Source organism: Manis pentadactyla, chromosome 6, assembly GCF_030020395.1.
Source record: "Manis pentadactyla isolate mManPen7 chromosome 6, mManPen7.hap1, whole genome shotgun sequence".
Classification (NCBI taxonomy): Eukaryota; Metazoa; Chordata; class Mammalia; order Pholidota; family Manidae; genus Manis; species Manis pentadactyla.
This window is the reverse complement of record NC_080024.1, coordinates 59882285-60026463: the sequence shown is the minus strand read 5'-3', so window position 1 is coordinate 60026463 and position 144179 is coordinate 59882285. Positions and strand designations below refer to the sequence as shown.

General features: G+C 36.1%; 1 protein-coding gene across 1 annotated transcript; it reads left to right on the top strand.

Annotated features, from left to right (window-relative positions):
• The first annotated feature begins 55801 nt into the window (after positions 1-55801).
• Positions 55802-123213, top strand: MTX2 (metaxin 2). The gene is made up of 10 exons (XM_036879449.2): positions 55802-55992; positions 78972-79019; positions 79998-80044; positions 100517-100589; positions 104508-104584; positions 105911-106003; positions 106472-106510; positions 106893-107018; positions 116538-116614; positions 122754-123213. Exons 1-10 carry the CDS (start codon positions 55953-55955, stop codon positions 122935-122937), a joined length of 804 nt encoding a protein of 267 aa, XP_036735344.1. The 5' UTR covers positions 55802-55952; the 3' UTR covers positions 122938-123213.
• The last annotated feature ends 20966 nt before the right edge of the window (positions 123214-144179 follow it).

The following is a 144179-nucleotide window of genomic DNA, read 5'->3' as shown; positions in this document are numbered from 1 at the left end:
ACATAGGGGTGCATTGGTCTTTCTCATACTTGATTGCTGCATTCTTAGGGTAAATTCCTAGGAGTGCAATTCCTGGGTCAAATGGTAAGTCTGTTTTGAGCATTTTGATGTACCTCCATACTGCTTTCTACAATGGTTGAACTAATTTACATTCCCACCAGCAGTGTAGGAGGGTTCCCCTTTCTCCTCAGCCTCGCCAACATTTGTTGTTGTTTGTCTTTTGGATGGCAGTCATCCTTACTGGTGTGAGGTGATACCTCATTGTAGTTTTAATTTGCATTTCTCTGTAGCGATGTGGAGCATCTTTTCATTTGTCTGTTGGCCATCTGTATTTCTTTTCTGGAGAACTGTCTGTTCAGTTCCTCTGCCCATTTTTTAATTGGATTATTTGTTTTTTGTTTGTTGAGGCGTGTGAGCTCTTTATATATTCTGGATGTCAAGCCATATCGGATCTGTCATTTTCAAATATATTCTCCCATACTGTAGGGTTCCTTTTTGTTCTATTGATGGTGTCTTTTGCTGTACAGAAGCTTTTCAGCTTAATATAGTCCCACTTGTTCATTTTTGCTGTTGTTTTCCTTGCCCGGGGAGATATGTTCAAGAAGAGGTCACTCATGTTTATGTCTAAGAGGTTTTTGCCTATGTTTTCTTCCAAGAGTTTAATGGTTTCATGACTTACATTCAGGTCTTTGATCCATTTTGAGTTTACTTTTGTATATGAGGTTAGACAATGGTCCAGTTTCATTCTCCTACATGTAGCTGCCCAGTTTTGCTAGCACCATCTGTTGAAGAGACTGTCATTTCGTCATTGTATGTCCATAGCTCCTTTATCAAATATTAATTGACCATATATGTCTGGGTTAATGTCTGGATTGTCTAGTCTGTGGCTCTGTTCTTGTGCCAGTACCAAATTGTCTTGATTACTATGGCTTTATAGTAGAGCTTGAAGTTGGGGAGTGAGATCCCCCCTACTTTATTCTTCTTTCTCAGGATTGCTTTGGCTATTCAGGGTCTTGGTGTTTCCATTTGAATTTTTGAATTATTTGTTCCAGTTCATTGAAGAATGTTGCTGGTGTTTCATAGGGATTGCATCAAATCTGTATATTGCTTTGGGCAGGATGGCCATTTTGATTATATTAATTCTTCCTAGCCACGAGCATGGGATGAGTTTCCATCTGTTAGTGTCCCCTTTAATTTCTCTTAAGAGTGACTTGTAGTTTTCAGAGTATAAGTCTTTCACTTCTTTGGTTAGGTTTATTCCTAGGTATTTTATTTTTTTTGATGCAATTGTGAATGAAGTTGTTTTCCTGATTTCTCTTTCTGTTGGTTCATTGTTAGTGTATAGGAAAGCCACAGATTTCTGTGTGTTGATTTTGTATCCTGCAACTTTGCTGTATTCTGATATCAGTTCTAGTAGTTTTGGGGTGGAGTCTTTAGGGTTTTTTATGTACAGTATCATGTCATCTGCAAATAGTGACAGTTTAACTTCTTCTTTACCAATTTGGATTCCTTGTATTTTTTTGTTTTGTCTGATTGCCATGGCTAGGACCTCCGGTACTATGTTAAATAACAGTGGGGAGAGTGGGCATCCCTGTCTAGTTCCTGATCTCAGAGGAAATGCTTTCAGCTTCTCGCTGTTCAATATAATGTTGGTTGTGGGTTTATCATAGATGGCCTTTATTATGTTGAGGTACTTGCCCTCTATTCCCATTTTGCTGAGAGTTTTTATCATGAATGGATGTTGAACTTTGTCAAATGCTTTTTCAGTATCTATGGAGATGATCATGTGGATTTTGTCTTTCTTTTTGTTGATGTGGTGGATGATGTTGATGGACTTTCGAATGTTGTACCATCCTTGCATCCCTGGGATGAATCCCACTTGGTCATGGTGTATGATCCTTTTGATGTATTTTTGAATTCGGTTTGTTAATATTTTGTTGAGTATTTTTGCATCTACGTTCATCAGGGATATTGGTCTGTAGTTTTCTTTTTTGGTGGGGTCTTTGCCTGGTTTTGGTATTAGGGTGATGTTAGCTTCATAGAATGAGTTTGGGAGTATTCCCTCCTCCTCTATTTTTTGGAAAACTTTAAGGAGAATGTGTATTATGTCTTCTCTGTGTGTCTGATAAAATTCCGAGGTAAATCCGTCTGGCCTGGGGGTTTTGTTCTTTGGTAGTTTTTTGATTACCGCTTCAATTTCGTTGCTGGTAATTGGTCTGTTTAGATTTTCTGTTTCTTTCTGGATCAGTCTTGGAAGGTTGTATTTTTCTAGGAAGGTGTCCGTTTCTCCTAGGATTCCCAGCTTGTTCGCATATAGGTTTTCATAGTATTCTCTAATAATTCTTTGTATTTCTGTGGGGTCCGTCGTGATTTTTCCTTTCTCATTTCTGATACTGTTGATTTGTGTTGACTCTCTTTTCCCCTTAATAAGTCTGGCTAGAGGCTTATCTATTTTGTTTATTTTCTCAAAGAACCAGCTCTTGGTTTCATTGATTTTTGCTATTGTTTTATTCTTCTCAATTTTATTTATTTCTTCTCTGATCTTTATTATGTTCCTCCTTCTGCTGACCTTAGGCGTCATTTGTTCTACTTTTTCCAATTTCGATAATTGTGACATTAGACCATTCATTTGGGATTGTTCTTCCTTTTTTAAATATGCTTGGATTGCTATATACTTTCCTCTTAAGACTGCTTTTGCTGTGTCCCACAGAAGTTGGGGCTTAGTGTTGTTGTTGTCATTTGTTTCCATATATTGCTGGATCTCCATTTTGATTTGGTCATTGATCCATTGATTATTTAGGAGTGTGTTGTTAAGCCTCCATGTGTTTGTGAGCCTTTTTGCTTTCTTTGTACAGTTTATTTCTAGTTTTATGCCTTTGCGGTCTGAAAAGTTGGTTGGTAGGATTTCAGTCTTTTAGAATTTTCTGAGGCTCTTTTTTTGGCCTAGTATGTGGTCTATTCTGGAGAATGTTCCATGTGCACTTGAGAAGAATGTGTATCCTGTTGCTTTTGGATGTAGAGTTCTGTAGATGTCTATTAGGTCCATCTGCTCTACTGTGTTGTTCAGTGCTTCCGTGTCCTTACTATTTTCTGCCCGGTGGATCTATCCTTTGGGGTGAGTGGTGTGTTGAACTCTCCTAGAATGAATGCATTGCAGTCTATTTCCCCCTTTAGTTCTGTTAGTATTTGTTTCACATATGCTGGTGCTCCTGTGTTGGGTGCATATATATTTAGAATGGTTATATCCTCTTGTTGGACTGAGCCCTTTATCATTATGTAGTGTCCTTCTTTATCTCTTGTTACTTTCTTTGTTTTGAAGTCTATTTTGTCTGATATTAGTACTGCAACCCCTGCTTTCTTCTCGCTGTTGTTTGCCTGAAATATGTTTTTCCATCCCTTGACTTTTAGTCTGTACATGTCTTTGGGTTGGAGGTGAGTTTCTTGTAAGCAGCATATATATAGATGTGTCTTGCTTTTTTATCCATTCTATTACTCTGTGTCTTTTGATTGGTGCATTCAGTCCATTAACATTTAAGGTGACTATTGAAAGATATGTACTTATTGCCATTGCAGGCTTTAAATTCGTGGTTACCAAAGGTTCAAGGTTAGCCTCCTTAGTATCTTACTGTCTAACTTAGCTCGCTTATTGAGCTGTTATATACACTGTCTGAAGATTCTTTTCTTCTCTCCCTTCTTATTCCTCCTCCTCCATTCTTCATATGTTGGTTGTTGTGTTCTGTTCTCTTTCTAGGAGTGCTCCCATCTAGAGCAGTCCCCGTAAGATGTCCTGTAGAGGTGATCTGTGGGAAGTAAATTCCCTCAGCTTTTGTTTGTCTGGGAATTGTTTAATACCACCATCATATTTAAATGATAGTCGTGCTGGATACAGTATCCTTGGTCCAAGGCCCTTCTCTTTCATTGCGTTAAATATATCATGCCATTCTCTTCTGGCCTGTAGGGTTTCTGTTGAGAAGTCTGATGTTAGCCTGATGGGTTTTCCTTTATAGGTGACCTTTTTCTCACTAGCTGCTTTTAAAACTCTTTCCTTGTCCTTGATCTTTGCCATTTTAGTTATTATGTGTCTTGGTGTTGTCCTCCTTGGATCCTTTCTGTTGGGGGTTCTGTGTATTTCTGTGGTCTGTTCGATTATTTCCTCCCCCAGTTTGGGGATGTTTTCAGCAATTATTTCTTCCAAGATACTTTCCATCCGTTTTCCTCTCTCTTCTTCTTCTGGTACCCCTATAATATGGATATTGTTCCTTTTGGATTGGTCACACAGTTCTCTTAAGATTGTTTCATTCCTGTAGATCCTTTTATCTCTCTCTATGTCAGCTTCTATGCGTTCCTGTTCTCTGGTTTCAATTCCATCAATGGCCTCTTGCATCCTATCCATTCTGCTTATAAACCATTCCAGAGTTTGTTTCATTTCTGTAATCTCCTTTCTGGCATCTGTTATGTCCCTCTGGACTTCATCCCATATCTCTTGCGTATTTCTCTGCATCTCTGTCAGCATGTTTATGATTCTTATTTTGAATTCTTTTTCAGGAAGACTGGTTAGGTCTGTCTCCTTCTCTGGTGTTGTCTCTGTGATCTTTGTCTGCCTGTAGCTTTGCCTTTTCTTGTTGATAGGAATAGTTTGCAGAGCTGGGACGAGTGACGGCTGGAAGAACTTCCTTTCTTGTTGGTTTGTGGCCCTCCTGTCCTGGGAGAACAGCGACCTCTAGTGGCTTGTGCTGCGCAGCTGCGCGCAGACAGGGCTTCTGCTTCCTGCCCAGCTGCTATGGAGTTAATCTCTGCTGTTGCTGTGGGCGTGGCCTGGCTCAGGCCGCTGCTACAAAGTGATGGAGTTGCGTTGGAGGGGGAGCGGCTGGGAGGCTATTTATCTCCATAAGGGGCCTCCCTGCTCCATGCAGCCCAGGGGTTAGGGTGCCCAGAGATCCCCGGATTCCCTACCTCTGTATTAAGTGTCCTGCCCTGCCCCTTTAAGACTTCCAAAAAGCACCCACCAAAACAAAGCAGACCACACACACAAAAATTTTTTTAATTAAAAAATAAATAAATAAATAAAAAATGGCCGCTCATTTTTCTTTATTCTCCAGCGCCAGCCTCAGGTATCTGCTCACCGGTCTTGCTGCCCTGTTTCCCTAGTATTGGGGTCCCTATCCCTTTAAGACTTCCAAAAAGCGCTCGCCAAAACAAAACAGAAAAAAAAAAAAATGGCCGCCTGCTTTTCTTATGTCCTCCGGCGCCAGGCCTCCGGTACCCTCTCTCTGTTCTTGCTGCCCTATTTCCCTAGTATCCAGGGCCCCGTGCACACACTGTGTCTGCCCTCTGGTCCGGATGGCTGGGGCTGGGTGTTCGGCAGTCCTGGGCTCCGTCTCCCTCCCGCTCTGCCTATTCTTCTCCCGCCGGGAGCTGGGGGGAGGGGTGCTCTGGTCCCGCCGGGCCGGGGCTTGTATCTTACCCCCTTAACGAGGCACTGGGTTCTCGCAGGTGTGGATGTGGTCTGGATGTTGTCCTGTGTCCTCTGGTCTTTATTCTAGGAAGAGTTGTCTTTGTTATATTTTCATAGATATATGTGGTTTTGGGAGGAGATTTCCGCTGCTCTACTCATGCCGCCATCTTGGCTCCACCCTCCAGTTGTTTTAACAAGTTTGGCAGCCCACTGAATACATAAGGCTTCAAAATCTATCATAAGATCTCTGGAGAAGGGAATTCCACAACTTTCACTGAAAACTCACTGTGAGATGCTTAATAGATGCTGGTAATCGAGAAATGGAATAGGTTTTTTTCTCCACCTCTTATGATTTCCAAGAACTTCTTCAGCTCCGAGTTGGGAATTTTAGACTAAATGAGGACAAAGATTCCACCACTACCAATTGCTTCTTGCTTTGTTTCATAGTTCGATTATTTTTAATCCCTTCTGTTGCTATCCACTTCTGTGCTTCACATTGCACTTTATACACATATTTATTATAGAATGATTGCTGTCTATTGTAGTGATCTGCATCCGTGTCTATCTCCTCCAGGGCAGGAGCTGTACTATATTCATCTTCCTAGCTCTGGATTCTCTACCGTATCTGTTTAGTGTTATGCTTATTTTATATACCATAATGAAAAGATTTTTTCAAGAAGAATTATCCCTGGGCTCCACTCTGGTTCTGCTAGAAGGTACTGCCTCCCATGCTTGGGTTAAAATGATGAAGTAAGAGAAGTCTGTCTTTGTGTCTCTTTTTTCTGAGGACTCTTTCTGCTACTACTCTGCCTACCTATACCTCACAGTCAGTGGTGGATTAAGTCAGCTTTAAGCATTAGCTGGCAAAGTTCTATCTTAACTTGGTTACACAAGTGGTCACTTAGGATTGTTTTAATACTACACAAAAGTTTAATGCACCTTCTGTATGTAGCCTATCTTTCACAATCAACATAAGTGAAATAATGCTCATTGAAAATGTGTGTCCAGCTCACTGGGTTTCCCTTTGGATGAGAGATAAGATTGTTTTAACATGTTTTAAGCTCCTTCTAATGGCAAGAGTGAGACATGGAGAGTGTTACCCACTGAGATGACATAGAGAGCAGTGCTTTAAGACGGACGAAATGGGAAGAGGCAGAAGTCAGTGAGGCCATGTAAGGGTTCCTTGATGAGAGATGATGAAGGCTTGAGGCAATGAAGAAGACAGAAAATATCAAACAGACAATTTGGAGGAAAAATGGGAAGGGGTTAGTGACCGATGCTACAAAGGGGAGATAAGACTAGATACAGACCTTACAGCTCTAGGAACAGAAATGATTAAAAAAATATATATATATACATGAATTAAAATTTACCATTTAATCCATTTAAAAATGTGTAATTCAGTGGCATAAAGTACATTCACATTGTTGTGCAGCCATCATCACCATCCATCGCCAGAACATTTTCATCATCCCGCACTGAAGCTCTGTGCCTATAAAAGGCTAACTTTCCATTCCCCACTGCCCCCATCCCCCGGCTCCTGGTAACCACCATCCTACTTTCTGTCCATCAGTTTGCCTATTCTAAGTTCCTCATGTAAGTGAAATTGTAAAGTATTTGTCCTTTTGTGTCTGGCTTATTTAAATTAGTATACTTTTTTGAAACAGAAATGCCTTTGTTATACCTCACTTCCATTATAAGTCATTTAAGGTAAAATTGTATTTTTCAAAATGACACCAAATTATGTATATGCTTAACTAAAAGTAGCATATTTCTTGGTTTTCTGATTGCCAACTTGTGGATAATCAAATTTCTTTCTGTGTCTGGGGTGTGAGTGGGATATGTGTGTGGGAGACTCTCTGCTCACTTACTGGGTGCCTCTCCACTGCTCAGGAGACCGTCCAGCAGCTGGCAATGCTTCCCCTTCAGAACTTTCTCAAATTCCTCTGAGACTCAAATGTATCTGCCAGGTCTCCATCCCCTTTAGTCTCTGTTGTCTGCTAATAGTTGAAGCATGATGACAATGGGTTGGTGTGTATTTCCTAGACAGCATAGTTACATTTTAATCAGGGATTTAAAAAAAATAGACTCTCATGAGCCTTAGAGACACTGTATGGAACCTGCAGGATAGAAGTAAGCTAACTGAGGAGGAGTGTGATGCTCATGTGTCCAGGGCGGGCTTGGGGGGCATCTCCCAAGTATCCTGTGCTGATGATCACCTGGGGTGGCTGGATGGCTCCTGCACAGCCCTCTAAAGGTGGGTGGTACTTTAGGGAACATGATTCAGGGAGTGGAGGAGGAGCAGCCATTTGGGCTGGAAAGAGCCTTTTCCAGCCCAGTCCCAGAGCATGGGCTTGGAAATCAGAGGAGCCGGGTCCGAATTCTAGCTACCCTCCTTACTGTTTGACCTTGGGCAAGTCATTTGGCTTCTTCTGTACTTCCATTTTCTTGTGGGCAAATGAACAAAAGGGTATCTACCTCCTAAGATTGTTGTAAGGATGATTAAATAAAACAATGTATAAAAAGTACTTGAGGCTATTTTTTTTGGGTATATAGTAAGCACTAAATCTACATTAGCCATCCTTCCTTTTACTCTTGAAGAAACCCAGGGCCCTGGGATACAGCGCTGACAGCTCAGTGTACAGTCAGGGTTGGAGCTACAATAATCAAAACCTTTACAGGCTCATGAACTCTGGGTATCTTGAAGCCAGGAGGAGGGTAGAATATCAACTCATAATCAAGAGTCTCTTTGTCCAGGTCTGAGGGGGAAAATATACTCAGGCCCAAAGAGCTACCTTTCATTTTCCCATGAAGGAAAGAAGGGCAGACTTGCTGAGAAGGCAGAGCAGGGCAGGGCTGCCTGCAAGTGAGGCCCATGTCTACAGACTCATGTCTTGTCATTTCACCCTTTTTTTTCTTTAGTAAAAGATTTTGGTTAAAGTATAAATGCCCCTCAAGAGGGGTTACACATTAACTTTCTCTATTATTTATCCACTGTGACATAACAAATAACCCCAAACCTTAATGGCTTAACACAACAATAATCATTCATTAAACCTCACAGTTTCTCTGGGTCCAGAAATCTGCAGTGGCTTGGCTGAGGGGGTTCTAGCTCAGGATTTGTCATGAGGCTACAGCCAGACATCAGCTGGGCCGCAGGAGTCTGACGGCTTGATGGGGTCTGGAGGATTCACTCCCAAAGTGGCTCACTCACATGGCTGGTGGGTGGCTCCTGCCCATGTGCGCCTCTTGGTGGGGCTGCTTGAGTGTCCTCACGACATGACCCCTGGCTCCCTCCAAACAAGCAGTCCAAGCAACCAAGGCAGAAGCCACAATGCCTGTATGATCTAGCTTTCTCAATGACGCACTGTCACTTTGGAACGTTCTGTCCGTCACACAGGCAGCTCTGATACAGTGTGGTGGGGACTACACAGGGGTGTGAAGACCAGGGAACGGGGATGTGGGAGGCTGGCTACCACACCCATCTTCAGCAACAACCCTAGTTATGAGTTAATCCAGGAATAGGTGAAACATGGAGATGGGACGGGGTCTGGGCGGAGACCTTAAAGTGGCTCTGACTGGGGAGAAAGATTGCACGTTTGCTTCATCCGACTTTCCCAGCCCTAACAGAGGGCCCAACAAGTAGCTTGAATCAGCAAGGTGCAGCCCCTGAAGGAAGCCACAGGCCTCAGAAGCACACTTCCAGAAACAGAAAGATATAGCTAAAATGATTCTTCTTTTAAGCAAATTGGATATAACTTTGAAACTTCTGACGATTGTCCTGGTAATCCCTGCCCCTGGCTGGGCCAGCACTTTTAGACAGCTGCTGTGGCTCCTACCAATTATTGTGTGAGAGAGCAAGTTGGTCTCTTCATGTCTTACTGTATGCATCTTTGGAATGGGTTTGACAATATTATTTCATTGGTGGTTGTTTTGAAAACAGGTTTTTTATTACAAATACACAGCATATTTATTTTCTTATTATTTTGCTTTAAAATGTTCACTAGTCTGTTTCAAAGATAGTATAAAGATCCTCATAGATGCATTAATCAACACATTTACTTTCTCATTTTTCTTTCAATTTTAGTTTTCAAAAATATCCAAAGGCTACATCCATTACAGGGTAATGGACTGCAAAATCTTGTTTAATTGCAATGAACATATTTAGTGGAGTTACAGAAAAAAAAAAGCAATTCTGTGAATTTTGATCAATTTAAAGGAAAACCACCTTTGGTAATGGGCAAGGGAGAGCTTGCTACTGTTCTCTCCCTTGGTCCCCACCTTCCCTCTTCTTTCACTCTAGTTTTATAGACCCTGGGAAAGCAGGAGACCCTGGGCCAGAACATTGTCTATGCCCAGAAGGCCCTGCAGATCTGTGGCTCAGAACCTGTGGCTCAGAACTCTTGGGAGATGCATGTATCTGATGCAGATGCAGAGCTTTAGGGGTCTCACCGCCAGCAAATTCCAGAGCCTTCCTCCTCTGCAGACTGAGAATGCTCAGCAGGGAGAATGTGCAGGGTACTCTTGGGCCACAAGCATTCCCACTATGAGTTATTTTGGTGCATTCTCTGCTCAACCTCGAAGACACTTTTTGAGGTGAGTAACTATGGCCCTTACACCAACCGTCTTATTTATGATTCTTGAATCGTAAATGGAAGGATTTCCCCATACATTTAAACATGATAATTAAAAATAAAGCATACACCTTCAGGAATACTTAATACACTCCAATTTTTCTTTTGGATCCTGGTACCAGTACATATACCAATACATATTTAATTCAATCTAAAGTGATCACCTCAAACTGGATTCTCCTGCTGTCTATTTCTGGTTCCTCAGGGATCCTATGAAAAATGTAAGGAAATTTCTTGCTGATTGGGGAGATATTAAACTGTAACATGTGGCCCACATATGTGATTAGTATTCCTCTAAGGAAAAATGCAAAGGATTATATTTAGAATACAGGGTATGTGTTTAGTGGTTCTGGATGACCCAGGGGGTTATTAAGTTCTTCTTGTGGAATTTTCTATAGTTAAAAGATGAGTCAGGAATTCTGACTGTTCAGTGTGGACATTGTAGCCCATCTGTAAATTTTTGCAGGTGTGAGGTCTGCCAAATTTTCACTATTGTGTTATTTCTTGAAAGCTATTCATGTTGCTCTTCAGAGAAGATTTTCTGAGTTTCAGGGGCTCTACCATACATTTTAGAAGAGTCCTTTCACACAAGTACCTTCTGAAGTCAAAAGCGAATAATTCATGAACAGTATGCTATCAGCCCCCAAATAAAATGGGTCGTAATAGCATCGCCCATTTTGCATCTACCTTAAGTGAAATAATTCTAAATGTTGTTCTTTTTTGTCCTGCTGTTTCAGTGCAGTTGTGTTCTTCTACCTCATGTGATCATGGAACTGGAGAATGGAACATGATTTCTGCTAATACTCTCATACTTGCACTGTGGTCCTGAGAGGCTGCAGGCTGATGTCAGGATTTCTTGCTGCCTTGGTCTGAGGCTTTGCTTGTCTGACATCTCAGAAGCTCCCCAGTCCCCTTCCCATATTCTGGTAAACTGTCTTGTACTGTAATATGAAACCCTTGCTTTGTAGGTGTCCAACTTAAATCAGTAAAGTCTTGAAGAATGTATGGCCTTCCGGCTGCCTGCACTTGGCTTTTCCACCCAACTATCCTACTCTCAACTCAAAATCAGTATTTCCTGCCAATTTCCCCCTGCGGTAGACTGCTTCTCCTTCCCAGTTACCCAATTGCTGTCACCTTAGTGATTCCTACTTCTCATTTCCTGTCTCTCAGGTCAGACCTCTTGGGAAGGGCAATTTTCTTCATTCTCTTACACATAATCTCTAAGGTTCTTTATTCATTTTTCTCCTCAAGTGTTTAGATTCACTTTCTGCATTCTTCTCCTTTGACATCGCACAGGAAGCTTTGATTATAGCTATTTCCAAGACGCCAGTGTCCTTCCTCAGTCCTGTCATGGGTGATTCTTCAGGAACCATCCCCTCTCCGTGGTGCCCCTGCCCCGGACTCTTGGCACACCACAACAGCTGTAACTATTTTATCTAACTCTTTAGGGCTGCCTCTAATAAGAATCTATTTAACCCATCTGGCCCAATTTCCCACTTTTGCCTCCCCAAACCGACTTCAGTCAAGTTTATTTCCTTTTTAAAATATTCAGCTCTACTTGCTTCTTCTAATTTTTTCGGGCATTTATTTTCCTTTCTGAAATACTCTTTTTCCCACCTTCCAAATCTCCGTAGTCAGACCTCTGATAATCCTACTTCTTTCTGTGTATTTGAAATCAACAAAAACAGATTGAAACCACACAAAGGTATTCATATATTCTTTGACCCCATGATACCATTTCTAGAACTGTATCCTGAGAAATTAATAATTAACCAATTAGAAAAAGCTCTTGTGCACAAAGTTTCTCCTCCCATCCAACATTATTGATGATAATATTGATGAACTGGAAACAAACATGTCTAATAATATAACTAAATGAATTCATATATCACTTTATGGATATTTTGAATGCATAAAATGAGTATTATAACAACTATGTAGTTCTATGAAACATTTTTAAAAACAAAGGTAACTAAACAGTCAAAACAGGAAGTAATGTTGTATGTATATAAACATTTCAAATCAGTCCTTACTATGCAAATTTTAAATAAGCTTGATTGGTGAAAAGAGACAATTTACCATGAAAGACATTGCTGACAAAAGAAAAACACAACCATTTACAAGTTTCTATGTAAATAAATTTGAATTTCTGTTAAAAAGGACCCTACATCTTTTATGTGGCTATGACATTCTAGTTATTTTATACCTCATTTTATCTTTTAACATACCCATACTTTTTACATATTTTTATTAAACATATTAAAACATAAGTAAGGCAGATATTATTGGCTCCATTTTACATATGAAAAAAACAGGCTGGGAGAGGTTAAATAATTTTCCCCAAGAAATGGTAGGTTCAGGATTTTCACCTGATTCTGCTGTATGATGATCTGAAACAAATTTAAACACATCTTCCTTCCTAATAAAATGTCCATTATTGAGGACTTGATTATTGAATAATGTGACTATTGTAAACCTTGAAAGGTAGGAGACAAGAGAAAGAGAAAGAGGCAAGGAGAAATAGCTTTGGAATTATTTACGTGGACTTCTTCCTAAGGATCCAGTGATATGGATGAAACATAAACAGAAGTCACATGACATCACATGACAAGGGCCGTGTTGGTGGACAGAGTGCCTTCTTGGAGCTCTGATTCATCATTTTTAGTGTAACGTTTATGGTTCAGAGGTGAAAATGATAACCGGTTAAAGCACTTGAGTGATTTGATTAGGATTCAACCCACCCTCAGAGTCAGATAGAAGCCTGGGGGCTACCATCTCTCCACAGACCAGCACTGTGGCTTGGTACAGCAGCACGCTTTGGTTCCAAGCAGTCTCTCGGCTTCCCAAAGAGGGCTGGCTCTCCAGGTTTGTTTCTGGAGCAGCAGAAGACCCTGTAGTTATCTCCCATGTATGGATCGTAAGAGGTTATGAGGTCTTGGCAATCTTTGGCTGCAAGTAACACCTTGATTAGCGAATAATCCTGCAAAAGTAATGTTGGCAAAAAGCTGATTTTGCTGAATTCATGGAGGTGACCATCTGCGGGAAGGGTATTTCAGAGCTCATACATTTTCCTCTGGGACTAAAGTATGGATTTCTGGTTAAAGAGGATGGGTGAGATGTTTCTGAGCTTCTTTCATGCTCTTCAAGCTATATGGACATGACCCAGGTGCTGTGGGTGAAGTGCTAGTGAGAGTTTGAATCTTAAAGTGATTTGATTACTAGGTGAACTTTTGTCTCTCCCCAAAGTGTACTGTACTTTTCAGAGCCTACGGATATGTAATGCCATTTGTCAAAAAGATGGGGTTCTTTATGCCTAAGGGTATTCAAAATTTATTTCATATTGCTGTGGTAGAAAAAAGTTTTGTGGTCAATTTAGTTACAAACACCAGGAGATAATTTTCCACACAGTCCATGGAGATAGTATGAATTAGGGCAATATTGTTTGGCAACCGCTTTGTTACTAGAGTGACCAAAATGGGCAAGGATGGGATGCACATCTGCTGTGAGGGAGGGGGTCGCGGTAAGAAGACTGAAGCTTAGGTACAGTCAACACTCATCAAGACTAAAGGGGAATGGAACTGCCTCTGCCCCATGCCCTATGCACAGTACAGGCTTCATATCGCATTGCTTTGACTTCTTTCTGCCTTCAAGTCTACCCATACTATATATTTTAACTTGAAATCCACTGTACAAAAATTCTGGAGTGGGGAGTTGTGGGGAAATTTTAACTTTCCCAGATACGGCCATAGGTTTTGTATATCCCTTGTGGTGGTACCGCATTGGTTAAAATTTATAGTTTGGTGAAATCTTTTCCTTGGCAAAGAATGAGAAGCTCAAGGGCTGGGAGTGACTTGTGTCCACCAGTCATCTTAGCATTGTTACCCACGCCTTGTTAAATAATTCAGTTGCGTGGTGTTTGTTAATGTGGTATTAAAATCCCAAACAGTTTTAAATATTGAAGTCCTTATGTGAGCAGCTTCAGGGACAGGAAATACTGAAATTATCAAATGTCATGGAATGACTAAGAACATCCACCACCTCTTCTATCTTAAGATCTTAACTCCATGGTAGAGAAGAGAGGACTATTGCATTTTTTTCTTTGTTTCTTTTTAAAAATACTATTAAGCCTACTGCAAATCTCTTTTCATTATGGAAAATTTAAAACAATATGGATTCTAAGTTTATCTTTAAGAATTCTACTCATTTGGGTGATTTTCCAAGCTAGATAACTAGTGATTCAACCTGGGTATTTTCTAGCTTATGTTTTTGCAAAAAGGATTTAGCATTTTACTTTTGATATACATCGGATGAGGAAACTACAAGTGATATGCCTAAGTATGCTATCTAGGGATCCTATGATGGAGAAATTTGGAGTTTATCCTGTCATAGTGATTGTTACATGAATGGTATTATTTTTAATTAAAATATGACTTTTGGAGATCATTTTATTTTCCCTTACTGGGATAAAAGCAGCATCAGATGAGTTTCTTAAGATTGTGTAGAAAAAACCCTATTATTCTATCAGTGACCTTTGGCAAGCAACTGCTCTCTTCAACTGCTTGTATCTCTGGAGTGTTCGACTAAGTTTCCTTCTGGTCAAGCCATCGACAATTCAAATGTCAAACAACAGGCCATTTTTCATCTTGAGATAAGTGTTTCTCCAATAAGATGATCAATTAGTCTTATTCATATTACAACACACCTCCCCAGGTATTTCTGTGCCCTACAAAGATCTCTATAGGTCCTATTGCTTTCTTATTAAAAAAACCTCTTCATTTAGATTTTAGGCTATTAGAACACATAATCAAAACACACCTCATGTATGGCCTATGTGTATTGACATTTTCATTATACCAGTGCATCCTCCAAAGGTGATATTATGGGGAAAAAAAACACAGCTCTTTTCTCGTCTTTCATAGCAACTGTCCTGCTTTTGATGGAAACAAAGTTCTGGAGGTGGTCATTGCACTGAATCAAAACTTATTTAATTATAATTCCTGAGGATTTTTTTTCACTTGGAAAGAAGGCATTTCATGAAATGCTATATAAGAAAAATTCTAAAATTGTTTACTTTTTGCTAGAAAGATACTTCAGATGCCACACTGTCTTCTAAATAAAAGAATTTTCCCTAATGGGAATGTTTCCCTAGGTGTACATTTTGAGAAGAATTCTTAGAGCATCATTACATGTTTTAGAAAGTTTTGACTGCTTGAGTTGTGTAGATAGAGCCATAACCACTACTTAAATGCAGCCAGATTTTAAATAGGACTCCTGTTTTCCCTTAGTTTCTTGTTAATGTAACATCATTCACATCTACCCATATTTTTGAAGTTATTTTTACATTTTTTACATTACAGTTGGACAATTCACTAATCCTACCCAAGAGATAACTACATTTTAAAGACACCTATGCATGCTCTCATTTTTAGAGATCTTATTTTTCATGAATGAAATTTAAAAAGGCCCTTTCTGAGAATGTTACTTGGGAGCTCAGAGGGCTTGCATCTCTGAATATAATTGTTCCAAATCATTTTTGAAAGCACAATAAGTATAGTACATGTGTATGTATATGTGTGTCTATGAATAGAGAGAGGGGAAAATAGTTCCACATCCAGAATCAGTCTTTAGTAGCACACTTCAGAAATTAAGAATATTTAACATATTCAAAACAACTGGATTAAAATAATAATAAAATGCTTTCCTACATTTGAAAGTGAAACAGCAGTTTCAATAAGCCCTATAAATAGAACAATCTTCATTGGTTTATTAATTCATTCTTTCTTTCCTATGACAAGCCGTGACAAGCACCTAATCTGGGCCAGGTAATGTACAAGGCCCTGGAAATTCAAAGATAAATGACTGTCTGTGCCCTTCTGGACATTTTTTCCTCCTGGAGTTTTAATGTTTAATTTTGTTCATGCTTTTATTAGGAAGGAAAGCAGAAGAGGAGGAAAATGGTTGTCTAAAAAGGGATGGAAGCTTGAAGCAGAAGCTATTATTCAACTTCTCTTGGGAGATTCTGAACTCATTCCATTAATACAGCAGTCTCACTTCTCCAACTTAACTGAAACACACACCCTTTTTCTCTCACACAGAGGCTAAATGGTGACAAGAGAAGAGCTTGGGATGTGCAGTTAGTTTTGTGCTGGAATACTAAACCTGCTACCAATTCGATTGTACCTTTCTTATAAGTTCACTTTATTAGCCACTCTCTGGATTGGTTTCCTCATCAAGAAGGGGAATAAAAATATCAGCTGGTTCTTGCTAAGGGCTGTTTATTTTCCAGTTCCTTCCTTTCCCTTAAAGTAGTGAATATTATTGATCTGAAGACAAGGCTCCACACAAATATTTAAAATAATTTGAAACCTAGGAATTATATCTTTTGAATGATATAGCATAATTGCTAACCTTGATGTTTTATAATGTGCTGGAGTAAAAATGATGTCAGGCCCCCAACCCCTTGGTCTGGCTCTGGATGCTTGTCTGGCACTGGTCCAGCCTAAATATAGCAAGTCTTGCTCCTTGGGTCAAGGTAATTTCTAATCCCTAGGTTGAATGAGCAAATCTTCCCAGACAAGATTTAATTCACAAACGCATTTAGGTAGACACTGGATATATCTAACAGTACATTATCAAGTGAAAACAGGTCATCAGCATTAGCAGGGCTAACTGAGAAGAAGCTTGCATTAGGAAGCCAGCAATTGCCCCAGGAAATCCTGCTGGGGATTGACTAAACATAATTGTTAATTGAAAAAAATTTTTAAATAGGGTATTAGGGATATCTTCTCCCACTGACAGTTGCACATAATTCCCCAAAGTGTTAATGGAAGCTCAGCAAGTACATCATCAGAAGACTCTACCTCTTAATATCCACGCTCATCTGTCAGTCTTCATTCACAGACTCTTGAAAGGGGGTGGAAAAGGAAAGAAAATCCCATGGATTTTTCAGGTAAGAGGAGTCTCTCTTTTTACACTTACCAGTTCACCACACCACAGTGTTAGCATTAAACTGGCAGAACTTTGGAGTCACATGTTCCCATGCTTGAAGGATGGATTTTGCTCTCTTCACCTTTCTAGAATAGATTAATGCAATTTCATCTAACGTACACCACAAAGGACAAGCTTTAAAAAACTAGGCTCCTCTGATTTACATGGGCATTAAAGGACTTCTTTTCTCTTTTTTTGGCCTTGGCCAAAATGTCTCTGAATCCTTGAACTTAAAGCTGAGAACAGGTTTTATGTGTAATCAGCAGAAGTTAAAGGTCTTAATTTTTCCATTCATTTTGATTGAAGTAAATAAACATATGTTTTCCAATTTCTTCACTAACTGAAATCAAGTGCTGTAATAGATGAAAGTTACAATTACGACTCAGTGTGAAAAGCCAATGAGAAGTTTAAGACTGCTGTTTCTGAGACTACTTCTAATGATTGCAATGGGGGGCTTAGGCTGCTTTCACAGCAGTCCTATAAGCCAGGCCCTGAAGAATCTTTGACATTTCTATGCAGTCCTTCCTAGCAAGACAACTGTTCAGTCTAACTGAGACTAGATAAACTGTGCTTTAGTCATTTGTCTGGCTGTGGCTTGTGTTAGATTTCTATTTCTGCCTTAGCAAATTATCACAAACCTAGTAGTTTAAAACAACCCAGACTTATCATCTCAGACCTCTGGAGGTCATCAGTCTGATGTGAGTCTCACTTGCCTACAGTCAAGGTGTTGGCATGGGGAAGTCCCTTTCTAGAGGTATTATGGGAGAACCCATTTCCCGGACTTTCCAGTTCTAGATACACTTGGGCTAGAAGAAATTGCTGAATCCTATTCCCCATGAATAATGGGTCACTGGCTGGATGATTTAAAAAAAAAAAGAGCTCTTATTTCATGGGTCTTTTATTTTAATGACCTCTGTGGTAGGCAGCCTTTAAGATGGCCCCAGTGACTGCCGGCTCCTCAAGTGTGGACTGGACCTAGTGACTTATTTTCAACCAACAGAATATGGCAAAAGTGATGAGTTTTTGGTTCTGAGATTAGGCTACAAAAAAGACTCTGGCCGCCATCCTGCTTGCCCTCATCTGTTTGTTCTGATGAAATCAGCAGTGTGTTTTGAGCTGCTCTGTGGTGAAGCTGTAGGACAAGGAGTTGACGTACACTTCCAGGTGGCAACCAGAGATCTGGAGCCCAGGTCCTCAGCACAGTAGTTTCAGAGGAATCAAGTCCTGTCAGCAGCCACCTGAGTGCACTCCGAAGTGGGGCTTTCTTTGGTCACGCCTCTAGCCAACTGTTGTTCTTGAGGCTGTGTTCTTGCAAAGTTGTGCCTAGATTCCTGTCCCACAAAAACTGTGGAAAAATAAATGTTTGTCATCTTGGACCTCCAAATTTTGGGTTAATCTGTTTCATAACAATATAAAACTAAAACAACAATGAAATGGCATTACTGAAAGTTTGGAAAATAGCGGGGGAATCACCCACACTTCTTTCATTCAATCATAACTATGGCTTTAACTTCTGCATGTTTTATTTCAGTCTGCATACATATGTACACATATGTTTATAGTGCTGATAAGCATAACATGAATAAAAATTTGCATCCTGTTTTTTTCATTTAACAGTAAGCAATAGTATTTATATGTTGCTATAAAAAATCTTTGTGCTCATAATTTTTAATGGCTGCATAATATTCTCTTAAGTAGAAGAACCATAATTGAGCTAATTTCCTCATTCTCTTTGGGCTTTTCAGTTGCTCCCTGTTTAATTTGCAATTAAAAATAACGTAGCACCCATCATCTTTGCGGATGTGGCTCTTTCTGTCCTTTTTTTTCTCTTACCACTTTAATTTTCCTCATGCCATTCTCTTCCTTGATACGTCTCTCAGTTTGCTGTAGTAACTCCTCAGATGATCCTCGGTGGTCAACGGATGGCAAAATTTTTGCGTCACTTCATGTCCAAGGCTATCTTTATTTTTCTCTTCATTAAATATTAATTTAGATGGCTATTGATTTTTGGTTGAAAATTGCCATGCCCAAATATATGGCAATATCACAATGAAGAAAAAATTCCATCTCCCCAATAAGAATATAGTTTCAAAGTTTCCAGCTAATTTAAATATACAATTTATACATAGAAACAAAATAGGTAATGCATATTTAGAATACTCAGTTTTGTCATTAACTTTGTAAAACAAGCATTTAAAGCAACATTACAACATCACTTTTTGAGTCTGAAATATTGCTTTCTTTTTTTCTTGTTGAATTCTTAAAAGCTTTCTATTGTGGTAGAAAATACATAACATAAAATTTATCATTTTAACAATTTTCAAGTGTAAAGTTTAGTGGCATTAAATACATTTAAATTGTTGTGCAGGCATCATGACCATCCATCTCCAAAGAGTATTGTGTTTCTTTTGCAGTAGGAAAAATTCTGTGTGACTGCTGGGGCAGAGTGTCCAAATCATACACTCTTTCAAAGTTCAATAATATTGTGATATCTGAAAGCCTGGGCTCTAGAATTAGATAAACCTGGATTTGAATCCTGAATTTGAGTTACTTTACAACCTTGGAGTAGTAATCTAATTTCACTAAGTCTCAAGTTCCTCTTCTACAAACTGGGGATAAAATGATGGCACCTAATAATACCTAATACCTAATAATAATTGGTATGAAATTATAAGTATACAGTGCTTAGTATGTTGAGTGGCACATAAACACCCATTATTTATTTAATAATATGTAAACATATGAAATATGTAAACAGCTATTATTTATCATCATCATCATTACTATCATCATGTTCTCAATCCTATAGAATCAATTGTTTGAATAATGTGCCTTCTGACATTTTACTACTTCTTTCATATACTACACTGTAAGGAGATTTTTAACAATGTTTGTGAACAATATTTGTGTTTTGAACAAACTGTACACATCAGGATTGTAAAAGATGCTATTGGGGTGATTCACCTTAAACTTGGAGGATTGGCTTTTTATTGAACACAGAATCAATGGGAACGAATATAAAACAGAGAGAGAGAGATTGAAATTTTAAACAAGTGAGTAAAAAGAAGCAGGAAAGTTCCTGGTTATTAAGCTATGAAGGAAGGTTATTATAGAAAAAGAGGTGGTTAACATACAATCAAGAGCTGCATATCCTCACAATACTCTCCTGAGTGAAGAGTAGATACACAAGAAAGCCTAGTAACAGAAAAAGTACTTTTCTCAGCATCACACAGCCACTTACTGGCAGCCGTGGGATTACAATATAGGCTCCTGGTCCCATGATTCTATTTGCTTGTGGCTCACTGCATTAATCTGATTAAGGACTAATTCTAGAAGAAGGTCCTTTTTACTTGAAATGAATGAGTCTTAACACAGAAACAGACTCATGGAGAAAGGATAAAGCACAGCTGTGCTGGAGAGCTGCCATCTGCCCCTCAGGTCCACGCCCACCCTTCTCCATCTCATTCTGAGTCAAAATTGCCCTATAGAGATTACATCAAAGGGCTCTCTTGCCCTCCAGCTTCCTGCTGGCACTGGCCAAGGAGATTGGAGGAAGGAGAATATTTGTGGTTTCCTTCCTGAGGGGCTTCATTTGACTGGCAGTGCCCTGGCTCCTGTCTGGCATGCCTCTGTGCACAAACTTGAGGTTCCAGTAAGTTCTCTGTCCCTTGTTACTGCAGGGTGGTAACAACCCTGGACACTGCAGTCCTGTGCCTTGTGGATTCCCTATATTCTGCTCACACCTTTGTAAGTAGTCCTTTTACCTCTTCTCAGGTGATCCCATTTCGAGGACATCATCTATTTTCTGATGGAACTCTGACTGATACACAAGCTTTATGGCCACCAACCAGAATTTTTGGGGAAGAAAGAGGAGGCAACCTGGTCAAAGAGGGATCTGATTTTTCACCACTCTAGACTGGGTTTGGCCCATGCTAATGGCAAAGGAAGGTTCGTGGAGTTATTCCAATAGCTATGTGTTTCTAAGAAAACTAGGTCCTTCCTCCTGCAGTGTGGATAAAGTGAAGGTTCCTGTTGCCAGGATTCTCACCTTGCCCTGGTCAGCTAGCTCACTACACACATGTGGGCAATACGCTGCTATTGACTGTAGATAAAGAGCTCTGTCTAGTGCTCTGCGACACAGTGGCATGGCTGCAGGAGAGCAGAGACTGGAGTGGTGGCAGCGCTGAAGATGGAGACTGAGATGGCTGTGGGGGCAGAGAGGCCCAGAGGCAGAGACCGGCTTGCTGCATGCAGACTCGCTCTGAGTGGCTGGGATTCTAGTGATTGACCTGCCACCATGTGAATAAAGTTGGGTATAAACCCTTTTATCCCAAGAACGTTCTACTGTCATTTCTTTGGTGTTGTTGAATCCTAGTGAACTTGTCTGGGGCTGAAATCCACTGGCAAGACAGATTGGCAGAAAGCCAATAACTGATCTTTATAGCTATTACTTTAATATTTGCAGCTTTTATGCTGTTTAAATCTTTTTATAACTAATATGAATTAACTGGAGTTGTGAAAAGCACAACTTTTCTTAAGGAATCTCTAGAAGAAGGAGCAATAATTTTCAAGGTAGAGAAAAAGGTGTGGGTAATGATTGAGTTCCACCTAAGATGGAATGAACCAGGAATCTATAAGAAAATGTGTCAGAATTAGATCTAGCAGCAAGTAACAGAGACACAAAATAATAGTGGCTTTAATAAGATAGAGCTTTATTTCTCTCCATGTAAAAGTCTAGAAGTAGGCAGTCTTTGAAGTCATCAGGGATTCAAGCTCTTCCTGTCTTTTTGTCTTACTGCCTTTAACGCTATGTCTCATGGTCCAAAGTAGCTGCTAAAGCTCCAGATGTCACATTTTAATTACAGCCAACAGCAAAGAATATTATATACATGTATCTTGTTTATATCACACTAGATAAAACTTAGGTCATACGGCCATGCCTAGATGCTAGGGAAGCTGGGTAATATCTTTATAGGAAGTGGTCATGTGCCCAACTAAAAATTAGTATTACTGCAAGGAAGGAAAGAATAGATAAATATGATATAACTGGGGACTCTTGGGGGCAAAATGATCCACAAATACTCCATGGAAACAAATCCCAAAAAATTTCTGCCTTCCGACATTTAACAAATAATTAAAAATATATGTTAAAACATTTTCAGGAACATTTTTATAATAGAACCACAAACACTAAGAGCCTGGTATTAGAAGCACATCACAAGTTATTACTCTTTATATGCGTGCTGAGAATGGAAAAGAGTGACTAAATGTTAAAAACAAAGACCTCAGAGACTTATGGATAAATGGACTCTAGAAGTGTAACAGCAACCTGGCACACCTTGAGTAGTGACTTTGCTCATTGTCAGCGGGGTAACTCCGGATCACAGATTCAGACTTGGAGAGTTTTATTTTGGTCAGATTCTTACATGCAGCACTTCTGTACTTAGATTTTTAAATCTATGAAACTGAAATTTCAACTAAAAAACGTAACAGTATTTTTCAAAGGAGCATTTTTCTTCTCAAATGAGTCCTTTTCAACCTCTTGTAGCCATTTCCAGCAGCAACACTCTATTTATCCAGGGGTTCTCTAATTGTCTTAGTGTGTTTAACTTGGTGTTATGGAGGAATATATGTGCCATGAAAAAGGGAGTTCACTGGTTTGTGTGGAAAAAGAAAGCAAAACAAAATAACTTTCTCTATGAACCCCCGGATCACTCACCATGGTATTTATTTGGGCCCCACTTGTTCCCTCTGGAGAGCTTTTAGGTCCATGTTCCCTGAGGTCAGCACTCTTTCTCTTTTTGCTTAGTAGCCTCAGCAGCCAGTGGGGTTGCAAAAAAGTGGCTTTATAAGAGATCAGAAATAATAGTGGCCTTCTCCAGTAAATATTTGTTGAAATAATATGATGTTTCATCAAATATAATGACAGAAAAGCACATAATAAAAATTAACAACACAGCTTTTTGTTAGTTCTGGGTCATTTCTAGTAATTCCAAGAGAAAAGAAAATCCACAGCAAGACAGCACTACGAAGTCTTGAGTTTTGTAAAGAAGTGTTGAAGGAAAACTATTTATTTGACAACTGCTTTTAAAGTGTGAAAATCCATAGCTGTAAACCACAAGGAAGCAAAGAAACTCTAATCTGCAAGAGCCTCAGCATTTTACCATCCTGGAGTTCAGGACACATGATTATTCCTTCTGCTACTTCTGTTTGCCAGTTCTGCCCATTTGCCAAAGTAAAGATGTCCTTTCTTCAGCCAAACTTCAACTGCGACAGGGAACTGATGACTTCAGAATGGAAGACAGATGCTTCTTGCAGGAGGATTCCCGGGGCAGACAAAGAATATGTAACCAGGATTGGTTACAGAATTTGTGAGGCTCAGTGCAAAATGAAAATGTGGGGCCCCTGGTTCAAAAGTCAGGAAAAAAGGGCCCTTAAAGGCATACTAAAATATAAAGATTTTTCCTTTGTTCCTCAGCCTCCCTCTTGACTTGCCATGGTGTTTTTTATTTGTTACTTAATGGTGCTCTAAGTAAAGAAAACTTAGAGGTTTAAAATTACTGGCATGATTTTTATCACTCATGTTTTTATTGTGGAATTTCAGTTTTAAATGTAAATATAAGAACATTTGACTTGTATGCAGGATCACCACAATTATACAATCTGAATTTTGCTGCTTGTACATGCATATATATTTTGTTCTTACTAGAACACTGGAAAGCTGCAAAAAACTACCTCCCCTGCTTTTTTATTTCACTTCCTGATGCATGCACATCCTACCAACACTGTGGAAGCCAACAGCTTCCATAAAATGCTTACCTTGTACTTGGCTTTGCGTCCTTCTGAACTCCTGCCCTGGGCTTGCTGAAACTCTGTGCTCGTGCATCATTAGGAAAGCTGTGCGCAGATGGGGTGGCAAGAAATGATGGACACACACAAATTGGGTGTCTCTGCTCATGCTGTGCTACACTGTCCCTTAGGACTTTACTTACAAACCACAAGTTCAAAGATAAAATTATTCTGAATTGTAAGACAGTAACATAGAGCATTAAACCAAGTGTGGCCCTTCTGAACGTGGGGCCCTGTGTGACCCCACAAGTCACACACCCATGAAACCAGGCTTGATGTAATCAAAGTAAGAGCTATCTTTTCTCTTCTTTTTCAGTAGTTTGAAAAATCATAATTATTAGCAGAGCACAAACAAAATGAGCACATGCCGATAAGGGCAATATTAAAAAATTAGAGTGTAATGAGTAACTCAAGCTTGAGATAAATCTTGAAATATCTTCAGAGTTAATAGGAAACAAAAGAACTTGTAGTCAATGTTCAATTGAAAGTCATCTTAATGCAATATTTACATAGCTGTGTGGAAAATTAGCAGATTAAAAAATTTTTAAGGAGGAAACATTTTTGTTTATTGCTGGAAACCTTACTAGTTTTAAAAGATAAAGGTTAAAAATTACAGAGAGGTAATATAAAAAAGCTACTCACACAATTTTAATATATTTTGGAAAACTTGTTGAATATATTTGTAACATAACCATTTTACCCTAATTCAGGCAGACAATGTAAGAATAAGCACCAATATTGTTCTTTTTTTTTCAGGCACTAAAATTTTGTATCACTTTGTTAAGGAGAGACAGCCCTGTAACAGTCCCAAGGGCAAATCCATCTAAACATTTTCAATTTGAAGGACTTTAAAAAACAATGATAAATAAGCTATTAATTCATTTTCATTTTAATATACCATTTTTCATATTAGGCTGAAAACTTCAGCTATATTTTTAAATGATCAATAAGAATATAAATCACTCTTAGAATTATAGGGAAAAGCATATTTGACAAGAGGGCTATGATTAAGCTGTATGAATACACAGTTTTGTGAGTATAGAAGTGTTGCTGCAAAGTAAAGAGCGTATATTATTTATATATGTGTATAATTATATTATATATTCACTAACAATTGTTTGTAATAATAACCAAAAGCCAGATCATTCCTATGCTTAAAATAACTTTCCCAAACACGCACTCACACCCACACATACACCCCCCACCCCCCTACCTCATGATTATTCATTGAACATTTTTGGAAGGACACTCAAGAATGTATCAGTTAGGTTGTTCCACACCTTTGGGAGTGAGACAAATTGATGAGAGGAAGAATTTTACCTTTCTCCATCTTCTGTATTATTTGGATTCTTTGCCATGAACATGATTTTATTATAGTATTTTTAAAAATGGCTAATTGAAAAGGGTGGTCATTGAATGAGTATGCACTAAAGCCCGTACTACAGTCGACCGGTACACATTGTACATATGCATCTCTACCATGTTTTCATTTCATTATCAAGTTGGTTGGAGCCACTCTCTAGCCCAAGGGGAATCTTTGAATTAATAATGTCATTGGAGGCCTCCAGAGGAACAAGCGCCTGCAAAGAGAGGGGCTTTTTGCAATCGTTGGGCTTAATTGTCAATCATGAGGAAGAGCAGTATCCACAAACCTTTTCTGACATATGCTGGATGTAAATGATATTCTTTTATGATTTTAAATCTTTTTTTATTCAGATGGAAAAATTCAAACATACACAGAGGTAGAGAGAAATGAGTCCCCATGTATCCATCAACCAGCTTCAGCAATGATTAAGTTCATGCACAATCTTGTTTTGTTTACACCTCTACCCACTCCTTGTCTCAATTGAATTATTTTGGAGCAAATCAAAATATATCTTTCATTCATAAATATTTTAGTATGTATTTCTGTAAGTGCTTTAAAAAGTGTAATCACAATGCCATTATGACATTTTTAAAAATCCTGAGGAATTCTTCGATGTTGTTAAATAGCCAGTTAGTTGTTAACATTTCCAATTGTCTAATAAATGTGATTTTTACAGTTATTTTGTATATAGATGATAGACTGTCTTTTAGTCATAGATTACCTCTACTTTTTTTTTTTTTTTTTTTACCCTTTATTTGTTGGTGAAACCAGGTATTTTGTCACAGAGTTTTCCGTAAGCCTGGATTTTGTGGATTGCGTCTCCCTATTATTGTTTAACATGTTTTCAATCTCCTGTACTTCTTATAAAATAGTAGTCAGATCTGGAGTCATAGCAGGTTCTATTATTTGGGAAGACTGTTTCCTAAGGGGTGGTGGGCTCCCTACGTGTCACATCAGAAGGTACATAGTGCTGGGTCGTCTCTCTTTTCATGTCAGCACAGATCAATAGTTGAGGGGCTGTCAGCATAGCACACTGCTATAGCCTTCTCACTGGTCTCCCCACTTTGCCCTTGCTCCCACCCCATAAGGAATGTTTTCCATGGAGAGACTGAGCTGTGCATTATCTGGGTGAGTCTGTTGATCTTGGTTGAGCTTGGCTGGATGATTGCACTGGGCTCAGCGAGGGCTGGCGCATTAGTTGGCCAAAGTTGTCTGATGTAGGATGGCCTCCAGTGGGACAGCTCGCCTGCTCCTTGTCTCTCATCCTACAGCAGGCTAGCCCAGGCATGTTCTCATGGCAATTACGGGCGTCGAAAAGCCTTCCATATTTGAAGTCATTTGACTCATTAAAATAATTCTTTCTTAGCAAAGCAAATTCATCATTAGACTTCCAATTAGTTTGCAGTGTGAGCATTCAATACAGACACAATATATGGTAGTGGTGACCTTTCTGAAAATTTGGCAGCTCATCTGGTCTCTTATGTAATAGGTTAAGGTTTATTAACATTTTCTAGTCCTTGTACTTACACAGCTTTATAGACTTTCTGACCTGATTAAAAGACCTTTATCATTTTATTCTTGAGCTTGTCAGTTCAATCCACACCAGAATTCTTTATTTCCTTTAATTTTTCTCATTGACTCCTTCACTTCCTGCACAATTCTTCTTCTCTTTCTTTTGACAGCCTGTGCAGACTTACATGCAGTCCTGTTTTAGCTACTCTGACTTATCTATTCAGTTTATCCTTGGGAGATTCAGGAGAAACCTGTTGCAGCTAGTGTTTATAAGCTTTTGTAATGTTTACTTAACAAATGTTACTTTAGGAGATCACAGTAGGCAGTGACTGAGTTGAAAAAGAGGAAAAAATAGAGGGTTGGCAAACTCAGGCACAGGTAGACGGCATAGTCACACTGGAATGATGTTTATAGGAAATGAGGACTATTCCCCCACAATGTTAGAAGTTCTGCCAAATCATTGATTTATTCAATAATTTACAGCATCTTGGGTCTCTTGAAGTATACAAACAATATACATATGTGTATTTTTTCCTTGATTTGACCAAAAATCCAATCAATACCACGTATTTTATTTATTGTCTCATACTCTTCAAATTATTTTAACAGTAGTAGTTCATTTAATATTGAGAAAGCCTTGTGGCATACTTCAGGAAGTATTTAACTTAGAGGTAAAAAAGCTAAGGTTCAGGAAGACAGCTTTCCTCTAGCTAGCATGGAGCAGAGGTCTAAGGGAGAGCACACAAGCCTAACTCTAAGGCAACTCCTCACTTATCCCATTTGCAAGGGCAAGTTAACTTACAGCCTAAACTTGAAGGATGCTGTGTAATAAATAGCACTTTACTGGAAAGTAACAACTGAAAGCTTCTGATAGATTTTGCTTAAAAACACAGAGATCTCTGAATGTCAAAGAAGTAGAAAATAAAAGGAAAAAAATCTTGAATCAGAGCTTAGCCAACCTTATGTGGGACATAAGGACAAGCTCAACAACAATTAAACAGTAGTAAGAGCTTCAGTGTCTTGAATGACAAAGACCTCTTTTATCGTGGAACTACAAAAAGCCCACTTGCATACCACTATTATACTCATTTAAAAATATCAGTTTAACACTGCTTATCAGTTTAAAAATATTTCTTGTCTTAACACTGTGGTCAGTACTTTCAAGGAAGGCAGATGAAAATAAAGTTTGCCCTGCTAACTTTTTAAAAAGACAGTAACCTCTTCTGAGTCACAGACTACTTAGGGATCTTTCAAAAACTGTGCATTTTCTCCTTAGAAAACGCACATTTGAACATACACTCAAAATTTTGCACTTAGTTGTTGGATTTTTTGTGGGTTTTCCAAAAGCCCTTCCATGGATCCTGTAGGGGTGAATTATAGAGTTCAAATGCCCCTAAATCATTGGGAAGAAACTAAGGGTCAGATAGGCCCCTAACATACACCCCTAAATAATGCTATCTGATCTTGATGAATTCACTCAGCATCTTCAGGACTCAGCTTTCTTATCTGTAAAAGAAAAAAGAAGCTGGACTAGATAATCTTCTGCATATAACTTCTTCACTTCTTCAAGAGCTAACAATTTGGGAAGATCAAGTGGGTGATCACAAAATTATTCATGGCAATATTTTTCCCATTTATTATGAAAAATTTCAAACAAAGAGCAAAATGGAAAGAATTTTACAGTGATCACCTGTATTTCCATCACTTAAATTCTACCATTGTTTGATCACATATTTATCTATGTAGCCATTCCTCTATCCAACCTTCAATTCATCTTTTCAAATATGCATTTCAAAATAAACTAGACATTTCTACTTTCTCCCTAACTCTTCAGCATGCATATCACTGAGTTTAATATTTGTTTACAGTTTTCTTATTTTGATGTGAAGTTTACATACAAAGGAATACAGAAATCTAACGTCCACATTTGTTGAATTTTAACAAACTGCATAGTCACTTTTTATAACTGGTTCGTTGTTATACTCCAATTCTCTTGTCTCTTCTCTCTTTATGGTAGTCACCTGGAGACACCAAAACCCTGCTTATATCCAGCTCTCCAACCAGTGAAGATTTATCTGTGCTGTTGAAACAGACCAGACAAAAACACTATGTTGACTGGGTGTTTTAAATTCATGATCACTAACATCAAGTGGATGCTTTATGCTTCCCAGCAGTTAGACTTCCCAGCATATTAGCTCAGTCCAGTCTCCCATTCTTCAGTCTCCCAATCTGTGGTGAAGGACCAGCTTCTTATAATTTTAAATCCATCTTGGAATAATACTTTTGCAAAATACAACTAAATGAGTTACAAGAAAAATGAAATAAAACAAAGACATACAAAATACAAGTTACAGATTATTATTATTAAATTTAACAGTCTTAAAATTACTCTGCCAATTCACTGTAAAAGCTTCTGAATACTTACCCTTAATTTCTGTATTTATTTTTTCAGGGGGAGAAAAAGAATTTGTGAAAAAGCACTGCTCTACAGACTATCCCTTGAGTAGCACTGCTCTAAATGACTAGATAATTTTGTACCTTTTTCTCTCTTTCAACCTCTGTCACCTCCTTGCCCTTTCTCACTCTCAGCTGATGACTTTGCTTCACCCAGACACTTGAAGGAATCAGAAGTGAAGTTTCACAAGCTCTCACCGTCCTGTCGACTCACCTGCCTGTATCTGTGCCCATGTGCACCATCCTTCCTCATGTCATTCTGGATGAATTGCCATGTTCCTACAAAGGCCAACTCTTTCCCATGTACACGGGGATCACGCCCTCTCAGCTCAAGGTTGTTGCTCTGGCCATTCTCCCTGCTCTCTTGCATCATTCTCCCTTCCCCTCTTTACTACATTTTTTCCATCAGTATACAATCATGCTATTAGTTTTCCCATCTCAGAAAACTTCTCTTGGCCGGCCCTTCCTCCCTATCCAGCTACAAACTTAATTCTCTGTCCCTTTCCTGCAAAACTCCTTGAATTATTAGTACCAGCCATTTCCAATTTCTGTCCATAATCCTCTCTTGGACCCATGTTACGTAGACTGCACTGAACCTGCTCTTTTTTTCAAGAGCTATTTGAAATGGCATTGACATTCCCAAACCAATAGTCATTTCTCAGCCCTTGTATCTCCTGTGATCTGTTGGCAACATTTGACATTTGATGGTACTGTTCCCTGAAATACTTTCTTCTGTCTTCCAGGATGCCATCCTGATTTGCTTTTTCTCTGACTTTTCTGACCTTTCCTTTTCAGTGTCCTTTGGTACCTCACTGATCTAGAAATGTTGGAGTACCTAATCCTTGGACCTCTCCTCTTTTCTGTCTACACTTATTCCCTACATGATCTCATTCAACTGCCTGACTTTAACTACCATCTATAGACTGATGAATCTCAGGTTCCCCGAACTTTTCCCCTGAACCCCAGATTGCCTGCTTATCATCTCCCACTGAATGTCTAATGAACATCTAAGCATCTCAAACTAAACACGTGCAAGCATAGCTCCAGATACTCCCTTTTGCCCCCAAACACTCTCAGTCCTCTCTATTTTAGTTAATAGCAATTCTATCCTTCCACAGCCCTAAAATCTTGCCATCATCATTGACATCTCTTGTTCTCACACTCCACGTCTAATCCTTCAGCAACTCTTGCTATCTATCAGTTTGCAGGAGACTCAAATGATGAAGAATTTTTGCAAAAAGATTGAAGAGTAATGCCTTTTAAAACAGAAACAATAGGAGAATGCCAATATAGCCTTTGGGCACACTGAATAAGGGGAGTAGACAATTAGCAGCCTCCACTCCAGAGTGCTGCAGAGGGCAGCTGGGGCACAGAAAGTTTTCAAATTTTCCATGGACAAGACCTGGGTCAAATTTTGTGAAGAGGCTGAGAATGAGAGGAATTTGCTAACAATGGAATTACTGTTCCAGAGGGCAAAAAAAGGAGAAGGCTGGGAAGATAACAGTGGAAGGATACAACATCATCATCATGTAATCTAATATCCCATCAAAAAGGATAGTAAGGTACACATACGCTTTAGGTGCATCCTTTAAAAAAAGAGCAGTTTCAATGCAGTGGTGAGGTTGAAAATCTGCCAGATGTGTTTCCAAGAGAGAATTAAGAGATGGCTGGTATGAACAATTAATTCATTGGGTGCATTGGGCTGGACCCTGACATTTTGAATGCAATATGCATGTGGCAATGTTAACTTAGTGATGTTATGCCTAGATGAGGTATTCAATAATGAAGCTCCTAAGTGTAGCTAATTTGTAAGAATTGAAGTAAAGGAAGAAATACTGTGTGATTCCACTTATATGAGGTACCTAGAAAGTACAGTGGTGGTTGCCAGCGGGGAGGGGGCAGGGGAGTCAGTGTTTAGTGGGTAGAGAGTTTCAGTTTGGGAAAATGAAAAAGTCCTGGGGTAGTTGTGACTGTACTTCATGCTACTGAACTGAACACTTAAAAATGGTTAAACTGCTAAATTTTATGTTATGTATATTTTAGCACAATAAAGAAAAAGAGAATTGAAGCCATGTGCCTTTTCACACTTACTAGCCCAAGTGAGTTCAGAGAATGTCCACTGGATACCCTAAGGGGGGTCTAACACTGCAGAAAGGGTTCAATCGACTTCCTCTATTTAATCCTCCCTGCAGCCTAATCAGGAAACTATTACTATCTCCATCACAGAAGAAAGAAAACTGGACCAGACCACATTCTTAAAGTCAGGTAGCTGTTAAGTAAGGGAACTGGGAATTATATCCAAGCATATTTGTCTCCAGAGTCTATGTGCTTTCTATGTCCTAGCTGCATCACACTGAAATAAGGGAGATGTAAACTCTACTTTCCAAATGTTCCTAAGTCCACATTTTAAGCATGTGGCATAATAGTGGACCACTGCCAAACAAAAAGCAACAGAGGGTTAAGGCAGCTCCTTTTCAATGAAAGCCATGCCATGCTCAAGTTGAGAAGTCAGTGGTGAGAACAGGAGCAAACTCCATGAGAAGTGAGGCCTTGAATGAAAGGACACTGTTCTGGGGGAACACTAAGGACTCATTGGCACTCATCGGGCAAAGCGGACATCTCCACACACACAGGTGAGGATTGCTGCCATGGGGCATTGCCCTCTGGATAATGCACAGCCAAAATATCTGCTCAGAAGCAGAAAGAAACGTTCTATATCTGAAATTTAGAAATACGAATATTTCATAAATACAAGGCATTAAAATGATTTAGATTCCACAAAGCAGTCTGGGAACAGGAACAGTTTTATCAGACGGGCATCATAAAGCTCACTGATGGCCCAAACAACAGTGCCACAGAGGACTTGGTGCAGACCACTCAGGGACTCTTTGTATAATGCCACCTTGAGCTTTTGTTTCTTTTCTTCCCCCACCAAATCTATGTATGTATCCTATTGTACAGAGAACTTCAAAAGACTGAAGTGGATCACTGCAGAAACCTCAGAATACTGTCTTGAGAATACTTCAGATATTTCCAAAACACATCAGTATAAAACATCTGCACTGCAAATTAAAGATGCCAGTTGGGCTGCCAGTAAAGGCGAAGTTTAATATTCCCAGATGTTATTGTATGTATCTATGAAACGTTGGCTGAGTAGGGTATGCACATTTGTACATCATGGTATTTTTTCAAAATGTAAATCTATTCCCTGGAGATATAACAATAGCAAGACTGAATAAATTGTCTGAAAAGTAAAATTTGTGTTTCTTATTTTTACTGTTAGTTTAAAAAATGGGGGAATGGAAAGAGAAGGAAAGCTAATTCCTCTATTGGATGGTATTCTTTCTTATTGAGGTAGTATCTCCAATTCTTTTTTAAAATTGAAATATAATTGGCATATACCATTATACTAGTTTTAGGTGTACAACATAATGATTTGACATTTTATGAAATGATCACTGAAATAAGTCTAGTCACCATCTGTCATTTTTTCTTGTGATGAGAGTTTTCAAGATTACTCTCTTAGTAACTTTCAAATATGCAATACAATATTATTTACTATATTTACCTTGCTGTGCATTATAGTTCCATGACTTTTTTATTTGATAACTAGAAATTTGTACCCCTTGATCTTGTTCACCAATTTGGCCCACCTCACAACCTCCCTCCTCTCTGGCAACTACCATCTGTTCTTTGTATCTACAAGTTTTGTTTTGTTTTGTTGGTTGGTTTTTTTTTTAGATTCCACAAAAAAGTGAAATCATATGGTATTTATCTTTGTCTGACTATCTCAGTTAGCATAATACCCTCTAGGTCTATCCATGATGTCACGAATGACAAGATGTCACTTTTTTTTTATGGCTGAGTAGCTTCACTGTTATTTTTGCTTTTGTTGCTCTTGCTTTTGGAGTCAGAACCAAAAAATCATCGTCAAGACTGATGTCAAGGAGCTTACCACCTATATTTTCTTCTAGGAGTTTTATGGTTTCAGGTCTTTCATTAATCCATTTTGAGGTAACATTTGTGTATGGTGTAACTAGTCCAGGTTCATTCTTTTGCATGTAGCTGTCTAGTTTTCCCAACACTGTTTATTGAAGAGACTGTCCTTTCCCCATTGTATATTCTTGCCTCTTTTGCTGCAAATTAATTAACCATAAATGCACAAGTTTATTTCTGGACTCTATTCTGTTCCATTGATCTGTGTGTCTGTTTTTATGCCAATACCATTATGTTTTGATTGCTATAGTTTTGTAATATAGTTCAAAACCAGGAAGTGTGAAGTCTCCAGGTTTGCTCTTTCTCAAGATTGCTTTAGCTGTTCAAGATCTTTTATGGTTCCACACAAATTTTAGGATTCCTTGTTCTATTTCTGTGAGAAATGCCTTTGGAATTTTGATAGGGATTGCATTGAATCTGTAGATTTCTTTGGTTATTATGTACACTTTAACAATATTAATTCTTCCAATCCATGAGTATGGAATCACTTTCGATTTATTTATCTCTACTTCAATTTTGTTCATCAGTGTTCTATAGTTTTCATTGTACAGGTCTTTCACCTCCTTGGTTAAGTTTATTCCTAGGATATTTTATTCTTCTTGATGTAATTATAAATGGGGTTGTTTTCTTTATTTCTCTTTCTGATAGTTTGTTGTTTGTATATAAAAATGCAACATATATACATATACATAAAACAACAGACATATATAAATCATGTCATCTGCAAGTAGAGTTTTATTTCTCCCTTTCCAATTGGGATGCCTTCTATTTCTTTTTCCTGCCTAATTGCTCTGGCTGGGACTTCCATTACTATGTTCAATAAAAGTGTAAGAGTGGGCATCCATGTCTTGTTCCTGATCTTAAAGGAAAAACTTTCAGTTTTTCACCATTGAGTATGATGTTAGCTGTGGGCTTGTCATATATGGTCTTTATCATGTTGAGGTATATTTCCTCTATAGCCAGTTTATTGAGACATTTTTAATCATAAATGAATGGTGAATTTTGTCAAATGCTTTTTCAGCATCTATTGAATTGATCATATGATTTTTATACTACATTTTGTTAAGGTGGTATATCACATTGATTTGCAGATGTTGAACCATCCTAGCTTCCCTGGAATAAATCCCACTTGATCATGGTGTATGATCCTATTAATGTATTATTGAATTCAGCTTGCTAATATTTTGTTGAGAATTTTTGCATCTGTGTTCATCATATGAGAAATTATTAATAAGTATAGATATGAAGTGGACAGTTATTTATTTTGGCATTGATTATGCCCACAACAGACCTATGATAGAAAGCAATTGAAACTAAATATGCCCATTTACCTAATAAACTCTTTTTGAGGCATTGATACAGCAAGCCATGTTATAGCATACTCCATTTTAAAGCATTCTATATTTTAAGAAGATTTAATTCTATCTAGGATGTTCAAAACAAAATGCAGGGTGGTAATTTTATAACGTCAAAACAACACCTACATCACAGAAGTATTTTGGAGGATTAAGTCATTCATAGCATCCCTGCCCTTGGGAGAGTTCATAGCAAGGATAGAATAGTGTAGGCAGTTTCATTATGGATGTTTTCTCCTACTTTACTCTATTTAGAGTTGAGCTTCAGTGGTAATACAGAATATTTTCAAGTGCAAAGTTATTTTGATTAACCCAAAAGACAGTTTTTATCCATCACTGTCTAGTTCAATTAATCAATAGATTTTGAACTTAAAATATCATTATTGAAAGCAGAAAAGGAAAGTTATCAAGTATATATGTCCTTTATATAGGTAATATAAGTCTCCAAATACTTGGCATTATGCAAAAATCTTCAACGTAGGGGGCATTAAACTAAGGTGCTTTTGCTAGCCAGTTGTGTAACCTTGGAAAACTAGTTTTGGCTCTTTGAAACTGTTTCTTCATTTTCCAAATAACAAACTTGGGTTAGACTAGTTTTTCTGGCCTACTTCACTATCAGAAGACCTCATTTTACTTGCTGTTGGGGATTCCTAGTTGGGAACCTTCAATTAGCTTTGGTAATCAATTTGAGGATAAATGTACAATATCTATTAGATGTTAGGATGGGATCATGGAATTCCCAGTTTCCTTCCAACTCTAACAGTATATGATCATGACTTATTTGGTGCCTATTGTTCAATCATCAACAGCAATGAATTATGGGGTGCCTATTATTTTACTATATTGGGCTAGGAAAAAGAGATACTTAAAAGCATAAGAGAATTTCTCTTCAGTCAGACTGGGAAGACAGGTAAGATAAATAAAATTAAGGACACAGGTACCCATGTACTGGGTGGGAATGATAACCTAGGGCCAGTGTTTAGGAAGGCCTTCATGGGTGATGCCTGAAAGGGATTAACAAGGTAGAAAGATGGAACTATGGGAAAGAGTGACAAGGTCTTTCCAGATGGGATGCATGGAGTTATCAGAAATACGTGAGCAGGAATATTCAATGCTGTCTTGGAATAATGAGTAGGCCAGTTTGTCTGGAAAGAACTACATTATTGTTTAATGAGTCTTTAATCCCAAATTGTGTTTAGCAGCTTAGCTGTTATTTTAGCAAATCTGGTAGCTATCATTGCTATTTTTAGCCAGCCTGTGGTACATCAGACTGTCCAACTGTTTACGATTACTTTGATCAACCCTAGGGAAACTATTGATTTGTCTCAGAATCTAACACTGACACAGTGGAATAGTCGACAATTATTGAAGCCATATAGTATGCAAATCATTATGGGGTTTCAAGCTGAATTGGAAATGTTCTTGTCCTAAGGGAACAGAGTAGCTGCTATTACAAAATGCCCTCAAGGAAAAAGCAAAACAAAATACCAGACCATACAGCCAATTTAGCACTTAAAAGAATAAACCTTCAAGCAACCTATACTTACAGAAATGATCTTACCCATACCCATGATGGGAATTACTACCTTGGTGCACTGATAAGTCTAAATCTCTAGCTCTGGTCCAGACCCCTTTTCATCCCCATGAGATCTAAGATAATATTTCCTTTATTTTTTCACTCTGCAGATTTTTACCTGTTGTCCTACAAGCATGCCCAACTTTATGCTCCAATAGAATTCATAATTAGAATTCATAAACTCTCCTCAACACACCATTTCTCTCCAAACAAAATATAACAAAAGCAGAACCCACTTTCATTGTCACTACCACCTCAGAAAACCAGCCACCAAAAACTCCAAACCAAACCCATCCTTTCTCTGGCAATTCCCACCTAGGCAAACAGCACTACTTGCCACTACCCAGGTCAGTAACTCTGGTCCCTGGGAGAAAGGCATGAGATGAGGAGGGATTGCATATATGATGTGGGTAGGGATGATCGACCATTACGAGGCTAAAGGACGTGTCTCTCTTGATCACTATATTTCTGTAGTCTCTAACACTTAGTAATAATCCAGTAAATGTTTGGTAAACTAAGTAGAGCTTTTCCAGAAAGTGAAAATTATTGCTTTGTCAAAAGGGATGGACAAATTGATATTCATCTTTTTTTATTTTTCTGGACAGTGTAAATTTTGACCCACAGATTCTTTTTTTTTTTTTTAATTAATTAATTAATTAATCAATTTTTTTATTGAAGGGTAGTTGACACACAGTATTACATTAGTTTCAGGTGTACAACACAGTGATTCAACATTTATATACATGATAATTCTAGGTACCAGCTATCACCATACCAAGTTGTTACAATATTTTGACTATATTCTTTATGCTATACATTACATCCCGGTTACTTATTTATTTTACAATTGGAAGTGTGTTTATATATATATATATATATATTTTTTTTTTGTGAGGGCATCTCTCATATTTATTGATCAAATGGTTGTTAACAACAATAAAATTCTGTATAGGGGAGTCAATGCTCAATGCACAATCATTAATCCACCCCAAGCCTAATTTTCGTCAGTCTCCAATCTTCTGATGCATAACGAACAAGTCCTTACATGGAGTACAAATTCTTACATAGTGAATAAGTTACATGGTGAAGAGTACAAGGGCAGTCATCACAGAAGCTTTCGGTTTTGTTCATGCATTATGAACTATAAACAGTCAGTTCAAATATGAATATTCATTTGATTTTTATACTTGATTTATATGTGGATACCACATTTCTCTCTTTATTATTATTATTTTTAATAAAATGCTCAAGTGGTAGGTAGATACAAGATAAAGGTAGAAAACATAGTTTAGTGTTGTAAGAGAGCAAATGTAGATGATCAGGTGTGTGCCTGTAGACTATGTGTTAATCCGAGCTAGACAAGGGCAATAAAACATCCACGTATGCGGAAGATTTCTCTCAGAACAGGGGGGGGGAGGTTCTAAGCCTCACCTCTGCTGATCCCCATTCTCTCACCTGATGGCCCCCCTGCGACTGTGCCTGTCTTAGGTTGTTCCTCCCTTGAGGAATCTTACCCGTCTCTGGCTAACCAGTCATCTTCCAGGGCCATACAGGGAAATGTAAAGTTGGTAAGTGAGAGAGAAGCCTTATTGTTTGAAAAGGTTAGCTTTTTACTTCTTTGCATATGTATGCCCTGTGGCTTCTATGCCCAGCATTTGTCTTGAGGTGTCTTTACCACTTGGAAGAATTATGATACTCAGTAAATTCGACATGTGGCACGAATTCTATTTAAGGGTTGTAATTAGGTAGGAAGAAGAAAAGCTATAGAAGTAGCAGGAGGAAGAAAACCTGGGAAGATTGATTATTTTTTTGACATATCTTCTTGTAGAGTAACTTCAGCATGGATAGGTTTTTAAACTACTAATTTAATTGTGCGCACACATTAACATAATAGGAGTACAGTTATGTAACCAAAGCATACCTGTAATTACCAGCCATCTCCAGTGAAACCAAGAAAACCAGTTAGGCACCTTAGGCATTTGTGAAAACTTATCTATGATATGGTGGATATTGTCCAACTGAACTTGAACAGTCTGAGAGAATTCAGATAAATTAAAACAACCCGTTCCTGGGGACTGTTCACATCCCATATGTTCTTTTAACAGTAAATAGTCTGTGGTTGTAAGATTTTGGAGTGCTACAATTTGCACTTCTCCTAATTCTTGGTTGAGTTCCAACAGTATAGATCCAGTCAAGTTTGTTGTTTTACTGTATGCACAGGCCAGCTTAGATATCTCCTTCCTCATTCCCATGGCAAGTCGAGGAACTGGTGGGATGAGTGCATCTACAGCTGTGGCAGTGTGTGGATCTTTGTTGGGGTTTTTTTTGCTGATCATCTTCTGTCATGAGTCTTCCCGAGAGTGCTGATGTTGGAAGTTCTTTTTCATATCGTATCTTAGTTGATTTTTGGGGTAGCCAAATTAGGCTTTGATCCTCTGTATAAACACAAACAGACCCTTTGCCTACACTTTTATATGCCCTTTATATCATTGTGTAGAGCTCATTGGAGGTCACCACACAGGAATTGCTTTTTTTTTTTTTTAACATTAATCTACACTTACATGATGAATACTTTGTTTACTAGGCTCACCCCTATACCAGGTCCCCCCTATATACCCCTTTACAGTAACTGTCCATCAGCGTAGCAAAATGTTGCAGAATCACTACTTGTCTTCTCTGTGTTGTACAGCCCTCCCCTCTCTCCCACACCCCTATGGATGCTAATCTTAATACTCCCCTTTTTCTCCCCCCCTTATCCCTCCCTACCCACCCATCCTCCCCAGTCCCTTTCCCTTTGGTACCTGTTAGTCCATTCTTGAGTTCTGTGAGTCTGCTGCTGTTTTGTTCCTTCAGTTTTTCCTTTGTTCTTATACTCCACAGATGAGTGAGATAATTTGGTATTTCTCTTTCTCTGCTTGGCTTGTTTCACTGAGCATAATACCCTCCAGCTCCATCCATGTTGCTGCAAATGGTAGGATTTGCCCTTTTCTTATGGCTGAGTAGTATTCCATTGTGTATATGTACCACCTCTTCTTTATCCATTCATCTATCGATGGACATTTAGGTTGCTTCCAATTCTTTGCTATTGTAAATAGTGCTGTGATAAACATAGGGGTGCACTGATCTTTCTCATACTTGATTGCTGCATTCTTAGGGTAAATTCCTAGGAGTGCAATTCCTGGGTCAAATGGTAAGTCTGTTTTGAGCATTTTGATGTACCTCCATACTGCTTTCCACAATGGTTGAACTAACTTACATTCCCACCAGCAGTGTAGGAGGGTTCCCCTTTCTCCACAGCCTCGCCAACATTTGTTGTTGTTTGTCTTTTGGATGGCAGCCATCCTTACTGGTGTGAGGTGATACCTCATTGTAGTTTTAATTTGCATTTCTCTGATAATTAGCGATGTGGAGCATCTTTTCATGTGTCTGTTGGCCATCTGTATTTCTTTTTTGGAGAACCGTCTGTTCAGTTCCTCTGCCCATTTTTTAATTGGGTTATTTGTTTTTTGTTTGTTGAGGTGTGTGAGCTCTTTATATATTCTGGACATCAAGCCTTAATCGGATGTGTCATTTTTCAAATATATTCTCCCATACTGTAGGGTTCCTTTTTGTTCTATTGATGGTGTCTTTTGCTGTACAGAAGCTTTTCAGCTTAATATAGTCCCACTTATTCATTTTTGCTGTTGTTTTCCTTGCCCGGGGAGATATGTTCAAGAAGAGGTCACTCATGTTTATGTCTAAGAGGTTTTTGCCTATGTTTTTTTCCAAGAGTTTAATGGTTTCGTGACTTACATTCAGGTCTTTGACCCATTTTGAGTTTACTTTTGTATATGGGGTTAGACAATGGTCCAGTTTCATTCTCCTACATGTAGCTGTCCAGTTTTGCCAGCACCATCTGTTGAAGAGACTGTCATTTCGCCATTGTATGTCCATGGCTCCTTTATCAAATATTAATTGACCATATATGTCTGGGTTAATGTCTGGATTCTCTAGTCTGTTCCATTGATCTGTGGCTCCGTTCTTGTGCCAGTACCAAATTGTCTTGATTACTATGGCTTTATAGTAGAGCTTGAATTTGGGGAGTGAGATCTCCCCTACTTTATTCTTCTTTCTTATTCGGCGTCTTTGGTGGTTCCATATGAATTTTTGAATTATTTGTTCCCATTCATTGAAGAATGTTGCTGGTAGTTTCATAGGGATTGCATCAAATCTGTATATTGCTTTGGGCAGGATGGCCATTTTGACGATATTAATTCTTCCTAGCCACGAGCATGGGATGCGTTTCCATCTGTTAGTGTCCACTTTAATTTCTTTTAAGAGTGACTTGTAGTTTTCAGAGTATAAGTCTTTCACTTCTTTGGTTAGGTTTATTCCTAGGTATTTTATTTTTTTTGGTGCAATTGTGAATGGAGTTGTTTTCCTGATTTCTCTTTCTGTTGGTTCATTGTTAGTGTATAGGAAAGCCACAGATTTCTGTGTATTGATTTTGTATCCTGCAACTTTGCTGTATTCTGATATCAGTTCTAGTAGTTTTGGGGTGGAGTCTTTAGGGTTTTTTATGTACAGTATCATGTCATCTGCAAATAGTGACAGTTTAACTTCTTCTTTACCAATCTGGATTCCTTGTATTTTTTTGTTTTGCCTGATTGCCGTGGCTAGGACCTCCAGTACTATGTTAAATAACAGTGACCCACAGATTCTTAAACTGGTACTATTAGTACTTTGGTTCAGTTTCATCAAGGGCTGAATAGACTTCTGCTTACTAGCTTCAAAATCTAATCAGCATTTATTATCAGACTTCTGAGGGAAGTTGTAATAAGAGTTTCGACCGGCAAATTTACAAAGATACTTTTGGAACCCACCTTACTTGTAAATCAGGGATTCTCTGTATTCTATAAATGCTAAGTGAATGTTTCAGATCCTAGACACTGACCATGTACTAAAGAGGGCAAGCTTGTTTTCAGGTTAAGTAAGGGAGAGAACTTTTCAAGATAGCAGATTTATACATAACCTTTAGAATGGACAGGAGTTGGAAATGTAGAGAGAAGGAAGAAGACATTCCAGACGAGAGGAAACTTATGAACAAAAGCAAGAATTAGTGATGAGTACAAGGGCATAGTGAGTAGATGTGTAAGTTTTATAGGGAAGTATCAGAGATATGTAGAAAGTGTGTTAGAGCAGCACTTCAGGAGATTAATCTAGTGGTGATCTGTGGCATGACTGGGAGCTGAGAGAGACCAGAAATGGGAAAATCAATTAAGAGTCTATCATGAATCCTGGCATGAGATAATGGCCTAAACAGAGTAGTACTGGATATACAAAAACTACGGGAAAAGATAACAGGGAATGAGTGATATTTTATTATTTCACAGAGCAGAAATGATATTCTAGGCTTTCTGATTTATAACAAATTCATAAACTTCAGTAAGATATTCTCTGAAATACATCATTGTAAGGTCTTGTATTATTGTATTACTGTTTACATTAAAAAAGTTAAATGATATATAATCACACTGATAGAGTTACCAGTTGAATTTTTCATTATTAAAAAGGCACAGTGACACTTCTATTTCCAGCAAAAAATGTGGATTAGATAACCTGAAAAAGTCTCTAATTACAAGACACTTCAAAATCAGGATTAAATAAAACAGCCCTATACACCAAAAGTGAAGAGTGAATTGAGAACAAATACGGTGTGGTTGTGGTGGAATGTGATATTAGATTGCCCCAGAGAGCTTGTTGTTCTTGTTAACCTAGACCCTTGGGTTGATTACCCCGTGCAAGAACATGAGAGGTCTTGGGCCAGTGTCACATTAGGCACCTCCATAATGCTGAAACCCCCTAAAAGTCATGCCCTCAAAGAAAGCTAGCCTAAATCTGCCTCCTAACACAGGGTGGCAACCAGGAGTCAAGACTTTTCACCTATGCTCTGGGTGGATTGACGCAGTATCCCCTTAGGGTTAATGACCCCAAGCCCTCATGTAGAGTTTTCATTTGAATTAACACCATCAGTAGGCGTCTGGGATTCCCTCACACTGAGAAACAAACCAAAGAATGTGGTCTGGGCTAGGCTAGCATTATTTCTGGATTGCTTAGTAGAAGCAAATGCAAAAGCTTTCTGGGGAAAATATTCTTAGTTGCACATAATTTCCACAAAGGAAGCTGCACAGATAAAAGTAAAAAATACACAAGAAAATAATCTACTATCAGTTAGAGTCAGCAAATACATCCAATAGCATGATTAGATCCCAAGAACTTCAGTTAATGGAAGCATTGGACATATATCACAAAATATATGATTTATGCAACTGTAGACCAGAGAAAAATAAGAAAAGAAGAACAAATTATAAACAAATTCTAAAAAGTATTTTGAGGTCTTATTCTGGTTGAATTGTTTGGGAAAGGAGAGTGATTTGGGCACAAGTAGAGGTTAAGACTAATGGTTAGGAGTTGTCAGCACTTCAAATCATGATGTGCATTGGACTGGTGTGAACTTCCATCCTATTCCATTAATGCTGATATTAAAAATGTCAGATATTTTGGGTGAGGTCTAGTGGCAGGGATCTCCATGAAGTCGTGATAATTTACATCAAATGGGGGAAGAATAGTGGTTGTGAGATTTCTGACCGGTTGGAAGCAAGACCTCAAGGATCAGGTAGAGTGTTGGGGTCATGGTGATGGTGGTGGTGGAGAGGATGGTGGGTGTGGAGGATGGCTGCTGACAAAGACTAGGGTGGTTGTTAAGACCCCGGTCAAGAGGACTTCAGTTTAGGAAGGTATATATCCTAGGAGAGAAATGGGTTACAAAACAAATTGGGAAAGCAGTCCTGTAAGGAAGATTAGGCACATATGAAGAAGAGAGGAAGCAGAGAAGTTGTGCTTCAGGGTTTGAACTATGGGTGCCCTGTATACCAGACTTAGAATGACAAGACTAATCCCAGACCCTACGTACTGATGGGAATGGGGTTTCCAATATGCTGTTAGGCTTGGTCAGAACTTGGTCAGAACTTGAGCAAATTTAGGACCTAAAGTTGGGTGAAGTTCCATGAGACAGGCACTGATAGATCTGATTGTATTTATGTAGCCACTTATCTTTAGACTGTGGCATGCCTTTCAGACTTAAAAAATGAAGACTCTTACACTAGTACTGGGTAATCAAGCAATTGCCATTCCCTTTAATTTACTACAAAATATCATGCAAAATACTTCCTCTTGCACACAATATAGCTTCTATTTCAGTTAATGCTATATCTCAATGAACAGATTTTTAAAATTAAGGTATTATTGATAGACACTCTTATGAAGGTTTCACATGAAAAAACAATGTGGTTACTACATTTATCTATATTATCAAGTCCCCACCCATATCTCATTGCAGTCACTGTCCATCAGTGTAGTAAGATTCCACAGAGTCACTATTTGCCTTCTCTGTGCTACACTGTCTTCCCTGTGACCCCTCACACCATGTGTACTAAACAACATACCCCTCAATCCCCTTCTCCCTCCCTTCCCAACCGCCCCTCTCCTTTGGTAACCACTAGTCCCTTTTTGGAGTCTGTGAGTCTGCTGCTGTTTTGTTTCTTCAGTTTTGCTACATTGTTATACTCCACAAATGAGGGAAATCATTTGGCACTTGTCTTTCTCTGCCTGGCTTATTTCACTGAGCATAATGTCCTCCAGCTTCATCCATGTTGTTGCAAATGGTAGTATTTTTTCTTTCTTATGGCTGAATAGTATTCCATTGTGTATATGTACCACCCTTCTGTATCCATTCTTCTACTTATGGACACTTAGGTTGCTTCCGTATCTTGGTTATTGTAAATAGTGCTGCAATAAACATAGGGGTGCATATGTCTTTTTGAGTCTGAGAAGTTGTATTCTTTGGGTAAATTCCAAGGAGTGGGGTTCCCAGGTCAAATGGTATTTCTATTTTGAGTTTTTTTTGGAACCTCTGTATTGCTTTCCACAATGGTTGAACTAGCTTACATTGTCACCAGCAGTGTAGGAGGGTTCCCCTTTCTCTGCATCGTCACCAGACTTTGTTGTTCTTAGTCTTTTTGATGTTGGCCATCCTAACTGGTGTGAGGTGATATCTCATTGTGGTTTTAATTTGCATTTCCCTGATGATTTATGTTGTGGAGCATCTTTTTATGTGTCTGTTGGCCATCTGAATTTTTTCTTTGGAGAAGTGTCTGTTCATATACTCTGCCCATTTTTTAATTGGGTTATTTGCTTTTTGGGTGTTGAGGCATGTGAGTTCTTTATATATTTTGGATATTAACCCCTTGTTGGATATGTCGTTTACAAATATATTCTCCCATACTACAGGATGCCTTTTTGTTCTGTTGATGCTGTCCTTTACCGTACAGCAGCTTTTTAGATTGATGTAGTCCCATGTGTTCATTTTTGCTTTTGTTTCCCTTGCTCAAGGAGATGCATTCAGGAAGAAGTTGCTCATGTTTATGTTCAGAAGATTTTTGCCTATGTTTTCTTCTAAGAGTTTTATGGTTTCATGACTTACATTCAGGTCTTTGATCCATTTTGAGTTTACTTTAGTGTATGGGGTTAGACAATAATCCAGTTTCATTCTCTTGCATGTAGCTGTCCAGTTTTGCCAGCACGGGTGGTTGAAGAGGCTGTCATTTCCCCATTGTATGTTCATTTCCCCATGGCTCCTTTATTGTATATTAATTGACCATATATGCTTGGGTTTATATCTGGGCTCTCTAGTCTGTTCCATTGGTCTATTGTTCTGTTCTTGTGCCAGTATCAAATTGTCTTGATTACTGTGGCTTTGTAGTACAGTTTGAAGTTGGGGAGTGTAACCCTCCAGCTTTATTCTTCCTTCTCAGGATTGTTTTGGTTATTTGGGGTCTTTTGTGGTTCCATATGAATTTTAGAATGGTTTTCTCTAGTTCATTGAAGAATACTGTTGGTATTTGATAGGAATTGCATTGAATCTGTAGATTGCTTTAGGCAGGATGGCCATTTTAACAATATTAATTCTTCCTATCCATGAGCATGGGATGTGTTTCCATTTATTGGTATCTTCTTTAATTTCTCTCATAAGTGTCTTATAGTTTTCAAAGTATCAGTGTTCACTTCCTTGGTTAGGTTTATTTCTAGGTTATTTTATTCTTTTTGATGTAGTTGTGAATGGAATTGTTTTTCTGATTTCTCCCTCTGCTAGTTCATCATTAGTGTATAGGAATGCAACAGATTTCTGTGTATTAATTTTGTATCCTGCAACTTTGCTGAATTTAGATATTAGATCTAGTAGTTTTGGAGTGGATTCTTTGGGTTTTTTATGTACAATATCATGTCATCTGCAAACAGTGACAGTTTAACTTCTTCCTTACCAATCTGGATGCCCTTTATTTCATTGTGTTGTCTGATTGCCATGGCTAGGACCTCCAAACTACGTTGAATTAAAGTGGAGTGGGCATCCTTGTCTTGTTCCCGATTTTATCAATGAACAAATTTATCCATCCAACTCTTGGCTATCTGGCTTCCACTTTCACTATCATTTCTTTTAAGGTATTTATTAGGAGAAGCACATTTTCCTTTGCTAATAAAGTGTCTTTTGAGGAGGGATTTTTTATTTTTGAAATGAAACTTTAAAGTTTTGAGTTTGGAAGTTTTCTGTCTGAAAGATGGAATCCTAGTTTGCCTGTCCATGGCCTAACTGCCTGCCTTTGTTGCTGCCCATCTCCAGCTTCAGTCCCCATGAGCCCTGGCTGGAGCCGCAGCCTTCTGGAAAGAGCCTGCAGCTGCTGGACTCCCGGGGTGGAGGATCTGCTTCTGAGAACCACAGTGTCTTTCTGACCCTCCTGGGTCAGACCTCTTGGGAACTGTGCTGCCAGATTGCCTGTGAGTTTCCAGTAGTCCTGGACCTTGCCATGCAAATGGCTCTTTGTTCTTCTCTGCTGTCAATGGAGCCCCTGTCTTCCCCAGCTCACCCTCTCACTGGCTCTAGCTAACAAATGCCTGCTCTAGAGCAATTCATCATACTGTTCAGCTGGGATTGTGGTGTCACAACAGTAGGAATACTTTGTGGCAATCTTCCAGAATTAGGAAATTCCATTTTCTGTAAAATAAAAGTAGAATTCTTACATTCTGTGTTTGATGTTGAGGGCAGAGAAGAGGCTAAGGAAAATTTTTTTACAGTGTGCTTCACAATTTCTAAAGTGTATTCCAAGATACATTTCATCCAGAGAAATCCTTTTGGAAAAAAATGATTCATTAAAGAAACTTTAGGTCAGTTGGTTAAAAAAATGTGTAGAAATCTGCATCACATTCTTTCTTATGGAAATTCATATTTCATGGAAGCATGTTAATAGCTCTGAGAAACCTGTTTAATTTTGATTAATCCAATGTTTCCCAAACTTTATGACCTCCATTACGTTTTTTGAATAATACATACTATCATCTTCCAGCACTAGAATGCTGGAGACTGAGCTTTGGAAAACACTAGAATTATCTGCACCTACTGACATTTGCTTAGACTTCAATGTCTTTGCAGCTTCTGCCACAGAGGACCACTTTTACTGTACAGACCTTTCTTCTTCCTTGGCCTCTCTGACCACCCTTATTCTGATGTTTCTCTTACCTCCTCTACTTCTCCTACACCAGGATGTCCCCAAGGTTCAGGACCGAGCTCACAGTTCTTTTTTATAATTTGTTTCCTTTGGGATCACATTCCATCTCGTGGTTTCAGTTCCGTATGTGGATTTGAAAAAAAATCAGTCCCTAGTATCTCTCTTAGCATTAGTTCTGCATCTCAAGATGACTCCAGAACATTTCTGTCGGTCCCTCCCTGCCTCTGACCTGCAAATAAGGGAGGAGATGCGATGAGATATCGAAGACCTGAAAGGACCAGCCAGGGGACTCAAGGCGTAACAGCGCAAGAGTGGTGCTGAGAGGGCACCTCTCATATTTTTTGATCACATAGTTGTTTAATAACAGTAGTATTCTGAGTTAGTGATGTCATACATACATAATTATTAACTAATTCTACACCTAGTGTTTAGCTGCCTCCAGTTTGCTGGGGCACAACGTTGTCTAAAACATAAGAACAATGTAGGAACAGTCATGTCATGGAAACAGATCTTAGTTAAGATACAGCATTCCTAAGCATGCATCAGAGGTAACAGAAAAAGGCATTTAAATCATAGAGAATTAAAATATATTTCAAACCCACAATTTCACTTATGTATTCTGCTACCACCTCAAGTTCAACACATCTATGCTTCTCTTCCCACAGTATGTACCCTTTTCTGTGCATGTACAAAACAATAAGCATGTACAGTTCATGAAGTACATAAGTTGATACTAAAGTTCATATGCAAAAAGAAACATGCAAGAATATCCGGGATAACATTAAAAATGAGAGACAGGGTTTGAGGAAGGTGACCTACTTCATGTAAAAAGGAAGATTTTAGGAAAATCTCCTACACATTTGTCTGCTCATTTGTGAAAAGAAATGCAGGAGGATAAACCAGAACTAATGAGATTGGTTACCTACAGGGAGTAGATGGGAAAGGGGGCAAAAGAATGTGCAGCTGAAATGAGCGGGGAGTGACACTTCCTTGGGTATCTCTTTTGTATTATTTTGACTCATAGAACCACTGTAATGTTTCCCAGGCTCCCCCCACAAATAAATAATTAAAATCAGTCAGGACTTGGAGAAAATTCAAATGGAAAATGAAGAGTAAAAATTGAAACTAAGTGCATTAAATAAATAACATAATCACACTGAAGTTGGTGAGGGAGAAAAGAACTAACCTAGCTAACCTTGGAAAATAGTTTTCTGACTATGAACTGTATGGCTAAAGCTCATAGTCAAGAACTGAAATTTTGGAAAAGATACAGGAATCAACTTGAAAGATATGCCAGTAGCCAAATCTGGGGAAATTTGAGCAACAAAATAAACAATGATAGTTTTGGATTATAGTTAAAAAATAAAATAAACATCCATGAATGCCTACTGATAAAAACAAATGATCAAACAAATAAAAAGGGGAGAGAGCACAACTCTCTTTTTTGCTGTAGGATTCTAATTAATAAGTGTAGAGGGAATGATAAAAATAGAAAAGCACCATTAGGTAAGCACCAAAGTAATGATTATTGCAAGCAAGAATCATCAGTGGATACTAAAATTAGTGGACAAAGTATGATCAGAAACAGGATTTTTCATAGTTTCAGAGTGTCTCCCACAATGCACTTATTAATCACACAAAAAATTGTAACTGTACAGTAGAGAAAACTCACAGATACTACTTTAACCAAGTAATCAAATTTAACATGACCAGTAATAAGATATATTGGCTTGTATCCCTTCTGGATTTACAAAATGGCACAGTATCACTTCTGTGGTATTCTTGCCAAAACACATAACCTCAATTCATCGTGGGAATATCAGAGGAGCCCAAAATGAGAAACATTCTACAAAATTACTGCCCAGTATTTTTCAACAGTATCAATGTCATGAAAGACAAAGGAAAAGAAAAACCGAGAAGCTGTCACACATTGTGGGACACTAGAGACATGACAGCTAAAGGCAATGTGGGAGCCCGGACCAGGGAAAACGAAGTTGAGGAGAACACTGGAGAAACCAGGATAAGGTCTGTAGATTAATTGTATCACATCAATGTTAATTTCTTGGTTTCAGTAATTTTATGTTATATTTTACATTTACAAATATACATACATTTTACAAATAATACATGATTTTTCTTTATGCAAATATGATTTTTCTTTACGCAAAGTATGTAAAATTAGAGAAAACTGAGTGAAGGATGTATGGGAACTACAATTTTGCCACTTTTCTGCATGATTTTGGAAATTATTCAAAACAAAAGTTAAAGATAATTAGATAAGGTAGGACACAACTGCAGCTATTAGGAGTATACACATTCATACTCATGAACTGAAATTTTGACAAAATGCTGGGGAGGCTATGATGTTCATTCACGTACTTTCTTTAGCATGCTTTCTTCCTGCAGCATGATCTGGCAAGGCTGGTAAGTTTAAAATGTTTTCTAGTGTTCCATTCTTCTACTAAAAGTCTTGTCTTGCTGTTAACTTAGCTGTAAACAAATGCGTCAACATGATAGTGGGCATTAAAGAAAAGTTAAAAAGAAAACATTTTTAGTTTATTATAAGATAAATATACAGACTACTTATATGACCTTTGAATTGTTGTTAGATACCAAAGTAAATGTATTGTTATTATTTTTTAAATTTATTCTCTTAGGTATCATCTTTGCTTTTCATCTGCCTTCATCTCATTTTGAGAGACTGGGATGCTTTGTTTTTCATATTTGTGCTTAGGTATGTGTACAACTACACTTACATAGATAAATTACGTAGGCAAGTTCTCTTTGCTTAGGTGGGGGTAGTTGAGCTACAAATCCTCTGGAGAAAACTGGATAAGGGAATCCTGTGTGGAGAAATTGAATTCTCTTATCCCTTCTTAAGCTACTGAAAGGCCTTCTTATTGAGTTTTTAATATGTTTACCTTAGATTGCAGTTTAGATGCAACTAATGTGCTTTCAGTGCTCCACATACAAAATTTTTTTTCCTGAATTGGGGTAGTAGTCTGATGATGCTACTAGTATTATAAACACAACTTCAAACAAAGCAGAGGCAAAAATTTTTGTCTTGGAATTAGGTTCCTTACTGACAGTAAAATGCAGACAAATGTAAATAGAAGATCTAGATAAAATTCATGTGTGTTCATGTAAATGATTTGGTTCAACAGTAAAGAGAGGAATATTCAGTCATTTATAAAACACTTTCTAGAGAGAAAATGGGAGCCATTTCTCTGAAAAGGAAGAGGTGTTGCTATCCAGTATTAGTTGTTTCTATTCCTTTTGAGTTCTTGTGTTTTTTTTTTACTGAGATGTTAAAAAAAAAAAAATCTGGCAAGATACCAAACATATCACCCTGATATTTGAACTGAGCAACAGCTTAAAATGGTTGCTTTTAACTTTGAAGAGTAATATAGTGAGATGATTTCATTTTACCTAAGAAAGGGAAAGTAAAGAATTGCCATGAACAGAAGCATGTTATGCCTCTCAGAGACTGTGAGATTCAAGCATGTGCCTAAATAAGGTTGTGCATTACCCCTTGGAACACTAAGATATTTGATTTGATTTTGGGCTTCTGAAGGTGTTCTTCACACCAATTACTTTTCAGAAAGGCATTTGGTATCCTGGCAAGGGCATTTCACTTATACTGAGGAGTTGCAGCTATGGTGACACAGCAACACAAACATTTCTTAGGCAACATTGCCTGTGACTTTAATGGGTTTGGACACTTTCTTAGTGTTTATCCCATTGTGTTGAGTTGGCTTGTTTGCTTGTCGGTCTTCTCCATTGGATTATAATTCAGAGCTGAGACTGGATTTTGTTCACCATAGTATCTCCATGATCTAGTTGAGGGCCCAACATTGCAAAAGGGGATTCAATAATTACGTGATGAATGAATGAATGAGTGAATGAATCTCATGCTCTAATATAAATTCTAATTTGAAAAAAAGGCAAAGGAAAATAGTGGTGGCCATATTGTTTGACATAACCTTTCAGATGCTGGCTTTACGCCAGAGACGACCTACATCTCCATCACGGGGGGGACCTACATCTCTGTCACGGGAACCTTTTTCTCAAAGCGGCTCCAAGTGCTCCAGAGTCCTTTCAAATGTCTTCTGTTGTGGGCCCGTCTCTTCACCAGTTGTTTGTGAGATATATGCTGTAGATGCTGTTTCTCCAGTCTCCTTAATCACTATCACCAACTCTTCAGCTTTATTTAAGGGTTATAAGTTAATATGATAACTTAGGTAGAATTTAAAACGAATGCCAAACCATCATCAAAAGCAAGAGTGTCTATAATCGATATATAAAATTTGCCAGTTTCTCCCTGTTAACACATCATTCAGTATTAAACAGTAGGAGTCACACAATGAAATGTGCTTGTCCATCTGTATACAGTCTTAAATAAGGACATACCATCAAACAGTTATGGGTTTTGGATGTTTTCTCTTTGCGCATGTTTATTGCTCATTATCACTGTGGGAGTGAATCTCTGCCCTGGCGCTGCTTTAAGATAGGTTCTCAGCAGTATAATTAAGGCTAACGAGACCTATATCATACAAGGCCTGGATGTAGATGTATTAAAGTCACCTTTCAAGAAGCTCTACCCAGTGTATAAAAGCACTTTCTAAGTGGCAAAAGTGGCATAAAAATATTACAGAAAGTTTAGAAGATAGCAAAAAGAAAAAAAAAATCAAATCCTACCCCCTTGATAAAACAGCTTTATCACATTTGAGAAATCCCACCTAGCTTTTTTCAAATACATGTTTTTACATAATTGTATTCACAGTAAAATACATCTCTCATTCTGCTGTTTTTGCTTAACATCGCATCATTCTTGTTTTCCATGATGTTGTATTCACACATTATTATTTATTTATTCAGAAAGTGTATATTCTTGTTAGCCAGCTTTCGAAGGGTAAATGTACAGCAAAGGATGAGACAACTGTGTGTGGGTTTTGTTTTGTTTTGAAAACATGTTAAGTTTACTGCTATAGTGATTTAGGGTTGCATTGGTTCATTATGTGAAAACAATTAGTTTCACATAAATATAATAATATAATAAACATATATAACTAATAAAATAATTCAGTTGAAGGCATCCTCTGCTCTTTTTTTTTAGTTATAACAATCATCTGAATTTCTTTCCCTTTTCCCTACTCCGGGGGCTATAGTTAAAGCATCTTTACACTTAATTCCCACTTTATGGAAGTGAAAAATATTAAATGAGCTCTTGTTTTTAAACAATTGGTAGCCACAGTATCGTACTCTTGATTCTTACTGCACACTGTAGTACTACGGTTTTGGCTGCCTAGAGTCCTTGTCACATTTTCCTTTTTGTAACAGGTCTCATTCCTCCCCGGCTTGGTTGACCACTGAACCCGTTCACTTGGACAAAGTATTTAACCAAGAGGTGAAAACATCTAAGCAATTTCAATTCCTCTCTGGGATTAACATATGGAAGTTGAGGCTGTCAAGCTAAGAAGACGTCAAGTTGGTGCTTCTGGCAGCTATTTTTCCTGTCACCTGGGAGAAGGTGCGTTCTTAGTTAAAAAGAATAAAGCTGTACAGAGATGAGCAGTGGAGAGACAGAGTGGAAGCACTAAGGCCCTTCATTCAGTTCTGTGAATTACCCTGCTTATCTTTTCTGCCACTGAGGCAGTAAACTTAAACTTGCTTAAGCTACACTTACTTATGTTTTTATAACTTGAATGAGTTCAGTTCCTCTAACTGTAGATATTTATCAGACACCAGTGAAGAGCACCACCAAAATATAAATTTAAAAGACTCAGTTTCCAATAATAACACAAAGCTATGAATGTGAGGCAACATACATATTCTGCTCAATCTAGCAGAATATTCTGGAAATATAACATTTTAATTTCTTTTGAAAAACAGTTAATATTTGAAGAATCTAGTCCAACTATAAAGAATACTGTAGATATTTCCAGAGCATAGTCTAAAATGCCTGTAGTTGATGTGAGGGTGTGCTAACCTAACATACAAGAGGGTGGGATCAGAAAGTGAGGAAAAGGTAAGAACTTACTAGTTATGGATTTATGATTTCTTAGGAGTTAAACAAAATGGAGGAAAGAAGAGTTGAGAAAACTAAGGATGAACGACTGCTGTATTTCTGTACCTTTAAAAAAATATCTTTGTAAACCCCAAATGTCAGGTTACTTGTGTTGTCTACAGTTACATCGCTTTTAAGAAGTAAAAACTGTTAATGGATTTACAGAAAAGCTCTGGGGTATAACTTGTTACCTTAGTATTTTTAAACTGTATTAACACTGTGTTTGGATTAATTGAATTAGTGATAATTAATTCTGTTGATGGGGGTGAGGAGGGGGAGGATTAACTTGAGCACAGGGACTGAATTTATTATATCAGTATCAAATAAACAGTGTAATTTTGAAGGAATCCCAGCCAAAAATTTTCTCTTCCAGTCATTTTTAAAAAAAGAAAACATTTACATTTAAAATATTAACATTCTGTCAGAGAAAAATGAAATGCAGATCAAATGTCTTACTACTCTAATCTTAATAAAGTATATATTCATCATAATAGCTATATATTTTCTATTTAATATAGTAATGGAAGATCTAAAGACACGAAAATCTTCCTATGAAGGACAGTTTTGCCAGAAAAGTGATTTCACTAAGGCGAACAATAAGGCTGCTAACAACATGCATTAATATTTTATTTTAAATAATTGTGCGGTTATCCTTTTAGTAACATATGGATTCCCTAGCACTTTTGTTTTATAACTTCATTTAAAAAAATCCAGTGGCTTGTTTTCTTCTATTTTCTTTAATTGTGGTAATCTTAAACAGATACTCAGTTTTAAATCTCCCAGTTGTTCTAATACAGATGCAAAAATATGTTTTCTCCAGTTGGCTCTTTATTCAAAGACAGCTTGTTTGTGGGTACCATCAGGACATCTGCATTTTACTGGATTTAATTTTTGGTAATAAAGAACTCCCACATTATAGAATATTTTCAGCCTAAATTAGCCTGTGTGGGAAGCAAAGAAACCGTCAGTCAAGGAGGAAAAGTGAATCCATATGGCACTGATTCTGTTTCCCTGGCTACAATGATGAAAGGGTATAGACTGAGTATAGGCAGTGCCCCCAGCAGATCCCTGTTTCTTCCTCAAAATCTTGCTACAACAGACTTGGTGTCGGTCTCCACTCAGTACCTTTGAGCTCAGTTCATCCAAGTGCCATGCATCAGGCCATAGTACTTGACCGAGATTCTGACAGCACATTCTCTTTTGCTCGGTTGCTCTTGGATGTACTCAGCTCCTGATTTTTGCCTTTTCCTTCCACTTTGGGGCTCACCTGTGTCCCTTGGACTTCTTGGATTTTGGTTTCCCCAGTCTAATTCTCAGTACTCTTGAAGGACTTTGGTTTAGGTTCCCACACAGGCGCTGTGATACAGTCTTAAGAAAGACCCCACATGTATCAAAAGTAGGCAAACATTTTATCTTCAGCTTTTTAAAGGTGACAAACCAAACTTGGTAATAGAACTTAAATAGCTGACAGACCTTCTGCACTTTTACAGGTTATACGTAATTGTCCACTGTGCAGAGGACAGGAATGTCTGTTCAACTGAAACCAAAATATCTGGAATAGTTCATTTCTTTTGCTCAATATCACTCATGTGATGATGAAGAGGACACAGTATACTCTGTATTGTCAGTGTTACCTCCCTCAGGACAAACAAGAAAAACGTATTTCAGCCTCTCATCAACTCTGAGTCTCAGCCAGCAAGAAAGAGCTGCTTCTTAAGGCAGTGTTTATGTCCATGTAAATTATTGGGTAAATTTAAGTTTCACAAGTTTCCTAGTTGCAGAAGGTGATGCAAATATTGATAAGACTTATACTTAAAAAAACATTACCTACAGTAGTAGGTAGAATTCTGACCCCTGCCCCCAGCGCCAAAGATAATATGTACAAGTTTCTATTCCTTGGTACCTGTCAATGTGATCTTATTTGAAAATAGTTTTTGCAGATGAAATCAAGTTAAGATAAGGTCATACAGGATTATGGTGGGCCCTAACCCAGTGAATAGTGTCCTTATAAAAAGAGAGAAATTTGGAAGCAAACACATGGGAGAATGCCATGTGATGACACAGATGAGTGATTTCACCTCTCTGAATATGTTTCTCATTGCTGAAAGGGGGTGTCTGCCCACCAGATGATCTCTCAAGTCTGTTTCACTTGTTAATATTTTGTCTCTAAATCTGTAACATATTCTGATTTTTAATTGTATATGCTGAATTTAAGAAGTTTTAGGTCAAGAGGTAAAAAGTCACTTTAGGATTTGGTGTCTCCTTCCTGCTCCTCTCATCCACAAAAGGGTAGAAATATGTTAAACAATAGTCTTATTCTCCAAGATGAGCTTCATTTCAGCTGTACAGGGCAAACTATAGCTCAGCTTAGGCACTGCTCAAGCCTCCTATCTGGCAAGCCTTTTTGAATAAAGGAATAATTAAACACTAATGTCTGTCCATGGACTAATCAACCAAGCAGTATAGTGAAACAGAGGAAATTAACGTGGATTTGAATATGGGCCTAAGCAGATTCCAGAGCAGTTCATTTAAACTTTCTAAGCCTGCTTCCTTCCATGAAATGGCGATGATAATATTATCTTATTGGGTTGGCGAGAATGAAATGAAGTAGAATACAGTATATATACTTTAAAGTGCCTGGTTTCTAGCATGCGATTAAAAATGCTACTTGCTTACAGAATTCCCGCTTACAGTAAGGGCACTAAAAACCTCCGGTGTTTCCTTTCCCCCACCTTCCGCTCCCCTCCCCACCCCACCCCGCTAGGCTGGAGGCCGGAGCCCGGAGACGAAGGGAACCCAGCACGCTACGGCCGCTGCTCCGCGGTCGCAGGGGACCCAGCAGTCGCGCGCCCCACGCTGAGGGAGGGGGCGGGGCTGGCGGAAGCGCTCTTGCGCCGCTGTCAGCTGCGCCGGAAGTTCCTGGCCGGGCCTGGCGGTAACCTTGGGGTCTTCGCCGCCGCCGCTGCTGCCGCCGCCGCCGGGTTTGCCTCAGCTAACCCGAGCAGGGGCCGGGCCTGTGAGGTGCCGCGAGCGCCCGGGTTGCGGAGGCGGACACTGAGGCCCGCGGGGTGTAGGAATTGCGGGCGCGGGGCTCCCTGACGACATGTCGCTAGTGGCGGAAGCCTTCGTCTCCCAGATCGCAGGTAGCGCGCGTAGCCGCGGACTGCGGACGGAGCGGGGTTGGCGCTGGTCGGCCGCGGAGACTGCGTGGGGTTTAGGGCTGCGGCTTTCCCCCAGCCTTGCTGTATTAGATACTAAACCCAGTCCTGAGGATGTAGGCAGGCACTGTGTGCCAGCCTCATCTCACGGATTAGAAAACCGAGGGGGAGACACTTGGCTAAGGTCACTCTGCAGGGCGGGAGTCCCGTCTGCTTCTCCTGGTTGGTGCTTTGTCCAGCTTCCAATTCGGTCCGGAGGGACCGGGGTACATGGTGAAGGCTGTGGGCTGGTATGGCGGGGGCGTGGCCACAGGGGCGGGCATCTGAAGGCTTCCGTGTAAGAGTGGAGGCCTCGGAGGCGGGACCTGAAGTTTAAGGAGATTGTCATTCATGATACTTTGTCACTTGTTACCTATTATCTTTGTTCCGAAGTTCTTGCCTCCTCTCCAAGCAGGCAACACAGTAATGCCATTTGCTAGGTCTCTAGGATGCAATGAAACACCTTTAAATCTGCATATACTTTTGAGAAACACCTTTGATTTAATGGATTGAACACGACTGATGTAAATAGATTTGTTTTCTGTTATTGAGGTTCTTACTGTAGTGAAAGAAAAAAGTGTTGAGAAAATGAGCAGGTTAGACATAGGTAGGTGAAGGTTGATGGGTGAAAGTATTTAAAATACATTGTTTTCAGGAAGAGAGGGAAGCTTCCACTAGTTTGCAATTTTCATGTAAGTAGGGATCACACTTATTATTGTGAGTAGCTGTCAGTTGGTGCTCAGTAAATATTTGTGACTTGAATCAATAAATAATCTTGAATTTTCAAACAGTGATTGTTTATATTTTTAGTATTTATGTTAAAAAAGATAGTTGATTTAATTTAGATTGCTGTTAAAAAAAAATCAACCATTTCACAGTGTATGCTAATACTGGTATACTGTATGCATGTGTCCCAATGTGTGATTTCTTCTGAAGAAGAAATGATGAATGTCTTTTTAATAAGTTTAGAATTTTGCTTCCATTAGTGAAATTTAAGAATTTCTAGGAATTTTATCTATGTGCCATCTTAGCTATTTGTAATGATCTGTTACTCTAGGAGGAGGCATTTAAAGATGGATAATCCAATAAATGGGGTTGGAACAACTCCTAAGCTGTAATGCCACAAGAATAAATTCCAGATAAAGATTTAAATGTAAAATAAAAACAAAAATAAAATTGTAATAAAATAATTAGGAGAAAATATAGGAGATTATTTTAATAATCATAGGTAGCAGAGGAGGCCTTAGCACGATACAGAATTCAGAATCCACAGGAGAAAAAGTTGGCAGACTTGATTGCAGAAAAATTTAAAAAGCTTTGTATAATAAAAGATGTATGTTCTACAAATTAATAGGACAGACAACCCAACCAACTCAAGGGTAAAGGATAGAAAAAGGCAATTCAGAAAAAGGGAAATGCAGATTGACAATGAACATATGAAAAGATGCTGCCTGTCACTACCAATAGATAACAGTGTTTCCACTTAGATGGGCAAAATAGATGTGGTAATTTCTAGTACTGAAAAGGGCTTGGGGAAAACAGTTCCCTCAAACTATTGATGAGTCTGTAAATTGTTACTACTTTTTGGGAACTTAATATAGCAGTGTTTATTTAGATACCTTTGACTCAAATCCTTCAAGAGATTTATCTGATAGAAATATATGGACCAGTATTTAAAGAAATATGCAGCGATCTTAATTGTAGCATTATTTGTAATAGTGAAAATCAGATCTGTCCTAAGTATGTATCAAATTATGGTATTCCCACATTATTACTGATCCTAAAAATGAAGAGGTACACCTGTTAAATATATTGGCTTGAAACCTATGATTATCTTAAGTAAAAACAAATTATAGATAATATACATATTGTATGAACCCATTGTTAAGTAAATAAACCCTATATAAACGTGTTTGTTTATGGAAGCAAAGAAAAACAAGAACATTCAACTGATTAGTAATTTCAGGGTAATAAGGGCAGGGTGTTGGTGGAGGGTGGAGGAACTACCTTTCTGAATAGTTTGAATTGTTACAGTGAGAATATTTTACTTTTGTAATTAAAAAAATTTAAAAGATTGAATTTAGGGAAGCAGTGAAAAATGGGTGGCTAAAATAACAATTTATATGAAACCCTGTGTTTGATTTGTGAATTAAAAGTGACTCAAATCCAGTTATTCAAAGTATTCTATTTCTGGCAGCAATACAGTTTTCTTGGAGGAGGTCAGCCTCAAGAGATTAAGATATGTATGTATGTAGTCCTATTATAACTTAATAAATAATTGTGAATCTGTGTTTGCAGTTGAGAGCTCTAGGTTTTAGGGTATTTAACAATTTACTTATTATTTCTTTCAGGGCGTGAACCAACACACTGATAATTCTTTTGGAAACATTTAAAGGCATCTTGTGTCTATCTGTGATACCTCTTGAGAGCCTTATTCATAAGGATGTCTTTTTGGAAGACTTCTCTGAACTTCCCAGTTTAAACGGACCATTTCTGCCTCTATACTACCATTATATCCCCCACCAAGTTTTCTCAGTCCTTACTCCTTACTATGGCTTAGTAGCTTGACCTCTTCATCTCCATTGTTGCTATTACCTTACTTCAGGGCTTTGTCATTTTTCACTTGGATCACTGTAGTTGTCTCTGAATTGGCTTCCCTGCTGGCCTTTTTCCAATACAGCCTTCATACTGCAAGCCTCAGAGGCTTTTTGGGTTTTTGTTTGTATTATTTTATTTTAATTTTCCTAAGTTGCAAATGTGACTCCTCTTGTTTTAACACCTTCATTAGTTTCCCCTTGTCAGTAGGTGGAGTGAGTCGTCTAAGACCAGCATAAGTTGGTTCAAGTCCATCTCTCCAGCTTCATCTCTTGTCATTCCTTTCCTTAAACTTTTGCCTTTGTAAGCTATTTGTAGTGTCCATCTTCGGCACATGTTGCCCTCTGCTTGAAACGTCCATTTTGCTTGGATAACTCGTTTGTCCTTTAAGGCTCTGGGCACACTTTAACCTATAAGTCTGCCTCACATTTTTACCTGTCAGATGAGAAAGGTTCATTGTTGTTGTTTTTCTGATAGTAATAATGATAATGGCCATTGGAGAAAATGAAAACAATCCAAAAGAATATAAAGAGTAAAGAAAAGAATCACCTAAAATCATAGCACCCTGATTAAAACTTTAAAATCCCATGCTCATCACTAAAACTTTGGGAAACAAAGCTATCTCATTCTCTCTCCCTGTATTAAAAAAATAACATAAATAATATAAAATATGCATACTTTTTTGGTAATCTGTCATAACATTGAGATCTTTTTGTCTCTGACTAGAATTACACATCATTTTTAAATGGTTGAACAGTATTTCATTGTAGTGAAGAAATCATAATATACTTACCTAATCTTACTCTGATGGGTATTTAGAATGTTGTATTAGTTCAACAAGAGAAGTCAAAGTACAATCTTGATCTCTAGCTGAAGCTCTAGCTCTGTATCTATAACTATACACACATGCACATTGTCTTGCCAGTGGGTTTCAGCCCCAGGAAAGTTTACTATGGATTCAGTGTGACCAAAGAAATGGACAGCAAAACGTTCTTGGGGTGAAAGGGTTATATCCAACTTTATTTCCTGGTGGCAGGTCAGTCACTAGAATCCCGTTCACTCAGAGCGAGTCTGCATGCAGCAAGCCAGTCTGCCTCTGGGCCCCTCTGTCCGCACAGTCGTCCTGCACAGCCATCCTCTGGGCCTCTGTCCTCTGCTCTGCTCTCCTGCAGTCTTGCAGCCCTGCCACTGTGTCGCACCCAGAGCACTGGGCGGAGCTCTTTTTATAGAGTCAACAGCCATGTATTTGCTCACAGGTGTGCAGTGAGCTAGTCAACAATGGCCAGGTGAGAATCCTGGCCACAGGAACTCTCATTTTATCCACACACATACACAGGGAATTGGCTTAGCTGTTGTTGCAGGGGTTTGGCTAACCAAGTACCAAGTCTACAGGGCAGGCAACCAGGAAGGGGAGATCCAAGAGGAAGAGGGGCTTGTGCACCAGGTGCTGCTTGTAGTGTCTCAACTCAGAGAGGCCCCCTCTGTCAAAGGTTTTTCCGACTGATTAAATCAGGCCCACTCATGATGATTTCCCTTTTGCTTAAAGAAAAGCCAACTGATTAGGGGCTTTAATCATATCAGCAAAAGCCCTTCACAGCAAGGTCTAGATTACTGTTTGAATTAACTGGGAGAAGGAGTTTCCTACAAAATAGCTGATGCCTCCCTTTTGTCTTTCCAACACCAGTTAGAGAATAACCCTTGTAGCTTGTCCTAATCAGGAACAGTAGGAAGGGAATTTTGGCAAATGTAATTCACTCTAGCCAAGTTAATGCATTCTAAAGTCATCACAGGTATATATGGTACTTCTCTGATGTAAACATGCTTGCATACTGAGTATTTTCTTTGGATAAATTTGTTAAAGTGGAAGAGGACTTTGTTCTTTTAACTCAGTAATATGGAAAAGAGTGGTTAATTATGATTTTGATTAATAACTTAGATGTGTAGATGATTTAAAACCTTAAAAGAGGGATAAGAATAGTCCTGGATATTGAATGGTTTTCAAAATCTTTTATAACAGCCTGTGTATTTTAAACTTCTTGCCTTTTTTATTTGTTAATGGCAAGACTTGGCAATATATTACTTAAGTTTCTGCTTTTTTAAAAAAAAATTGTTCATGGTCAGTGGGTATGAATGTATCCTAGGGAAGGATTGAGTAGCTCCATTTGGATGTGTGGCCACATTTGGAGCCGTCCTGTAGCCATCAGGATGGAGTACTGTGGTGGAAAGGCCTAAACTCACTCATCCCTGTGCCAGGAGTGGCACAGGCTTTAGGACTCCACTAAAGGAGGGAGAGATGCTGAGCACTAAACAGCAGGAATTCCCTACAGTGTTCTTCACTTCCCTCACTTTCCTTTTACACTTCCTTTGGACTTTGGAATGAGAGCAGACTTGGGTTCTTTCTTAGCTACTTGCTATAAAATGTGCGACCATGGGTAAATTACTTGGCTTTTTAAGCCTCAGCTTTCTTACTTTCAGAATGGTGATGATAATTATAGGTTAAAGATAATAAGTAAAGATACAAAGTACTTAGCATTGTGTCTGACGTATCATAAGCATTCAAAAGCGTTCATTAATATTATTTTTAGCTGTTTACTTACCAGTTTTTCTGTTCTAGTAGATGTTACCTGAAACTAACTTTTGCCACTAAGTTTGGTAAAGCTTTTGAAAGTTGTTTATAAGTAGAATACTGTGGATAAAGTGAAGGTTCCTATGGCCAGGATTCTCACCTGGTTGGCTAGCCCACTATGCAGGTGTGGGCAATACGTTTATAGAAAGAGCTCCACCCAGTGCTCTGGGTGATACAGTGGTACCGCTGCAGGGCTAAGGCTGCAGGGGAGCAGAGACTGGAGTGGTGGCAGCGCCCAGGACATAGTCTGAGAAGGCTGCAGGGGTTGGAGAGGCCTAGAGGCAGAGACCAGCTTGCTGCATACAGAGTTGCTCTGAGTGGATGAGATTCTAGTGATTGACCTGCCACTGTGGGAATAAAGTTGGTTATAAACCCTTTCACCCCAAGAATGTTACATTGTCATTTTTTGGTCTCATTGAATCCATAGTGTACTTGCCTGGGACTGAAACCCATTGGTAAGACAAATACATAATTTATATCAGTAATATAAAACATCACAGTTACCAAATTGTTAGGATAACCCCTATAACAAATTATTCTAAGATACTTATTTCAAGATTACATACTTGATAAACTTCGGCCATGTTTATCTTAATTATAAATAGAATCTTTGGTATAGGTCACAACTATATATATATACTCTTGAGTCTTTTTCAGTGGAGGCTTGTTTGTTAGACATTGCTGAAGAGCTCTATCCTTAAAAACTTAGCTAATAATTGGTTACTGGTAATAACAGTAAGTGTCCATTTTTGAGTCACTGTGCTAGGTGATATATATACATAATTGCTAATATTAACAATTTGATCATTTTAGGTGTTACTCTTATTTTATAGATGAGGAAATTGAAGCTCATTAGGTAATAGAGTTTAAAGGTAGAAATAAGGTCATTGGAATAAAACAGAAGAACTGAGTTCTAAGCTGAGCTCTGTTTCTTGGTCTGTGACTTCAGGCAGACCTTTCTAGGCCACAGTTTCCTTTTTTTGTGAAAGAGGAATAATGTATTTTATAATATATCAAGTGCCTACCAAGGGTGGTACATAATAAATGTTCTATGTGTGGTAGTGTCTGTTATTTTATTGACCAAGAGCCTTTGAGGATATTACCGGTGTAATAATATCTCATTACCATTTGGAGAGCATTTTGTCTGAAGTGTCTACTTTTATCATCTCTTATACCATTTTTTCTGAATTGCCTTATTTCTTCACCAATGCCCGGCTTATATTTTAAGCATATTAGTTAATTTCATCATACCATAATTATTAATCTTTTGAAGTCAGGACAATATCTGTTCTGTTCTTTATTTAGAAGCTCAGTAAACTATATAAAGGATGAAAAGAAGTCTTGGAATATTTCATTTATCTCATTGCGGTCTTGTGGTGCTTAATTATTTAAATTTATTAATAACTTCATTCCAACAATAGCACTAATTTATAGTATGATCTAGGAAAGTAGTTTTAATTTTCTTGTATGCTTTATTAACATTCCATACTCTGAAATTACATGATTTTTAGTTTTTAACTTAAAAGGTTTTAGTAATGGGTGCCCTATAAAATTTGCCAGCCTTATTTCTGTGAAGTCTTTTGAGTTATTAATGTTAGCTCAGGCCTTCCATATTTTAATGAAAATTGAAGTAAAACATCATTCAACTTAACATTTTTCAGACATTTTTGAAATTTCTTGATAAGCAGTTATCAGATGGACTGAAGATCAAATGGAGATGAGATATTAACTTTAGGCATTAAATTTAGGCTTCTCATTTTTTGTTCAAAGACAGAAGTTATAATATTCAGCAAATCCAACTATAGACATTATGCGTAGAAGAGATGTATTTGTCTTGCCAGTAAGAGAAATGCATGTTTTAATTTTTTATTGCTTTGTAAATGATCCTCTATTCTTGAACACTTTTCTTATTTTTGTATGCTCTATAAATGAATCATGGTTTTGAACTTTTCTACATCAGTAATAAAAATGAAATTTGATTGGATAGTGATAAAGATAGTTCTTTTCATGAAAACAATCAGTTTGTCATGGCAATTCCCTTTAACTATAACTGCGTTGGTAAAATAGAGGCCATAAAAAGCATTTTATTGTGCTTATATACTTAGCTGTGTTTTTGTGCTGATGATATAATTTTATCTCTAAGAACTTTTATAAACCAAAAAAGTTTCCTCATGACTTAACCTGCCTTTGGATTTTTTTATTTTGTTATCATTAATCTACAATTACATGAAGAACATTATGTTTACTAGGCTCCCCCCTTCACCAAGTCCCCCCCCATGCCCCATTATAGTCACTGTCCATCAGCCTAGTAAGATGCTGTAGAACCACTACTTGTCTTCACTGTGTTGCACAGCCTTCCCCATGACACCCCCTACATTATACATGCTAATTGTAATGCCCTGTTTCTTTTCCCCCACCCTTCTCCCTCCCTTCCCACCCATCCTCCTTAGTCTCTTTCCCTTTGGTAACTTGTTAGTCCATTCTTGGGTTCTGTGATTCTGCTGCTGTTTTGTTCCTTCAGTTTTTCTTTGTTCTTATACTCCACATATGAGTGAAATCACTTGATACTTGTCTTTCTCCGCCTGGCTTATTTCACTGAGCATAATACCCTCTAGCTCCATCCATGTTGTTGCAAATGGTAGGATTTGTTTTCTTCTTATGGCTGAATAATATTCCATTGCGTATATGTACCATGTCTTCTTTATCCATTCATCTGCTGATGGACATTTACGCTGCTTCCATTTCTTGGCTATTGTAAATAGTGCTGCGATAAACATAGGGGTACATCTGTCTTTTTCAAACTGGGCTGCTGCTTTCTTAGGGTAAATTCCTAGAAGTGGAATTCCTGGGTCAAATGGCATTTCTATTTTAAGCATTTTGAGGAACCTCCATACTGCCTTCCACAATGGTTGAACTAATTTACATTCTCACCAGCAGTGTAGGAGGTTTCCCCTTTCTCCATAACCTTGCCAACATTTGTTGTTGTTTGTCTTTTGGATCGTGGTGATCCTTACTGGTGTGAGGTGATATCTCATTGTGGTTTTAATTTGCATTTCTCTGATGACAAGCGATGTGGAGCATCTTTTCATGTGTCTGTTGGCCATCTAAATTTCTTCTTTAGAGAACTGTCTATTCAGCAACTTCGCCTATTTTTTAATTGAATTATTTGCTTTTCGTTTGTTGAGGTGTGTGAGCTCTTTATATATTTTGGATGTCAACCCTTTATCGAATCTGTCCTTAATGAATATATTCTCCCATACTGTAGGATACCTTTTTGTTCTATTGATGGTGTCCTTTGCTGTACAGAAGCTTTTCACCTCGATATAGTCCCACCTGTTCATTTTTGCTTTTGTTTCTCTTGCCCGGGGAGATATGTTCATGAAGAAGTCACTCATGTTTATGCCTAAGAGATTTTTGCCTATGTTTTTTTCTAAGAGTTTTATGGTTTCATGACTTACATTCAGGTCTTTGATCCATTTCGAATTTACTTTTGTGTATGGGGTTAGACAGTGATCCAGTTTCATTCTCTTAAACGTAGCTGTCCAGTTTTGCCAGCACCATCTGTTGAAGAGACAGTCATTTCCCCATTGTATGTCCATGGCTCCTTTATCATATATTAATTGTCCATATATGTTTGGGTTAATATCTGGAGTCTCTATTCTATTCCACTGGTCTGTGGCTCTGTGGTTTTTGTGCCAGTACCAAATTGTCTTGATTACTGTGGCTTTATAGTAGAGCTTGAAGTTGGGTAGCGAGATTCCCCCCCACTTTATTCTTCATTCTCAGGATTGCTTTGGCTATTCAGGGTCTTTGGTGGTTCCATATGAAGTTTTGAACTATTTGTTCCAGTTCGTTGAACAGTGCTTTTGGTAATTTGATAGGGATTGCATCGAATCTGTATATTGCTTTGGGCAGGATATGCCTTTTGATTTTTAAAAAAGACTTTTGTTGTGTATATTTATCCGAGTGAATATAGTATCCACAGATATTATAATAGAATTTCCCCCCCCATATCTTATTTTATTACCTGGTCAAACTAGAACACTAACTGGAACTTCACATAAACAAATCTTCTAATTTGTTAGACTTGAAAAGGCCATCATTACCCCAGCATTTATTTCTGTAAGGTAATGTCTGCAACTGATGCTTTAATGATTTGGCCTTTTGTTAACTTCCTTTTCTTTTGATTATTAGCCTTTTTGTTATAGCAAAATGTTTTGGCATCATGAATCATAAGTAATGTTTCTGATTTTCTTATTTTATAAAATAAAAAAGATTATGTGTCAATAGAAATAATATAAAAATAAAAATTACTGTCTTTTCATTAGACATTGTTATTTTTGGTAGTCATCAGTTTAATATTCTGGTTTGGCTAATGGACAAGGACTAGTTGTGTAATGTTAATTATTTAAGTGTTAATTGATATTCTTTAGTTGAGATTGTGAATTATTCTTTATGTATTTTCTTAAACAGATTTCTTCTTGTCGTATACTTGTGCTTATTTTCCCATTCTGTCATTTTGTTGCTGTTTGGAGAAGGTAAAATAATTTTAATATTAAAGTAAATATCTAGAAAGAGAGATACTGTTTTAGAATTATGGAGCGCAGTTTAAAGACAAATATGAAGTATGTTTCATTAATCTTTGTATTATAGGAAAATTACTGATGAACTTTTTATAAAAAGTTCATGGTAAGATTTGAGTTTAGCTGGCATAATTCAGTCATTTTTTTTCTTAGATTCCCTTTTTTCTAATTTCTGGAATAATGTAGCAACTGCAGTCAGACCAGTTTATGATGGTGGCAGGCCACTGTGGTCACTCGGTTCCAAATTCTGGGGACTAGAGGCCAGAGAGCAGTGTTGTGGTCTGAAATTGGAGAGATAATTTCAATAAGGAAAAGTTTCAAGGTAATGGGCTCATGAAATGGAACTGACTGGAGGGAAGATGGAAATGTCAAATCTATGCCTGAAGCTGAAGCAGTAAAGTGGAATTTAAAATGTAACATGGTCAGGAGTCTGGTAACTGATTTAGATGAACAGAAGGAATTCAGATTAATCAACATTTAATTCTGTCTTTAGTGATAATCTGTGTCTAGTAGTAACTATCAAATGTAATTATTCAGTTATTTTTGTAGTATACAAATCACACCACAGCTTAAGGGTGTCAAACATGATCCAGGGATCATGGATCTGTGGTCAGTAATTCTGACAGGCCATCGTAGAGATGGTCACAATGTCTGGATTGTCATCTGGAAATCTCAAATGCTGGGGATGATCAATCCAGCAGTTGAGGGCATCTTCATTGATGTATCTGACAATTGATGCTGACTAGCAGCTCAGCTGGTGTTGTCTTCTGGACTGTTTCTACCATGGCCTCTCCATATGGCTTGGGCTTCCTCAGAGCCTGGTGGCCTCAGTGACTCAGTTCTCCAAGGGCATGTTTCCAGGCTAATAGGGAGAAGCTGCATTACCTTCTATGACCTTGCCTTCTCCCATGTTCTATTCATCATAAGAGAGTTACAAGTCTGCTTAGATTCAAGGGGAGGAGAATTGGACTTCACCTCTTGGTGGGGTTGGGAAGTTGGTGAGGTTCTAGAAGAGCTTGTGGGACATGAGATACTATTGTGGCCATCCTTAAGAAATATCTGCCACAGTAAGCAGGTGCTAGTATACTGGTGCAGAGGGCTCAGCTGAGTCTGAATTAGAGCTGGGAATTTACTAGTCCCATTTGTGACCTAATAGAGGTTCTGAAATGGGATTGGGATGATTGGGAGGTGGGGTGGGGGGAACAGTGTCTAGGGGTGGTAGGGTAATATTGCACATTGCTTCAGTTATCTCTGGAGCTCGCTAACACTAGTCAGGTTTACCTTGCATTGCACTTCCAAACCCACATGCACATATTCACACACACATTGTCTTTCTGACCACCAAATGCCAAATACGTGAACGTTGAGGGTAGCGCTCAGGCAAGTGTATTTTTTTTAAACTGATTGGGCTGTGCACCTCTGGTTAGAAACCACTGAACGATTTGGAGAAAAAGTTCATGAGTTACACTGTTGAATTTAGTACACATAGTTGAGATGTTGTCATTCCTTAATTTGGTTTGATGGTTTTATTTCCAGAGTTCTAGTGGTTTTTTGCTGTCAGATATCTTTCAGGTTTTAGATAGCAAAATACCTGCTTGATTTTCTAAGGAATACATTTATTTGTTAGGTTGAATACCTAAAAAGGGGCTATGTCCTATAATAGAAATGCTAATTTAGGAAAACATTACTCAGCATTTTACCTCCCTTCTCTCAAACCAAATTAAGGGTGTTAGATTTTGAGTGAGCATCTCAATTCTGTCTGTCCCTCAAGTTCTGTCTGGCATACTTGTGGTTATTTTTTGGACCTAGTTCAGATTTCATCTCTTGTGAATTCTTTTCTGTCTTCCTCCGGCAGATGTAGTTATTTCAAGAGGATTCCTCTAGTGCTTTATATGTACTTCTGGTTTGGTGCTTATATTAATAATAATTATTGTTTGAGTACATTCTTTGAGCTAGAGACTGCATATGACACTTTCATAATTTATCTAATTTTATTCTCCCAACATCCTTATGAGGTAGGTAATATTTTCCTGTTTTACATGTTAGGTAATTGAGGCAAGAAGAGATTACGCAAATTGGCCAGGGTCACTCAATAAGTTGTAGTGTTGAGTGGAGAACCCAGGTATGTCTGACTTCAAGACCTATGTTTTTTCCCTGCATCACCTATTTTCACTTACTGTATTTTAAGTGGTTATTTGTATCTCTGTCATCTCTTCTTCCCCCTCCCCCTATTCCCTCAGACAATCAACAGTATTCTTCGAGAGCCATGACAGTTTTATATTCAGCTTTGTCTTTTTATTATAGTCCCTGGTACATTTTGGAAGTTTAATAACCTCTGTTCAGTTAAATGCCTTTTATATTTTAGGCTAAGTTATCGGCTTGTTGGTGCTGTGAATTTGTTTTCTTGACCCTTGTTAACCTCCAGATGTTTGTCAGTTTTATGAAACTGATCCTTGAATATCATTTTGAAATTGATCTCTTGTTTCACATATATAGGTTTAGATGGTTCATGTTCAAGTCTCATAAAGAGTAACTTAATTTTACTTTCCTTTTTGATTAAATCTAATGGAAAAACTATCATTTAACCACTTTGGTTCTAAAATAAGTGAGGCCTCAATTAGCTAATCTTAAAGACTTATTCAGGAGCACTATAAAATTACAATATGTTACAAAGGCATGTTTCAAACACGGCTTTAAGCCATATTCCACAAATACTGAAATAGACTGAGATGGGTCAAAATCTTTTTGAGTAAAGTTAATCTGCACAGATCCTCATTTCCATATTCTCTGAGGCAAATGAATGAAAGAGGTGAAAATAACTTATATCTTATTTCGGGTTCATTCTACCTCCTGGGGATAGCCTTTCTTTGCGTTGTTCAGAGATGGTCTGCCTCAGATCTACTGGGAGTGCTTGTGGCAGTTTTGGATCCAGGTCCTCATCTCCACAGTATCAGAATCTTTGAGTTTAGGGTCTGGTGGAAATACACAATTTTATGAAGTATCTCATGTAATGCTTACACATTAAGGGTTGAGAACCACAGCTGTAGGATGATTATAACTGCTTTATTACTAACAATTACTACCCAAGAATGTTTATTTGTGGGCTCTGTAAGAGGTTAGCACACAGTTGTGTGCTCACTGACTTCAGAGAAACACTACCTGGGTTCAAACCTGCTTTTATCACTTACTAGCACTGTGACTTTGGGCAAATTACTTATGCTTGTATCTCAGTTTTCTTATTGTAGAGATAATAATAATAGTGTCTACCTTATAACTCATAACATATCTCAGTATGAGATAGTTAATATGTCAGGACCTTAAGTGCACAAAAATGCAATAGGAATCTTTTAAAATTTTCTACTAACCTCAGCTTTACTGAGGTATAATTTACATACCCTTTTAAAGTATACAGTTCAGTGATTTTTTTAGTATATTTACAAAGTTGTGATTATTACCTTATTCTCATTGTAGAACATTTCCATCACCCCAGAAATTTATGGTCACTTCCCAGTCCCTTTCCCAGTCCCAGTCAACCACTAATCTACTTCTTGTTTCTGTAAATTTGCCTTTTCTTAACCTTTGTTAAGTTTTCTTAACAAAGTATGTTTTCTTTAGCAACTGGCTTTTTTCACTGGGCATAATGCTTTTGTAGTTCATCCATGTTGTAGCATGTGTCAACACTTGGTTCCTTTTTATTACCAAATAGTATTCTATGGATATCACCACATTTTGTTTATCCAGTCACCGGCTGATGGTCACTTTCTGACTACTGTGAATAGTGCTGCTGTGAACATTGGTGTACAAATCTTTTATGTGGATTTTTGTTTTTTTAATTTTTCCTGGGGCAATAACTATGAGTGGAATTGCATAGTCATATGTTAAGTTTGTTTAACATTTTGAGAAACTACCAAACTTTTAAAATTCCCACCAGCAGTGTGTGAAAGTTCCAAATTCTCCACATCCTCTAAATCTATTGTCTGTCTTACTGATTGTAGCCATTCTAGTGGGTGTGAAGTGGTATCTCATTGTGGTTTTGATTTGTAATTCCCAAATGACTAATGATACTGAGTTCTCTTCATGTGTTTCTTGGCCATTCATCTATCTCCAAAGGAATGTCTATTCAAATTCTATGCCCATTTAAAAAAAATTGGGTCATTTGTCATTTCTGTTACTGAGTTGTACGAGTTCTTTATATATCTGGATGTAATCGTGGGGAATGTTACCTGCTTTTGCTGCCACTCTCCCCAAACACCCCCAAGTCATCATCTACCTTAGATAAGCCATCTGGGTAGTGTTTGACCAGAAGGAGATAGATTCTTACTATTCTCTAGTGCCATTTGGGCCCCGACTTCAGTTTTGAGGGGAAGTTCTGCCCTCTGTTAGTTTGTCTGTGTTTTCAATCTGTTCTGCTTTCTAGTCTCTGCTTCCTGAGTGGTGGGTGTTAGAACCCATTTGCCGGGATATTAATCCTACTGACTAGTTCATTCATGTGCCCTCGCTTTGGATTGTGTTAATCTTTTGTTTACCATTTTGTTACAAATGAATAGGTGGTTGGAGGTATTGATGAGGGATTTGTGAGATATGATAATGACTTACTTGCCATAGGCTCAGTAAATTGGCATTCATTTGGCATTCTGGAGATTATGTACTCTTGAATGAAATTTTTTCTTAGTTCTATAAAACATGTAACCAAACAGAATTAAGCCTTGTTATGGCTATATCAGAAAATCTTTGTTGTCATAGTCAGATACACTCCAGTACTTGCCAGAGTTTTTAACTTGAAACATTAGAAAGTAACAAATATGGAGGTAGGTCACATGGTATCATCAACATCTAAGTGCCTTAAAGACAGTCACTTGATTTTCTTTATAATTTTATCTTTAGTGCTTAGAATGGTGCCTGACAGATTGTATTCTGTTGGGGAGGATATATTCTGTGAATATTTACTGGGTGAATGATAAAACAGATTCATAGAATGTGGTTACATTTATTTTCAAAAGTGAGAGCTACATACATTTACTATAGATATTTATATGTAACACATAATAAAGAATATACAGTGGATTCTGATGTCAGTCAACAAGTGTGTTCTCTGTAAGAACTGTTGATAATTTGTAGCCAATGGAATAGTACTGCTATGAATTTTCTTCCAAAGTCTGGGAATCCTTTGTTTTGTCTTATATTTCTCTAGTTTGTCCTAGATATCTGCTTCTTGCTTTGGTGCCCTTATTTTAGTCTAAGGCAGTCTTTAATCTTTGTATCTGTACTTGCTTGCAGTGTATTCTTTAAGTAGCTGCTGTGATCCGAATGTTTGTGTCCCCCCCAAATTTATGTATCTAAATCCTAACCCCCAAGGTGATGGTATTAGAAGGGGGGACTGTTGGGAGGTGGGCTCTGCCCTCATGACTGGGATTAGTGCCTTTATAAAAGAGATCCCAGAGTGCTCCCTAGCCCCTTCCAGCATGTGAGGGCACACTAAGAAGTCAGCAGTCAGTCAACCAGAAAGGGCCTTTAACAGAACTTGACTGTGCTGGCATCTTGATCTTGGACTCCAGCCTCCAGAACAGTGAGAAAAGCCTCCAGAACAGTGAGAAATGCATTTCTGTTGTTTATAAGCCACCAGTCTGTGGTATTTTGTTATAGCAGCTCTTGCTTTAAGCCCTAGCTATAAGATAGTTGCCTTATAGCTAAGTTACAAAATGTTACATGCCAGTTTTTTAGGTTTATGGAAATGGCAGCATAGTACTGTACTTCTCCATTCTCTAATATGAGCCGCTTTCTGACATGAACATTGATCTCTGACTATTGAGGTGATGGGAGAATGGTTTTAAACTCATTTTGTGGGAAGACTCACTTCCTGGTTACACATCCTATATAATGTCATTAAACATTACTTATGAAACAGTAACTCTGGGGTATCACTGTTTAATCATTTCATGATCAATATTTTTCTGGGATTGAATTGTATTATACTTTGCAGGTTGAATTGCTGTTAAATCTAATACATAGTTCTTAAAATTCTAGTTTTTATAAAGTCCCATGTCGTCATACTTTAAGTCTGAACATCTTAAAAATATATTTTAAGTGAACTGCCTAAAACTTGATAGGTTTTGAACTTAGTGTCTGTATTAACATCATGAGATCATCAGGATAGTATTTATGTCAAAGTAGTAAATTTATTTCCTTCTTTTCTCTGTGTGTCTTGCAGTTACTTGTCCGTGTTTAAAAGCTGCCAAATGCTCTTTGAGCATTTTGCTATAGTAGTAGTATTTGCATTTACACCTTTGGCAGAAAGCCATCCAAATTTGGAGATAGGTACATGTTTCTTACTCCTTTTGTGTAACACTGCATAGTCTTTGGAAGTGAAGAGATGACATCTATGAGCTTTTGAAATCTACTTGCCTAAGGATAAACTGGGTTTGACTTCATTAGTGCACAAATGATAGGTTTGTATGGAGTTATTATAGCATTAATCAATTTGATGGATTGGAAATATGACAGTACTGAAGTAGCGTGTAATATTAGTGCCTATTATTCTACAAATTATGTCTTCACCTACATTCAGATGCCAGAGGACTCATGTTGTACATTCAGAATGCAGAACTTAAAAAAACAGCAGAGGGCACCTCTTTTCTTGTCCTCTTAGATTAGATTATGAAGAGCTAGACTTTGGAATTAGACTTATTTATTAGGTCATAGCACTTTCATACTGTGAAACACCTGAATTGAATGAAATAGATAGATAATCTGCCTTCTAAACTAATACTTGAAAGAATACTGCATATAAAATGTAGAGTCTTTAAAGGTCCTAGGGATACACGTATGTGAATTTATTGGCTAGTAGTCATTTCTCTAAAAATTGTAACAGATCAGTAGTAAAGAATATTGATTTCTTTTTGTTGTATTGGTTGGTAATGCTTAAAAATAGGTTCCTCAAACGTAATTAAATGAGAAACAAATACTTATTTTGGGGGGCTGTGGCCTTGCTCTACCATAAATGCATTTCGAACACTAATTTACTTACGTATGCATTTATTTATCTTATGGCTTTAAGAAGTCCAAGAGTATGCATCCTCTGTCTCTCTTTTCTTTAAAACTTTGTTCTCTTTCACATATTTACAGGAGTGGAGAAATTTTTCTTCAAAAATTTAAAAATGCTCATTTGAATTAAAAAACTCTCCCTTCCATTAAAGATTGAAAATTTAAGAGGCATCGCCTTTGCTTCTGGTCATAGAGACACTAAATATAAGACACTCAGCAATTTTGCTGGGCAAAATTAGGAAATAGGTAAAGGACTAAGTGGGTAAAAGACTTTTAATGATGTTTATTAGAAACTTTTTTATGAGGTGCTCTGATACTTATTTTTAAATGTTCTTTATATCTATAAATTAGGAATGTATTTCTTCTATACAAAAATTACAAAAAACTTCCATGGATTTTTTGCTAGGGAATAAGAAGTCATCCTACTTTTAAAGAATGAATTAATGTAGGTCACTAAGAGTATCTTAGAATAAGTTACTGCTTTGGTATGAAAATGATATAGTAGTTTCTTTTTGTGAAATAATCAATTTCTGAAAGGTGGGTAGTTTTACTTTGAAACTCTTGTAATAAAGATGATAGCTTTAAATGATACTTAGGCAAAAAATTTAGATTTTTCTTACTTTGAATTTCATATTTTGGCATATATTATTATGAATGCCACATTCAATTTGGAGCAGTTGAGAAGCCAAGTCTTTAATAAATAATCTTGGGACCATAAGAATTTTTCACAGTTTAGGAACTTGCTGCATAGAAAGGGAGATAAGATACTGACATAATAATAGATAGAGTAGAAAGTAATATATAAGACAAGTACAAACTACCATGGACAGAATAGATAAGGAGAAGTTAGATTTGTTTAGTTACAAAAGCCTTCTTTATGGAGGTGGCATTTAAACTTGGTCTTAAAAGGTATTGGATTTGAGTATATGGTGCTGAAGGAGTGTATTCTGGACAAAGGGGAACAAGTTGAGCAAAGACATGAGGTAGGTAGGTAGGCAGGTACCCCCCACCCCACTTACTATTAATTCCTGTGTGTTCTTTTCAAGCTTTCTCTGGTGAAAAGAAAAATGACTTCACTAGAATAGAGGAGTAGTCTTCTTTGTTTAAGTGTATATGAGTGGCTGGGTTCCCTTTTAAAACTTCGAATGTTATTTAATTAGACCAGTGTTTTCCAAACTGGGGTTTTATGTATATACCCTATGTTATACAAGACACTACTTTGAAGTACAGGAAGAAAATAGTGGAACTTGGATTTGAGTTTTTTTTTAACTCTTTCTCTTTTAGTGTATGTTTTATTATGTGTATGATTTATTAGCTCAGGAATGCCAACGATATGATTTCTAAATCTGTTTGGGCCTATATGCTCAAATTTTTTATTGATAGGGATATGAGATTTTAAAGTGTGGTGATCCCTGGGTTAGACTAATAGAATGTGGAAAGGAGAGAGTAAGGTGACCTGTCAGGTGATTGAGGGCCTTTTGTTAGTCTTAGGAGTGTTAACGGCAGTAATATCTGATGAAAACTATATATTTGATATAAAATATAGAAACATCTGGCCAGGTTTAGGGTCAGTGCATAGGTAAGTTTTATAGAATTAGACTCTGCCAACTATCTTAGGCAGCTGTTAATACTTTTACCATTGTATGATTGGTTGAAGTTTTGAAGTTCTCTGGGTAAAGTTTCCCCCTTTTTCTGTGTTTCTCATCTTTTCTGCTGCATTTTTAGCCTATATGGTACAGAGACTAATAACAATAATGATAGTGGTAATAATACAGACATTTATTTAGCTAACATTTACAGATTCTGGTTGGGTGCTAGGTTCTAAGGATGAAGAGGTTAGCAAAAAATCAGACCTGAACACTGGATTTATGGTACTTACGTTCTAGTGGGGGAGATAAACAATCAAATAGTCCTCATATCTCAAATTGATTTTAAAATGTTGGCTGTGATAAATGGTACAAAGGAACGCACATGTTATTCAGGCTCGTAAACAGAGTGTTTGAACTATTCAGGAAGGTCAATGAAGGCTTTCCTGAGGACAGGACTGGCCTCATAATTTGTAGGGCCCAGTGCAAAATGAAATGTGAGGTCCCTTCAAAAGAATTCCAAGACTGTGAATGCAAAACATTAAACCAAGTGTGGAGCCTTTCTAAGTGTGGTCCCTGTCCAACTACACAGGCTGCAGGGACATGAAGCTGGCCCAGGCTAAGGAAGTGCTACTTGTGCTGAAATGTGAGGATGAGGTAGGAGGGGGAGACTGCTCTAGGGCAGAGGAAACAGCACAGATGAATCTCTGGGGCAAGAAGGAATGTGGTGCATTTGGAAACTGGGTAGAGGCCAGTGTGGCTGGAGTAGAGAATAGGTGAAGTTGGGGTATGATGAGGCCAGAGAGGCAGAGAAGGTGACGTGTTAAGGCCAAGTTGAGGGTTCTGATCTTTATTCCAAGAGCCACACAAATTGTTGTGTGTTAAAGCAGAGAGTTTACTTTTGATGTGCGTGCTAATACTACCGTTACCTTGCACCTTGACAGCATTGGATAACTTCTCTCTCAATACCTATATCCTGTCAGCCTCTTTTTCAGAAACTTTTAGTCTCACCTTCTATATTTATTCTAAGGCTGGCCCTTCCCTAAGGCAGGTTTAAAAAGAAACTTCACATCAGGGAGTGGTACACATTGAAAATAAGGTAGGTGAATGAGTCACGAAATTTCTCATGACTAGACTGATAATTGAATTAGACCGCAGTCTAAAACATTTTAGGTCAACTGAAGTAAAACTTGGAAGGGATGAAAATGTCTTATTAGTATTTTAAAAGGATTTGTTTTAAGTGATACAGGTTTTTAAGGTCTGTTGTCAGCACTATGATTTTAAATTCTTAATCTCCTTTTCTTTTATGCATAGTCAGGAGCAAATGGCTTATTGACTGCCTGATCTTGGGAAGGGGGAGTGAGGAACAAGTTGTATTTTTGGACTTCGTCTTGCACATAATAGGCATTCTCCATTAAAAAGGCTTTGGTTGTTATTACCCAAACCAAAAAGCAGGCATTGTGTTTTGTTATGTGTGGATAATAATGTTCATGATTCATGGGCTTGCTTACTTAGGAGGCAGTTATTGAGCTTATTTGCTAGAAAGATGCCTACATGGTTGATTTGTAGATCCATTGCCATGTCACACAACTCAGGACTTTTCAGTTTTGGCACTCTACTGAATAATATGCTACTCATTTCTTCCCTATGTCATGTTTAGAATGTACTTGAGCTGGTTCAGGTAAGTGATGTGCTTAAATCAATGATGTTTGTGTACTCTGAGCTGCTCATGGATGAGATGGGCCACTGCTCATTCCCTGCATACTCCACCATTCCTTGCCTCCTGGTCCGTGGATACACAGGCATTCTAAGCTTCTAAATAACCTGGTTATTTAGGTTATGTAGGTTTATATCAGCCTACTTCCCTTTACTTTTTAAGTGACAGGTTCTATTTGTAAAGATAAAAAATCAGATGTTTTAGCAGTTACTTTTGAGAGCTTAATTTCTTTTTTTTTAAAATTAAGGTATCATTGATATACAACCTTATGAAGGTTGCACATGAGCAACATTGTGGTTTCAACATTCACCCATATTATCAAGTCTCCACCCCCACTCCATTGCAGTCACTGTCCATCAGCATAGTAAGATGCTATAGAGTCATTTACTTGTCTTTTGAGAGCTTAATTTAAATAATTTCTGAGTTGGAATGTAGTTTGTATTTTGGATGAGGGAAAATATACTCCTGTCACCCCTTTTCCAGTTTTAGGTTAATAACAGAGCTTTTAGTTTTTGTAGGCAACTTCTTTATTCGTACTTGCAGTCAGGTAATATGCTGCAAGATTTCTTTTGTTTTAACATATGTCTGTTGTGTTAGATCTGGAGACTCTGTCGTGGTCATGATAAATGAACTCTTTACTGGAATTACTGAACACATGAACTGCTGTTCATATGAGAACTCTGCAGTATTTGCAGCGCTGTGAATTAGCTTCTGATTTATCAAAGAACACATTTAAAACTATATTCATGTATTTAATGCTCAATGTTATGTTCTTCTGTTGTTTTTGAAAATTTGTAGTCCATGTCTAGTATGTATATAAAATAGCTAACCAAAAGTTAAAATTGCCAGGTTTAATTAGAACACCCCATTACTTTAACATAGTTGATAATAAATACTAAGTTCAGCAAAACTTTGATTAGCCAGAATGTTTAGGGAATAGGGCAGTAGGTTTAATCAATATCTCTTTATTTCTACACAAAATAGTGAGCATCAACTGTATGCAAAACATGGTGCGGTGTGGCATACACAGATGCATATAACAGATCTGTGCCCTCAAGGAACTTAGTTTCAATTATCTTTAAAATTTTTAGTCCTATGCTCTATTGTTTTAATAAGATTAATATAATGCATGTAATTGAATCTTTGATGATATAGGATCTTTGATGATATAGGATCGTAATTCTTCATTACGAATGAACCTCATTGTATTTTTTCTCATGTAGATGTAAATGGTGTACATGTGCTGACCATACAATTTATTCTAAAAGGTTATTTTTGAGTAATTTGCTGATGCCAGCTTGTTTTTGATCCCTTGACTTTTGTTTTAAAAACTGTTACACAGGTTAATTGGGTTCTCATTGAAATTTTACTTTGTTAAAAAGTTTACAGTAACTTATAATAAGTATTTTGTTTCACTCCCTCTTTCGTAGTTAAGATGCAATTCACTTGCCTTTACATATATGTAATATTGTGGGTAATGGCATATAAAATTGTGGATGTTCCATTATTTGCTTGATATTTTCAAGGGATTATCCCTATGTATGAGTTTAATTTTATGTAGCTCAAACCAAACTAAACCAGAAATATCAGAATTTATAATAATGTTATGTTCTTCTTTCATTTTAAAGTATAAGTAAATGCAAATTAAGGGTATCCCCTCCCCTGCTGCAACTGTTTTAGTGCATCTTAAATGAGCAGGCTTAAGAAAAAAATGCTTCACAGATATAAATTTCATTTAAAAAAATAAGCTAGAATTATATATTAAAAAATAATTTATGTCACAGAGACTGGATTGGTTTAAACACAATAAGAAAAATACCAGTTATTATCGAGTTTCATGTATTTCATTTACTTTCTTGCTAAAAGCAAATAGAGTTACTGTGTTAGAATTAGTAATTCTGATGTTTTATGGCTTTTACAGAGAACAATTTAACAAATGATATTTTGTATATTCTGTCAGTGGAGGCATTGCTTCTTAAGTGCAGTTGATTAGACAAAATTTAAATCTAGTGCTTTTCCCAAGCACTGGTAGGTTGCTAAATTATTCGCTTTGTTCCTAGAGTCTTTTCGGTATGAAAGGTTGAGTGTCAAGGTCAAGCCTGGCTTCAGGCCTAAAATTAGCTTTACTAGCTTTATTCCCGCTGTAGGTACTTACTGCTTCTCGAGCTATTTCCCTTTGTTTTTATGGAGTGGGGGGGTGGGGCCTAGATAAACTGCTAGAATATCCTAGAATACAACTTGTTTCGTCTGTATGTTTAAATATGTCTGGTTTATAAGGAAAGACGCAGAGCCTGATACAGATATATTTGATTATTTCATAAAGTGTTTTTGTCTGTTTAAAAATTTACTTTGTTAAAAGTTTATTGTAAGATGTTATAAATATTGTTTCAACATTTGTTTGATAGTGAACAGAAATTCAATCTTTTTTTATATGTATGAGTAATATTTTGAATATGTCTGTGTCTGAAGGAAGCTAAAGGAATAGTAGCATATAGGCTATTTTAGTTTTTAAATCTCACTTTTGATTGGGCAAGATGTCTTCCATCTCCTTCCCATGAAAAAATAAAGCACCACCAAACAATGACCCAAACATGAATTTAAAACAAATTACCTAACCTACTTATACAGGTTACCATAGAATCTAAGGTAGTGTAATTAGTTGCCATATTTAAGGTAAACTTGAAGTTTTTTAGGCAAATGTATGTGCTTATTTATTCATTTGGTTACTGGTATATTTTTGCTTTACTTGCCTAATTATCACTGCCTTGTTTCTGCAGCTGCAGAACCTTGGCCTGAAAATGCTACATTATATCAGCAACTGAAAGGTAAGTACTTGTTCATAATTAAAAGTGGCTTTCTATCAAAATATATATATTACCAAAGAAACTTCTCAGTAATATAATTCATTGCAAAGAGAACATAAAACATAAAAAGGGATTCTTTTGTATAATTTGTCTAGGAGATTTTACCTTAACTTGTATCCGCCAGTGTAAACCAACTACTCATGGCATATAAGGTCTTTAGTTTATTATTGACTCATTATATTGGCTGCTGTAGGCAGTGTAAAATGATGTGGTTGCAGGAGCAGTTGGCAGATTTACTGCACCAGTAGCTGACACAGCAGATTTTTGAAGTCCTGTGGTAAAGTGGGCTCTCAGTAAAAAGGAACTGTTAAAATGTATAGGCTAGGATGGTTCAGGCTCCCTTTAGCAGCTCTTCATATATCATCAGATCACATTATGGACCCCATTTGGGGCTCAGCAGCCTGCTGCAGTTGTCAGAAGACTGCAAAGTAATGAAGACTAATAGGCAGCCGACTTAGTCTTCTAAGCATGGAATTTTTATTGCAGCGAACTTGTCATCTTTCTTTTGTGTGACAGACCTAGACACACTGTACAATATTAACTGCAGGCTGGTTTTATATGATTTTGAATGCTTTCACTTTTAACTAGAGAGAGTTGAGCAGATACTCGTTCACTTAATTTTAATGAAAAGAAGAGGGATGTTTCTTAAAATCTTGAAAAATGAATTTTTTAAATGAGTGATTTTAATTACATATTGTTAATAAGATGTGATAAATCAAATAGTTTTAGAGGAAATAGTCATGTTTTATCAGGATTTACATACTATGATAATTTATCAAAATTATGATTATACAATAGTGGTGATATAGAACTTCAAAATTAGTGAAAGCTATACATACCTTTTGTTTTTTATAAAGGAATAGTTTTTTAGAATAAAAATATTTGTATTTTGTTTAGCAGTCATACTTTTGACACAGATCTCTCATTGTATTTTCACAGGGGAGCAAATTTTGCTTTCTGACAATGCAGCTTCTCTTGCTGTGCAGGTAAATGTGTAAATATTGTAATATTTTTTCGCTTTGAATTGCAATAATTTTTTTCCTCTTCAGACAATCAGAGGCTGTATGTTTTGAATTTTTCTTTGTGATTTACCATTATCAATATAATATCTCTTCTCTGAAGTGTAATTTTATTATGTAATATTATTCAGTTACTTGTCAGTGTATCGAATAAACAAAAATATTAATCATTCTTTTTAAAAAAATCACTTATATGCTATGTGCATTATCTTTCTTAGTAGTTGTTTTACTTTTGGCTAGATATGATAGTATTGATTATTTGGGGTGATACGTTCATTCATGGATACAGCATTATTTTGTAACTTAACTTGAATAGATTTTTTTACCACATATATTTAAGCTTCATTCTCTCATTGTACTCATTCTAGCCTTAATCCATTTGGTAATCTTGAAGCAGACAATTCTTCTCTAACCATTCCTTATATTCTTATCGATTACTTTGTTATCTGTTATTTCCAAAATACTTATTGACTGCAGTAACTCTTCAGATTGTATATCACAGTTGTGTAATCCAAAAAAATTAGTGGTTTATAAACTTTAAATTGCACTCTAGGAAGAATAGGTTACTTGGGGATTGTTTGATTTAAAAAAAGAAATGTTTGTGTCGATTGTAGAATTATTATTCAAACATTTAGCATGTTTAATTGCTCTTATTTAGTTAGCTTACATAGTTTAAATTAAGAGGATTTTATTATGCAGCACCTAAAAGATAACTTAAGAGAATTCTAAGATATGTGACCTTTACTGGAGGTGAGATTGTGAACTTCTTGAAGACAGAAAGGGAAGAAAAGGAATTGTGAGCTTTTGCTGTGTTCTAGGCATGATGCTAGGCACTTGTTCATCTCATTATTTTTTATTCAGTTTGATATCTTCTGGGCCTAATAACTATGTCTGATACATAGCATGTCCTGCAGTACATTTTTGCTTTGTTTAAGGCAGGGAAAAAAGAGAAAGATGAAATGTATTTGGACAGTAATTTATTTGAGTATGAGTATCTTTAATTTCTTTCTTTTAGAAGATTTGTCTTTTACCAAGAATATAAATTATGTTTATTTTATTTGTTTACCTTTATTTCACCTTTAGGCACTAGTATTGTAACTTGTATATTTTCTCTCATTTTAACTTTTGAGAAACATATTCTCAGTTGTTTATATGCAACAAATAAAGACAATATTGCTACTTGATAATTTTTTTTTGTAAAGTAAATAGAATTTCAGTTAGCTTTCAGATATTAATAATGTAACATTTAATGTAGTGCCTTGTGTATAGAATGTACTCAGTAAATGTTTGTTGAATGAAGGGTTTATATGTGTGGTAAAAACAATTTTGCCTGATAACTAATAACACAAGTAAATTATTTGCTGTGTATAAAATAGTATTTTCAATTTTTATGTCTTTGAAAAAATAGTTTCAGGGCACAGTGAATATTTTGGTTGAAGCACTGATTTCTTAAACCCTTTTTTTAATTGTATTTTTTTGAATAACTCTTTCAGGATACTGATGAAAACTATAGAACATTTCTCCAGAAAACATTCCAATGCACATACACCAAAAAAAGCATACCCAGGCTCTTCTACATATGGTTCTGGAGGTTTACTGATATCCCTGTAGAAGCTATCTGGGGATCTCTTATAAAGAGCCCCTAAAACTAAAGAATAGTTATTTAGGAAGTACTGAAGTAATTTTCACTAAATAATAGGAAGTTATTTTATGTAGGAATAGACCAGTGGCTCTTAACTGAGGGAAACTGCATCCTCACAGAGGACATTTGGCAGTGTTTAGACATTTTTGGTTGTCACAGCTGTTGGGGAAGGTGCTACTAGCACCAGGGATGCTGTTAAACATCTTTAAATGCAGAGGACAGTCCCCCACAACAAAGAATTACACTGTCCCAAATATAAATAGTGCCAATGTAGAGAAACTCTGGAACAGATGGTTTATCTGTTTTTCAGCACACACCAGCATATCAGTGTATTACTGTTAAAAAAGTTAACAGTTTAAATAATCTGGAGAAGAGAAGAAAAAAGAAATCTTAGTGTGTGCTTTATTTAGCAACTCTGTTTTTTATGGCTTCTGTTAATTAGTTTTTTTTCCCACTATAACATCTCACATCATAATGGTAATTAGAGTGAAACTAGAAAAAAGAACTTCTTAAAATGCAGAATTTTGCTTCACCATTTCATTTTTTTTGTTATCCTATGTATGTCACTTAGATGATAAATTAACCAGCATATATTAAAAATTCTTGGTTTTGTTCAATATTCTTTGGCTTGACAGCTGATAGTAGCCATGACTATAAATGTGACTTCCAGATATCTGATATAAACTTTATGGAGTAATTTTCCTCTATATGGTAGACCAGTATCCATTTAAAAGAATCAGTTAATGTATAAAATTGAGCAAAACAGTGTGACAGGTATCCATAAACTGGATATTTTCCAGAAGATACCAGATAATTAAGCATCAGATATTTTAATAGTTGGCTAGTTAAGCCATCAGGAAATTTAAATCTTACTTACCACATGGACTTGGCATTTATTATACCTCTGAAATGAAGTGGTTAGATCTTTTTTGATTAAAGGGACCTTTATGATTTCACTTTAAAAGAAAATTATTTTTTTTCCCCGTGGCTGTTATTTCCTCTTAAAGTTGCTTTTCTTCCCTCCTCCTCAAAGTATTGGTAATACCTGAAGTGTTTGCCTGGTCATAAAATAATCTTGTATGTTAAGTATAGTATATATAGGATGTATACACACACACACTCACCACAGTATTTTACGCAAACACACAAAAAGAGAAAGAGAGAGAAATCTTTTATCCCATAATACTTCCACTTGGAAGGACCTAAGCTTGTATTGATTGGGAAAAGAACTTTGATAATTCTGTTATTACTTTTTCACCCCCTAAAGCTAAACCACTGTTCAATAGGTACATAATGTATATAAGGTTGGCCACATATGTAGTTTAAAGTTTTGCAGTAGCTCCACTAAAAAAGTACAATGAAACAGGTGAAATTAATTCAATAATATATTTTATTTAACCCAGTGTATCCAAATCTTACCATTTTAATGTGTAATCGGTTCAAAATTTATTAATGGGATGTTTTACATTTTTTTATACTAAGTTCAAAATATGATGTATGTTCTACACTTACAGCACATCTCAGTTTGTGCTAGCCACATTTCAGGTGCTCAGTATTCATGCATAGCTTGGTGGCTCTTGTATTGGACAGCACGTGTCTAGAAATACCGTATGAGCAAATATGTGAACTCCACACTTTTTCTGCAAAAAATGTTTTCTTTGATTTTCTTTCTTCTTTTCTGATTCTGTATATGTTGTCCTCTGTAGCAGATTCCATAAATTATATGGGCAGTTGGTCTCTTTTGCAAATATATATATGTCTTAAACATTACTCTTTGTTTCAAGTTTCCTCATCTGTAAAATAGAAATATGATAGAAGCTACTATGTTGGGTGTCATGAGGTTTGAATGTGTTAATATATTTAAAGCATTTATAAAGTGCTTTATCTGCCATATTACAAATATGCAATGAATGTTGGTTATTATTTACAATATGGCTATGAATGTTGGTTATTATTTTCTTCTCTTCTGATTTGTTGACAAAAGCACACATAATCAGTTTCAGCAGGAGGAAAGCCTGCAGACCTTATAATGCCTAATATGTAATTAAATTAATTAAATAATTAAATAATAATTTAATTAATTAAATAAAATAATTAAAATTAATTAAATAAAATAATTAATATGGAAGTAATTAAAATAAATAATAGGTATTAAGAATTTTGGGGGCGTATTTGAATTTGTGTGAACATTACTAATATTTATAACCATTCTTTTATGTACACCTAAAAATATTAATATTGAATCCTTCAATTCCAAAAATATTATTTTAATAATACTGAATAAGGTTTGTTTTAAAATTGAATATTTATTGGATGTCTTTATTATATAAGGCACTCTACTGAGAGCTTCTTTGTGAAATATGGTGTTCAATCTTTACCATAACTCTAGGGTACTATTATTAACCTCATTTTAAAATGTGGAAACTGAAGCTCAGAAAAGCTCTGTCCAAGATCGTACAGCCCACAAGTTGTGGAGGTAAACATACAACAATAGCATTAGTTGAATGCCTACCATGTGCTCATCACTGTACCGAGCACTTAATTCTTATTAATTCACTTAATTCTTACAACAACTGTATGAGGTAGGTGCTATTTTAATCCCCATTCAGCAGATAATAAGAATGATAGTAATAACCATAGATAAAATTTACACAGCACTTGATTCCTGTGCCAGGTCTTGTTATATGTACTTTAGGTATCAGATAATCCTCACACACAGCAACCCTCTGAAGTAGGTAGCATTATTATTCCCATTTGACAGATCAGGAAGTTGAGGCAGAGAGGTTAAGCAAATTTACATAAGTAGTACTTGGCAGAGTGGGAATACAAATCCAAGGAGTCTGAGTTGGAATCCACACTCACGTAACACTTTGCTGCGTATCAGTCCAGTCCAGTGATACAGATCTTTGAATTTTTATGCAACAATAAGTGGGCGTTTATTAAAAAATAATTTCTCATACTTCCTAGCAAATTATACCTTATAATTTATAGATTACATTAAGATATGAAAGATAAACATGTCTCAGCTTTTGAACCTTTGAAATGTGATAATAACGGTCTTACCTATATTATGAGTTATTGTGAAGCTCACATTAGGTAAAAAATGAGAAATTCTTTTGAAAAAAGTGAAAGTAATGAAAATATAAGGTGATGTCTATTGCTGAATTAGTGCCTATTTGACTTCAAAGATTTATATACATATTTTGTGAATGTCTTTATATAATGTTACTTTCTAGTCAGATTTAGAAAGGATTTTTGTTAAGTATATGTGAAACCAATTTAAAAAGGAACCTTTTTCTTTTTTGTATGGCTTAATCTAAATATTATAAAAGCTTGAATTTATTTTTTAGAGCTGTCTCAAACTGATGATCATTATTACAATGCTACATTAAAAAGTAATCTTACTTTTTACTTAGTTTTTGCTTACTTGAAGTAAGAATGACATTAAGGGAAATATCACTGTTCTGTTTAATAGTCTCATTTTCCTCTATCCTTTGTGAATAATATCCCAAAAAATAAACATCAGAAAGAAACTAAAATTTTTATTTTAATTTGATTAAAAATTTTAGTTTTTTTCTGAATGTTGTGTCATTAAAAAAAGTCAGCATTTTTATAGGCCCCATTCACGCTGGGCCATGTACACTAACATGTTGGACCTGCTGACAAATTGTTAGCTGACCCTTGCTTTTTCCTTTAAGCCAACGATGCTTTTTAAGGTGGACATATTAATTAGTGATTAAAAAATAATATCCTAATGTAGTGATTGGGAAAGAGCAGGAGAGAGGAGTATTCTTTACTTTGACTCAAGGTCAGTTTTTGCATTAGAGAAACAACTGTGTTGTGAAAATGCAACTACTGTACTCTTGTCATGTCAATCAGATTGCCACAGTAGACAGTTTACCTACAGAACTTTAGAGGAAATGATTTTGAATTTTCAGTTTGGTTGGATACATTTTTGCTTTAAACAAGTTGTTCATGGTTACAATTTTTAAGTATCAATTTAAACCTGATATAAATACAAGTAGGATGTCACCAATAGATATATTTTACTAGAGAATTAATAGAATACTGTTTTATGAAAAACATTTTAAAAATTGACATAATGTAAAGTTTCATAAGGTGTAAAACTTCAGTTCTTTAAAGTTTGTTCATCTCTCCAACTTTGGTTATCCTCTGGAAAATTAGGCTTCTGTATTCATTTTTGGGATTAGGAGAAGGAAAGGAAGCTAAGGGGAAGAGATAATTTAGCAAACATTCATTACATAAGGGGACTCAAAATCCTCTTCAGTATTCTAAAATGAGCAAAATGGAGGCTGCAAATGTTTCCTTGATATCATTGAATTTAAATTCTTCAGATTGAACATCTTATATCACCTTTTATGTATGGGAAGTATTAAAGCATTTTGGTGATTTGTGCTTGTAACACCTGAAATTATTTAAATATATAAAATGTGATTTCTGGAGGAGATAACTGTGAACTTAAGTTGAAAACAATTTAGTAGATTAAAAATATTTTCCATGTTAAGTACTAATTTCTCAAAACATAGATGGTATGGTGTATATAAAACATTTAAATTAGTCATAGGATTTGTGAAAATGCAGGACATTCAAATTAGAATTAGGTGACTGTTAGAGTTGTCAGTTTTAATAATGAAATAATATAAAATGGTTATATGAAGGTAATGGTTTGCAAACATAAACATCTATTTAACTTAGCAAAATGTACACTCCTGTAGTTCTCAGAGATTGCAAGTTAGAATGTCAACCAAATACTTTCTGTATAAATAGTAAGAATAACAAGCAGGATTTTAAAATTTGTTGCTGTTAAACAGAACAATAAAGCAGTAAGATGAAAAAAATGACAGTCTATTTTTTAAACAGAAAAAGGCTAGAATTCTTCATTATTAGATATAAAGTATCAACATAATCCATCTAGCAACATTATATTTGAGCTGAAAGTACACTTAAATTTGAGGCTGTACACTACTCTGTGTGAGTGAAACATTAGATATACAGTATCAACATAATCGATCTAGCAACATTATATTTGAACTGAAAATACACTTAAATTTGAGGCCATACACTACTCTGTGTGAGTGAAACATCTTTCATATAGTTCTTAGATGAAATTATCCTTGAATGAATAGCATCTTCATTTATCTTCAAACCTCTTCTGTGCTTTTAGTGTATCTACTGTTTCAACATTCTACAACAAGAATTACATTATACCATTATACCAGAGTAGTTCTGCAGTGTGAAATAAATTGGTCTGGAAAATGAACCTGGCTTTGCTATAAATTACATTCCCAGGTACAAAAGAATTTGTTATTTTGTTTAAAATAGTCACAAATATAATTAAGGTCTTAATTTATGTTAAACTACAAATATGGCTATTACTTTAACAGGATTAGGAACTTAATCTGTCACTTCAAGAATGATACCTAACACTTTTCCTTTGTAACCTTAGACACATTATTTCAATTACAGAGTCTGCAGCTGTTTGATATAAAAAATGAATTATTTTGTAGGTAGATTTCATGGTTTTTAATTTTAAAACATGCCTCTTCAGTAAGGTGGAAAATAATTCTTACGTTGTCACAGATTTTCCTTTGTGTCCTGGTAAAACAAGATATGAATGAAAATTCACAACTGTTTTCATTTTATGTCCTGAAAATGGCATTGCATGCTTTAGAATAGTTCTTAGTGAATTGTTACATAGAATATTTCAAATTTAATTATGAGTTGAATAGAAGCTTTGTCCTAAAGAAGAAAACCTGAAGTCTGCTATCTAAAGATAACTTAACATTGTTGGACTAAAAATGGCTTGTTCCCTATTTAGAATTTAGATACTTTGTTAATGTGATTTGCATACATTTAGAAGCTATGTTTATAATTCCTTAAATATAGTATATATTATACCTTGATCATGATACTAAATGTAAAGCACCTAATCTTTTAAAAACTTAAGGACAATTCTTTAAAATTTTGAATTACTTTAATATTTTCATTGTCAAGCAGTGTTGATTTTACCTTTGAGTAATTAAATTAGGTTCTTAGGTTACAAGAATTATTCCTTCTGTGCCTATGACTTTTATAGTTCTTTTGCTTAATTTGGACCCTGTAACTTACATTTATTTATATTTAATTCTAACAGAAAACTTTTATCTTTTCCTCTTCTGGTTATCTTTTTTGTTGCTTGCTTTCTGAACTTTTTTCCCTCAGCTGTCAGATGTCAGTGTGTCTAAAATTGAGTCAAATATGCCAGGAGTAGTTTTCAGGTGAGAGTCGTTCCAAGGAAAGTCATATTCTCTGATGTGATTTGTCTGTGTGTGTGCTATTAATAGCATTTCATGTTTTTGCTAATACATTTGCTGTATTTAAAGCTTTTTATACTTATTGCATTGTCATTTCTGATGATTACTGTATAGCTAATTTAAAAAAATTGAATTCCTGTTACTGTTTTTCTGAAACGTATCTGCTTATTGATATTTGTAACTTTATTGATTTTTAAAAATATCTCAGAGTTTAAGAGGAGCTATATTTAACTTTTTAATGCGGTGAGCTTTGGTCCCATAAAATAACAAAATGCCAATCTTTGTTGTAGCTTACTAGTTTTCTATGAACTTAGGTATATTTGTATTTATTATTTTGAATATCTGTGGCTTATTCATTAGACAAATGTTTATTGAGAACCTATTGTCTGCTGATAATAAAAGTAGTGAACAAGATAGACATGGTTGGTGTGTACTAATGGAGCGTCTGTTTTGGAGGGGGAGTCCTTTTATCAATTCATTGGTCAGTTTCTCTTTCACCTGTGTGTATGACTTCAAAAAATTATTCCCAAAATAAATATCTTTATTTAGTTGATTTTGCCTTATTGAAAAGATTTTATAAAAATACATACTGAAAACATAGTCATCATATATTTACTCTTTATTACTCTTAAAAAAGGATTTTGGTTATATTCCCTTATTTATCCTTTTACTGTTTATTTAGAGATTTTTATCTTAGTGTACAACTTTGCTGTTTGATAATAATATAACTAAATTACAATACAGGCATACCTTGGAGATATTATAGGTTCAATTCTAGACCACCACAAAGCAAATATTGCAATAAAGTGAGTCAAATGAATGTTTTGGTTTCCCTGTGCATATCAAAGTTATGTCTACATTATACTGCAGTCTACTATAAGTGTGCAATATCATTATGTCTAAAAAACTATACATGCCTTAATTTAAAAATACTTTATTGCTAAAATATGCTACCATCATCTGAGCTTTCTGTGAGTTGTAATAATTTTGCTGATGGAGAGTCTTGCCTCAGTCTTGATGGCTGTTGACCATCACGGTGCTGGTTGCCGAAGGTTGGGAGGCTGTGGCAGTTTCTTAAGACAGCAATGACAATTGCCACATCCATCGACTCTTCCTTTAACGAATGATTTCTCTGTAGCGTGTGATGCTCTTTGGTAGGATTTTACCTGCAGTAGAACTGTTTTCAAAATTGGAGTCCATCTTCTCAAACACGCCGCTGCTTTATCAACTACGTTTATGTAATATGCTAAATCCTTTTTTTGTTATTTCAACAGTGTTTACAGCATTTTCACCAGGACTAGATTCCGTATCAAGAAACCACTTTCTTTGCTCATCTATAAGAAGCAAGCCCTCATCCTTTCAAGTTTGATCATGAGATTGCAGCATTTCAGTCCCAACTTCAGGCTCCACTTCTAATTCTAGTTCTCTTGCTGTTTCCACCACATCTGCAGTCACTTCCTTCATCGTTAATTCCTCAAAGTGATTTATGAGGTTTGGAATCCACTACTTCCAAACTCCTGCTAATGTTGTTAATTTGACATCTTCCCATGAGTCACAAACGTGCTGAAGGGCATCTACAATGGTCACTCCTTTCCAGAAGGTTTTCAATTTACTTTGCCTAGATCCATTAGAGGAATCATGATCTATGGCAGCTATAGCCTTATGAAATGTATTTCTTCAATAATAAGACTTGAAAATAGAAGTGACTCCTTGATCTGTGGGCAGTAGAATTGACATTGTGTTAGCAGGCATGAGAAGAACATTATTCTCATATATTTCTATCAGAGCTCTTGAGTGAACAGGTACATTGTCAGTGAGCAGTAATATTTTGAAAGGTATCTTTTTCTGAGCAGTAGGTCTCAACAGTGGATTTAAAATATAAACCATGTTGTAAACAGATGTGCTGTCATCCAGGCTCTTTTCCATTAAGTGAGCATAGGCAGAGTAGATTTAGCATAATTCTTCAGGGCCCTAGGATTTTTGGAATGGTAAATGATCATTGGTCAACTTAAAGTCACCAGCTGCATTGGCCCCTAACAAGAGAGTCAGCCTGTCTGTTGAAGCTTTGAAGCCAATCTTTGACTTCTCCTTTCCAGCTATGAAAGTCCTAGATGGCATCTTCTTCCAATAGAAGGCTGTTTCATCTACATTGAAAATCTGTTTTAGTGTAACCACCTTCATTAATGATCTGAGCTAAATCTTCTGGATTACCTGCTGCCGCTTCTACATCAGCATTTCCTGCTTCACCTTGCACTTTTAGGTTACAGAGATGGCTTCTTTGCTGAAACCTCATGAACCAACCTCTGCTGGCTTCAAACTTTTCTTCAGCTTCCTCACCTCTCTGAGCCTTCATAGAGCTAAAGAGAGTTAGGGCCTTGCTCTGGATTAGGTTTTGGCTGAAGGGAATGTTGTGGCTGATCCTCTATCCATCCACTAAAACATTCTGCATGTCAGCAATAAGGCTGTTTTGCTGTCTTACCATTCATATGTTCACTGGTGTAGTGCTTTTCATTTCTTTCAAGAACTTTTCCTTTGCACTCACAACTTAGCTAACTGGCATAAAATGCCTAGCTTTCCGCTTGTCTCGGCTTTTGACAGTGAAATAAATTTAAAGGCAAAAAGCATCCATTTCACCTGGCTTATTTCACTGAGCATAATATCCTCTAGCCCACCCATTTTGTTTGAAATGGTAGGATTTGTTTTCTTCTTATGCTGGATAATATTCCATTGTGTATATGTACCACATCTTCTTTATCCATTCATCTACTGATGGACACTTAGGTTGCTTCCATTTCTTGGCTGTTGTAAATAGTGCTGTGATAATAGGCCTTCAAGCCTCCTCACTAAGCTTAATCATTTCTAGCTTCTGATTTACCATGAGAGATGTGCATGTCTTCCTTTCACTTGAATACTTAGAGGCCATTGTAGGGTTGTTATTTGGCCTAATTTCAATATTGCTGTGTCTCAGAGAATAGGGAGGCCTTAGGAGAGGGACAGAGATGGGAGAACAGCAGGTCAGTGGAGCAGTCAGAACACACGTAACCAACATTTAAGCTCACTGTCCTATATGGATGCAGTTTTGATACCCTAAAACAATTACATTAATAACATTAAAGATCACTGATCACAGATTAGCATAACAAATATAATAATGTAAAAGCTTGAAATATTACAAGAATTATCAAAATGTGGCAGATAAAGTGAGCAGATGGTGGCACCGATAGACTTGGTCAACACAGGGTTGCTACAGACTTTCAGTTTGTAAAACATGTATTATCTGTGAAGTGCAGTAAAGTGAAGTGCAATAAAATGAGGTACACGTGTATATAATTGGTTTTCTGTTTTTCTGTTATGGATGTGTTAAAAGGTAATAGTGAAATCATCTTTCTTTTGAAATCACCAAGATTAGTATTTCTTTCTTTGCAGATGGATAAATGAGTATTTATTGCTAACTACTAATTTTAATAACAGTACCTTATGTTTATTGAACTACTGTGTGCCAGTTGGTGTATAAATTGTTTTACATACATCACTTCGATTAATTTGTCTGATAAATTGTCTTCGTTTTAGAAATGAGTGCATAAGGTAAAGGAATGCTCTCAAGCTAATGCGGTCACCAAAATTCCTCCAAGGATGTCTCACTGTGAGACATCTGCTCTATAAACTGTTAATGTTCTATATTGACTCTTAAGACTGATGCAGAGGATTCCCATTTTTTAAAAGATACTCTAGTCCAGTTACACAACTTGCTGCTTAAATCTGGATTCTTATTAGCATCCATTAGGTTCGCCTAGGGTATTTAACCAGTGACAGTTAAGGAGTACATATATGCTAATGGTCACCCAGTCATGAGAGTGATTTGGCTTATGAGTTGGCAACAGAAAGTCAAATAACTTTGAATGATGGTAAGGACAGCATCTCAGTGAGGCAGTAGCGAACAGGGCAGGCATGTTGTTAGCTGGCCTTGCTTCCATTCAACCAGGACTGATCCCTTTTCACCATTTCATGAACTTGTGTATTTTTAATTACCTTTTTTTTTGGATTAACAATGCAATTAAAACAAAGAATATTTGAAATTTTAAAGCTTTTAATGTAGATTCTATTCCCTTACTTTTGTCAGGAACTATCATATTTGTTTTCTGTAAGAGAAATGGATGCTTTTTTGCCTTTAAATTTATTTCACTGTTCTCCTGATTCTTTCTGGAATATTATATTTCTTTAGAAATACAGACTTGAAGAAACTAGATCTATGTAATATTTGAGATGTTTTGTTTGATTCGCTCATAAATGTTATTCTGCTTACCTACTTATATTAATTTTAGGACCTGCATGCTCATTTTAAATCTGATGTTTGGTCCATAGTTGCTGAACTTTTAAAGGACTTCTGCTGACAGTGACTCCTTCATGTGTTACTTCTCAGTACATTTTCAGAAGATAATATTGCTCTTACTGGATGGCTTCTTAGCTTCTTAAAGCTTCTTATTTAACCAGGTGTTAAAATGACTTTTCAGTTTTTAAACCTGATGGGCTATAGATACAGGGGACTGAAGCCCAAAGATCAAAACTGTCCTTGGTTGTGTTTTTATTTCTGCATAGTACCTGTAGCTTTATCCATTTCTTAATACCTTGATATTACCATACTTACAGGAAAGTGTTGACAAAGATTATATTGATCTGAAGGGACTTCTGACATCTTTGTCCACAAAAGAGATGGGGTGGCCTTCAAGATTGGGCTTCTTACTGTTTCATTTGGTGCATATTGTCTTTTTTTTTGTTTTGGTATCATTAATATGCAATTACATGAGCAACATTGTGGTTACTATATTCCCCCCATTATCAAGTCCCCACCACATACCCCATTACAGTCACTGTCAATCAGCATAGTAAGATGCTATAGAATCACTAGTTGTCTTTTCTGTGCTACAGTACCTTCCCCATGCCCCCCCACAACATTATGTGTACTAATCATAATTCCCCTTGTTCCCTTTATCCCTCCTTTCCCACTCATCTTCCCCAGTCCCTTTCCCTTTGGAAACTGTTAGTCCATTCTTGGGTTCTGTAAGTCTGCTGCTATTTTGTTCCTTCAGTTTTTTCTTTGTTCTTATACTCCACAGATGAGTGAAATTATTTGATACTTGTCTTTCTCTGCCTAGCTTATTTCACTGAGCATAATATGCTCTAGCTCCACCCATGTTGTTGCAAATGGTAGGATTTGTTTTCTTCTTATGGCTGAATAATATTCCATTGTGTATGTGTACCACATCTTCTTAATCCATTCATCTACTGATGGACAATTAGGTTACTTCCATTTCTTGGCTATTGTGAATATTGCTGCGATAAACATAGGGTGCATATGTCTTTTTGAAACTGGGCTCCTGCATTCTTAGGGTAAATTCCTAAGAGGGGCATTCCTGGGTCAAATGGTATTTCTATTTTGAGTTTTTTGAGGAACCCCCATACTGCTTTCCACAAAGGTTGAACTAATTTACATTCCCACCAGTAGTGTAGGAGGGTTCCCCTTTCTCCACATCCTCAGCAACATTTGTTGTTGTTTGTCTTTTGGATGTTGGCCATCCTAACTGGTGTGAGGTGATATATCATTGTGGTTTTAATTTGCATTGGTGCATATTGTCTTAGGTAATTCAGTAACCCTTACAGGAGATTCCAAATGAGAAATATTTTTTGGTATTTAGTAGAAGTTTACTTGAGGAATGACTCCATTCTTTTTTGAAGACTGCACATATTCCATTGATGGATTCACCAGTCTGTCGAACCAGTTTCTCATTGATGAGTATTAGGCTCTTCTTACAATTTTTATTTTGCTGCTATAAATAGGGCTTAGGTGTGAATATCCTTATACATATCTAATATCACTTTATGAAAATATTTCCATATGATATATTTTTTAGCAATAGAATTGCTGGGTAAGGATACGTGGATTTAGAATTTTGATAGGTGTTAACAGAATGCCCTCCTAAAGATTACATTGATTTATACCCCAACCAGTGGTTGAGCATAAATTTTGTGTTTTGAATTCTGACTAAGTAGCCTTTGTTTTGTATCAGAAGTTTCTGTTGGTTCATTAAGAAAACTTACCTACGACTAGAACTAGGTTTACTGACTTTTTGACTTATCTACTCTTTATTTTGTAATTTGATGTCATCATTCTGATTTCTTATGTTCTGTTCATTCTTTGTGCTAATAACCATTATTTGCTAGTTATATACCAGCATATAACTGGAAATTAATATAAAAGCTAGTTTTAGAATTAAAAGGAACCTGAAATAAAAACAAGAAGAATCAGAAGCCTTGCCACTATGTTACTGAAGAATTGCTATACTAGGATCCCTGTCTGTACTTCTGATGTTCTGTTATCTATAACATTTGAAAGGTTTTCCCATACTTAGCTGCTGTTTTTATAATCTAATCAAAGCAGTGCTATTTTCAGATACAGTAACAACTTTTGAATCTAGGATTTAAGAGTTGAATTGATTGCTAACAGATTGCTGTTTCTTTAGACTTATGACCTTACTTTCAATTATGTGTAAATGAGACGTATTTCTCAAAACCAGCTATTATGAAAACTCTGAGCCATAGTTCCCAGAAGATATGATCTAAAAGTAATTACTGAAAAAATAGAATTTAGAATCTTTGTGGAATACTGTTGGTGTCATCCTCTTGGACTGTTTCTAGAATTTCTCTGATTTAAAAGTTCCCAGTGAATGCTACTTCTAAAGAACTTAGAGTCAAAAATGTATAATTTTGTACTTATTTTTTCCTTTCTCATAATAGCAGTTGGTGACATACATCTTTTTTAGCTTGGAGTTAGGAATTTTAGAGTCGAATTTGCTACTCATGTTAATGGATGCTTGAGTTGTTCCCAGTATTTGATTATTATGGATCAAGCTGCTATGAACATTGTACATGTATATTACTGGCTCTATGCCTTGTTTTGTTTTTGGTATATCTCTGGGAGTAGAATTGTTGGCTGATAGGGAAAGCTTATGCTTAATGGTAGACAATACCATTTTCAAAGTGGTTGGCTTAATTTGTACTCCCACCAGCAATGTATGAGAAACTTAACACACACACACACACACACATACACACATGCATGCATGCGTGCGTGCGCACACCAGTACATTGTTCCATTTTTACCTTACTCCAAATCCTGATAACCAGAGACAATCATTTTGCATTCTTTTAGCTGTCTTATGTTCCCAGGTGTTTACCTCTGTATTTTGAAGATAGTGTTGTTACTTCATTTTTTAATTTTAAATATATCTATTGAATTCCACTATGAAATTCACCTCTTATAACAGTCCTCCTCACTCCTTCCCCATCTTTCCAATAATTCTCTCATTTTTTTGGTTAATTAATATTTAGTGTTTGTATTATAATTAGAATGTAAATACTGATCTCAGCTGAGTGGCTCAGTGTACTATGAACATATTCTTTCTATGTGATTTTTTTTTCCCCCTTCAGGTAACTACTTTATTTAATTCATTTGGGTACTTTTCTCTCCTAAATTCTTTGACTGAACTGTGAAACCCCCCTTCATAATGGTCAAACGTATCAGGTCCTTCTTTTTTTTTTTAAGTATTATCTTTGAAACCCTTGATGCTGCTACTTTAATTGGAACATTTCTTGGCTGGCTTCAGAGCTGTTTTCTTAAGATATCATCCAGGATATTCTTTCTGCTTTTCTTTTATGTTGGATTCCCTATTTTCAGGATTCCATGTTCTTTTTTTCTTTGTTTATTATTTTAATTTTGTGTAGCATATTGTTTTTTAGCTTCCTGAGAAAGGGTATATGGGAAATAAAAGTTTAAAGACCTTGCTTGTGTGATACCAGTTTTCTTCTGTCTTCATATTTGATAGATAACTTGGCTGCTTGTAGAATTTTAGATTGGCAAGATTTTTCCTTAGAATTTTGAAGGCCTTGTGATAATCTGGCTTCTGGAATTGCTGTTGAGATATTTAGTGTCATATATTTGCTCAGTCCTTTGTATGCTTACCATCTTTTCATTTTTGTTTCTTTTCTTTCTTCTAGTCTCTTCCTCCCTTCCTCCCTCCTCTCTTCCTCCCTTCCTCCCTCCCTCCCTCCCCCTCCCTCCATTCCTTCCTTATAGGGATATTTGTTATACCCACCTCATAGGGTAAAGCAAGTACCTGGCACATAGTGCTTAATAAACATTAGCCATTATAATCTTTCTTTGAGGTTGTCTTCTCTCTGCATTTTCTGTTTCCTCTCGATTCCTTTTTTCTGTGGCTTGTTTTGGCTCTGTATTTTATGTTTGAAACTTTCCCCAAGTATCTGTTGATCTCTGCTAACAATTCATATTTAAGAGTCAGGCTAATGGGTTGGTGAGGGACTTTTTGATACGTGGGCTTCAGTGTAGACTGATTGCACAATAAGCTGCCATTTTTGTTGGCCGCTGTCCCACCCCATCCCCATCCAAACCATCGGTATTTGTAGGTCTTCTCTACAGAGAGACATCCTGGAGGGACTTAATTTGGCTGCCAGTGTTTAGGAGCTGAGAGAGGGAGAGGGTTGCTGGGGTTTCTTTAGTTAGTGTGTATTCTTCATCTTAACCTTCCTCTTTTCAGTGTGACCCCTACCCTTTGCTCTCTGTTGTGTTTGGTCTTGATGCAGAAGTCTCTCTTGTAGGCTTTTTCCAGAGAACAGACCTCTGCCTCCTGCCAGATCGAGCGCAGGCTAGTTGTGTGATGCTTATACATACTTTCATCCAACCCTATTTTTAGTGCCCTACCTCACCTCTGCCTTCTGCAATACTTGGTGACTCCAGTTTTGGAGTCTACCTGCTTTCTGTGATGCAAATGTATTGATTTTCTCCTCTGTGTGCTCTTATCTTATGTTGCAGCTGCCTCTGCCCTGCCAAGTCTGCTTTCCATCTTACAAAAATGGGTTGACATCTTTGGTTTGCTTTGTTTCCCTTTCTCATTCTTTGTATCTTTCTGGGTTTGTGAGTTTTTTATTTTTTCACTGTTACTTTAGTAGATTTTTTAAACAGTTGTAGAGAAAAATGTGTAAGTTCAATCCTTGACGTTTAACTGGTTATGATTTGAAATTTTTTTAAGAATAAAAACTATATCAATATCTTAAGTACCCTTCTCCTTTAATGAATATTTGACATTATGCGTTTAATTAGTTTACTCAATATGTTAAAACAACATCAAGTTTATTAAATACCAGGTTCTTAGAAGTCAGGTACTGGATATTACATTATGTGTGCATGTATGTACGTACCTGTGTTTAAAAAATTCCCTACTCTTCATGTACTTAGGTACTCAATAAGTTTATATTCAAAGAATATTATTGGCTATAGTTTTAAATTATTCATTCTTAAGTTCTTACTTTCCACATGTTAATAAATTTACCTGACCATTTTATCAATTGGAGTTGCTCAACAAATCAGTAAGCCCTATATTAGTTCTTCCTGAAATTGAAAATATTATGGTATTTAATGTGTCACTGTCATCAAAAATTGATCCCTTGGGTGGTTGGTGGACACTGTAGTATTATGCTAGTTGTTTCTATAATATTTAGACTAATCACTTTCAGATAATGTCAGCCTGTCTTGCTGAGATGTCTTTTATACGCTGATTATCAGCTCGACCTTTCTCCATGCTGTCCAATAGAACTTTCTCTGATGTTGGAAATGTTTGTGCTGTTCAGTGGACATGGTAGCCACTAGCCACATGTGACTATTGAGCACTTGAAATGTGACTAGTGTGACTGGGGAACCTGAATTAAAAATTTTATTCTACTTTAATTAATTTAAATGGCTGTAGGTGACTAATGGCTACCATATTGGACAGCATAGTTGTAGATCATTATCTGATAGGATGCACTAAGCTTTTGATTTAAAGTATTTTATGTGGTCAGACACTTGAAATAGTTTGGAATAAAGTATCCAATTGAGGAATAGGAATTGACTAAGTTATCCTCTTTTTTAAAAAATTGTAATTAGAACTGCATTATTCTTTGGATTTATATAAGAATAAAAATATGCAGATTGCTATTTCAGAATTGAAAATAAAATGTATTATAGATTGGTGTGTCATGCCTTTTATTTGAAGCATTTAGGGTACAGAGAAGAGATTGAAAATGGAAGTGAAAGGTGAAAGTACTATTTAGAACTGCTTGGAGATTTTCTTTTGTCTTGCAAAAGAAAAGAGAAGTACTGTTTGAATCAAAGCCTGGTTTGGATTTTGAGTTTTTATATTCTTGAAAATAGTCATGATAATGTTTTGTTTTGCATTTTTAATGTTTGGATGGAAATACTTTGTGACATCAGACTTCTTTGTGAACTACAGATTAATTCTGAAAATTTGTTTTGAATCAGGGATGAAGAGTAATTGTAGTAACTGCTATAACATTAATCTTTGGCTAACTAGAATTAGTTATCATGTCATCAAATATTAGATAATATATGCCATCAATTGAGGTCTGTGGTAAGTTGAGTGTCATTAAGTTATTGGTCAAAATTAAGTCATTTGTTTTTTTCTAGAAGTATAAAAATTACTGGACAAGAAACGTGGCTTTGATTGCAGAGTATTACAATTTTGCTTAATCTTTTTTAATGAAACACAGCTTTTTTGAATAATAGTAAAGTTAACCACTATACATGTAGTTTAGCAAAATATATTTACTATTTTACATAGTATTATGATTGCTAACAAACAACTGAATATTACTTAGGCCTTTGAGAAGATACATTAAATAGTTCTTTCAATTTTTTTTTGCTGTTCTGAAAGCCTCCATCCTCTCTAAGTCCTTCATTTTCCCCAGGTGATTTCTCCTCCCATCTCACAGAATGAGGGCACTCCCTCATTTTCTTGTTCTCACTTACCAGCTTGCACTCATCGTCCCTGATTCTGACCGCCCCTGGCACTGCAGGCGAAGTGTTCTGTTCCCTGACAGAAACAAGATACTGTCTACCTGTGCTCTTATCCGATTTACCTTCTTATGTATGGCCATTATGTATGTCAATTACTCTACCTATTGCTTGTGATTTCCACCTATTGCCACTTTAAAAAAAATTTTTGTTTTAACAAGTTCAACCTCTCTCCATCATTGGATACAGAGACATATGTAATCCAAAAGAGCTCCTCTAATCCCTTCTCCCTTTTCTTCTCATCCAGTGTTCTTGAAGGAGCTGTTTGTATTTATTCTGTTTCTTAGCAATCTGTTTTAACACGCCTTCCACATGATTTTCATGATGTTTGAGAACCACTACCCTACTCTGTATTTGTGAGTCAGTCATGAAGCCTACTGTTATAATTTGGGAGCACAGGTTATAGTATTTTGAGGCTGTTAGTGTACAGTTAGACACAGAGGAATAAACTTTTGATTCGGTGAAGTGGTGTTTAAACCTACAAGTGGTAATTGGTGAACTAATTAGGATTAGATTTGGCTGTCAGTGATAGAAAACCCAGAATAGCAATGGCTTAAAAAGATAGAAGTTTATTTCTTTTTCTTATGAGCACAGGTAATCTAGGTTTGGTGACTGCATGTTTTATCAGAGATCTTGGCTTCTTTACTCCTGATGCTCTACCATCCTCAACACTCAGCTTCTACTTCTTGGCTACTTTTTGGCTGCTGTGGCTTTTTTATCAAGTCATCCTGTCATGTTCTAGTCAGCAGGAAGGAAAAAAAGAGAAGTCACATCCCTTCCTTTTAAAGCAACTTGCTAACAGTTGCCCAGAACTTTTCAGTCCTATTGACCAGGATATAGACATCAGTCACTCTCAGTTGTAAGGGAGTCTGGGAAGTAAAGTTCTTATTCAGGCAGCATGTGAAGATATAACTCATGATTTTTTAAATTGCTTGCATAAACTCCATGGTTTGAATTTACCATAAATGATTTACCTGTTCCCTATTGTTAGATATTTAAATTGCTTATAAAGTTTTTATTATAAACAGTGAAAATAAACAATTTATGACTTTAAAAAGTATATTAGTGAGCATAAAAACTACGTATTAGGATACTGAGTGTTATTGGGGAGAACTCTGAAATAGTAGAAATAACATTTTGAGAGTTTTCCCCTAAGACAAGAAAGATGATGATCTTGTAAAGAGTAGTTGAATTAAGCAGTGGTTATAAAATTTGGACTTTAGTCATCTTTTAATGAAATTAAAGCACTATATAGTATTGCTGACTTACATAAACTAGTGCAGTAAAATAAGTGTGGATAATTTATATTTCCTTCCTTAAGAATGTATAAATGCTTTACATTTTATATACTTACTGGTGTCTAAGTTATACTGATTTTTTTAGTAGTGAAATGACATTTTATTTATGTTTGGAATACAAATATTTCACTTTAAATTGATTAATTCTTTTCCAATAAAGGATTGCTGTATGAGTTGGTAAGTTTAGAAAATAAGTAAATAAAAAGTTGTGTTCAAATATGCATGTACTTTTACTGGGCTTACTGTAATTCTGTTGATTTACAGGCCTTTTTGCAAATGTGTAATCTGCCTATTAAAGTGGTTTGTAGAGCAAATGCAGAATATATGTCTCCATCTGGTAAGTGGTTTTTTTTCCTTCTCTATTAATATTCTGCTTTGATAAAATCACAGTGGTAGTCCAGTGCACACCTAGATTTTAAAAATGCCTATATTTAAAAAAGATTTTCCCAAGAATTTATAAGTAACAATTGCAAACTTGAAAGTCTTGGGGTGAGCATATCTACTCATTTCAACTCTGTGATTGGAGATAGTTACTGGAAAATTATGGGAATTGTTCTAAATAGTAAATATTAAAAAAGCATGTAATCTCAGATTTTCCTGGTTTTATTTACACAGGACTGTTGTTTTTTTTTTTTAGAAAACAAATTTTAATATTAATGAATCCATTCATTATTAAACACACTTTTCTGAATTACATTCTGCCATTATACAGATGGAAGAAGAAATTTTATATACTTACTAGCTTGTAATAGATCTTAAAGTGTATCATCTCTTAATTTTTTTGGTTCTAATTCTTTTTGTTTTAGCAGGTTTTCAGATACATTTTATTAAGATTTTATAATAGCCTTTCTGCTATTTTTTGTCATATTACCTTTCCTGTCTTATATTAGTGGATTAAAGTACAGTTTTAAGTGAATGTGACTCAGATAATTTTTAATATACAAAAATAGTGCCATAAAGCTGTTAAATAAGTATTTAATAGAACTGGTATGGATTATTGTAATGTTTTACTGGAACAATAGCAACACATAGAATCACTCCTTTATGAATAAATCTGTTGTATATAACTGTTTGGCACTTGCTTTTTGGGGAGACATTTATCTGTCTTTTCATTGTGATGATAATTTAGTAATGACCTGTGTTAAACATTTTTTTCATATTAAGGGTGGTATTCTTAAGGGTGGTAATGATGTCAGAAGCTGTGAAGATACCCTTTACATACACACCACAAAGTCTGTATGAATACATCTACATTTATAAGTGTATGTATGTACATTTAAAAACATTTCCATGAGAGAATTTCTGGACTTATAAAGGTAGACATATTTTAGGTTGACTCATTTTGTGTTAATTTTGTATATAGTTTTTATAAGCTTCACTGAATTCTGGTGAAATGAATTATATTGGGTCCTATCCATCCTTTTCCTCTGTGTAGTCATACAAAGAAATGTAGATATACATATAAAAAGGTCAACAGTCTAATACTAAATTTAGTATCTTTGGCAAATGAGGAGAAGCCATATAGTTCATCTACCTGTTTCTTAAAATGACTATACTAGACTTAGTATAGTGTACTTAGGTAGATAGATATCTTCTTTTTATAGACTCCATGAAACAAACAAGTAAATATAGAGACTATAGTATATGCATGCATACATTAATAGGGGGAGTCTTCTATAGGTAGGTGAAAATAGTACTTTCTGTCAAGGTATTTAATTTTCATCTTATCTCTAATATTATTCTTTGTAATAATGTAAAAAGAAGTCTTTGTAAATGTAGATCTTATGATTTGGGGTGATCAGGAAATGTTTTATTTTATTGTTTGATCTTGTGGAAGATTTTTGAAGCAGAAAGAATCATGGGGTAGTCAAAAGACTGTCTGAGAGGAAATTGTTATTCTAAAAGTTTTGTAACTTTGTCACATAATGACAGTTACCTTGGGAAATTCCATGTCTCTTCGAGACTAAGACTTCATCTGTAATATAAGGTAGTTGGATTAGATGACATCCAAGGTCCTTTCTATTTCTAATATTCTGTGAATCTATAAACTTGTTTGGCAACATCTTATTTTCTTTAAATATAAAAGAAGTTCTAAAAATGATTCTTTTGCCTAAAATAAGAAACAGGGCTCTCATTTTTCTTTTATGGCCTTTGTTGGTGCCAGAGAATAACTGTCTCACTGTGATTTTGCATGATATGTGCAAACAAGGATATAACATTGGCTCCATGTTGTCAAGCTAGTGACAGAAAGCAATTCACTTCTAAACTGTTGTTTTGATATTTATATCTCTTTATATTTAGAGACATCTGAGTAATCAGTTGATGAGCTATATTATTTCCCTGTCTCACAATCTATGCTAGAAGTATTTTTAAGAAATAAAATTCAAACTCTTTTTTCCAAGAACTCCAAACTGGTTATTGAAATTGAGAAATACACTGCTCTCAAAATGTTATACCCCAAAATGCCCTTCAGCCTAGGCATTCATTGACAAATAGTTTCCATTCTTAGATCATTTTATTTTGGCAGACCTATACTATTTCTCACAGTATAGTAGTTACAAAGATTTTATCCCAAGTTAGAACATGGTATGACCTAATGCTTATCCAGGTTAGAAATTTTCTTTTTTTGCAAGATTTAAAAAGCAGTAGAAGAAAGGAATGAAGAATTCAATGTTTTTATATTGGTAACCTGGAAATTTCTTCTAAATACATCTGTTGAGTTGTGTTCCGAAAGGCTTCCCTTTCCTTTGTAATGCATGCTATCCTGTGGATACAGATAAAGCTTTTGTTGGTGCTCTGCACCTCAGCCATTACCTTCTGGGTGACTAAGCCCAGAAGGAGTCAATCTATTGAAATGGTCCACGAAAGAAACCTGCTGTTAGTGTGAACTCTTTTTGAACTAGGTCTGACAGCAAGTTTCATCCTCTACCTTTTGGGGGTAAACTTCATTGCTATTTAGAGATGACTTTGTTTTCATCTTCTTTGATAATTTGATCAACTATTAATATTTATAAAAGTGAAATACTACTTTTTTATATGGCATTTATTTAAAGAATCTGTTTATACAACTTGTTCTTTTTTCTCATGTGTTGGGAACATACTTTGTATTATAATTCATAAGCCAGTATACCTTCAGAAATTCTTTTTTTTTTTTTTTTATTGTATTTATTTCTTTTTGTACATATGTATTTAATACTATGTAAAATATCAAATATATTTCAAAAGTGAAATAATAGCCAACAAACTAATTTTTTCATAAATATACATTCAGATGCATATGTTTTTGCTTACTGTTGAAGTATAATTAACATGTAAAAAAGTCAACAAATTTTAACTGCACATTTGACAAGCTTTGTCAGATCAAGATATAGAATATTGCCATCACTTCAGAAATTTATGTTCTTCCCCTTTCTATCCAATTCCCTAGTACCATCCAAAAGCAGTCACTATTCAGACTTTTAGCACCTTAGCTTAGTTTGCTGTTTTTGGACATTCATGTAAATACAGTGATACACCCTGTGCTCTATTTTTTGTGGATTCTTATATTCAATTCTGTGTTTCTCTGATTTATCCATGTTGTTGCATGAATCGGTAGTTCATTCATTTTTACATACAAGAAATACTCAACTATATGAGTCAAATATAGAACATTCCCACCATCTCAGAAATCAACTGTTTTATCCATCTATCTGCTGGTAGGCAGAAATTCTTAATTCTCTTAATTCCTGGTATTTTTTAGTCTAAGACATTTAATTAATGTACCATTATGTGCTTAAAATATTGACCTTAATGGGTATCTGAGATATAAAGGTAGAAGATGTAAAAAGAAGTCTTTGTAAATGTAGTTTAAAATATGGATCGACTCATTGTACTCTGAAGAGAAGGACCAGTTAAATTTCTTTGAAGTCTATCAGTGGTAGTGAACCAGCGTCTGGGCTTGGTTCACGTAATCTGAATAATTAGTATTTACTGCTATATGAGTGATTTGTTAGTATAGCTCTGAAAAGGGAATAAAGTGTTACTATATATGTGAGAACTCTAGAAATTAATCTCCTTGTTCTTTTTTACTTTGTTTTAAAATTAGTAATCAGTGTTTGAAAATTTGCAGAATTTAATATACACATTTAACTGTAATTAAAAAAATAAAGAAATCACTGTATTAAAAAACATACTCCAGTTTTGTGTTAATTTCCTTTCATTAGCAAAAACAAGTTTACGAAAAGCTGTTTTCACACATTTTCTTTTTCCTCAACAGGTAAAGTACCTTTTATCCATGTAGGAAATCAAGTAGTATCAGAACTTGGTCCAATAGTCCAATTTGTTAAAGCCAAGGTAATAAAAAATATATAAATACATTTGATCACAGTTACCCCTAAATAACTCATTCATCATTCTTCAGTGTGTCTTAACATGTACATTGATTTTAACCTAGTTTTATAAGATGCCAATATAAACTACTGGGAAATATTTCTAAAGTGTAAGGTTTTTTTCCCATAATGTAAATCAATGGCCAAAGAGGTAATTTGATTTTTACAAAATGGTAGATAATTTTCTAACTTTTGCTTATGAGAATTTTGGACATTAATGAAAACTGGTAGGTGTTATAAAATGTCAGGTTAACCTTTGAGAAGGGAGATACAGGATATGTTTAAAAGTTGAATGTGTTAGTTTATCTATTTGAATTATTCAGAGTAGATTTTAATGGTTATCTAAGGACAACCCCCATTAACATTTTGGGAAGCATCCTTCCAGACTTTTCTCTTTGCACTTAAAGAAAAATGTAGATCATACTATTACGTGTTATTTTTTTAACCTGCCTTTTAGAATCATCAATATGTTTAGAAATTCTTCCATGCTAATGACTAGATAATATAGATATGCATCATCCTTTTAAATAGTTGTATAGTATTCTATTATGTGGTTGTTTTATATTTATTAAGTCTTTTTGATGGACAGTGTTGCCAATTTTTTGCTGTTATTGAGTGCTTTGATATTCTTGTATATATACCTTTGTACTCTTGTATATGTACCTTTGTACTCTTTCTTGTATATATACTTTTGTACTCTTTGTACTTGTATATATACCTTTGTATTCTTGTATATATACCTTTGTACTTTGTATTCCTAAGAGTGATATTATGAGATTATAGTGTATGCATTTTTAAAATCTTACAAAAGTTTGCCTGAATGAAGTAAAGGTTATACCATTTTATGCATCTACTCATTACTATAGTGTGTTAGAATTTAGAAATTAGTGTCTCTTGCTCTATACCTTTATTAATATTTTTTTCATCTTTGACCACTTTATAAGCAATACACTGTAATATTTTGGCACTTATTACTAATAAGGTTAATCTAAAAATCATGGTTTACTGACCATTCTTTTTTTCTTCTTTGGTGAAATAACTGATAATGTAATTTTGTCCGTTGAAAGATACATTTTTATAATGACAAATAAATACTACTTAGCATTTTAAAGCAATAGCAGAATATTATTATTTTATATAAAATTATTTTGTTTTAGGAGGCATTTTGGAAATTAATCCATTGGATATTTGCAGTAAAAACATTAATGTTATATTACTTGGTAGTAAGATAACTGAAAGTTTTTGTATATTTAATATGGTGCTTTAAAAAATTTTTTTTAATTCCCTTTAGGGCCATTCTCTTAGTGATGGGCTGGATGAAGTCCAAAAAGCAGAAATGAAAGCCTACATGGAATTAGTCAACAATATGCTGTTGACTGCAGAGGTATAATAGAAAATAATAGGACTTGATAATCCTTCTTCTGTGTTATTTTAAATTTATTGAGAAATAGGAAAATAGTCAAGCAATTCTAGGGCTTAGATAGTTACCTAAATTATTGGACATCATTATCTTTGAACAAGTTGCCTGACATTTTTAGTTCTAGTTGTTCTATTTGTAAAAAGTAATGATTCTTGCCCACTCATTATTTTGCTTTGGTTTTCTGAAATTTATTTAAATAATATCTGTAAAATATTTTACTGGTATTAGAAATGTATAAGAAATATTTTTATTAAGTACCATCATTAAATTTAATGAATCTGTATAGCAACATTAGCCAAGAAAAGAAAAACCCTTGCATGTGTGACTTTTATAAAGTTGGCTTATAAAAAATTACCATGGCAAGAAATAACTTCCTTTATCCATTTTCTCTTTGGTGTTCTGAAGTTTTAGTGACTGTTCTTTTGTTCCTAGTTGTATCTTCAGTGGTGTGATGAAGCTACAGTTGGGGAGGTGAGTGGTTCTGCAGCATTTATCTTAATTAAAATTTAATGAGAAAACACTTTTGCTCAGAATTGTAAGTCCCTGCTCATAAATGAAACATTGTGGTTTATGCCATTAGTGATAGAGTTTTTCACTTACCTTAATTTTGCTTGCACATACATTTTAGGAAAGCTATGTGTCATTGTTTGATATAACAGGTTTCAAAGTACATAAAAGTTTATATATTTTTAAAGGGAATGGTTTAAAATTTTAATTTCTAGATTGCAAGCTATGTGTTTTTTTCTGACTGTTTTTGTGTTTTCTGAAAATATATTTCCCTTAGAATTCTATTTGAAAAACATGGTTTGTTTTTAGAAAGAATCATGTTTTTAACACAATTTTTTTGCTTTAGATTACTCGTGCTAGGTATGGATCTCCTTATCCTTGGCCTCTGAATCATATTTTGGCCTATCAGAAACAGTGGGAAGTCAAACGTAAGATGAAAGCTATTGGATGGGGTAACAAGACTCTGGACCAGGTCAGTTCAGACTGAAGTTGACAAAACTGTCAACTTTAATACATTACAATTTATGTTTTGTATTGACAACCCTTTAAACAAATCCCAACATAACAAAATAATTAACAAAACATTTATTCATATTTTCTCTGATACGAAGTAATTTTGGTTTATAAAAAATTACATGTGCTAGTTGTAAAACAAATAATATAATATAGAAAAGTTCAAAAAAGAAATAAAAATCATCTGAAATTCTAACACCTAGAAATTGCCATTGTTAACTTTTTTGGAGAACATTCTTCTGGATGCCTCTTAATAACAATTTCCTTAAAGGGGATCATATCAACCTGCCACTCTATAACCTGGTTTTTTTTTCCCATTCAATGAAACACTGTGGTCATCTTCTATGCCAATAAATATAGATCTGCAGTGTCAGGGCTTTAAAAAAAAACCCTGTTAAATATAATGCTTAATATATCTATTTTCCTTTGGTCTTAAATTTACGGAAGTAGCAAAATTCAAAAATGTATATCTGGTCAGGGTCATGAGTTTGAGCATCATTAAGCTAATTAATGTCTCTTTTCCAAGGCACCCCTAGTCCTAGCCAGCCAACTCACTGATGTGTGCCACTGGCCACAAAGGGGATTGGGTAAATGAATAGGGATGGAGTAAATACAATCCATCTCCACTAGTGGGAAAACAATTCAAATACTTTTATTCATGGTGGGTCAGCAGTGCCACCTTTATAAAGCAGATTATTAGGTATATGTAAAGTCATTTGAATATATGGATTCAGGAAAACATTTGTAGGGAGTAGAGTTTTGAGATAAAAACTTCCTAGATACTGATCCTTATAAGTAACTAAAATATACTTGTATTTCTAGGCAATTCATTCTCAAATTTTCTTTCTATTTCTTGTATAGAAAGTATTATTTATGTCCTCCATGTGCTTTGTAGTCTGATTTAAATATTATTATTATTATTATTTTTTTTTTTGAGGGCATCTCTCATATTTATTGATCAAATGGTTGTTAACAACAATAAAATTCTGTATAGGGGAGTCAATGCTCAATGCACAATCATTAATCCACCCCAAGCCTAATTTTCGTCAGTCTCCAATCTTCTGAAGCATAACGAACAAGTTCTTACATGGAGAACAAATTCTTACATAGTGAATAAGATACATGGTGAACAGTACAAGGGCAGTCATCACAGAAACTTTTGGTTTTGCTCATGCATTATGAACTATAAACAGTTCAAATATGAATACTCATTTGATTTTTTTTTTTTTTAAATAATTATTTTTTATTGAAGGGTAGTTGACGCACAGTATTACATTACATTAGTTTCAAGTGTACAACACAGTGATAAAACATTTATATACATAATTCTAGGTTCCAGCTATCACCCTACCAAGCTGTTACAATATCTTGACTATATTCCTTATGCTATACATTACATCCCGGTTACTTATTTATTTTACCATTGGAAGTCTGTCCTTTTTTTTTTTTTTTTTTTTTTTGTGAGGGCATCTCTCATATTTATTGATCAAATGGTTGTTAACAACAATAAAATTCTGTATAGGGGAGTCAATGCTCAATGCACAATCATTAATCCACCCCAAGCCTAATTTTCGTCAGTCTCCAATCTTTTGAGGCATAACAAACAAGTTCTTACATGTAGAACAAATTCTTACATAATGAATAAGTTACATAGTGAACAGTACAAGGGCAGTCATCACAGAAACTTTCGGTTTTGCTCATGCATTATGAACTATAAACAGTTCAAATATGAATACTCATTTGGTTTTTATACTTGATTTATATGTGGATACCACATTTCTCTCTTTATTATTATTATTTTTAATAAAATGCTGAAGTGGTAGGTAGATACAAGATAAAGGTAGAAAACATAGTTTAGTGTTGTAAGAGAGCAAATGTAGATGATCAGGTGTGTGCCTGTAGACTATGTGTTAATCCAAGCTAGACAAGGGCAATAAAACATCCACGTATGCAGAAGATTTCTCTCAGAACAGGGGGGGTGAGGTTCTAAGCCTCACCTCTGTCGATCCCCAATTTCTCACCTGATGGCCCCCCTGCGACTGTGCCTGTCTTAGGTTGTTCCTCCCTTGAGGAATCTTACCCGTCTCTGGCTAACCAGTCATCTTCCAGGGCCATACAGGGAAATGTGAAGTTGGTAAATGAGAGGGAAGCCTTATTGTTTGAAAAGGTTAGCTTTTTACTTCTTTGCATATTTATGCCCTGTGGCTTCTATGCCCAGCATTTGTCTTGAGGTATCTTTACCACTTGGAAGAATTATGATACTCGGTAAATTTGATATGAGGCACGAATTCTATTTAAGGGTTGTAATTAGGAAGGAAGAAGAAAAGCTATAGAAGTAGCAGGCGGAAGAAACCATGGGAAGATTGATTATTTCTTTGACATATCTTCTTGTAGAGTAACTTCAGCATGTGTAGGTTTTAAATTACTAATTAAATTGTGCACACACATTAACATAACAGGAGTACAGTTACATAACCAAAGCATACCTGTAATTACCAGCCATCTCCAGTGAAACCAAGAAAACCAGTTAGGCACCTTAGGCATTTGTGAAAACTTATCTATGATATGGTGGATATTGTCCAACTGAACTTGAACAGTCTGAGAGAAATCAGACAAATTAAAACAACCCATTCCTGGGGACTGTTCACATCCCATATGTTCTTTTAACAGTAAATAGTCTGTAGTTGTAAGATTTTGGAACGCTACAATTTGCACTTCTCCTAATTCTTGGTTGAGTTCCAACAGTATAGATCCAGTCAAATTTGTTGTTTTACTGTATGCACAGGCCAGCTTAGATATCTCCTTCTTCATTCCCATGGCAAGTCGAGGAACTGGTGGGATGAGTGCATTTACACCTGTAGCAGTGCGTGGATCTTTGTTGGGGATTTTTGATGATCATCTTCTGGCATGAGTCTTCCAGAGAGTGCTGATGTTGGAAGTTCTTTTTCATATCATATCTTAGTTAATTTTCGGGGTAGCCCAAATAGGCTTTGATCCTCTGTATAAACACAAACAGACCCTTTGCCTACACTTTTATATGTCCTTTATACCCTTCTGTAGAACTCATTGGAGGTCACCACACAGGAACTGCCTTTTTTTTTTTTTTTTTGGTATCATAAATCTACACTTACATGACAAATATTATGTTTACTAGGGTCTCCCCTATACCAGGTCCCCCCTATAAACCTCTTTATAGTCACTGTCCATCAGCATAGCAAAATGTTGTAGAATCACTACTTGCCTTCTCTGTGTTGTACAGCCCTCCCCTTTCTCCCACCCCCCCATGCATGTTAATCTTAATACCCCACTTCTTCTTCCCCCCCACTTATCCCTCCCTACCCACCCATCCTCCCCAGTCCCTTTCCCTTTGTTACCTGTTAGTCCATCCTTGAGTTCTGTGATTCTACTGCTGTTTTGTTACTTTAGTTTTTCCTTTGTTCTTATATTCCACAGATGAGTGAAATCATTTGGTATTTCTCTTTCTCTGCTTGGCTTGTTTCACTGAGCATAATACCCTCCAGCTCCATCCATGTTGCTGCAAATGGTAGGATTTGCCCTTTTCTTATGGCTGAGTAGTATTCCATTGTGTATATGTACCACCTCTTCTTTATCCATTCATCTATCGATGGACATTTAGGTTGCTTCCATTCTTGGCTATTGTAAATAGTGCTGCGATAAACATAGGGGTACATTGGTCTTTCTCAAACTTGATTGCTGCGTTCTTAGGGTAAATTCCTAGGAGTGCAATTCCTGGGTCAAATGGTAAGTCTGTTTTGAGCATTTTGATGTACCTCCATACTGCTTTCCACAATGGTTGAGCTAATTTACATTCCCACCAGCAGTGTAGGAGGGTTCCCCTTTCTCCACAGCCTCGCCAACATTTGTTGTTGTTTGTCTTTTGGATGGCAGCCATCCTTACTGGTGTGAGGTGATACCTCATTGTAGTTTTAATTTGCATTTCTCTGATAATTAGCGATGTGGAGCATCTTTTCATGTGTCTGTTGGCCATCTGTATTTCTTTTTTGGAGAACTGTCTGTTCAGTTCCTCTGCCCATTTTTTAATTGGGTTATTTGTTTTTTGTTTGTTGAGGTGTGTGAGCTCTTTATATATTCTGGACGTCAAGCCTTTATCGGATGTGTCATTTTCAAATATATTCTCCCATACTGTAGGGTTCCTTTTTGTTCTATTGATGGTGTCTTTTGCTGTACAGAAGCTTTTCAGCTTAATATAGTCCCACTTGTTCATTTTTGCTGTTGTTTTCCTTGCCCGGGGAGATATGTTCAAGAAGAGTCACTCATGTTTATGTCTAAGAGGTTTTTGCCTATGTTTTCTTCCAAGAGTTTAATGGTTTCATGACTTACATTCAGGTCTTTGATCCATTTCGAATTTACTTTTGTGTATGGGGTTAGACAGTGATCCAGTTTCATTCTCTTAAACATAGCTGTCCAGTTTTGCCAGCACCATCTGTTGAAGAGACTGTCATTTCGCCATTGTATGTCCATGGCTCCTTTATCAAATATTAATTGACCATATATGTCTGGGTTAATGTCTGGATTGTCTAGTCTGTTCCATTGGTCTGTGGCTCTGCTCTTGTGCCAGTACCAAATTGTCTTGATTACTATGGCTTTATAGTAGAGCTTGAAGTTGGGGAGTGAGATCCCCCCTACTTTATTCTTCTTTCTCAGGATTGCTTTGGCTATTCGGGGTCTTTGATGTTTCCATATGAATTTTTGAACTATTTGTTCCAGTTCATTGAAGAATGTTGCTGGTAGTTTCATAGGGATTGCATCAAATCTGTATATTGCTTTGGGCAGGATGGCCATTTTGACGATATTAATTCTTCCTAGCCACGAGCATGGGATGAGTTTGCATCTGTTAGTGTCCCCTTTAATTACTCTTAAGAGTGACTTGTAGTTTTCAGAGGATAGGTCTTTCACTTCTTTTGTTAGGTTTATTCCTAGGTATTTTATTCTTTTTGATGCAGTTGTGAATGGAGTTGTTTTCCTGATTTCTCTTTTTGTTGGTTCATTGTTAGTGTATAGGAAAGCCACAGATTTTTGTGTGTTGATTTTGTATCCTGCAACTTTGCTTATTTCCTATATCAATTCTAGTAGTTTTGGGGTGGAGTCTTTAGGGTTTTTTATGTACAGTATCATGTCATCTGCAAATAGTGACAGTTTAACTTCTTCCTTACCAATCTGGATTCCTTGTATTTTTTTGTTTTGTCTGATTGCCGTGGCTAGGACCTCCAGTACTATGTTAAATAACAGTGGGGAGAGTGGGCATCCCTGTCTAGTTCCTGATCTCAGAGGAAATGCTTTCAGCTTCTCGCTGTTCAATATAATGTTGGCTGTGGGTTTATCATATATTGCCTTTATTATGTTGAGGTACTTACCCTCTATTCCCATTTTGCTGAGAGTTTTTATCATGAATGGATGTTGAACTTTGTCAGATGCTTTTTCTGCATCTATGGAGATGATCATGTGGTTTTTCTCTTTTTGTTAATGTGGTGGATGATGTTGATGGACTTTTGAATGTTGTACCAACCTTGCATCCCTGGGATGAATCCCACTTGGTCATGGTGTATGATCCTTTTGATGTATTTTTGAATTCGGTTTGCTAATATTTTGTTGAGTATTTTTGCATCTACGTTCATCAGGGATATTGGTCTGTAGTTTTCTTTTTTGGTGGGTCTTTGTCTGGTTTTGGTATTAGGGTGATGTTAGCTTCATAGAATGAGTTTGGGAGTATTCCCTCCTCCTCTATTTTTTGGAAAACTTTAAGGAGAATTGTTATTATGTCTTCCCTGTATGTCTGATAAAATTCCGAGGTAAGTCCATCTGGCCTGGGCGTTTTGTTCTTTGGTAGTTTTTTGATTACCACTTCAATTTTGTTGCTGATAATTGGTCTGTTTAGATTTTCTGTTTCTTTCTGGGTCAGTCTTGGAAGGGTGTATTTTTCTAGGAAGTTGTCCGTTTCTCCTAGGATTCCCAGCTTGTTAGCATATAGGTTTTCATAGTATTCTCTAATAATTCTTTGTATTTCTGTGGGGTCCGTCGTGATTTTTCCTTTCTCGTTTCTGATACTGTTGATTTGTGTTGACTCTCTTTTCCTCTTACTAAGTCTGGCTAGAGGCTTATGTATTTTGTTTATTTTCTCGAAGAACCAGCTCTTGGTTTCATTGATTTTTGCTATTGTTTTATTCTTCTCAATTTTATTTATTTCTTCTCTGATCTTTATTATGTCCCTCCTTCTGCTGACCTTAGGCGTCATTTGTTCTACTTTTTCCAATTTCGATAATTGTGACATTAGACCATTCATTTGGAATTGTTCTTCCTTTTTTAAATATGCTTGGATTGCTATATACTTTCCTCCTAAGACTGCTTTTGCTGTGTCCCACAGAAGTTGGGGCTTAGTGTTGTTGTTGTCATTTGTTTCCATATATTGCTGGATCTCCATTTTGATTTGGTCATTGATCCATTGATTATTTAGGAGTGTGTTGTTAAGCCTCCATGTGTTTGTGAGCCTTTTTGCTTTCTTTGTACAGTTTATTTCTAGTTTTATGCCTTTGTGTCTGAAAAGTTGGTTGGTAGGTTTCAATCTTTTTTAATTTACTGAGGCTCTTTTTGTGGCCTAGTATGTGGTCTATTCTGGAGAATGTTCCATGTGCACTTGAGGAGAATGTGTATCCTGTTGCTTTTGGATGTAGAGTTCTGTAGATGTCTATTAGGTCCATCTGCTCTACTGTGTTGTTCAGTGCTTCCGTGTCCTTACTATTTTCTGCCCGGTGGATCTATCCTTTGGGGTGAGTAGTGTGTTGAACTCTCTTAGAATGAATGCACTGCAGTCTATTTCCCCCTTTAGTTCTGTTAGTATTTGTTTCACATATGCTGGTGCTCCTGTGTTGGGTGCATATATATTTAGAATGGTTATATCCTCTTGTTGGACTGAGCCCTTTATCATTATGTAGTGTCCTTCTTTATCTCTTGTTACTTTCTTTGTTTTGAAGTCTATTTTGTCTGATATTAGTACTGCAACCCCTGCTTTCTTCTCGCTGTTGTTTGCCTGAAATATGTTTTTCCATCCCTTGACTTTTAGTCTGTACATGTCTTTGGGTTGGAGGTGAGTTTCTTGTAAGCAGCATATAGATGGGTCTTGCTTTTTTATCCATTCTGTTACTCTGTGTCTTTTGATTGGTGCATTCAGTCCATTAAGTTTCAGGGTGACTATTGAAAGATATGTACTTATTGCCATTGCAGGCTTTAAATTCGTGGTTACCAAAGGTTGAAGGTTAGCCTCTTTAGTATCTTACTGCCTAACTTAGCTCGCTTATTGAGCTGTTATATACACTGTCTGGAGATTCTTTTCTTCTCTCCCTTCTTATTCCTCCTCCTGCATTCTTGATATGTTGGGTGTTTTGTTCTGTGCTCTTTCTAGGAGTGCTCCCATCTAGAGCAGTCCCTGTTAAGATGTCCTGTAGAGGTGGTTTGTGGGAAGCAAATTCCCTCAGGTTTTGTTTGTCTGGGAATTGTTTAATCCCACCATCATATTTGAATGATAGTCATGCTGGATACAGTATCCTTGGTTCAAGGCCCTTCTGTTTCATTGCATTAAATATATCATGCCATTCTCTTCTGGCCTGTAGGGTTTCTGTCAAGAAGTCTGATGTTAGCCTGATGGGTTTTCCTTTATAGGTGACTTTTTTCTCTCTAGCTGCCTTTAAAACTCTTTCCTTGTCCTTGATCTTTGCCATTTTAATTATTATGTGTCTTGGTGTTGTCCTGCTTGGATCCTTTCTGTTGGGGGTTCTGTGTATTTCTGTGGTCTGTTCGATTATTTCCTCCCCCAGTTTGGGGAAGTTTTCAGCAATTGTTTCTTCCCAGATACTTTCCATCCCTTTTCCTCTCTCTTCTTCTTCTGATACCCCTATAATATGGATATTGTTCCTTTTGGATTGGTCACACAGTTCTCTGAATATTGTTTCATTCCTGTAGATCCTTTTATCTCTCTCTATGTCAGCTTCTATGCGTTCCTGTTCTCTGGTTTCAATTCCATCAATGGCCTCTTGCATCCTATCCATTCTGCTTATAAACCCTTCCAGAGTTCGCTTCATTTCTGCGATCTCCTTTCTGGCATCTGTGATCTTCCTCCGGACTTCATCCCATATCTCTTGCGTATTTCTCTGCATCTCTGTCAGCATGTTTATGATTTTTATTTTGAATTCTTTGTCAGGAAGACTGGTTAGGTCTGTCTCCTTCTCTGGTGTTGTCTCTGTGATCTTTGTCGGCCTGTAGTTTTGCCTTTTCATGGTGATAGGAATAGTTTGCAGAGCTGGGACGAGTGACGGCTGGAAGAACTTCCCTTCTTTTTGGTTTTTTTCCCTCCTCTCCTGGGAGAACAGCGACCTCTAGTGGCTTGTGCTGGGTAGCTACGCACAGACAGGGCTTCTGCTTCCTGCCCGGCTGCTATGGAGTTTATCTCTGCTGTTGCTGTGGGCGTGGCCTGGCTCGGGCTGCTGCTCCAACGTGGTGGAGTTGTGTTGGAAGGGGTGCAGCTGGGAGGCTATTTATCTCCGTAAGGGGCCTCCCTGCTCCCTGCAGCCCAGGGGATTAGGGTTCCCAGAGATCCCCGGATTCCCTACCTCTCGATTAAGTGTCCCGCCCTGCCCCTTTAAGACTTCCAAAAAGCACCCGCCAAAACAAAACAATGACCCCCCAAAAAAAAAAAAATTTAAAAATTAAAATAAATAAATAAATAAATAAATAAATAAATAAAAAATGGCTGCTCGTTTTTCTTTATTCTCCTGCGCCAGCCTCAGGGATCTGCTCACCGGTCTTGCTGTCCTGTTTCCCTAGTATTAGGGTCCCTGTCCCTTTAAGACTTCCAAAAAGCGTTCGCCAAAACAAAACAAAACAAAACAAAAAAATTGGCCGCTCACTTTTCTTATGTCCTCCGGCGCCAGACCCTCGGTACCCACTCACTGTTCTTCCTGCCCTATTTCCCTAGTATCCAGGGCCCCGCGCACGCACTGTGTCTGCGCTCTGGTCCCGATGGCTGGGGCTGGGTGTTCAGCAGTCCTTGGCTCCTTCTCCCTCCCGCTCTGCCTACTCTTCTCCCGCCGAGAGCTGGGGGTAGGGGTGCTCGGGTCCCGCGGGGCCGAGGCGTGTATCTTACCCCCTTTATGACGCGCTGGGTTCTCGCAGGTGTGGATGTGGTCTGGATGTTGTCCTGTGTCCTCTGGTCTTTATTCTAGGAAGAGTTGTCTTTGTTATATTTTCATAGATGTATGTGGTTTTGGGACGAGATTTCCACTGCTCTACTCACGCTGCCATCTTGGCTCCACCTTGATTTAAATATATTATTAAAGGTTGCCTGAATTTATATTTTTGTCACAAACTGTAAAAGAAATTAAGCTTTAGACACATTTATTGTTTTGCTAACTTAAACATTTGTCTTTGGTTTTGTTGCCTGTGTTAGGCCTTAGAAGACGTAGATCAGTGCTGCCAGGCGCTTTCCCAGAGACTGGGGACCCAACCGTATTTCTTCAATAAGCAGTAAGAAGTTTTCTTTTCTATATTGTTAGGTCACAAACTTATTTTATTTCAGAGGAGTTATTTTATTAAATATTTATCAAAACAGTTATGTTTAAATTCATTTTTTTCCCTCATTAAACATTTACCTAGCACTTTTTGGGTGTCAGGTACAATGCTTGGGTCTGGGAGACTAAGATCTCTAAAATGCGGTCCTTGCCATTAAGAATTTCTCTTAAAGGACAAACATATAAACCAGTCATTGTATGATATGATAGAGGGTATCATATATGATATGAAGGTAGTTCAAAGTGCTATGTATGGAACTGTGAAATCTTGACAAAATTCTGAACTTGCAAAGTGCTGTTATAATGTGAAGTATAACCATACTTGTCTGAATAGTGTGATACCCCAAGGACTAGAAAAGTTAATCAACTAAACAATAGAAAACACTGTTGGATGGGCAAGCACTGTTACGAACTTATCTTTTAAAAGTTAATGGAAATATTTTTAAAGCACAGTAATGAATATGAAGGATATGGATTGAATATATGTATGTAAATTGAGTAATTCATGTTTTTTTAATTTGGGAAACAGTATCTAATGTAGACCCAGAATGAATTTTCCTTTTTTTTTAAAAGTTAGGGTTTAAAATATCAGGGTCACCAATCTTTAACACAGTTTAAGATGGGCTTAAATTAGAATTTTAATCTCATTGGTTTGCTTAGAAATTCCAACCTTTCTTGGCTTTTTAGTAAAAATTTCTTCCTTTTAGAGTGCTAATTTTTAGAAAGCTTTATTTGCTATCATTTATCTCCTTAGGTGTTCATTTCCTATAGGCATATCAAACATCTTTTGGTAGAGATATTAACATTTGTTGCAAAAATGACTATGATGATTGCTTGGACATATTTAAGTTATATTAATATATACTATAAATAACTGATATTAAAGTAAAATTTGGGGTCTGTTGATCTCTGAAGCAGAAAGGTCATAGAGTTCAAACCATGAAATCCTAATAGGTTAATCTACCATTATGTTTTTGTTTCTAATGACGTTTGCTATGCAGATTCTATTTGTATAGTCTCTTAACACAAAAGAAATGTATTCAAATGTTAGTAGCTTGTGTTTCCTTTTTTCTCTGATATAGAAATTCTTAGGAGTTGAAAAGGGCACAAGGGGTGTGTTTTATTAAGTACATCACTCTGTTAGGAGGTAGTTTTGTTAGGCACACTGTCTTAACAGAAGGCCAGAAAAGTATATCTATTTGTCTTCTCATTTAAACTCAAATGTCAAAGACTTAGTAACCAGGAATCATTATGGCATGTGATTCAGTGGGTATCAAAATATCTTTTGATAATCAAGTATTTTGATATTGAAAAAATATTTTTTTCCTTGGTACAATATATTTAATCTTGTAGTGAGATGAATTCTATTCTTGGCTCTAACACATACCAAACTTCGGCAGGTCACTTTATTTCCATGTATCCTCCCCTTACCCTCTGAAATTAAAATTAATGTTTCTCCTAGCCGACCTTCTGGGGATGTTGAGAGGACTTATGAAAGAAATCCGGTAGCTTTACTTGATGAGAGAAGGGGAAAGAGTTTTGAGGGAGATCTTATATCAAGAATACTAATTGGGAAAAGAGGACAAAGAAGTTAACTGGAGAGAAAAAGTAAAAGAAATTTGGAAGAAAAAAATAGAACTAATACAAGATACTAACCTTGGTGGCCTTTTTATCCTTCATAATCTACAGTGTTGGTAGCTTTTATATATTAAAATCATATTTCTGAAATGCAATTAAATAGATTTTGTACTACCTGTTGCATAAATGCTGTCTTGCTGGTATGGTATCTGTTAAGACACCTATACAAATATTACTAGGTTATTTGTTCCTTTCACCTGTTAAGTGTGAACTTCGAATGAAAACTAAAACTTTTCTTAAAGTGATATTTTTATGTTACCTTTTAATAAAGGGGAAGAAAAAGTAGGAAAATAAATATTTGTCTTTAATGTAATCAGGATAGAAAGAGTTACACTATTCTAAAGTATTTATGAGCTCCTTGCAGATTTGTGTTTCTGAACAAAACTTACTAGCTAGATAAGCAGCTCAATAAATATTGGTTAAAACAAGATTAAATTGAATGAGAAATTAGAAAATGAGTTAGATTTGAATAAGAACAAATACTGCTATTTAACCAGTGAAGTAAATGGTAAAATTTGAAAATGTACTTTCATATACTGATGGGAAAGTATATTGAAGAAATAGTGCAAAAATTATACCTGTGAATCTTAAGATGAAAACTGCAGGGAGGAGTAGGATTTTATTGAGGTTTGTTCAATTAAGAAACCACCAGTTGAGAAAATTAAGAGGAAATTTCTAAAAAATATCCAAAGGCAAATAGAGAAAAGGTTGATGACAGGGGCCTTGATTTACAAATTTGATAGTCCTAAAGATCAGTGATTTGTACATAAAGAAAGGGTCTCTAGCCTATTTCTAGTAGTATGAAGACATGACAAGTTAATAGTGTAAGGGAAAGAAAAATTAGGAAACACTCAGACAAAATTAATGTTTTTGAAACTAGACTGACTATATAAGTATCAGAATGAAAGAAATATAGACTAATAAAGCAAAAAAACGAATGTAGAAAAATTTTGAATGGAAAAGTATATGTATATTAAGCCATTATGTTGTACACCTTAAAGTTATACAGTGATTTATGTCAAGTATTTCTCAATAAAATTAGGGAAAAGAAAGAACAGTAGATAACCAGCAGAAATGTGGAAGGAATGATAATGCAAGATAAGAAGGTATCAAATTTCCTAGAACTTTAAAAATATATTTGTCATCCTGGAATATTTTTCTAATAAAAAGTCTATAAAGATAAATGCAATAATGTATACAAATGACGTTAAAGGTTTTAGAAGGAGAGTTGCTATTATCCAGATTACAATCCATAAACTAATTAGTAAGCAGAAAGGTGGTAATGTCATTATTTTCTCTTCGTATAGTATAGGAAAAGTAATTAAAACTGGAAATATGTCTTGGCTTGATTAAATGATTTAGTAGAGATATTGGGTAAAATGTATTTTTTTGTCCTTGTCTTAACATAGGAGCTGCAGATATTTTTCTGAGTTTATTGCATTTTTTAGTCAGATTTATTGTGGTATAATGTACATATAGTAAAATTGACACCTTTATTATATGTATAGTTCTGAGTTTTAACAGTGGTATACAGTTGTATAATTACTACCACAAGTGTACTTTAAAAGAGAAAAAAGAATTATGGGAATTGGTAATTTATAAATGTCAGAGTTAATGAATATGAAAATTTGTAAGGATACAAAAAGCAAACATTAAAAAGCATGTGTGTGTTTTGACTTAGTAAATTGTATTCTGCTTCCCATTAGATGTTCTAAATTAACTTGCCACAAAGTTTCTATCTTTATATAACATCTGATCAGTTTTTATATGCTCTTTATCCACATATAATATAATACCTTTTAAGTTACATATGTATATTTGCAGAAAATAACATTTTGACCATTTCTAGGGTGCTTTTAGATTATTTCTAGTTTGAACATACCTTCATACTTGAACACATTCAGAGCCTTCATTTATGGATAAAGGATGCTTGTCTATACTGCTGAAACTTGCATTAGGGAATACATTCACCTTTTGTAAGCTCTGGTAGAAGAAGCAAAAGGTAATTAACTCTAAACAAGGATTAGGAAAATAAATTCTAAATTGGTGAGATAAGATGTACCTTTTAAGAGATATGTTTAGGGATATGAAGAGTTGGTGTTTCTGTTATGTCTCACAAAGTGCCTCTGCTCTTCATTTATCCACCTTCTGCATCCTTGGTTCTTTTCAGGTATCCACTTGTTATTGATTCTTCACCTGTAATGATAGGATCAAGGTATTGTTAAGTCCAAAAATACATGTGATTTTTTAAAACTGTTCTGTTGGTTAAACACTGGACATTTAACTTCATGAATGTGTCAAAAGAGGGAAGGCTTTGAAATAATATGAATGACTACTATTGAAAAATTAATTATCCTGCACACCTTAGGCAGGATGCTTTCTTTTCTATCTCATTCATTCATGCTGCAAATAGGGATTCAGTTCCTTAGGTACTTTGCTAAGAAGTGGGGATATAAAAATATAGGCAGTGTTACCTTGAAAGAGCTTGATGTACAATGAGGGGAAACAGTTAACTAACATAGTTATAGTTTGGTATGAGAAATGCATCACCTTTTAATGATTCATTCCACACATGTTTATTGAGAACCAACTTTGTGGCATGCATTGTTCTAGGTACTGAGAACAGAGCAAGAAACAAGTAGACAAAGTCATGGTGGAGGGAGACAGTTAACCACAAATAATTAGATGGCATTAAGTGCCACACGGAGAATTAAAATAGAATGATATGAAGTGATTGCACCCCCACTTTTGTTTGGGTGATCAGGGAAGCTTTAAGATGTGTCACTTATTCTCAAAAAACAAAAAGGAACCAGCAATGTGAAGTCCAGGGAAGAGTATTGCAGGCAGCAGGACAAGTTGGGTCAAGGTCCTAAGATTGGTTTGGGTTTCTTATGTTTGAATGGAAGAAGCAAGGCCAGTTTTGGTTGTGTTGAGAATGGTAGAAGATGAGGTTGAAGAGGTAAGTAGGGGCCAGATTATCTAGGTTTTGTATGCTTCAGGTAAAGAGTTTGGCATGTTAGTGTAAGTGGAATGGAAATTTATTGGAATATTTTATTCTTGGAGTCATATGGTCACATTAAAAAAATCTCTCTTTGATTATTATGTGGAGAATGAGTAGAAGCAGGAGCACATTAGGAGGCTGTTTCAGTGTTGTAGGTGAGAATTGATGGTGGCTCAGACTGGGAGATAATAATGGAGAGAGGTCAGTGGTGGTATTCAGGACATATTTTGGTGGCTTTGTCTCACTGGACTTGCTAGTGGATGTGAGAGGATAAGAGAAAGAGAGGACTCAAGAGTAAGCCTGAGATTTTTCTCTTGAACAGCTGGGCAAATAGTGGTGCCTTTGATTTTGGGAAGATGGTGCAGTGAGCAAGTTTCAGATGCTTATTCAGCAGTCAAGTGGAGATGTTATGTGAACATTTGAATGTATGATTCTGGAGTTTCAGGGAGAGACTGGAACTGTTAATAAATATTTGGGAATTAGTGACATAATGAGGTATTTAATGCCATGCAACTGCATGACATCATTCATGTATAGTGACCAAGGCCACATAGCTAATAAGTAAGTAGCAGAATTAGGAGTCAGGCAGATTTGATGAACCCCAGAATCTATTCTGCCAAATCAGATTGCTGTAACTCACTTTCACATTTGGGTGGGCTAACATGATTTCTCAAAAACATCACTATGAGACTGACAGCAATAATTTGTTTATAATTATGATGGTGTTTTCTCCTTTTAGTAATGTGCTATTAATTAATATGTAGATTGGTGTGTTTTGTTTATAGAACATTTCATTTCAAAATGAAAAAAAATTTTTTTCCCAGTAATTTATAATTAAAGGGGAAGAAAATCCTAGAAAATTTTTTTTGTTGCAGCCATCCTTATGATTATATCTCCTTCAGAAAGATAAGTTACTTTAAAAGTGGTAAAGTAAAAATTTAATCATACTGTTTATATATGTGACTGAGTACTCAGGTATCATTTCATTTTCCCAGTACCACAGTGAAATACTCTGTGCTGTGACAGCATTTTGTTTGTGAAACTGTTAAAGCATTTAGTAAATTGTGTTGTGGCAATTTATATTTTGTGTCCCTGTCTCAGATACTCTTTCTTGTTTTTATATATATGTCTAGCATCTGGTACAGTTACTGGCACATTGGAGACCTGCAGTATTTATTTAATGAATAAAATGAATGTGATCAATTGTACAATATTATTTTAACACATTTAAATGATACTACTTCAAAAGCAAGTCACACAACCAGCAAATCATAGTTTAAAAGTGTGTTTTTTAAAAATGTAAGCTCCAAGTTCAAACAATAAATTCTATTAAGTTGTAGTGGGATTTATTTCTTATGTAACTTTTTCTTTTAAATAGGTAAACAAAATGTAAAAAATAGTATATATATACTGACAAACACTGTTCATATTACTCTGATTTCTACTTTTGTTTTAGGCCTACTGAGCTAGATGCACTGGTATTTGGGCATTTGTATACCATTCTTACCACGCAGTTGACCAATGACGAACTTTCTGAGAAGGTGAAAAACTACAGCAACCTCCTTGCTTTCTGTAGAAGAATTGAACAGCACTATTTTGAAGATCGTGGTAAAGGCAGCTCATCTGTCAGATTGTCTTAGAGTTATGTGTTAATTTAGTTACTAAAAAAACTTTTGAAATATATGTTTCTTGAATGATAAATACTGGTATCAGAATCTTAAAACCAAAAACATTGCTTTTGGAAACCTCAAAACGAATTCTGTAATGTATCCTGAATATGTACTCTGTACTATTATTTGTGTAAACATTAAAATAATTCTGTATGATTTCATTTGATATGTTGTATACTGTGTCTTGAATTTTTGTTTTCTTAAAACATGTATGCATATAAAAATAAAATAAAGCTCTAAAAACTATGGCTTGTTTACTTACTTACTTTTGATCTTTCTGAAAGTTACTCTCCAAGCTTTATACATGGAGTAAACAGTGTCTTCTCTAGGGCAAGTAATTTGTGTTCTGTATTCTCAAGATTACTTTTCCACATACATGGTGAACTTGGTTACTGGAAGAATGTTCTTAACCAGTATGCAGTTAGAAAATGTGAAAGGTTACAAAGTGATTAAATTCTGGAACAGATTACCATTTAAGAGCAGCATTCTTCATATCTGAACTTAATTGAATTTAAGAACATTTCATGTATTTACATTAGATAAAGGGATAGTTTCAAGAACCTTGTTTTTTGAAACTTTTTTTGAGACAAGGATATTTTAATAATGCTGTTCTATTTATTTTGTGGGGAAGGGAGGATAGTTTTCAGACATCAATAGGAATTGAACATAAAACACTAAGGATTGTATGTTGTCTTCCTTTAAAATTTTCTGATACTTTATTTAAAATCAGGAATGCTATGAAGAGTCAGCTATAAGAGTTATTTCTTAAAAATGTGTAGAATAATAGTTCTTTTATATTTTCTTTTTATGTACTAAGCCTTTTAAACTCATTTAATCCTTATGAAAACACTGAAGGCTATCCCCAGTTCACAGAAGATGGTAATTTTTGTAGAAAAGGATAATTTTCACAGAAAGGGTGTATATCTTGCTGAAGATCATAGAGTTAGTAAGTGGTAGAGTAATAATTCAAGCCCAGGCAATCTAGCATCTGTTTGGCTCTTAACAAACGCTGCATTTTATTTTTTAAGCTTAAAGATTTATGCCATAGGTGGTCTTAGTCTAAATCCCACATAAATTTTGGGTACTTTCTTTAGAGTTTAGTGCTATTTATTGTAGCTTTCCTCAACTTTGTAATGTGTATTATTAAAATAAAAAAATCCCATGGTGGGGGCTTTGTGTCTTTCCTATGCTTTTGCATAATTTTTGTGACAGGTGTTTTTTTGTGTATGGTACTTCATGATGCTTTTTTCTTTAATATTACTGTAATATTCATTTACTGGAACAAGTACCATTCCTCAGTATATAAAATCTAGACTTTTTGTTTATAAAAATATTACAGCAACATGGAATTCAACTGGTTGTATTTGTAATATGAGGAACACTGGGAGATAATGCTTATCCAATTTGAGATATTCACTCTTGTTTAAGACTTACTGTCTATATGTCACTCTCAGAGAGTCTTGTTTCTCCCCAGTGTTGAATGAATCACCATCAGAGCAGAATCCATTAGAAAACAGAAACCTTGATATCCCATTATGGTGGTTCAGTTACCTGTTTTTATCTTTTAAATTTGGATTCATAAAACAAAGTCACGGTAGCTGAAAATTATCATTGAAAAGCTAATTTGCTGAGCAAAGAGTTTAATATTTTGCTGCCCAAATACTTTAGTATGTTCTGAATTTTAACATAACTAGCATGATCCCTTATTTAAATTAAAATTTTAATCATAGGTAGTGAGACACTTTTAAGTCGAGATAGCTACGTTTGATGACTTCTGAATGATGTGCATATTGGGTTTAATGGACCTATCATATGAACCATTCAGAAGTCCAACTTGTTACTTTTTAATTGATTTGAATATTGGACAAGAAGCTATTAGTTCACTGGGCTCCCTAAATTCAGGAAAAGTAGAAATTATATGTCAGTTTGAGAGATTCACTAATAATATGTCTTGATTCTTTTTTGATGAGCAGATAATGAATAATATTTTTCTTTCTGTTGTGTATGATTGTCATTCAATGAGAATGGATAAAAAAGTGTAGCTATACATTAAGGTATTTCAAGATACTACATTCTAAAGTAAAATTTAAAATGATGCAACTTTTAAAATGAAATTTCTTGTTTTAAAGTACAACTTGCTTCTAATGAGATAATTTATAAGTTTTATTGAGTCTTAAATAAAAGGAATTATTAAAAAGTTTGATTATATCTAGACTGACAAAATATTTTCCTAATCTATTTTTAAGTTCCTAAGAATTGGGATCGGATTTCTATCTTTAATTTTTTTATACTTTTATCAAGTTGTGATAATTGAATGTGAGACTGGTAGATTCTCTGGAATTGTCTACTTAGACGACCCTGTTTTCTGTGAATAGAAATAATTTTATTTAGTCCTAATTGTTAAACATTTTGCTTGCCACCTTTTTTCTTTTTCCCTTTATTGCACTGAGTAAGACTTCTAGTTAACTGTAGTGCTGAAGAGGAGTAGTGATAGTGTACATCTTTGCCTTATTTGTGATCTTGGGAAAGCATTTAGTCTTTCACCATGAAGTATGATTGTAGGTTTTGTAGTTGTCCTCTATCAGGTTGAGGAAGTTCCTTTCTACTTCTGGTTTGCTGAAAGTGTGTGTGTGTGTGTGTGTGTGTGTGTGTGTGTGTGTGTGTGTGTTTAAATTATGAATGAATAATGTATTTTATCAAAGGCTTTTCCTCTATTGAGATTGTATCTTTTCTTTAGTCTGATTTACATTAATTGATTTTCAAATGTTGAATCAGTTTTAGTTTCCTGGGATAAACCCCATATGGTCATAATGTATTATCTTTATTATATATTGTTGGATTTGATTTTCTCGTATTTTCTTAAGGATTTTGTGTCTATATTCTTGAGAGATGTAAGTCTCCAGTTTTCTTGTAATTCCTTTGTCTGGTTTTGATATCAGGTTAATACTTGCTTTATTGAATGAGTCAGGAAGTACTTTTTCCTCTTTTGTGTTCTGTAAGAATTTAGATCTGGTATTTCTTCCTTGAATGTTTGGCAGAATTTGTCAATACAGCTATCTAAGCCTGGAGGTTTCTTTGTTGGAAGATTTTAAACTTAAATTTTTTATTTATTTAATAGATTTAGGACTAATCGGGTCATCTGTTTCTTCTTGTGATCTTTAGCATGTGACTTTCAAGGAATTTGTCTTATTTTCTCCAAGTTGAATTTATGAGCATAGAATTGTTCTTAGTATTCTGTTATTATCCTTTTAATGTCTCTAGCATCTGTAGTGATGCCCCTTCTTCTCCATATTTGTAATTTGTTGTTCTCTCTTTTTCTTGGTCAATCTAGCTAGAGGTTTATCAATTTTATTGATTGTTTTCCTCAAAACCCAGCTTTCAGTTTTATTGAGTCTTTTCTGTAGTTTTGTTCTCAGTTTCTTCTTGACTTTTAGCATTATTAGGTTCTTTCTTTTACTTGCTTTGGGTTAATTTTTGATGTACATTTTGTAGTTTCTTCATGTGGAATCTTGCACTGATTTGACATTTTCTTTCCTAAAATAAGCATTTAATACTATAAATTTTCCTCTAAGAACTGCTTTGAAGGAATTTTGAGATACTGTGCTTTTATTTCACTTAGTTTAAAATATTTTTTAATTCTCTTGTGATTTCTTTTATTCATGGTTTATTTAAAAGTATATTCTTTAATTTGAAAATATTTGAGGGTTTCTCATATTCTGTAATTGATTTCTAGTTTAATTCTATTTCTAGAACATATTTTATATTTTAGTTCTTTCAAATTTGTTAGAATTTGCATTGTAGTCTAGAATATGTTTTATCTTCTGGAGTGTTCCATGTGTAGTTAAAAAGAGTGTGCATTTTGCTATTGGATGAAGTATTCTGTATATATTAAGTTGGTCTAATTTGTTGATAGTGTTGTTAAGGTCTTTTATATCCTTATTAATTTTCTGCCTTCTTGTTCTACGTTATGAAAAAAGTGTGTTCTACATTGCTGAGAGAGAAGTGTTGAATTAAGGTGTTTTTTTCCTTTCTTCATTTCTAAGTTCTTTATCTCAAATGTATTTTGAGATCTATTATTAAGTGGATATATATTTACTATTATTAGTTTTTCTTGGAATAATGAACTTTTTATTGATAGATACTACCCTTTTTTATCCCTGGTATTTCTTGCTCTGACGTTATTTGAAAATAGTTATTTCATTTAATTTAGTTATTTGATACAGCTACTCATTTTCTTTAATGTTGGAAGGTCTATGTATGTTTATTATTTTACTTTTAGCCTATTTATATCCTTTTATTTAAAATGTTTTTCTTATAAATAGCTTAGAATTGGATCTTGGATTACCTGGCAATTCTTTCTCTTAATTGGTTGTTTAGGGTGTTTACATTTAATGTAATTATTGATAAAGGTAGATGAAAATGTATCATCTTGCCAGGTATTTTGTTTGTCCTGCTTGTTCAATGTCCTTAATTCTTTCTTCTTTTGTATTAATTGAGTTTTTAAGTGAGGCCATGTTATCTCTACCTTATTATTTGTACCTTAAAAATTTTTTAATAGTAGTTACCCAGGGTTTACAATGTATATCTTTAATCAGAGCCTCTGTTCAAGTTATATATACTACTTTACTCCCAGTGTATGGCTCTTGTCTTTTCATTTTCTCAGAGGTATCTTTGGAAGAGCAGAAATTTTTAATTTCGATGAAGTCTTTATTTTATAGATTATGCTTTTGTTGTCATATCTAAGAGATTTTTACCTAATCCAAAGTTTAAAAAATTAGTGTTCTCTTCTAGAAGTTTTATTGTTTTAGTTTTTTGTATCATTTACGTCTATGATCCATATTGATCTAATGGGGGTGAGATAAAAGTCTAAGTTCTTTACTTGCATATGGATATCCAATTGATTTTCTTTGGCATCTTTTGTTCCATGTGAGAAACAGGTGTGAAAGATCCAGGTGGGAGTTACGTGCCTTTCCTGCAACTGCTGTTCTTCTCTCCAAAGGACCACAAGGGACATTTTCTTAGATTCCCACTGTGTTTCCAATATTTTTTTGGCAAACTTCATGTAAGGTCTTTCAAGAAGAGCCTGAGAGTGTGAAATCCTCTTTTGTCTATGGCCTTCAAGGTTTTAATAGTCTTTTGTGAGCCCATACTCAGTGTTTAGCAATTGGTAAAAAATTTTAGCCAAGTTCTTACCATTGTCCAGTAGTGTCTGTTTCAGGTAAACAAGGGCTATGTCCATTCTCTCCTTAGACTTTGGGTTCTCTCCTAGGATAAAGAATTGGGGTGAATTGGCAGGTTGGTGTTCATCATTATTTTAAGGGGGGAAGCAATGCTTTTTTCAGCTTTCTACTGTCTAAAATGGGAACTCTGGAAATCTAGGTTGCTTTTTATTTTGGAAATAAATGCTCACCTAGAATTAAGGTACTGAATTTTTAAAGAGGTTTTATGAAAAATTTCAAACCTACAAAAAGAGAAAATAAAAGAACTCCCATGTACCTATTACCACTACCTTCCTTCAGCTTAGGGCAGTCTGTCCTATTTTTTGTGTGCTTTATTTACTTAATATATGTTCATAAGTTCATATAAGTCTCTTTTTTAAGATGTATGCAAACATGTTCTTTTTTCTTGGCACTTTGTTATGTAGCTCATAGCTACACCTAGATTAAAAAATAGAACATTACTATCATCTTAAAAGCCTCTCTGTGACACTGTTTTCATCTAATCCCCACCACGGAGGGTTGCCACTACACTGAAATTTGTGTTAATCATTCCTGTGAAATTTTTGCTTTATCTCTTATATAAATGGAATCATACTATATGCATTCTTCTGTGTTTTGCTTCTTTCACACAATTTTTTTTACATTTCCGAATTTCTTCCATTTGTTGCACCTAACAGTAGTTAACTATGTAGTACTCTCTTCAATGCAAATAACAATACTGTAGTTTTGCTCTCTTATGGACATTTTGGTTGCATCTAGAATTTTACTAATATAAAAAGTGTTGCTTATGAACAATCCTGTACATATGTCCTGGTATAAGAGTGCAAGAATTTTTCCAATGTAGTTGGATACTTCCCAATCCTTGGGAGTAACTGCTGGGTTGTCAGGTATGTGTATATTTAACTTTACTAAGTAATCCCAAATCATGTTCCTAAATGTTTATGCTTATGCTTATCTACCTTCTTTGTCAACAGTTAAGAGTCATTAGACTAATTTTTTCCAGTGTCATTTAAAAAAAATAAATTTTAGGTGTACGGCTTTATAATTGGACATCTGTATACACTACAAAGTGACCATTGCCTTCCAATGTGATTTTAATTTGTATTATCCAGGTAACCAATGAGCTGAGTATATGTGTATATGTTTATTGGCCAATCCCTCCCTCCCTCCCTTTCCTTCCTTCCATCTGTGTAATGACTACCCATAGTGGCTTTGCGTATTTTTCTGTTCAGTTGTTTGCCTTTTCTTAGTGATTTATGGGAGTACTATTTGTATTTTAGATATTAATGCCTACTTGGTAAAAGTGTTACAAAGATTTCCTCCCTAATTTGTGGTCTATCTTTTCACTCTTTATGGTATGTTGTAATATACAGAAATTCTTAATTTTTACATAGTTGAAGTGATGATCAATCTTTTCCTTTATGATTTGAGCTTTTTGGCTTTCTCTCTAAAGGACATCCCTCCCAATCTTTATGTATATGTCAGGGTTCAGTCTTAGAGTCCTGTCATTCTTGGGACTCCAAAATAAAGTTTTTCATGGGAAGTGATGTCTACATGCTTGTGACTGGTTTATTTTCTGTATTTTAACCCATCAGGTGGACATAGTCTTGGAAACCCCTGTGGTCATGGTGGCCCTGTGTCATGGAGCAGGTAACTGACAGCTAAACCCATTGTGTGATTTTGAGCAAAGTGTGTATTCTCGCGTACCCCTTGTAATTTTTTGCCTACTTTACCATCTGAGGGGAGACCTTTAAAACTGTTATGTCAAATGTAATAATCCCAGCAAAGAACACTTTGTGAAATTCCTAAGCACATTCAGTTTACTTTTTTGCCAAATTTGTGGAGGAAGACAACAAAAAACTGACATCAGATATGTTGAGGAAGGTAAAAATTTTAAATCCCTCTATAAAAGTTAAGGGGGAAGAAAGCCAAGTCTTTTAGGTACTGGTTAGCATGAAGAATTGACCTACAAAGGACTAAACTCTGCTCACCTGGCTCCTGTGTTCTCTGCAGGGTTTTTTGATGATAATTTATGAAGATTCTATTAGTAAATAGATCTAAAACATTAAGAAGCAATCATCATCATCATTGCCACACCACAAGTCATGCTAGATAGTTTAAGCAGGAAGGAATTTATTATAAGATATTAAATGGCTTACAGAAACAAATGTTGAGAAAACAACATATACTTTGAGGAATGACTCCACAGAACTGGGTCACCAATGAAGCTCTTGTTTTAGTATCAGGATAATGCTGGTCTCAGAAAATGGCTATGAAAGTGTTCCCTCCTCTTATTTTTTTGGAAGGGCTTGAGATGGATTGGTGTTAATTTTTCAAATGTTTACAAAATTCACCAGTGAAGCCATCTGGTCCTGGGATTTTCTTCATTGGGAGATTTTTTGATTACTGATTCAATCTTCATACTAGTAACCAGTCGATTTAGATTTTCAATTTCTTACTAATTCAATCTTGGTGAATTGCATGTTTCTAATAATTTTTCCATTTCTTGGTTGCCATATATTTTTCATAATAGCCTCTTAAGATCCTTTGAGTTTCTGTGATCTCAGTTGTAATGTCTCCTTTTTCATTTATAATTTTGTTGTTTGGGTCCTTTCTCTGTTTTCCTCCATTAGTCCAGTTAAGGGTGTCAGTTTTGTTTATCTTTTTAAAGAAACAACTCTTTGGTTAATCTTTTCTATTGTTTTTCTGTTCTCTTTTTCATTTTTTTTCTGATCTAATCTTTTATATCCTGTCTTCTGCTAACATTGGGACCAGGCTGCTCTTTTTCTAGTTCCTCAAGGTATAGATTTAGGCTGTTTATATGTGATCTTTCCTACTTTTTAATGTAGGTGTTTATTGCTATGAACTTTACTCTAAGAACTGCTTTTGCCACATCCTACAAGTTCTGGTGTGTTGTGTTTCCATTTTTATTTGTCTCAAAAAACTTTATTTCCCCTTTAATTCCTCGTTCCATTGGTTGTCCCAGAGAGTACTTTTAATTTTCATGTGTTTATGAATTTACTAGTTTTCTTCTTGTTAATTGATTTCTCTTCTCATGCTACTGTATGATATCAGTCTTCTTGAATTTGCTAAGACTTGTTTTGTGGCCTAACCTGTGGTCTAACCTGGCAGTGGTTCGTGTGTGCTTGAGAAGAATGTGTATTCTGCTGGTGGATGGGATGCTCTGCATATGTCCATTAGGTCCGTTTGGTCTGTGTTATTGTTCAGCTCTGCTGTTACCTTATTGATCTTCTGTCTGGATGATCTCTCAATTGTTGAGTGGGGGGTATTAAAGACCCCCAACTATTACTGTATTACTTTCTGTTTCTCCTTTTAGTTCGGTTTTTGCTTTATATATTAGGTGCTCCAGTATTGGGTACATAAATATTTGTAATTGTTTTATTTTCTTGATATATTGACCCCTTTATCATTATATAATGACCTTGTCTCTCTACCATTTTTAGCTTAAAGTCCACTTTGTCTGATGTACATATAGCTATTCCTGTGGTGTTTTTTCTTTTTTTTGGTTACTATTTGCTTGAAATGTCTTTTTTCATCCCTTCACTCTTAGTCTATGTGGGTGTTGAAGGCTGAAGTGAGTCTCTTTATAGGCAGCATATTGCTGGATCTTGTTTTTTTGTCTATTCATCCATCTGTGTTTAATTGGAGAATTTAATTCATTTACATTTAAAGTAATTATTGATAGGTTAAGGACACACAATTGTCATTTTGTTAATTGTTTTCTGTTTCTTTTTAATCCACAGGGCATTAGGACAGGACCCAGGACATGAACAAGTGTCTTATGCCTTGTTTCTTATCCTGCTGTTTTTTTTGTGTTTTGATGTCTCTTGGTCATCAGTATGCTTTGACTTCTTTATCATGTACTTTTCTGGTAATTACTACAGGATTTTCACTGTAGTTACCGTGAGGTAAAATATCTAAAACCTATAGCACCCTATTTTACACTGATACAAATTTAATTTCAATAGAATTAATAAACTTTACACTTTTATTTCTCTAGGTTATTGCTGCTAACAATTTATGTGGTTTTTATACTGTGCAAACTGAAGTTTTGAGTGAATTATGTACCACGATTACCATATTGCAGAATCTGTTTACCATTACCAGTGAGGTTTACACTACCTCTTTATGTTTTTATGATATTATTATTTGTTTACTTCCACTCAAGAACCCTCTCTAGCATTTTTTGTAAGGCAGATTGGTGATAATAAACTCCCTCAACTTTTTTTGTGAGGGAAAGCCGTTATCCTTCCTTCATTCCTGAATGACAACTTGTGTCAGGTATAGAATTCTTGATTAGTTATTACCTTTCAATATTTTGAATATGTCATCCCATTCTTACCTGGCCTGAAAAATTTCTGTTGAGAAATATTCCAAGTGTCTTATGGGAGTTCCTTGTACATAATTTCTCTTTTCTCTTGCTGTTTTTAAAAATGCTTTGACTTTTAACAATCTGAATATACTGTGTCTTGCTGTAACCCTATTCTGGTTTAGCCTATTTGGGGTCCATAGGCCTCATGGATCTGAAGTTCATTTCTCTTCCCAGGTTTGGGGATTTTTTCATCCATTATTGCTTTAAATATATTTTCCCTTTCTCTATCTCTTCTCCTTCTGGAATTCCCATAATGTGAATATTGTTTCTTTTCATTGTGTCTCATATTCCTAATAACTTACTTCACTCTCATTCTTTTTTCTTTTTGCTCCCCTGGGTAATTTTCAATGTCATATCCTTTAGGTCTCTGAGTTTCTTCTACATATTCAAGTCTACTTTTGAAACTCTATTGAATTCTTTAGTTCAGTTATTGTATTTTTCAACTCTAGGATTTCTGTTTGGGTTATTTTGATGGTTGCTATTTCCTTGTAAAACTTCTCATTTTGCATTATTTTCCTTCATTTAATTGTGCTTTCTTGTAGTTCACTAAATTTCCTTAAGAGAATTATTCCAAATTATCTAACAGTTCATAGATCCCCATTTCTTTTGAGTCAGTTATTAGAGCTTTATTACTTTCCTTTGGTTGGTATCATATTTATGTGATTTTTCACGATCTTGATTCCTTACATTGGTGTCTGTGCATTTGAGTAACTGGGCTCCTCTTCCAGACTTTACAGGTTTGCTTTGGTAGCAAAAGCAGTCAGCTCAGGTTGGGTTTCTGGGAATGTGTTTGGGCAGGTGGGGCCTGCTATATGGTCTATTTTGGGGTAAGACAACTGTTCAAGCTCTGAGGACAGGGATGAGGATTGTGCTTCTGGCTGAGAACAGTTGGATAGAACTGCTGGCTTGGTTCCCAACCCAATGAGGCTGTAGGATGGGCTTTGCAGTTGCCTGGATGCTCTGATCAGGATTACTAGAGGGTCAGGACTGAGTAACTCTATCCTCTGGCAGGGCATTAGGACAGGACCCACGACATGGACAACTCATTGTTTGGGGGCCCAAATTAGCCCAGAATGTGCACTGAATTCCCTGGTCAGGTAAGGCCACCAGTTTTGCTCTGCACAGGCTGTGTTCTCTGTTTAAGTGCTCCTGTATATAGGAAGGACTGTTGAAAGTCTGTGCAGTTTCCCATGTGCTCCGCTTAGGTTCCCTGGTTGGAGGGAATACAGACTGAAGGCTGTATTCAGCAATGAGCAGAATTACAAATTAGATATTCTCCCTGGGCACAGCAGGAGAAGAGAAGCAGCTCTAAAGCTGGTAAAGCTATTTGTTTTAACTTAAGCCAGCCTGCACCCCAAGTTTCCTGACTGCACAAGGCCACTGGCTTGGCTTTGCAAACTGTTGGTTCTGCCCACCTTTCAGATTGAGCACCACTAGGCTGCAAGGCCTCTGGGAGTTATTGCCAGCCCTTCTGCTCAGACGGAGTTAGAAGAGACTCTCCACAATGGGTGGAGCTATGTCTCAGCCACCTTGCCAGGGCGGGAGAGGGAAGGGACTCTCCAAGCTACTCCCAGTTTTCTAAGTAGACTCTCTAGTTGGCAGAATCTGGGAACTACTCTCAACCTTGGCTATGAATTAATCTCTGTCACTGTGTTAAGTATGAGAAAACTCCACACCCAGCTCTGGCTTTTCTCTGGGGGGAATCAGTTCTGTCCACACACTTGGCTCAAGCAATACACTGCTTCCGGGAGTTGTCACCAGCCCTTCAGGTCAGATGGGCTGGAAGATACCCTCTATGGAACCTGTAGGGCTGGTGATTCAGCTCCTTGCCTGGACATGGGCAAACCAGGCTCTAGGGCCAGCAAAACTCCTCACATAAGATCAAATCAGGCAAATCTGTACCCTGCCAAGTTCCCTGGCCAGAGTGTGTTACTGACTTGGTTTTGCAGATGAGCAAAACTGCTGGTTGATATTACTACTTAGGTACTGCAGGTATGAGCTTGGTCGGCCAAGATCCATGTACTGTTTGTTGGAAGCCCCTTCTCTGTCACATTCCCAGTGGCTGGCCCTGCAGATTCCCCTGTAATCCCTGGGGTGTGAGATCAGTGTAGGGGCTCCCACAATGCTGGGGGATGGTTGTCCCCGGAACTTCTCTTTTCCCACTAGAGGAATCAGGTCAGGGGAGACCTCTCTGCATGGTGCTGCACTGTCCTGCAGGAGGGGCCCTGTAGTCTGTGTGTAGTTGCTTCTCTTTCCCTTCTAATGCTGTCTGTCTTGTTCTCTGTGGTGCAGGTGTTCGGGGGCGGGGTGTGTGTGCTTCAGCCTACTCCCACATTCTAGGATTCTCTCAGTGGTGTCTTGTTCTTAAATAGTTGTTAGTTGTACTTGTGAGGGTGAGGAAAATAAAAAACAGCCATCTTTGATGGATGGTAACTACACTTACTGTGCTGAGCATTTTATAATGTATATAAATGTTGAATCACTATGTTGTATACTTGAAAAGAATGTACTATTATGTCAACTATACTTCAATAAAAATTTTAAAAAATGATAATGTAAAAAAAAAAAACAGCCATCTTGGTGATACCACTCCAGCACTCACCTATTTAAATATTAAATATATATAGTATTCATTTTATCCTCACCTACCTACAGGTGAGGTTGTATTGGAGGAAAAAATATTGATTCTAGTTTGAAAAACTATTTCTCCCTCTTGACTCCTACCTTCTGAGATAGTCAAGATAGAGACAGCCAAAGACTACACTTAAATAACAAACACTTTGTATTTACTGTGCTTTTTGAAAACTTCACCAAATATGCCAAATTACTAAGATTTTAACATAGATTAAATTAATTTATACTGACAATTAGATCACTGTTGTAAGTTTGGTATATTAGATATTATTCAGTACTTTTGTAGTTTCACACCCGGATATTTAATATGTGCTCTTTTGATGATGATTGAGTTGAAATTGTGTTCCTGAGGGAAGAGCATACTTAAATTTCTCTGCTCCTACATAACGTGTATTTTGTTGATATTGAACCGGTAATTATTTCATTTTGGTCTAATAATATGTTGAAAGGAAATACCATTCACAGGCACCAAGTTGCTGTGTGAGGGATTGACTTCTCACTGTTTTTCAATGCCTAGAGCTTAAAACTAACAAAAGTTGTTTTAAAAGGTGTAACATGTAAGAGACCTCTAATATTAATTAGACCAAAAAAAAACTACTAATATCCTGTTTTTTTTTCTTTAAATTGGAAATGTTGGCTTCCTGAATTTAATGCAGTGTACTCTAATCAGTGTAATGTTTCCTTCCTATAAAACCAGAGAGAAATAAAAATAAATCATTAAGAATATTTCTATTTTGACTTTTTTTGCACACATTTAGTTTGAATTCCTGGTCTGTCTTACTTTTTTCTGCTGGAGTAAGCAAGGTACATACTTAGGGATATTATTTAGAACTTGTATAACAAACCTATTGACAGACTAGAAGAAAATGCCATGAAGAAGAACAGTCTCATTATTAACCATACACAGTCTCAAAGTGAAAAGACCAAGCTAATAAATTAAGGCAATCAATGAATTTTTTAAATGTCCATCCTTTTAAATAAGAAAGATTACTCTGTCTTGTTGTTTATTATGATAAATAGTTGATGTTTTAAATAAACTGAAAGATTAGTGATCAAACTATGACATATCCATGGATATAAGGCTATAATTATATAAACAATAATTTAACATGGTATTCATATAATGTAGATCCATGGTATCATTTATTGGCAATAATTTGACTTGACAATAAAAGTTTTTTTCCAACTAAAAACAGTAGCATTAGTTATCCATTATCTGTTCCCTTAGAGAATTTAGAAGTGCTGAATTTCTCACTGGACAGCACAAGAAGCATTGTTTTGTCAAGTTCTTGAATACCAATTAGAGTCTATTTCTTGGTATCATATTCTTATTTCACCACTAGACTAATACTCTTGAGAGTTAAATTCTGATCAGATTTCATGTTTACATCCTCCAAAGTGCTTATTGTCATTAATAAACACCTTTAGTATGCCAGGGACTATGCAAGGTAAATCGTCTGGATTAAGATCTGCTGACGAAATCACTATCCCTTATCTCTAGGAATATTTTTGTGAGCTTACAGCAGGTGCTCAACAATAGTTATCAAGTGAATTTAGGTCATGGATAATCCCCTAATATTTAGAAATTTAACAACACACTTCAAAATAACCCAGGGTAATAGACAAAATCACAAAGGAAATTAAAAAATACTTTGAATTTAAAAATAATGAAAATATATCGAAGTGCATGAGGTTTAACTTAAGTGGTACTTGGAAAATTATAGCTTTAAATATTCATATTAGAAAAGGAAAAAAGTTTACAGTTATCTAGTTCCACATTTAGAATCTAGGAAAAGAAGAGCAATTAACTTCCAAATAAGCACTATGAAGGAAATAAAGAATGGAAGTCAATGAAAAAAGGAAATAGACAAACAATAAAGTAAACCCAAAATGACAGAGACAACAGACATAATAGAGAAAAATCAATAAAATTCTAATGTACTCAAAGCAGGGAATGAATAGTCTTTAGGTGATTCTGGCACAATTCAATATCAAAAACAAACCCAAATCTTACCTCAACCACATACAAAAATTAACTCAAAATGTATTATATATCTAAATGTGAAAGCTGAAAATAAAACTTCCAGAAGAAAATACTGTGAGAAATCTTCATGACAGGGCTAGGCAAAGATTTTGTAGACGACATAAAAAGCACAGAAAGTCTTGTATCTAGAACAGATGAAGAACTAATAGAACTTAATAAAAAGACAATCAACCTAGGTTAAAAACTGAGGAAAAGACATACACAAAGAAAATATAAAAATGTCCAGTAAATAAATGAGAACAACGTCATTAGTCATCATGTAAATGTAAAACCACAATGAGGTACCATTGCACACTTACCTAAAGGGCTAAAATTAAAAACTATGACACTACCAAATGTTTGCAAAGCTTTGGAACAATTGGGATTCTCATAACACTGTTAATGGGAACATAAATCAGTGCAAATACTTTGGAAAACTGGCAGTTTCTTATACATTTACTACATGACTGATCAAATCTACTTCTAAGCATTTGCCCTAAAGGAATAAAACCATTTCCATATAAAGATTTGTACCTGAATGTTCATAGCAGCTTAATTCGTAATGGCCTGGAATTTGAAAAAAAATCCAAGTCTAACTACAGATGAGTAGAGAAATTACAGTATATTCAAACAATGGAATACTACTCAATAATAAAAAAGGACAAACTGCTGTTATCTGCAACAACCTGGATAAATTTCAAAACCATCACATATGCTAAGGGTAAGAGGCAGAAGTGAAAGAATATGGTCTATGGATGTATATATGGAATTCTAGAATAGGCAAAATTAATCTATAGTGACAGCAGGTCAATGGGTGGCTGGGGATGAGGTTTTTTTTTTTAATTGAATACAGAGAGATACAAGGGAACTTTTGAGTTAATGGAAAAATCCTGTATTTTGGTTTTGTTGTTGTTTCTAAAATGTATACATTTGTGAACCTTATCAAACTATTTTATTCTATGTAAACTTAAAGTTGATTTAAAGAAATGAACTGGGTGACACTATTCTCTGAAACTTATATAAGGGTTTTCATTCTTGAAAGGTTACTGGATTGGGGGAGGAGTAGATTTTTGACCACCAATTCAATTTATATTATGGTCATTAATTTATTTAGGTTTTCTGTTTCCTGTAATTTAAAGAATTGATCAATGCTAAATCAGTAGTCTAAAATTTCAACCTAAGTTACTTTACTTTTGAAAAAGAATTATGAGATATTTGGCTAATGAGGAAGAGCATTCTTGTTTCATTCTGTTTCTTTCTCTCCTTACTTTAAATCCTGGTTAAGACAATTCTTAAGAGTTATCCTGTATTCTAGGCTAGGTCATATTCCCCTCTTCTGTGTTTCCATTATCACTTATAACATTGTGCAATTTTCAAGTGATCTTGATACCATGCCAAGCATTCCTTGTTTAGGTAAGAGCAGAGGTACAATATTTCTTAACTAAAGAAAACGGTGCTCAGATAATTTGTGATTCTTGAAAATCTCTGAATATATTTAGACACATATCTCCAACCCAAGTTGCTTTCTTAGTTTTTTTTTCTTATTTAATAATTGTCCATTTAGCCAGGGATCACAGACTCACTTCAGAAGCCAGACATGTAAAGAATAGAATGAGACAGACTGGATATTAAGACAATAGGTAGTAGTGAGGGCTGTGTCAAATTGGAGAATTCATCCCGCTACCTAAAGCATTAAAATAACAAAAAAATTAAAAATCTTGCCTGCCAAACAATAAAGTCTGTAGGTTGTATCCAACTGGTTGACCACCATTAAGAATTCATTGATTTGTGACTTAAATATAATACTATTTAAAGAAATTTCTCAACTAGGAGGTAAGCTTTTCAAACAATACATATTCATCCTTTGCCATCTGCCTAATTGGGGACCACTCATATACATACTACCTTGGTATTTAATGTTAAAGATAATAATCAAATTGAAGTCATCATGTGGCTTTAGTTAGTGGCCATTACTAACAGTTTTCTTTTTGACAGCAGAGAATGTTAATTTTGCTATGAGTTTTAGCAAAACTACACTTGTGCACAATTGCATAATTAGAAAAATGACAAGAGATAACCATATGTAGCTCTCAAATGACCCATATTACAATGTTGAGTACTTGGGCTAGAATTCAATTTTTTCATTTATTATTCATTCATTCATTCATTCACTCAATAAGTATTTAAATATATGCAAAAATGGCTAGTGGTTTCTTATCTCTGAAGATACTTACAACTTAGTGTTGGGAGGGAGAAAAATCTACCACTGGTATTCAAATGGCAAATGTTGCTAAGATGGGCTTAATGAAGCCTCTTAGGATCAGTTGGACAGCTAGCAAATGCTTCATTTACTGTGGATTTCTTTCTTCACAAGCTGAGCAGAGCTTCAACAATTCTCACAATAATTATCACTTACTTGTTCTGTAGGTCTCAAGTTTTTTTGCATTAGTCAGGTTGAACAATTCATGATATTAATCATGACTGAAGTTGTTATTTATCACCTGCTGGGTGAGAAATAATAATTTTGGCTCTAGTGGGGCAGCAGGCCAGAGGTACCAAATTAAGTAAAACATCTAAACACTAGCAAGGATCATTTCTCTGATTAATGAATTGTTACAAAGAAGAAGTGCAACTCATTATCTGGTCTTACCAATACAAAGTGGGTCATGTAAGGAAAAAAAGCTTGCTTAGACCAATTTTTCTGTTTATTTCATTCCTTTCTTTCTTGCTCTCCCTTTCTCTTTTGTCTATGAACAGATTTGTATAGCCAGTCACACTACTTTTTGTTTTTCTGCTACCAAATAGCACAAATGGAGAAGTATACCTTATTTTACTAGTATATCAGAAAATATTTCTGTTGTTTAAACAATGTTTTTTTGTGTGATCTCTAAGAAATTGAATTGATTTTCAAAGACTATCTGAATACCATTGAATACAATCTGAATACCATTGCTAAAGGGCTTATTTTAGAAGTAAAATTTTTTGACAATTCCAAATAAGAAAAGTTCATTTTTGTTCTGATCCCTAGAGCAAACTTTACTTTTCCTAATGCTAAGAATTTGGATACTCCCATCACTTCCAATCATGTTGGGAGTGAAAGGGAATGGATTTATTCTCCTGTTTCAAACAACTAAAGAAACCAGGCAAAATATATTAAACAATAGGAAGTTCAGGACAGTGATCTTAGCATGAAGGGAAATAAACCAAGTAAGCCCTTCAGTCGGCCCAGTTTTTACTTAGAGAGCACTTCCAGGATGCAGCACAGGGGACAGGGGGACCCAAACAGAGCCCAGTGGGTGCCCTGAGTCAGGAAGCCAAGAGTTCAGAGTTCAAGAAGGCCAAGGTGGCTAGAGTTCACAAAGCACAGTACTAGAGAGGAGATAACTGCATAGAGACTCAATCCTAGAGCTGTAGAGGGTTCTTCAGCTTCTGGATTTCAACTGAGTGTTGATTATCACATGCATATGAAGAAACTACCAAAACTCAGGAGAGAGCTATTGGAAAAGAGCAAGTTGAATTGTCATTAGATCTCAGAGGGCTGGAAATAGTTTGTCTTCTCACTAGTCAGAATGGAAAGACCACCTGATCCATGTGAGTTCAAATGGAGTCCTCGGAAGGGTATTGCCTCAGAAGGGGATTAGGGCTGAATTAGACCTGAAGTCTGTCTGGACCTGTCTAGTAAAGCTTCAAAGCAAGCCTCAAGATGATTAATTCCAAGTAAATTAACTGCATCCCAGAAAAAAAATCTTAAAATATTTAAGGAACATAAAAATCTCTAGCACCCAATAATGTAAAATTCATAATGTCCGGCATCTGAGAAAAAATTCCCAGGCATACAAAGAAGCATGAGGGGAAAAATCAATCAGTAGAAATAGGCCTAGAAATGACACAGGTGACAGAACTAGCACATGAGGATGTTACAATAGCTATTTTTAGGTCTAAGCTCTATTATTAGGTTTAATACTCTGTAGGTTTAAGAAGGTAACCAAGAGAACAATATGTAAAACAAGTGTTCTAGCTATATAGTTGATGTTAGAACTTTGAAAGTGTGCTAAGGACTGAATAAATGTAAACAAACTAAGATAAGTATGATTGACTTCCCAGAAAATAAATTTCAATAAGCATAAAAGCCTTGAGAAAATTTGTTACTTGGGGATGGGAGCCAAGATGGCGGCATGAGTAGGGCAGCGGAAATCTTCTCCCAAAACCATACATATTTTTGAAAATACAACAGATACAACTATTCCTAAAAGAGAGACCAGTGGATACAGTACAACAGTTAGGCTACATCTACATCTGCGAGAACTCAGCACTCACGAAGTGGGTAAGATACAAACCGCAGCCCAGTGGGATGCGAGCACTCCCCCTACGCCAGCTCCCCAGTGGGAGGGAGGGAGTGGGAGCCCAGGACTGCTAAATAATCAGCTCTAGTAATCTGCACTTGGAGCGCAGACACACAGTGCATGGTGTGCTGGATATTAGAGAAACGGAAAAGTAAAATCTGCAAGTGGGTCCCCGCAGCCGGCTCCCCTGGGACAAAAGAAAAGCGAGTGCTTTTTGAAAGTCTTAAAGGGACAGGGGCCTCACAGCTGGATGGAAGCGTCCTGGCACACACAGCCCAGCAGGCTGGGAATCCTGAGGAGCATCAGGCATCCCAGCCCCCTGGGTAGTAATGCATCCCTGAAGCCCCTCATAGCAATAGGAAGCCTACCAGTTGTTTCCCCAGCCGGCGCAGCCCCTACATAGCGGCTGAGCAACCAGAGAGCAGTGGCGCCTGCTGGCGGAGGTGGAGCAGCTGGAGAGCAGCTCAGCAATGGCCCAGAATCTCCTCCCAGTCTGCAGCCACCTGGGCCAGACCCAGAGGCTGCCGCCAGCGTGCAGCTGCCTGGCGCAGGCGGGGGAAACCATGGAAGCCCACAGAACTCCCAACACAAGGGACCCAAGGAGGACAACACTAAGACATATAATAATTAAAGTGGCAAAGATCAAAGACAAGGAGAGAGTATTAAAGGCAGCCAGAGAGAGAAAAAAGGTCACCTACAAAGGAAAACCCATCAGGCTATCATCAGACTACTCAACAGAAACCTTACAGGCCAGAAGAGAATGGCATGATATATTTAATGCAATGAAACAGAAGGATCTTGAAGCAGGAATACTGTATCCAGCACAATTATCATTCAATTATGAAGGAGGGATTAAACAATTCCCAGACAAGCAAAAGTTAAGGGAATTTGCCTCCCACAAACCCCCTCTACAGGATATTTTAAAGGGACTGCTCAAGATGGAAGCACTCCTAAGGCTAAATAGATGTCAATAGAGAAAATGAAATCACAATGAAGAAAGCAGACCAACCAAATACTAACTAAAGCAAAAAATAAAATCAACTACTCACAAAAGTAGTCAAAGGAAACACAAAAAAGTACAGAATAAAACAGCTAACATATAAAGAGTGGAGGAGGAGGAATAAGAAGGGAGAGAAATAAAGAATCATCAGATTGTGTTGTGTTTATAATAGCTTAATAAAAGAGTTAAGTTAGACGGTTAAATAGTAAAGCAGCTACCCTTGAACCTTTGGTAACCACTAATCTAAAGCCTGCAATGGCAATAAGTAGATATCTTTCAATAATCACCCTAAATATAAATGGACTGAAAGCACCAATCAAAAGACACAGAGTAATAGAATGGATAAAAAAGGAAGACCCGCCCTTGCACTGTTCACCATGTAAGAACTTATTCACTATGTAAGAATTTGTTCACCATGTAAGAACTTGTTTGTTATACTTTAGAAGATTGGAGACTGTTGAGAATTAGGCTTGGGGTTGATTAATGATTGTGCATTGAGTCCCCTATACAGAATTTTATTGTTGTTAACAACCATTTGATCAATAAATATAAGATATGCCCTCTCAAAAAAAAAAAAAAAGGAAAGCCATGGTAGAAAAAAAACTTTCTTCATAAACTTAAAAAAAAAAAAAAAAAAAGCAAGACCCATCTATATGCTGCTTACAAGAGATACACCTCAAACCCAAAGACATACACAGACTAAAAGTCAAGGGATGGAAAAAGATATTTCATGCAAACAATAAGGAGAAAAAAGCAGGTGTTGCAGTACTTGTATCAGATAAAATAGACTTCAAAGCAAAGAAAGTAACAAGAGATAAGGACATTACTTAATGATAAAGGGATCAGTCCAACAAGAGGATATAACCATTATAAATATATATGTACCCAATACAGGAGCACCAGCATATGTGAAACAAATACTAACAGAATTAAAGGAGGAAATAGAATGCAATGCATTCATTTTGGGAGACTTCAACACACCACTCACTCCAAAGGACAGATCCACCAGACAGAAAATAAGTAAGGACACGGAGGCACTGGAAAACACACTAGAACAGATGGACCTAATAGACATCTATAGAACTCTACATCCAAAAACAACAGGATACACATTCTTCTCAAGTGCACATGGAACATTCTCCAAAATAGACCACATACTAGACCACAAAAAGAGCCTCAGTAAATTAAAAAAGATTGAAATTCTACCAACCAACTTTTCAGACCACAAAGGTATAAAACTAGAAATAAATTGTACAAAGAAAGCAAAAAGCTCACAAATACATGGAGGCTTAACAACACGCTCCTAAATAATCAATGGATCAATGACCAAATCAAAATAGAGATCAAGCAATATATGGAAACAAATGACAACAACAACACAAAGCCCCAACTTCTGTGGGATGCAGCAAAAGCAGTTTTAAGAGGACAGTATATAGCAATCCAGGCATATTTAAACAAGGAAGAACAATCCTAAATGAATATTCTAAAGACACAATTATCAAAATTGGAGAAAGAAGAACAAATGAGGCCTAAAGTCAGCAGGAGGGATGTAATAATGATCAGAGAAGAAATAAATAAAATTGAGAAGAATAAAACAATA

Excerpts from the sequence above, each read along its gene's own strand:
- MTX2 (XM_036879449.2), top strand. The coding sequence starts at position 55,953 with ATGTCGCTAGTGGCGGAAGCCTTCGTCTCCCAGATCGCAG. Across the intron at positions 55,993-78,971 it reads CTTCGTCTCCCAGATCGCAG|CTGCAGAACCTTGGCCTGAA; the intron begins GTAGCGCGCGTA and ends TTGTTTCTGCAG. Across the intron at positions 79,020-79,997 it reads ATTATATCAGCAACTGAAAG|GGGAGCAAATTTTGCTTTCT; the intron begins GTAAGTACTTGT and ends GTATTTTCACAG.